This window comes from Pelobates fuscus, chromosome 13 (genome assembly GCF_036172605.1).
Source record: "Pelobates fuscus isolate aPelFus1 chromosome 13, aPelFus1.pri, whole genome shotgun sequence".
In the NCBI taxonomy this organism is placed as follows: domain Eukaryota; kingdom Metazoa; phylum Chordata; class Amphibia; order Anura; family Pelobatidae; genus Pelobates; species Pelobates fuscus.
In genome coordinates this window covers 14,890,186-15,034,364 of record NC_086329.1, presented here as the reverse complement: position 1 = coordinate 15,034,364, position 144,179 = coordinate 14,890,186, and the positions used below count along the sequence as shown (strand labels likewise).

At 42.8% G+C, this 144,179-nt stretch overlaps 4 protein-coding genes across 12 annotated transcripts; 1 reads left to right on the top strand and 3 right to left on the bottom strand.

Annotated features, from left to right (window-relative positions):
• The first annotated feature begins 34,257 nt into the window (after window positions 1-34,257).
• CLBA1 (clathrin binding box of aftiphilin containing 1) lies at window positions 34,258-57,082 on the top strand. 2 transcript variants are annotated; one of them, XM_063439201.1, is made up of 6 exons: window positions 34,258-34,379; window positions 39,553-39,918; window positions 43,740-43,888; window positions 53,465-53,588; window positions 54,167-54,271; window positions 56,673-57,082. In XM_063439201.1, the coding sequence occupies exons 2-6, from the start codon at window positions 39,556-39,558 to the stop codon at window positions 56,820-56,822; spliced, it is 891 nt and encodes a 296-aa protein (XP_063295271.1). In that variant the 5' UTR covers window positions 34,258-34,379; window positions 39,553-39,555; the 3' UTR covers window positions 56,823-57,082. The 2 variants fall into 2 exon arrangements, with proteins under 2 accessions (XP_063295271.1, XP_063295270.1); XM_063439200.1 differs by having other exon boundaries at window positions 39,364-39,918.
• An 11,463-nt stretch (window positions 57,083-68,545) lies between these two features.
• Window positions 68,546-81,058, bottom strand: LOC134583404 (SERTA domain-containing protein 2-like). Its single transcript, XM_063440304.1, has 2 exons — window positions 80,920-81,058; window positions 68,546-69,848 (listed from the first exon to the last, which is right to left on the bottom strand). Exon 2 carries the CDS (start codon window positions 69,842-69,844, stop codon window positions 69,011-69,013), a length of 834 nt encoding a protein of 277 aa, XP_063296374.1. The 5' UTR covers window positions 69,845-69,848; window positions 80,920-81,058; the 3' UTR covers window positions 68,546-69,010.
• A 2,486-nt stretch (window positions 81,059-83,544) lies between these two features.
• On the bottom strand, window positions 83,545-100,703 carry CDCA4 (cell division cycle associated 4). 6 transcript variants are annotated; one of them, XR_010086280.1, is made up of 4 exons: window positions 100,505-100,703; window positions 88,065-88,313; window positions 86,757-87,880; window positions 83,545-84,848 (listed from the first exon to the last, which is right to left on the bottom strand). XR_010086280.1 is itself a non-coding variant. In XM_063439524.1 (2 exons), exon 2 carries the CDS (start codon window positions 87,872-87,874, stop codon window positions 87,143-87,145), a length of 732 nt encoding a protein of 243 aa, XP_063295594.1. In that variant the 5' UTR covers window positions 87,875-87,880; window positions 100,505-100,703; the 3' UTR covers window positions 86,650-87,142. The 6 variants fall into 6 exon arrangements, 1 of the variants encoding a protein (XP_063295594.1); XR_010086281.1 differs by lacking the exon at window positions 88,065-88,313 and having other exon boundaries at window positions 83,545-83,996; window positions 84,717-84,848; XR_010086282.1 differs by lacking the exon at window positions 88,065-88,313 and having other exon boundaries at window positions 83,545-83,993; window positions 84,717-84,848.
• A 7,232-nt stretch (window positions 100,704-107,935) lies between these two features.
• On the bottom strand, window positions 107,936-135,209 carry GPR132 (G protein-coupled receptor 132). Of its 3 annotated transcripts, none has more exons than XM_063440509.1 (2): window positions 135,094-135,209; window positions 107,936-110,390 (listed from the first exon to the last, which is right to left on the bottom strand). In XM_063440509.1, exon 2 carries the CDS (start codon window positions 110,347-110,349, stop codon window positions 109,303-109,305), a length of 1,047 nt encoding a protein of 348 aa, XP_063296579.1. In that variant the 5' UTR covers window positions 110,350-110,390; window positions 135,094-135,209; the 3' UTR covers window positions 107,936-109,302. The 3 variants fall into 3 exon arrangements, with proteins under 3 accessions (XP_063296579.1, XP_063296578.1, XP_063296580.1); XM_063440508.1 differs by lacking the exon at window positions 135,094-135,209 and adding an exon at window positions 130,298-130,639; XM_063440510.1 differs by lacking the exon at window positions 135,094-135,209 and adding an exon at window positions 130,558-130,623.
• Window positions 135,210-144,179: the final 8,970 nt, after the last annotated feature.

The window sequence follows — 144,179 nt, the reverse complement described above, 5'->3', positions numbered from 1 at the left end:
AATGCGAGCGCTGTATAATGCTTTCCTATGGGGGAAGTCCTAATGCGAGCACTGTATAATGCTTTCCTATGGGGGAAGTCCTAATGCGAGCGCTGTACAATGCTTTCCTATGGAGGAAGTCCTAATGCGAGCGCTGTATAATGCTTTCCTAGGGAGGAAGTCCTAATGCGAGCGCTGTATAATGCTTTCCTAGGGAGGAAGTCCTAATGCGAGCGCTGTATAATGCTTTCCTATGGGGGAAGTCCTAATGCGAGCGCTGTATAATGCTTTCCTATGGGGGAAGTCCTAATGCGAGCGCTGTATAAGGCTTTCCTATGGGGGAAGTCCTAATGCGAGCACTGTATAACACTTTCCTATGGGGGAAGTCCTAATGCGAGCACTGTATAACGCTTTCCTATGGGGGAAGTCCTAATGCGAGCGCTGTATAATGCTTTCCTATGGGGGAAGTCCTAATGCGAGCGCTGCATAATGCTTTCCTATGGGGGAAGTCCTAATGCGAGCGCTGTATAACGCTTTCCTATGGGGGAAGTCCTAATGCAAGCACTGTATAATGCTTTCCTATGGGGGAAGTCCTAATGCGAGCGCTGTATAATGCTTTCCTATGGGGGAAGTCCTAATGCGAGCGCTGTATCATGCTTTCCTATGGGGGAGGTCCTAATGCGAGCACTGTACAATGCTTTCCTATGGGGGAAGTCCTAATGCGAGCACTGTATAATGCTTTCCTATGGGGGAAGTCCTAATGCAAGCGCTGTATAATGCTTTCCTAGGGAGGAAGTCCTAATGCGAGCACTGTACAATGCTTTCCTAGGGAGGAAGTCCTAATGCGAGCGCTGTATAACGCTTTCCTAGGGAGGAAGTCCTAATGCGAGCGCTGTATAATGCTTTCCTATGGAGGAAGTCCTAATGCGAGCACTGTATAACGCTTTCCTATGGGGGAAGTCCTAATGCGAGTGCTGCATAATGCTTTCCTAGGGAGGAAGTCCTAATGCAAGCACTGTATAATGCTTTCCTATGGGGGAAGTCCTAATGCGAGCACTGTACAATGCTTTCCTATGGAGGAAGTCCTAATACGAGCGCTGTATAATGCTTTCCTAGGGAGGAAATCCTAATGCGAGCACTGCATAATGCTTTCCTATGGGGGAAGTCCTAAAGCGAGCGCTGTACAATGCTTACCTAGGGAGGAAGTCCTAATGCGAGCACTGTATAACGCTTTCCTATGGGGGAAGTCCTAATGCGAGCGCTGCATAATGCTTTCCTATGGGGGAAGTCCTAATGAGAGCGCTGTACAATGCTTTCCTAGGGAGAAAGTCCTAATGCGAGCACTGTATAACGCTTTCCTATGGGGGAAGTCCTAATGCGAGCGCTGCATAATGCTTTCCTATGGGGGAAGTCCTAATGCGAGCGCTATATAATGCTTTTCTATGGGGGAAGTCCTAAAGCGAGCGCTGCATAATGCTTTTCTATGGGGGAAGTCCTAATGCGAGTGCTGTATAATGCTTTCCTATGGGGGAAGTCCTAATGCGAGCGCTGCATAATGCTTTCCTATGGGGAAGTCCTAATGCGAGTGCTGTATAATGGTTTCCTATGGGGGAATTCCTAATGAGAGCGCTGCATAATGCTTTCCTATGAAGGAAGTCCTAATGCGAGCTCTGTATAATGCTTTCCTATGGGGGTAGTCCTAATGCGAGTGCTGCATAATGCTTTCCTATGAAGGAAGTCCTAATGCGAGCGCTATATAATGCTTTCCTATGGGGGAAGTCCTAATGCGAGCACTGTATAACGCTTTCCTATGGGGGAAGTCATAATGCGAGCGCTGCATAATGCTTTCCTATGGGGGAAGTCCTAATGCGAGTGCTGTATAATGGTTTCCTATGGGGGAAGTCCTAATGCAAGCGCTGTATAATGCTTTCCTATGGGGGAAGTCCTAATGCGAGCGCTATATAATGCTTTCCTATGGGGGAAGTCCTAATGCGAGTGCTGTGTAATGGTTTCCTATGGGGGAAGTCCTAATGCGAGCGCTGTATAATGCTTTCCTATGGGGGAAGTCCTAATGCGAGCACTGTATAACGCTTTCCTATGGGGGAAGTCATAATGCGAGTGCTGCATAATGCTTTCCTATGGGGGAAATCCTATTGCGAGTGCTGTATAATGGTTTCCTATGGGGGAAGTCATAATGCGAGCACTGTATAATGCTTTCCTATGGGGGAAGTCCTAATGCGAGCACTGTATAACACTTTCCTATGGGGGAAGTCCTAATGCGAGCACTGTATAACACTTTCCTATGGGGGAAGTCCTAATGCGAGCACTGTATAACGCTTTCCTATGGAGGGAATCCTAATGCGAGCGCTGTATAATGCTTTCCTATGGGGGAAGTCCTAATGCGAGCGCTGTATAACGCTTTCCTAGGGAGGAAGTCCTAATGCGAGTGCTGTATAATGCTTTCCTATGGAGGAAGTCCTAATGCGAGCACTGAATAATGCTTTCCTATGGGGGAAGTCCTAATGCGAGTGCTGTATAATGCTTTCCTATGGGGGAAGTCCTAATGCGAGCGCTGTATAATGCTTTCCTAGGGAGGAAGTCCTAATGCGAGCGCTGTATAATGCTTTCCTAGGGAGGAAGTCCTAATGCGAGCGCTGTATAATGCTTTCCTATGGGGGAAGTCCTAATTTGAGCGCTGTATAATGCTTTCCTATGGGGGAAGTCCTAATGCGAGCGCTGTATAAGGCTTTCCTATGGGGGAAGTCCTAATGCGAGCACTGTATAACACTTTCCTATGGGGGAAGTCCTAATGCGAGCACTGTATAACGCTTTCCTATGGGGGAAGTCCTAATGCGAGCGCTGTATAATGCTTTCCTATGGGGGAAGTCCTAATGCGAGCGCTGCATAATGCTTTCCTATGGGGGAAGTCCTAATGCGAGCGCTGTATAACGCTTTCCTATGGGGGAAGTCCTAATGCAAGCACTGTATAATGCTTTCCTATGGGGGAAGTCCTAATGCGAGCGCTGTATAATGCTTTCCTATGGGGGAAGTCCTAATGCGAGCGCTGTATCATGCTTTCCTATGGGGGAAGTCCTAATGCGAACACTGTACAATGCTTTGCTATGGGGGAAGTCCTAATGCGAGCACTGTATAATGCTTTCCTATGGGGGAAGTCCTAATGCGAGCGCTGTATAATGCTTTCCTAGGGAGGAAGTCCTAATGCGAGCACTGTACAATGCTTTCCTAGGGAGGAAGTCCTAATGCGAGTGCTGTATAATGCTTTCCTATGGGGGAAGTCCTAATGCGAGCGCTGTATAACGCTTTCCTAGGGAGGAAGTCCTAATGCGAGCGCTGTATAATGCTTTCCTATGGAGGAAGTCCTAATGCGAGCACTGTATAACGCTTTCCTATGGGGGAAGTCCTAATGCGAGTGCTGCATAATGCTTTCCTAGGGAGGAAGTCCTAATGCAAGCACTGTATAATGCTTTCCTATGGGGGAAGTCCTAATGCGAGCACTGTACAATGCTTTCCTATGGAGGAAGTCCTAATGCGAGTGCTGTATAATGCTTTCCTAGGGAGGAAATCCTAATGCGAGCACTGCATAATGCTTTCCTATGGGGGAAGTCCTAATGCGAGCGCTGTACAATGCTTTCCTAGGGAGGAAGTCCTAATGCGAGCACTGTATAACGCTTTCCTATGGGGGAAGTCCTAATGCGAGCGCTGCATAATGCTTTCCTATGGGGGAAGTCCTAATGCGAGCGCTGTACAATGCTTTCCTAGGGAGGAAGTCCTAATGCGAGCACTGTATAACGCTTTCCTATGGGGGAAGTCCTAATGCGAGCGCTGCATAATGCTTTCCTATGGGGGAAGTCCTAATGCGAGCGCTATATAATGCTTTTCTATGGGGGAAGTCCTAATGCGAGCGCTGCATAATGCTTTTCTATGGGGGAAGTCCTAATGCGAGTGCTGTATAATGCTTTCCTATGGGGGAAGTCCTAATGCGAGCGCTGCATAATGCTTTCCTATGGGGGAAGTCCTAATGCGAGTGCTGTATAATGGTTTCCTATAGGGGAATTCCTAATGAGAGCGCTGCATAATGCTTTCCTATGAAGGAAGTCCTAATGCGAGCGCTGTATAATGCTTTCCTATGGGGGTAGTCCTAATGCGAGTGCTGTATAATGGTTTCCTATGGGGGAAGTCCTAATGCAAGCGCTGTATAATGCTTTCCTATGGGGGAAGTCCTAATGCGAGCGCTATATAATGCTTTCCTATGGGGGAAGTCCTAATGCGAGTGCTGTGTAATGGTTTCCTATGGGGGAAGTCCTAATGCGAGCGCTGTATAATGCTTTCCTATGGGGGAAGTCCTAATGCGAGCGCTATATAATGCTTTCCTATGGGGGAAGTCCTAATGCGAGCACTGTATAACGCTTTCCTATGGGGGAAGTCATAATGCGAGTGCTGCATAATGCTTTCCTATGGGGGAAATCCTATTGCGAGTGCTGTATAATGGTTTCCTATGGGGGAAGTCATAATGCGAGCACTGTATAATGCTTTCCTATGGGGGAAGTCCTAATGCGAGCACTGTATAACACTTTCCTATGGGGGAAGTCCTAATGCGAGCACTGTATAACGCTTTCCTATGGAGGAAATCCTAATGCGAGCGCTGTATAATGTTTTCCTATGGGGGAAGTCCTAATGCGAGCGCTGTATAACGCTTTCCTAGGGAGGAAGTCCTAATGCGAGTGCTGTATAATGCTTTCCTATGGAGGAAGTCCTAATGCGAGCGCTGCATAATGCTTTCCTATGGGGGAAGTCCTAATGCGAGTGCTGTATAATGGTTTCCTATGGGGGAATTCCTAATGAGAGCGCTGCATAATGCTTTCCTATGAAGGAAGTCCTAATGCGAGCGCTGTATAATGCTTTCCTATGGGGGTAGTCCTAATGCGAGTGCTGCATAATGCTTTCCTATGAAGGAAGTCCTAATGCGAGCGCCATATAATGCTTTCCTATGGGGGAAGTCCTAATGCGAGCACTGTATAACGCTTTCCTATGGGGGAAGTCATAATGCGAGCGCTGCATAATGCTTTCCTATGGGGGAAGTCCTAATGCGAGTGCTGTATAATGGTTTCCTATGGGGGAAGTCCTAATGCAAGCGCTGTATAATGCTTTCCTATGGGGGAAGTCCTAATGCGAGCGCTATATAATGCTTTCCTATGGGGGAAGTCCTAATGCGAGTGCTGTGTAATGGTTTCCTATGGGGGAAGTCCTAATGCGAGCGCTGTATAATGCTTTCCTATGGGGGAAGTCCTAATGCGAGCGCTATATAATGCTTTCCTATGGGGGAAGTCCTAATGCGAGCACTGTATAACGCTTTCCTATGGGGGAAGTCATAATGCGAGTGCTGCATAATGCTTTCCTATGGGGGAAATCCTATTGCGAGTGCTGTATAATGGTTTCCTATGGGGGAAGTCATAATGCGAGCACTGTATAATGCTTTCCTATGGGGGAAGTCCTAATGCGAGCACTGTATAACACTTTCCTATGGGGGAAGTCCTAATGCGAGCACTGTATAACGCTTTCCTATGGAGGAAATCCTAATGCGAGCGCTGTATAATGCTTTCCTATGGGGGAAGTCCTAATGCGAGCGCTGTATAACGCTTTCCTAGGGAGGAAGTCCTAATGCAAGTGCTGTATAATGCTTTCCTATGGAGGAAGTCCTAATGCGAGCACTGTATAATGCTTTCCTATGGGGGAAGTCCTAATGCGAGTGCTGTATAATGCTTTCCTATGGGGGAAGTCCTAATGCGAGCGCTGTATAATGCTTTCCTATGGGGGAAGTCCTAATGCGAGCACTGTATAATGCTTTCCTATGGGGGAAGTCCTAATGCAAGCGCTGTACAATGCTTTCCTATGGAGGAAGTCCTAATGCGAGCGCTGTATAATGCTTTCCTAGGGAGGAAGTCCTAATGCGAGCGCTGTATAATGCTTTCCTATGGGGGAAGTCCTAATGCGAGCGCTGTATAAGGCTTTCCTATGGGGGAAGTCCTAATGCGAGCACTGTATAACACTTTCCTATGGGGGAAGTCCTAATGCGAGCACTGTATAACGCTTTCCTATGGGGGAAGTCCTAATGCGAGCGCTGTATAATGCTTTCCTATGGGGGAAGTCCTAATGCGAGCGCTGCATAATGCTTTCCTATGGGGGAAGTCCTAATGCGAGCGCTGTATAACGCTTTCCTATGGGGGAAGTCCTAATGCAAGCACTGTATAATGCTTTCCTATGGGGGAAGTCCTAATGCGAGCGCTGTTTAATGCTTTCCTATGGGGGAAGTCCTAATGCAAGCGCTGTATCATGCTTTCCTATGGGGGAAGTCCTAATGCGAGCACTGTATAACGCTTTCCTATGGGGGAAGTCATAATGCGAGCGCTGCATAATGCTTTCCTATGGGGGAAGTCCTAATGCGAGTGCTGTATAATGGTTTCCTATGGGGGAATTCCTAATGAGAGCGCTGCATAATGCTTTCCTATGGGGGAAGTCCTAATGCGAGCGCTGTACAATGCTTTCCTAGGGAGGAAGTCCTAATGCGAGCACTGTACAATGCTTTCCTATGGGGGAAGTCCTAATGCGAGCACTGTATAATGCTTTCCTATGGGGGAAGTCCTAATGCGAGCGCTGTATAATGCTTTCCTAGGGAGGAAGTCCTAATGCGAGCACTGTACAATGCTTTCCTAGGGAGGAAGTCCTAATGCGAGTGCTGTATAATGCTTTCCTATGGGGGAAGTCCTAATGCGAGCGCTGTATAACGCTTTCCTAGGGAGAAGGTCCTAATGCGAGCGCTGTATAATGCTTTCCTATGGAGGAAGTCCTAATGCGAGCACTGTATAACGCTTTCCTATGGGGGAAGTCCTAATGCGAGTGCTGCATAATGCTTTCCTAGGGAGGAAGTCCTAATGCAAGCACTGTATAATGCTTTCCTATGGGGGAAGTCCTAATGCGAGCACTGTACAATGCTTTCCTATGGAGGAAGTCCTAATGCGAGCGCTGTATAATGCTTTCCAAGGGAGGAAATCCTAATGCGAGCACTGCATAATGCTTTCCTATGGGGGAAGTCCTAATGCGAGCGCTGTACAATGCTTTCCTAGGGAGGAAGTCCTAATGCGAGCACTGTATAACGCTTTCCTATGGGGGAAGTTGTAATGCGAGCGCTGCATAATGCTTTCCTATGGGGGAAGTCCTAATACGAGCGCTGTACAATGCTTTCCTAGGGAGGAAGTCCTAATGCGAGCACTGTATAACGCTTTCCTATGGGGGAAGTCCTAATGCGAGCGCTGCATAATGCTTTCCTATGGGGGAAGTCCTAATGCGAGCGCTATATAATGCTTTTCTATGGGGGAAGTCCTAATGCGAGCGCTGCATAATGCTTTTCTATGGGGGAAGTCCTAATGCGAGCGCTGCATAATGCTTTCCTATGGGGGAAGTCCTAATGCGAGTGCTGTATAATGGTTTCCTATGGGGGAATTCCTAATGAGAGCGCTGCATAATGCTTTCCTATGAAGGAAGTCCTAATGCGAGCTCTGTATAATGCTTTCCTATGGGGGTAGTCCTAATGCGAGTGCTGCATAATGCTTTCCTATGAAGGAAGTCCTAATGCGAGCGCTATATAATGCTTTCCTATGGGGGAAGTCCTAATGCGAGCACTGTATAACGCTTTCCTATGGGGGAAGTCATAATGCGAGCGCTGCATAATGCTTTCCTATGGGGGAAGTCCTAATGCGAGTGCTGTATAATGGTTTACTATGGGGGAAGTCCTAATGCAAGCGCTGTATAATGCTTTCCTATGGGGGAAGTCCTAATGCGAGCGCTATATAATGCTTTCCTATGGGGGGAAGTCCTAATGCGAGTGCTGTGTAATGGTTTCCTATGGGGGAAGTCCTAATGCGAGCGCTGTATAATGCTTTCCTATGGGGGAAGTCCTAATGCGAGCGCTATATAATGCTTTCCTATGGGGGAAGTCCTAATGCGAGCACTGTATAACGCTTTCCTATGGGGGAAGTCATAATGCGAGTGCTGCATAATGCTTTCCTATGGGGGAAATCCTATTGCGAGTGCTGTATAATGGTTTCCTATGGGGGAAGTCCTAATGCGAGCGCTGTATAATGCTTTCCTATAGGGGAAGTCCTAATGCGAGCACTGTATAATGCTTTCCTATGGGGGAAGTCCTAATGCGAGCGCTGTATAATGCTTTCCTATGGGGGAAGTCTTAATGCGAGCACTGTATAACACTTTCCTATGGGGGAAGTCCTAATGCGAGCGCTGCATAACGCTTTCCTATGGGGGAAGTCCTAATACGAGCGCTGCATAATGCTTTCCTATGGGGGAATTCCTAATGCGAGCGCTGCATAATGCTTTCCTATGGGTGAAGTCCTAATGCGAGTGCTGTATAATGCTTTCCTATGGGGCAAGTCCTAATGCGAGCGCTGCATAATGCTTTCCTATGGGGGAAGTCCTAATTCGAGTGCCGTATAATGGTTTCCTATGGGGGAATTCCTAATGAGAGCGCTGCATAATGCTTTCCTATGAAGGAAGTCCTAATGCGAGCGCTGTATAATGCTTTCCTATGGGGGAAGTCCTAATGCGAGCACTGTACAATGCTTTCCTATGGAGGAAGTCCTAATGCGAGCGCTGTATAATGCTTTCCTAGGGAGGAAATCCTAATGCGAGCACTGCATAATGCTTTCCTATGGGGGAAGTCCTAATGCGAGCGCTGTACAATGCTTTCCTAGGGAGGAAGTCCTAATGCGAGCGCTGTACAATGCTTTCCTATGGAGGAAGTCCTAATGCGAGCGCTGTATAATGCTTTCCTAGGGAGGAAATCCTAATGCGAGCACTGCATAATGCTTTCCTATGGGGGAAGTCCTAATGTGAGCGCTGTACAATGCTTTCCTAGGGAGGAAGTCCTAATGCGAGCACTGTATAACGCTTTCCTATGGGGGAAGTCCTAATGCGAGCGCTGCATAATGCTTTCCTATGGGGGAAGTCCTAATGCGAGCGCTGTACAATGCTTTCCTAGGGAGGAAGTCCTAATGCGAGCACTGTATAACGCTTTCCTATGGGGGAAGTCCTAATGCGAGCGCTATATAATGCTTTTCTATGGGGGAAGTCCTAATGCGAGCGCTGCATAATGCTTTTCTATGGGGGAAGTCCTAATGCGAGTGCTGTATAATGCTTTCCTATGGGGAAGTCCTAATGCTAGCGCTGCATAATGCTTTCCTATGGGGGAAGTCCTAATGCGAGTGCTGTATAATGGTTTCCTATGGGGGAATTCCTAATGAGAGCGCTGCATAATGCTTTCTTATGAAGGAAGTCCTAATGCAAGCGCTGTATAATGCTTTCCTATGGGGGTAGTCCTAATGCGAGTGCTGCATAATGCTTTCCTATGAAGGAAGTCCTAATGCGAGCGCTATATAATGCTTTCCTATGGGGGAAGTCCTAATGCGAGCACTGTATAACGCTTTCCTATGGGGGAAGTCCTAATGCGAGTGCTGTATAATGGTTTCCTATGGGGGAAGTCCTAATGCAAGCGCTGTATAATGCTTTCCTAGGGAGGAAGTCCTAATGCGAGCGCTATATAATGCTTTCCTATGGGGGAAGTCCTAATGCGAGTGCTGTGTAATGGTTTCCTATGGGGGAAGTCCTAATGCGAGCGCTGTATAATGCTTTCCTATGGGGGAAGTCCTAATGCGAGCGCTATATAATGCTTTCCTATGGGGGAAGTCCTAATGCGAGCACTGTATTACGCTTTCCTATGGGGGAAGTCATAATGCGAGTGCTGCATAATGCTTTCCTATGGGGGAAATCCTATTGCGAGTGCTGTATAATGGTTTCCTATGGGGGAAGTCCTAATGCGAGCGCTGTATAATGCTTTCCTATGAGGGAAGTCCTAATGCGAGCACTGTATAATGCTTTCCTATGGGGGAAGTCCTAATGCGAGCGCTGTATAATGCTTTCCTATGGGGGGAAGTCCTAATGCGAGCACTGTATAACACTTTCCTATGGGGGAAGTCCTAATGCGAGCACTGTATAACGCTTTCCTATGGGGGAAATCCTAATGCGAGCGCTGTATAATGCTTTCCTATGGGGGAATTCCTAATGCGAGCGCTGCATAATGCTTTCCTATGGGGGAAGTCCTAATGCGAGTGCTGTATAATGCTTTCCTATGGGGCAAGTCCTAATGCGAGCGCTGCATAATGCTTTCCTATGGGGGAAGTCCTAATTCGAGTGCTGTATAATGGTTTCCTATGGGGGAATTCCTAATGAGAGCGCTGCATAATGCTTTCCTATGAAGGAAGTCCTAATGCGAGCGCTGTATAATGCTTTCCTATGGGGGAAGTCCTAATGCGAGTGCTGCATAATGCTTTCCTATGAAGGAAGTCCTAATGCGAGCGCTATATAATGCTTTCCTAGGTGGGGGAAGTCCTAATGCGAGCGCTGTATAATGCTTTCCTATGGAGGAAGTCCTTATGCGAGCACTGTATAATGCTTTCCTATGAAGGAAGTCCTAATGCGAGCACTTAGGTCTAACCTGCCGGTTCACATCCGCAAGTAAGGAGAGGAGGCGGAGCCTGAACCAGCGCCGAGGGACATCGGTGCTGGAATCTGGTAAGTGACAGAAGAGGTTTTTTACTCCTTCTGCGCCACGGGGGTGGAGGGGCCTAACGAAGTCGGGCACTATACTTTCCTTTTCAGGGGATAATATTCTACAAAAATGAACTGCCCAGGGGGCATGTCTACCAGCCAAGCTGTATGGCAGCACATTGACGGAGCTCTGAGAAAAACGGAGCGAAGATCGCATTTACCGGAGGTACCGCTCCAACATGGGGAATCCCAAAAGAGCTTAATCGAACCCTCAACACACCGGGAAGACACCGGCAGGCAAAACCGGAATGGTAACCCGTCTCTTCAAAGATTATGCTGACCGCGTGTCTGACATCGGCGAACCCAATATGGCGCCGACGGCAGGGAACTCGAACCCGCTGAGTCCCACTACCTCTGACATCTCCACAACTTCGATGGACATGGATGTCAAGGAGATACTGAGGAATCTGCCTTCCAAAACAGACCTAGCACAAATGCTAGGTAAACTAGAAACTACCTTCCAGACCAAGATGGAGGGCCTCAGCACTGAAATTAAGCAGGTAGGCCGCAGAGTGCAAGAGCTCGAGGATGAAAGGGGGTCTTATTACACCCAGATACAGACCCTATCTACCAAAGTGAATGCTCAAGAAAGGCATATGTCCATGATGCAAAGATCTTTAGATGACAATAGGTGCCGTAGAAACAACCTTCGAATAAAAGGCTTACCTGAAACAGAGGGGAAAAACGTATACACAACGCTCTCCACACTGTTTAACCTGATCCTGGGCCGAAAACCAGACGCTCCAGTGATCCTTGACAGAGCACATCGCTCCCTGAAAGCTAAAATGGGTCCGGGAAGCACGCCAAGAGATGTTATCTGCCGCGTCCACTACTACGCATTAAAAGAAGACATTGTAAGAAAACTAAGAGATACTTCCACTCCTATGCTATTCCAGGGCCATGAAATAGCGATTAACCAAGACCTATCATGGCACACCCTGCAAGCAAGAAGGGCCTTAAGGCCAATAACAGACCAGCTATGGGCACGCAACTTGCGCTACAGATGGGGCTTCCCTTTCGCCCTCATAGTCAACACCAGGGGATCCACGTATACGATTGCCACACACCAGGACATCCCTGCATTCAGTAAAGCTTTGGGCCTGAGGGAAATGCGAATCTTGGATTGGTACGCACCAGATCCTGCACTGTCTGCCTCCTCAGCACAGCAAGCTTTGAAATGGAGATCCCCGGCTAAAAGGCAGAAAATGACACGAGTGACGCCGCTTCAAAGAGAAGAAACCGAGACGGAGTAGCGGGGCGCCTATGGAGTTCGCCCCCCCGGATGGACTAATACCATGTCAAACCACTTAGACCCTATCACCCAATAATTAGCACAGGACTCCGGGCACGAACCGTACTTTCACCGTGTCTTGATCCCTGCTGAGGCCGACAGCCTTGCCAGAACGTAGCCTCGCAACATCTACCCGAAAGACTATGATAACCCATGGCCCATCAGGTCGTATAATCATACTTACTTATACCCATATGGGAATGTACTACTAACTAATGTACCTTTTTGCTTTCATATGTACATGCCCCTATCGGGACACAAAATGTTTTATTCTATGTTGATAATGACATACTCATGTTTAGGAGCAACGCTGGCTCCCTGTCTTGTCCATGTGACAAACGGCAACTTATCACTCTCAGACAGAGCTGTTACCAAAAGTTGACTCATGAGACAAATACTGGTTAGATGGGGACGGGGCGACAAAGGGCAGGAACGGGACAGGCCAAGGCATGACAGGGCACGGGGACACAAGGTACTACTTCACGACAGCAAACTGTTCAGAAGGAGAATCTCAAATTTACCTCTTTATAATAAAAAAAAAAAAGAGAGGGCCGGTGCTGAACCACACCTTACTATCTGTGGCAGATCCGGTTTCCCCGGGACTTTGACCTCCCTCTTCCCCCCATAACTGTAACAAATACTTACACTCACAACCTCCACGAAACTAACAGACGAAACACAAGCGACTCCGCTCCGTACAGCTCATTCACTCCTACTTCACTCAAGACACTAACATCCGGCCACAAAGGCCGACAGTCAAGACTAATAGTTGTCACCAACTTGACCTCCGTGTCAGGATCCCGCGGGCGGCTGCGAGGGGAGGCTGCAGTCCGCTCGCGGCACTCACCCTCCAGCCGTCCGCGGTCCCCTTCTCCTCGTACGCTCGGCGAGCGGCATCCACCCAGCCTCGGATGCCGCCCGCGTCTTCCTCTTCGTCCCCTAGCGGCAGCATGCATGACGCTGCACGCTGGGAGACCGCCCAGTTTTGTAAACGCCGGGGTCAGCCACCTGACCCGGCGTTAAAGGCACAGTGCCTCAATCACAGTGGGAGGTATAGATATCTCCCACGTGTGATTGTTAACTCTGATTGGAAATTATACAATCAGAGTTAAGCAATGGGTTTAAATACTTACCTTTCCTGTCTCTCTCTGCCTTGTTGTGGTCTTTGCTTTCTAGTATTGCTGTTCTACTTGTGGTTCTCTCTGGTTTACATACTCTCTGGCTTGTTTATCCGACCTTGTGACTTTCTCCTACCCTTTGACCTCGGCTTGTCTCTCGTTATTCTGTCTTCTGGTTCCCCTTACTCGGCTTGTCTCCTGACTATTCTTTGTGTGCTTAGCCCGGCCACTCTAAGGTCCGGTACTGCACCTGTTCTGTGTGTGTGTTAGCATGTTTTGGTTCCCAGAATTGTGACACTCCGAAACCGACAAGAAACAAAACAGACTCCACTTGCTACCCACGCCTTACTATGAACAGGGTCATTAATCGCTAGCCCACTGTAGACAACAGGACTTCTCAGGGGCTGACCCCAGTTCTCACATAGTTGCCGGAGAGCAACAAAGTGACCCTTACGGACACCGACGACCAGATCTAACGATAGATTGATTTCTGTGTAAATAGTTATTTTTAGTTATTGTTACTTATTCAATGTTATTGTATTTATTTCTTTTTGGTTATTGTAATATCTGAAACATCCTACCCTGTACCAGGCTACGCCTTCTGCTCATACGCTTTACTTAACTGGGTAAACCTCATATAGAATACCTAACACTCCCAGTGACCACATTCCCTTTCCCCAACCACGCACTAACCCTTCTAATATCCCAAGATGGCAAAAGTGACGATCCTATCGCACAATGCCAGGGGATTGAACACCCCTGAAAAACGCCATATGGAACTCACAGATTACCACAAACACAAGGCTGAGGTAATTTTCATATAGGAAGCGCACTTCAGCAAAGACTCAGCACACTCACTCAAGTCGAAACACTTCACAAAAGGCTATTTCAGTAACTTCACTGACTCAAAATCCAGAGGAGTGGCCATTCTACTCTCCACACACCTCCCGTTCACATACAAAGACCTCCTAATAGACGACACTGGTAGATTTATCTTCCTAAAGGGTCTGATAGGCTCAACTCAAGTCACATTAGCCAATATCTACATGCCCAACAGAAAACAATCCCAGGCCTTCCGACACATAATTAAGAAATTGGAAAGCTTTTCAGAGGGACTATTGATCCTAGGGGGGGACCTAAACGTGTCCCTAGATGGGGCACTAGACACCACTTCACAGAATCTATCATACCAGACATCCACAAGAATAAACATCAAAAAAATCCTAGACGCCCACCAACTATACGACTGCTGGTGCACCACACACCCAGCAGACCGTGACTACTACTATTATTCACACACTTCTGGCTCATACTCCAGGATTGACGTGTTCCTTATTCCACATAGATTCCTAAACCTAGTTAATACTTGCGAATATGCTTCGATTACATGGTCAGACCACACTCCTATCTCCATGAACATAGCAATCCCTTCCTTACACCCATCCAGGACACAGTGGAAACTCAATGATACACTGCTAAACTACCCGGAGATACAGAACAGAATTGGGAGCTCCCTCACACAATACTTTGAATTAAACGTCCACCCAGACACACCCTATCCAATGGTTTGGGAAGCACACAAAAGCACGATCAGGGGCACAATCATTAAAGAGGCCTCTAGACTCAAGAAGCAAAGGGAATCACAAACCTCCCGCCTAACTAAGGAAATTAGGGATCTGGAGAACTCACACAAACAAGGCCTCGATCTAGCCACTTACAAGACCCTAGTTGACAAAAGGACGGAAATCAATATTATTTTAAACGTACGTACCAAACATGCGCTGGCAAAAAAAAGGTGCAATTACTATGCACAAGGGGGTAAATGTGGGCGCCTACTAGCGTATGCCCTTAAAAAGCAAAGGGAACACACATTTATAGCAGCTATACAAAACTCGGAGGGAAACATTTCACACTCAATGACAGACATTCTAAAGACATTCAAGGACTACTACTCCTCACTCTACAACTTGAGACAAACCCCTCCCCCAACCCACGACATACAGGAATTCCTAGCACAGAGAATACACTCCACCATTCCACGAAACATACGCGATGCCTTAGATGACCCTATCTCAACAGACGAATGTCTAGAAGTGACAAAACATTTACCGATGGGGAAGAGTACGGGCCCAAATGGATTCACAGCAAAATATTATAAGACATTCGCCAAGATACTCACACCTCATTTCCGGAACACATTTAATTCACTACTTAAATCAGATACCCTTCCCCCTCAAGCATTAAATGCCACAATTACCCTCCTCCCCAAACCAGGTAAAGACCTGACCCAATGTGGAAGCTATAGACCAATTTCGCTGATAAATGTGGACTTAAAACTTTTTACGAAAATATTAGCGAATCGGCTACGTCCAATGCTACCGGGGCTCATACATTCAGATCAGTCAGGCTTCATCCCAGGCAGGGAAGCTAAACATAACACAATGAAATTGCTCAGCCGCATACACCTGATCAGGCGAACGAGATGCTCCAGTCTACTCCTGTCGGTCGCTGCCGAAAAGGCGTTCGACAGGGTAGACTGGAGCGTAATATCATCCACCCTACAGCACATGGGCTTTGGCCCCCACTGGCAGAAATGGTTCAATGCCATATACTCACACCCCACAGCAAATATCTGAGTAAATGGGCAACTTTCAGACCCAGTAAAAATAATGAATGGCACCAGGCAGGAATGTCCTCTATCTCCCCTACTATTCGTGTTAGTCTTAGAACCCTTCTTACAGGGGGTTAGAGATAACATGCGAATCAAGGGAATCACAGCGGGCAATAAGGAATACAAAATAGCAGCATTCGCTGACAATATGCTCTTCACTATCTCAGACCCAATCACCTCAATACCACCTCTAATGGTGGAAATGCATACATACAGTGAACTCTCCAACTTCAAAGCCAACCTCAGCAAATGTGAGATTTTACCCATACACATACATCCTCAGGAGAAATATAAACTACAAAATGAACACCAATTCGCGTGGGCCTCCCACCACATCAAATATCTAGGAATTCACATCACCAAAGACGCGTCTCTCTTATTTGACAATAATTTCCCAAAACTGATGAAAGGCATAACAGCTGACCTCAACACCTGGAAAAAAACACATTTTAGCTGGTTTTACAGACTAAATATATTAAAAATGAACATACTGCCCAGACTTCTGTACCTCCTGCAGGTTCTACCCATTATGATCCCTAAAACCTGGTTGACGCTGGTACGCAAGACATTTTCAACGTACAGATGGGCCCATAAAAATCCCCGGCTCTCACACTTGCTTCTTACTAGACCAAGGGGGGAGGGAGGCATCGGACTCCCACATGTTGAGAAGTACCACGACACAATTCTCCTAACAAGACTCTACAACTGGGCATCCACTAGCACCACCAAACAATGGGTACAAATAGAGGACACATTCCTTAGAGCGCCAATATTTACAATACCATGGCAAAAATCTGGCCAGGCTTTCCTCCTCCATGCCCCACACCCTACCATCTCTCCCACTCTACGCATGTGGACTAGACTACGACAACACCAGACAATTTCCCCCTATCCGTCTCCGTTGTACCCGATCACACACAACCCCTTGTTCAGACCAGGAGAGGACGGTAAAGCATTTAAGACATACCATGACTCAGCCTACCTAAAACTAGGGGACCTTATGGAGAGTATAGGGGATCGAAAGATTAAACCCCTTGGCTCCCTCATAGAACCACAAACGATAATACACAAATTGCAATACAGACAACTCGCCCATTTTATCCTCACAGGACCACTCGCACATAATCCGCACCGAGCACAAACTAAATTCGAACAACATTGCCTCGAACAATCCATAAAGAAAAAGCTAATCTCGGTGACGTACACCACAATATTAGCCACTCAACCCCACAACCCACCAGCTTTTGCCACTTCCTGGGAAAAAGAACTCAACAAGGCCTTTACGCCAGAGACTTGGCATTATATATTTAGACAAAACCACCACACATCGCGCAACACACTTACACAAGAAGGAAACTACAAACGCATAGCGCGGTGGCATTACACCCCGACCAAATTGAAATCACTTTTTCCATCACTACGAAACAGGTGTTGGAGGTGCCATACTGCGGAAGGGAACTCGGCACACATATGGTGGTCGTGTCCAACAATACAAGAGTATTGGAAACGTAAACAAGGCCAAATTCAAATGATACTATCCATACATCTCCCGCTCACACTTGACATGTTGATCTTCCTAGTGCCATCCCAAACATTACCCAAACCAAAACCAACCTTACTACTCCATCTGATTTCGGCCGCTAACCAACTCATTCCCGTATATTGGAAAAATCCAAATCCCCCATCCATAAGGGAATGGATACAAAAGGTCGAGACTATCAGGGGCCTGAAAGAGACCTGTCACTCTATGACAGACAAATACCATCTATACACCGCCACCTGAGAACTCTGGAGTGCATACCTCAAAAACACCTCCAGGTAGCCCACCGGAATCTCTCCCCCCCCCCCTCATCCTCCTCCCCCTCCCAGGATACCGTAACTATAAATGCATACATTGTTGATCACAGGATACAGCAGCTCAAACAGCAAGAAGCCTGCGGTAGACAAAGGTCTCCTTCTCCTTTTCCCTTTCTTTACACACCAAAACCCGCTGAAACCCCACAGACATCCATAACGCTCAACGAAGATGTAATAGATGTATAAAGATATTATGTAATCAATGGGTACTGAACATTATTGCTTATATGTTATAACCCCTATGTCTAACCCACATTGATGTATTGTTACAACATTGCAATAAAAATTTCAAAAAAATAAAAAAATTAAAAAAAATGAACTGCCCAACATTTAGGGTTTTCTGCATCTAATCCCAACAAATGGGTGTTCTCTGTTCCAATGATAATTAAATTGGAGTAATTTGGTTTGTTTTTGCATAAAGACAAGAGGAGAACGATGCTAATATTATCAAGCGTGAATGGAAGCCAGGATTGATAATGCATGCCATTACTGAGCTATTCTTGAGATACCTAATGCTTATAGATTGAAAAAACTCTCATCAATAATGTATCATCTATTCCCGTCTGCATGAAAACACCCCCACCCAGTGTTCAGAAACACACATGCTGCTACATCTAAAATTAAATCTTAGAAAGGACTAGATTATAGATTTAAATTATATCTCGGTATAATTCTTTTTTCATTCAGCTAAGCTGTCAATTATATACCGAGATATAAATATATTTATTTAAAAAAATAAAAATAATCTAAACAGACCCAAACGCTTACATGACATTAGTTTAGTGACTTATTAAATGTTATTAAATGTTAATATTTCTCTAGTGACCTATTGTTTAATGGTTTAGTAAAATAAAGTGAATTCTGAAGAGAATCCTCATCTGCGTGTTTCAACCAGTGGGGGACTCAGCTAGGGTTCCAACTCCAGTGATGAGAATCATTAATTTCATATATGTGTTTTACCTTATAAAACTGCCCGATTAATGGTTTCATAATACACACATAGTCTTAAAGGGACACTATAGTCACCCAGACCACTTCAGCCACTAGAGGCGCATCTGCGACGCTGGATGCGAAAGTGTACCCAAAAATCCATGCACCAGCTCAGACTCCAGCACCATAAACAGGGATAGGAGGAGAGAGGACCACTAAAGGGTGGTGGGAAGAGAAACACTAGAGGACAGGTGAGGGGAGATGAACACTAAAGGACAGGGAAGGGAGGGGAGAGGAACACTAAAGGACAGGGAAGGGAGAGGAACACTAAAGGACAGGGAAGGGAGGGGCGAGGACCACTAAAGGACAGGGAAGAGAGGGGAGATGTTTACAAATAGACTGGGGGGGGGGAGAGGACCACTAAGGGACAGGACAGGGAGGGGAACAGTAACGGACAGAGAGGGGACCACTAAGGGGCCGGAAGGGGAGAGCACCACTATGGGATATAGAGGGGAGAGGAACACTAATGGATATGGAGGGGAGAGCGGTACACAGGGGGGCCTGAGTGAGGAGATAGAAACACAGAGGGACATGAGGGGATAGAAAGACACACAGATGTGGCTGGGGGGTGGGAAAACAAAGGGGCTGGGGGCTGGGGGTGAAAGACACATAGGGGATGTAGAAGAGGAAAAGGAGACAGAGGGGCTGGGGGAGACAGACGGGCTGGGTGTGAAAGAGAAGCACACAAAGGAGCTAGGAAGAGTAAAAGACACAAAGGGGCGGGGAGAGAAGGAGACACACAAAGGGGCTGGGAGAGAAGGAGACACACAAAGGGGCTGGGGGAAGTAAGGCACACAAAGGGGGGTTGTAAGAGATACAAGAGGGAAAAATAGGGCATAAGATACACTAAAGGGGGTAAGACATTTAAAAGAGGGGATAAGACACAAAAAGGGGTTTAAGAGGCACACAAGTGAAGATGCTTTCTTTGGGGGGGGGGGGAGGGAGAAACACCAAAATAATCTTCACCTGTGTACCCAAAAATCCATGCACCGGCTCAGACTCCAGCACCATAACCACTACATGTTCTGTAGTGGTTATGGTGCTTGGAATGTTCCTATAAGCCCGCTCAGTGTTGGTGAGGCCTCTCTCTACATCAAAATTATTGCTATACTGGAAGTTGTTAGATCCCAATGATTTTTAAACTGTGAATTGTTTTCACAATTTTTTTTTTGCCCCACTATAAAAGTTTAAAACTCACCTTATTTCCAGCACCGTGCAGGTCCGCCGGCGCTGGCTCCGTCTCCTTTGTGACATCATTAAAATGCCCAATATTTAGCCAATCCAATGCTTTCCCACAGGGAAAGCATTGGATTGACTAAAATCGGCACGGGGCAGGGCCAAATGTCGTTTTAGCCAATCAGGATCTCCACATAGAGATGCATTGAATCAATGCATCTCTATGAGGAAAATTCAGCTTCTCCATGCAGAGCGTGGTGATGCTGAACTGCAGGGCTACTTACTGTGCAACCTTGAGCCAGAAAGTACCTCCAGTGGCCATCTGAGGAGTGACCACTTAGAGGTGTCCCCAGGGGCAATGTAAACACTGCATTTTCTCTGAAAAAGCAGTGTTTACATGAAAAAAGCTTGAAGGGAACTATTATACTCACCAGAACAACTACATTAAGCTGTAGTTGTTCTGGTGACTATAGTCCCTCTAAGGAGCAACTTAAAAGGGCCCTGGCATTCTAATGATTTTTTTCAGAAACGCTCTCTCAGTTTACCTGCTCAATAGGAGAACTCACACTATGCAAACTATATCATTCCCCTATTGAGAAGGACTTTGAATGGATACATTTGATACAGTGCTTTCAATGATGGTTATTAACTTTGTAACTAAACATACTTATGCTGTATATACTGAGTGTGAGATAAGAGATTGTCTCAGTCAGCACTATTAACTCATTCCCCCCTTTTAACAACCTCCCACCCCTGTTTTTTTTCTATTATATATATATATATTATTATTAGTATTATTTTCACTTATTTGACACTTTTCATGTATTTATGTTTTGTACATAGGAGTTTTGTTCGGTGTATACACAAACTAATCTATTGATTTAAATTTTATTTTTAGTACTACGAAGGAAAATTAATCTACGAGTGGTGGTAACTGTTCGGTCCATTCGGTCCACTTTTGCGTTTTCGTGCATTTGGAGATCATCTCTTCAATTCATTTGTGTTTAAAATTAAATATGTTTGCTAGATCCTTTAATCTCTGTTGACTGAGGTCAGTTTTATAGGCCAACCAGATTAAGGCAGAGTGAACCAGCCAAGTAGGTGAACACAGATATTATTTAATAGGCTACAAGATTCATTTAATTTCAGAGATCATCTCGAGTTAGTCTGTGCAACAGAAACACACAATTTATATTGTGACATTTGAAATCAGAAGGGATATGTTTTGGGCATCCTCTAATGCTTGTTTATGGAAGTATAATAGTATGGACATGTTATTACTCATCAGTCCTTACCCCTAACCTCTAACAGGGTTATTTACTAAGTGAGAATTCAAACAAAATATTTCAGAGGAACATTTAAGGCCAAAGTAGCTGAATTAAAAGCTCATCTGTCAGAGATATTTTTTACTTCTGCTATTTTGACCTTAACTTTGAAATCCACTCTGAATTCTAACTTAACGAAATAAAAAAAGTCTCTTGTTGCACCAGTCCAGCCAGAGATTTTAGAACAGGGGTGTCCAAAAGGTAGATCTCCAGATGGTTTAGAACCACAGCTTTCATGATGCTTTGTAATTCTAAAGGCATTCTAAAGGCATGCAAAGCATCATGGGAGTTGTAGTTCTACAAGATCTGCGGATCTACATTTTGGGCACCCCTGTTTTAGAAGATGCCGTCTGCTGGTTTCTCTGAGCTGGGAATAAGGCCTGATGGGCAGCAAACCAGCGAGGGATATTTTTTTCCTTGTAATTTTTCCCAGCTGGCCCAGATATGTATTCTAACACATGCTGCATCGCACATCGTAAAATCAGAAAGCCATATTATTTCCCTGCATGCTTACAAACATTATGTTCTGTGCTATAGTAAAAGCAATTTAAGCGTTTACCTGCGATGAATGCAAAAATAAAAAATAAAAACAGTAACTGCTGACTTGTCACCTGAAAACAGTAGATATTTATTACAGCTCTCAATAGTCTACAATTTCTAACTAGCTTTATTTTGTAGCTGTGCACTTGGCTGGAGGAGAGAGATCATGTGGTGGGGCGTAGGGTAGTGGAAACATCACTGTGGATGCTTTGTTTTTATATAAATGGCATTTTATTTTATTTGCTGTGAATTTTAAACGTGTTAAAATTGGGGTGTATTTAAGTAGGGAAACAACATGTGTTATCATTGTCCTTCTAGCATTTGCTATATATAGTTTTCAAACCTGAGCATATGGAATCAGAAAACAGAGGATATATCATTGTGGTTTGTTATTAAACACGTTTTTATTATTGAAAGACAAAAATATTAATGTGATGTCTAAAACGTAGCTTTTATTAATAGGTGCTTAACGTTTGTTAAAGATAGATCGTAAACAAAGTTTCAAAAAAAGTCATTAAAAAAATTATAATCCTTGTTGAAATAAGTGGTCTATAGTCTGTGACAATTTAGCCAAAATGTGTCATATACAGTTCAGTAGCACTAAGAATGCTAATAATTTTGTCCCAAATCAAGCAATCTATTGTCTGTAAAAATTTAGTGAACCCCCCCCAAAAAAAAAAAACTTACATCAGGCAGTCTGTGATCTTAAATAAAGCAGCCTGTAGTTTATGACAATTTGGCTAAGGAAAAAAAAAAAAACCCTACTCAGAGGCAGTTTATGGTCTAAAGCAGGCTTCCCCCACCTCCGGCACCTACAGATGTTTGATAAACTACAACTCCCATTATTCTCAGCCTATTTCCTTCATAGAATCATGGGAGTTGTAGTTCAGCAACATCTGTAGGGCTGGAGTTTGGGGAAGCCTGGTCTATAGTACAACACAGCTATTATCCAACCCAGGCTAAAAAAAAAAAAAAAAACTTCATTCTCATCTCCAACCCATAGGGGTCACTATAGTCAATACTGGTAGATAATGGATCTTACATCATATAGTGATACAAGTACAAAAATAGAGATACAGCATCAGTAAGGATCTGACAGTAGCGGGCACTCTTTTACTTAAACCAAAGAGTCCATGAAGACAGTACAAGTTAATAAATCAAAAGTCAAGTGTTCAGGTAAAATAGGGAGACTTGAGCAGGCTGTTCCCTATTATCACTGACTTATCTCTACATATCTGCCAACCAGCCAGTCAATATCTCAGATAAGAAAATCAAAATGTGGAAAAGGAAAATCGTGCATCAGTCGTGGGTCACGTACAATATAATGTACAGCCGAAGTGCGTTCCACCTGTTGTTTCAACCCAGTACCGAGAATGATGGATTTTAAATACCCCTCCTAGTCTGCCAAATCGGCTGAAACTCTGATCATGTGACCTGTCTGGGGTTTCTCCTGATTTAGGGTTACTTCATTTAAATACCAGATGATTAGCATCCATCACATACTTAGGAAGTGCGGACATGAGAGATAGTCAAAGGAGCAAAACAATTTGTGCAGGTCAATCCCTTAGTTTGCGATTACATATTAAACACAGACGGGGGCGTGTGTACGATCGTTCAATCATGCTCGGTAAGGAGATAGGCCCAAACATGTAATAGAATTACTGACCAATCAAGAGATAAACTAACTATTAGAAAAGAGAAAACGTAAACAAACAAAAAATAACATATGTATTTTACCGGCATTGAAGAACTGCCAATCAACTAACGGATGGTCCCGATATCACTATCCCGATTGGTGTCTTAATTTATTGAGACAAGTGATGCTCTTTTATACCTGGACCCGAACAGGGGGTCACCAGGAAAACAATAGGTTTTGCACAACATCTGGTGCCTAGGTGTCTGTATCTCTCCAGAGAATTTCATTAGCAACAAGACACCTTGATACCTAATAACATTTATACATGAAAACGGAGGTTCCCATGCCCTCATCCCCAAACCAATGTCATCCCCGGAAAGCTCTCTCCTGAGTGCTCATTCTGTCCAAAAAGAACACAGATCGAAGGTGTCTAGCCTGAGTTATCTGGATGTCAAGTGTTGATGGGGCCACGACCATCCTCCGATCCGGCGCAGAGTTCCACAGCCCTGAATGGGAAGTCACGATCATCTAAAATGATGGCACTTTCTTTCAGAACATGGAGCTTCCTCGAGTTTGTGGTGTCTGTGGTATTATTGTAAACTTGGGCTAATGATATTAGTGCAATTATCCTTTCATACCGATATCAGTACAGAATCACAAAATCCTATATTAGAGTAAAAAAATATTTATTTCATATGGGGACAGAGGCCCAATCAACCGCAGACAATTTATTTAACCATTTTCTATAATATTGAGGGTCCCATCAGAAATAATAAACAGGTACCACACAATATATAGAGAATGTATAGCAAGCAATCCAAGGAGGAATTACTGGACTATTTGTGACATATTGCTCATTATTGAGCCTCTTGTGGTATTAGACAGGAACAGAACAATGAAATAAAATAAATAAAAACAGAATAAATTAATACGCATTTAGAAGAGCATACCACTACAGAGAGCGAACATGTATTAGAACCAAGTAAATATATACATATTTACACAAATTATTTACAAAAATATGAATGTTGTAAAAGTAAAATTCCTAATTTAACCTCGTAGGGCCCAAGGATTTAAATTCATAAATCCATCTGGATTCCCTATGAAGGAGTTTTTTGATTAATATCCCCTTTGTAGGAAACAGTTTTATTTTCTCTAAGGCTTGAAAGGAAGAGATAAGTGGGATCCCCTTCATGGAGATTGTGAATATGACGTGAAATCGGAGTATCAAGATGAGTTTGAATGGAGTTTATGTGTTGGAGAATTCTCATTAAAAATTGTTGCTAAAGTTTTGCCGATATATTGTATACCGCATGAGCAGCTCGTCAGATATGCAATGTTTATTGATGAGCAATTAACATTGTATATCGGAATACATTTCTGGGAAACTGTATTTAAAACATGTTTAAATTCAGCAAATCTTACATTTACCGCAACGAATGACCCCTGTGGTAGGTTGTAGCCAAGTGGCAAGTTTTGGAGAGGGTGATACGTGGCTGTGGACCAGCATGTCCTGAAGATTGAGGGCACATCTTGCTGTCATGGAAGGGTGTTCCATAACATTTTTTATTAGTGGCTCAAAGGTGAGTAAAAACCAATATTTCACCAAGATTCCATTACCAGCTTTCCAGACTGTATTATAAGTCCCTATTTTACCGGAACACTTTACTTTTGATTTATTAACTTGTACTGTCTTCATGGACTCTGTGGTTTAGGTACAAGGGTGACCCCTACTGTCATATCCTTAATGTTGCCGTATCTCTATTTCCATACTTGTATCACTATATATTGTGAGTGCTACCATCTGCCAGCAGTGACTATAGTGACCCCTATTGGTTGAAGATGAGAATTACATTGTTCTTTTCCAGCGAGGGTTGGAAAATAGTTGTGTTAGACCATAGTGAAACTTGATAGACTGCAGACTGCATTTGAGTAGGGTTTTTTTTTTGCTGTTTTGTTACCCAAATTGTCCAAACTACAGATTGCTTTAGTTGAGATCACAGACTTCCTTTTTAATGACTCTTTTGGTTAACTAACTTGTCACAGACTGCACGTTGATACTAGTAGCATTCTGAGAGCTACTGGACTGTATTCGATAAATTCGGTTAAATCGTCAGAGAATACAGACTGCTTCTTTCAGCAGCCTAGATGTGTTGCATATGGCAACACAAGACACCTGCCCAAATGCCTGCCTCTCCCTCCTTTTGTATCCTGCCCACTCCACTGCCCAAATATAAAAAAATACTATTTAGTAGATATATTCCCAATAAAAACATGCATGTATTTAATAATACATTTATTGCATTTGGGGATATATCCAAAAGCAGCTTGCATAAGCTGCTGATCTCTCGTCTGCAGCCTTTGCAAGCCCTCCTCTTCTAACTCAGACCAGACTTTCTGTGGCTGTCCAATCAGAGACTGCCCAATCCAACTCAATAAGAAATGTTTGCAAGGTAGGTGCTCTGGGCAATTGCTGCCTCGAGATTAGCTTCACTGAGCTAACCAAACCAGGAAGTAGCAGAACCGGTTGACTGACTGACTTCCAGGGTGGTGTAACAAGCAGCGCTGTTTTTGCCGCGAGGCAAACAAGGCATTTGCCTTGGGTGGCACTTTCCAGGGGGCGGCAAAAAACACCGCCCCCAAATGCCCAAGCATATGCCTTGTTGCCTCAGCGCAGGCGGCTAGCTGAGCTTCAGGTGGGTGGCGAGGTGTATGATTTATGAGCTCTCCCTGCTTAGCTCTGTCGTGCGCCACGGAGTGATGCCGGGAGCCGGAATATGACGTCACAGCCCCTGTCCAAACAGCTGACACCCATCTTTACCATAAAATCAGTGCACAAATAAGCTGTATGTAATAAGTGTGTGGTGATTGGCTGTGTTGGCTGTATGTGTGTGAGGTGAGCTGGCTGTATGTAATGTGCTCTGGATAGCCACATCCTGCCTGTCAAGTGAAATTGTTCACTCGCTGTTCGGCACTCAGTTAGTATGAGTGCAAGCTGGGAACATCAGACGGCTGCACTCTGACTCACAAGCAAGGCCGCCATCAGGGGGTGACAAGCATGATGGTTGTCAAGGGCCCGGCTGCCCTGGGGGGGCCCGGACTGCTCTGGCAGTCCCGGGCCACACTTTCTTTCTCTGCACACATAGATAGCAAATATCGCTATGTGTGCAGCCACGGGCCCCCGGCTCCCTGTTACCGCAGAGGGGGCCCAGGCAGCACACAACCTCTCTCTTCTAATAACTCTTGCGAGACCCGCGGAGCGTTGCCATGGTAACCGGGTCTCGCGAGAGTTATTAGAAGAGAGAGGCTGTGTGCTGCCTGGGCCCCCTCTTCGGTAACAGGGAGCTGCCCCCCCCCCCATCCCCCCCATTAGTACAAGCATCACACAAACTCAAAGCCGCCATCCTCCTCCTGGTCCAGCATCTTCAGCCACGTCAACCACTGCTGTCCTCCTTGCCCGCTCTCAACCATCCGCAACTCCGTCTCTCGCCTTGAGCAGTTCCCGCTCATCTGCCCACAGTCAGGTGTCTGTCAAGGACATGTTTGAGCGTAAGAAGCCAATGTCACAAAGTCACCCCCTTGCCCAGCGTCTGACAGATGGCTTGTCTGAACTATTAGCCCGCCAGCTTTTACCATACAAGCTGGTGGAGTCTGAGGCGTTCAAAAAATGTGTGGCTATTGGGATACCGCAGTGGAAGGTACCCGGCCGAAATTTCTTTGCACAAAAGGCAATCCCCAACCTGTACTCGATTGTGCAAAAGGAAGTAATGGCATGTCTGGCACACAGTGTTGGGGCAAGGGTCCATCTGACCACTGATACCTGGTCTGCAAAGCATGGTCAGGGCAGGTATATCACCTACACTGCGCATTGGGTAAACCTGCTGACGGCTGTGAAGCAAGGAATGCGTGGCTCTGCTGCCACCTCCTCTACTCCTCCTACTCCATCCTCCTCCATAACCTCCTCGGCTGAGTCCTCTTCTGCTGCTGCGTCTTGCTCCACATCAACGGCACCCCCCAGCACCCCAGGTACTATTCCACATCCCGGATACGGCAGTGTCACGCCGTCTTGGGTTTGACTTGCTTGAAAGCAGAGAGTCACACCGGACAAGCACTCCTGTTCACCCTGAACGCACAGGTGGAAAAGTGGCTGACTCCGCAGCAACTGGATATCAGCAAAGTGGTTTGTGACAACGGCAAAAATTTGATAGCGGCATTGAAGTTGGGCAAGTTGACACATGTGCAGTGTATGGCACATGTGTGTAATCTGATCGTACAACGCTTTGTGCATAAGTACACAGGCTTACAGGACATCCTGAAGCAGGCCAGGAAGGTGTGTGGCCATTTCAGGCATTCCTACACGGCCATGGCGCACTTTGCAGATCTCCAGCGGCGAAACAACATGCCAGTGAGGCGCTTGATTTGCAACAGCCCGATAGAACTTGCAATAGAACTTCTGGCCTGCCCCGCTTAAAGTGTCCTGTCAGAAAGAACCTTCAGTGCAGCAGGAGGTATTGTCACTGAGAAGAGAAGTCGCCTAGGTCAAAAAAGTCTACATTACCTCCCCTTTATTAAGATGAATGAGGGATGGATCCCGAAGGGACTGACAGTGGCCGATACATTCGACTAAAAAAGGCCTGATGAGAGGAGCTGCCCTGGGATAAAAATGGTGACCCTATGTAGGAGGAATAGTCCCTATTCTGCTCTGTGTCAGTGTGTATCAGGGTCCCTGAGGACAGGTGTCAATCCATATCTGCCAAGTGACCCTATGTAGGGGGAACAGTCCCTATTCTGCTCTGTGTCAGTGTGTATCAGGGTCCCTGAAGACAGGTGTCAATCCATATCTGCCAAGTGACCCTATGTAGGGGGAACAGTCTCTATTCTGCTCTGTGTCAGTGTGTATCAGGGATCATTAGGATAGGTGTCAATCCATATCTGCCAAGTGACCCTATGTTGGAGGAACAGTCCCTATTCTGCTCTGTGTCAGTGTGTATCAGGGTCTCTGAGGACAGGTGTCAATTCATATGTCAAGGTGTCAATATGCCATATGTCAGGTGTCAATCCATATCCATTGTGATTTAGGAATGTTAGTGATTTCTGCCCTTTATGGATTAAAACCAGACTCTGCATCAACTGTGTAATTTTCCATGGGAGTTTTGCCATGGATCCCCTTCCGGCATGCCACAGTCCAGGTGTTAGTCCCCTTGAAACAACTATCACTATTGTGGCCAGAAAGAGTCCCTGTGGGTTTTAAAATTCGCCTGCCCATTCCGCCGTTCGCGAACCGAAAATTTTGTGTTCGCGACATCACTAATCAAGAGAAGTTTACCTAGCATGATTGTTTTACATTTTAAAAATGTGCAGTTCCTCTTGACATTTTGTTTCATAACTCTAAGTCTGTATTCCAACGTTTCGCATTGCACCATATGTCATTGTCACTACGTGTATGTTCACTGCACTTCAAAAATAAAGAATTTAAAAAAAATAAAAAAATAAGAATGCAGCTTCCAAATGAATCTAAAATGAATGCTGTCCAGGAGGTGGGAGGGTCTGAGAGGGAGGGTCTGCTGCTGATTGGCTGGAATGTGTCTGCTGACTGTGAGGTACAGGGTCAAAGTTTACTCAATGATGACGAATAGGGGGCGGACCGAACATCGCATATGTTCACCCGCCGTGGCGAACGCGAACAAGCTATGTTTGCCAGCGAACTATTCGGGACATCTCTAATACACGTTAATACTTGGGTATACAAGAGGAATATAATATAACGATATCATTCAGTAGATATACACAGAGCACATATATATAAAAATTCTAACCAATAGGGATTCACGCTTAAATCGATGTAGCATCCCTGTACCATCAACCAATGTGTGCTTATCAAATTCTCATAATGTCGCTGCATGCTTAGCCAACGCAGTTTACCATTGTGGAATTATTGTTGTCAAATGTCATGCAGCAAAAAAAACTTATGCATAGGAACACCAAAAACCAGTGCCAACCACGATGAAAAGGTGAAAAAGAAGATTTACAGGAACCAGTACATCACACAGGGGGAGAAAAGAACAGGAAACTCCTAACGCATTTTGGACCAATTGGTGCTTAGTCATAGGAAACTTTCAAATGTGAAAAAAATTGAAATGTCATGCACCTAACTGTACACCGATGCACAGTTATATGATTCACCTCTTTAAATTAGCCAGACAGATAGGAAGCTTTCAAGAAAATTGGTTTACAAGTGAAAGAACGTGTTTGTTAAGGTATCTACGTGCAATACTATTGTTAAGTCGGAGTGAGAATCATGTTTCAAGAAAGCCACCCTGAGCTTTGGTGAATTTCTTTTTTTAATATATAAATGGATTTACATGTTTTGTAACTTTTTAAATGCTTGTGTAAATGTATCAGGTGTTTTCATTTTGTCTTTTTTTTTATTGTAGTAATATAGACCACACGATTCAGTAATTTCAACCCCAACTATTGCATTAAGTTCTTAGCAACCTCACTCAGAATTTCTAGATTCAGAGCAAGGAACACCAAGGGGCACTCTAGGGATAGTAATGGTGCTAAGGGGTTTTGTGGTTCTGTGCAACTATTTTTGAGCGGTTTGAGAAAATATGGGGCTCTTTCAGAAGTCTAATTCTGTATTATGCTTGCTTACATAATGATTCAGGTTTTAATGTCAACTGAAACTCTCTTTAGGTGTCAGGAGAACCTTGGTTTGTGATAAACTGCTTACAAAATGATTTAACAAACATTGGATGCACTGTGCCCAAAAACCTTTGTACTATAGCCACCGTGAAAAGATTAAAGGAAGTTGCCACATTTACACGAGACTTACCTAAGACTTTTTTGCTAACAATCAATTGCAGGTCTTAATAAAGGTGTCCTGCCCCTTAACCCTCCCCCTCCCCCCTCTCAAATAATAATCTGTATTAGAGATCTACTCCGTGACCCCCAGGACTACCAGCAGAAATCTTGTGGTGCTTTACAAAATCAAAAGCTCACCCAGCACACACACATTTCAGCCTACAATTTGACACTTATTCCCAAGAATTTGAACATTGTATACCGTGTTGGTATGTTCTTTAAAGTCATGTCTTCACATAAATAAAACAAATTGCAATCTTCAGGCTAAAATAATCTGGCTGTGATGGATACATATCCCAGATAAGTTATTTTAGCCTTAAAGTGGCACTGTTACCGTCTGGGGACTTTGCCAAATTTGCAAAGACCCCTGATGGTGACATTGCCGCTGGGGTTCCTGTGGCCGGGAGCAGGTAAAGGTGAGATTGACTAACGTTAACCTGCTCCTCTCGGGCATGACCATATTCCTCTGGCGGGTCCTGTTCACGAAGCATCTGGAGCGGAGGTCACCAATGAACTCTCACGCATGTGTGAAAGTACAGCATTGAGGCCTGGGTGGATCCTCCATAACCAGAGCCAATTCCCTGGAGCCACCACTGGTGACAACTGTTGGGATGGACACTGTAGCTTGGCCCAGAGTCTGAGAAAGACAGGCAGAGAAAATATACAGAGACAAAGTAGTCCTTACTTTGTTTCTATATATCACTTGACTCAGTGAAATTCCAACACAGTCATAATAAGTATTTCATAAAGTTTCTATATTTATTAAATATTCATTTTTCAGGGGGGAATGTTGCGTTAAATTTTCACTCCGCTACATTTCACAGTTTAGTGAATAATCCTGATTCCTGAGTGTGTATATGCACTCCAATAATTCTTGTGTATCTTCCTCCATCCAGGGAATGTTGGAGAACGTGCAAGTTGGTAGCTTCAGAGAAGATAATAGACCTTCAGGATATTTGAGGGGACATTCTAACCACCATATCTACTTCAGCTTATTAAAGCATGTTGATGTGCAGTACACATATTAAAAAAAATACATTAATTCCCTTCATCTATTGCCAGATCCACAGGAATTTTCTGTAAACAAATTACTTAGACCTATTGATGGGCACTCGATCGCACATGAAAAGTGTTGCCCAGCAGCAGCAGCTAGAATACATATACTGCGGAAGGGAAATCAAGAGATTAATGAATAAGGAATCCTGCAGCATGTGATTTCTATATACTTCAGGGCAGCAGTTTTTAATATGTTATCGGTTAACATGAAAAACTGATATTACCATAGTGGATATGGCAACCCAGCCCCCTTCCCCATAAGCTTGACTTCCTGTGTGAAATTTAGACAGGAAAACTTTCAGAAATTGTGCAATTAGATCATTGGTTCCCAACCCAGTTCTCAGGTACCCCCTAACTGTCCAGGATTTAGGGATTACCCAGTTGTGTCTAAAGTGTTTTTAGAAGAAGAAAAAAAACACTTTAAACACAACAGAGCAGTCCCTAAATTCTGGATTGGTAGGGGTTACTTGAGGACTGGGTTGGGAACAACTGATTTAGATTATAAAAATATTACTAGAACCCACTTTTTTGCTCACCATGTATTTACAGGCTAGTTACTAAATCAAGAATAAACAGTGATTTATTCACAAAGCAATAAATTAGTCGGACATTTAGACCAAACTAGCAGATTTGGACAATCTGGGTTTGACTACATTTTGCAAGTCTGTATTTTTATTTCATCACAACTCATGGTGTAGTGTTAAACATATAGAGATATTGCTGGTTTACCCTTTGATATAAAATTACAACAGGGCTATTAAAAAATTACAGTCAAAAAGATAATGTAAAGAAAACTGTATAATAAAAGTTAACAATTTCACAAAAATGGGACACATGCATATATGTTGATTTAAACTAGTTTACTACAATTTACAATAAACATAATAATTTGTCATTGAAGTGCTTCTCTAGAGGTTACTTAACTCCTTGTGTCTGTCAGATACACTGTCCCTCTCTAAATAAAATAGCGGCGTTGTTTTGCAGAGGTAAAGATTTCCATACCTTGAAATACTGTGTGTTTGCCTCTCACGGTCACCAAGGCCTTGGCTGATTGCTTCCAAATCCCTATTCTGATCTCATGTTACTGAAGGCTCACACCTGATGCTTTTTTACTAATGTAGCAGTGCTGTAACCCCAGCTTGAAAACCTTATGGTTCAGTTACACTCAGAAAACAGTCTAAGCACCATAATCACTACAGTGCACTTGTTAACGGTTTGACAATTTACTTGGGGTTCACCAGGAGTGAGTCATTATCTCCACTGACAGTCTGAAGCCCATACAGGCAGCTTCCATTAGCTCACCAGCTCATTGGCTCAGAGTGTCAGCTGATCACTCTCCGCCAGTAAGCTAAGCCTTCCATCTCTGGTGCAGAGAGCTTCCAGCTCTCATGGACAAGGTGATTGGGTCCTGGCAGACCCCAGGGTTGATGTCAAATTAATTTGCCACTTACATTAAAAGTACCAGGGCACTTCTCGCACCATAACCACTGCAGTGTGCTGTAATAGTCACGATGCTCTGAGTGTTCCATTAACCCTGTTCCAACCTTAGGACGCGCTCTGCCATCCTACAAAAGAAGGGCTTTAACCCCTTAAAAACACATGACATGTGTGATTCCATTTTATTCCAGAAGTTTGGTCCTTAAGGGGTTAATGCTGTTAGGGATGCACAGTATGCCTTAGCGATTGGGCCCTCCTTGCATCCAGCATATTTGCCCTCCTCGCCGAATCTAATCGTTTGTCACCTCACTCGCCCGCCCCTTTCTCTGTTCCAGCCCCGCTGGTCACTGGGGCGAGGAGTCCTCTTCACAGAGTTGCCTGTGGGGTTCTATCAGACAGTAAGTTTGTGTAATGTTGTTATTATTAAGGCAAACAATGCAGACTTTTTTTTTCATATTTCCCTCTTCAGTGTTGGTCCCAGGGGAAAGTATGAAAAAGGTTCTCTGCGCTGTGAAACTCTAATAATATATAATAAGTGCAAAATAATTTATTATATATAATATTTGTGGCTAATCAATCACAGTGACAGTGTCTAAGCCTGTTGCTCAAGTCACTGGGTTTGATTAGGCATGCTATTAGTGCCAGTGATTATGGTGTATAGAGTTCTTATATTTGTAGAAAAAGAACAGTTCAGTCAATAACCCTTTTGTGGGAAGTATTATAAAGGCATTTATTAAAAAAAAACAAAAAACAAAAAAACAACAACTGTGAATTGTAGGAATTGACAAACGATGACAAACAGGTGTGTGTTTTTTTATTATTTTTATTTATGATTCTGGCTTTTTTGGAAGAAGATTTGCAATTCCCTTGTCACTTTTCCACAATTCAGGGATTAGACTATCTGGACAAATTTTTACAATCATTCATTCAATAAACTCTGAGCTGTTGCAAATTGAAATCCCAAGGGCAAAATTCAGGCAGTAATAAATGAATATTTTTCCAGACCGGCTAGTTTTCCCTCAATTTTGACATTTTCATTACTATTTGCTACAATACACAGTTTGGTAAATATACTCACTTACTGATATATTGGCTTTTATATCTAAAACACGTTCAGCTCTGAAAAGCGTTGCAAACATAGAATACAATCACCAACACAATGTGTCTGCTGTTTATGCTGGTTTCCATGGCAACTGCTGCACTTTGAGCACTTTAGACCACTTTCCAGAGCTCAGTACTAGTTATACATAACCCCCAATGTCTCAGTTTAACACACCACAACCACAGAAAACATTGCTACTGTCTAACCATAAAATAACCTTTAATTACAGACCTGCCTTGTTTTTTTTTAACCTTGTTATTCATTGTTATTATTTTATTTGTATTGACAACAAGAAAAAACATGCAAGCAGGAAATAATGTTACATTTCCTACAAGGTAAATAACGTAGCAGGATTGTCCCAGTGCAGTTGGATACAATGTTTGTAGAATAATGACTGACTGATTGTTGTGTTTCCTCCTGCCTACTTGTGATGACCTACATACATTGTAATAGAGATATGTGCTTGGAACACCCACTGTTTTGACTCCACCTGCCTCTAATCCATTGGCACACCTCTGTGACCTGCAGCAGAAGGAGTTCAGTTGAGTAAGAGGAAGTAGTCACAGAGTTCCATCTTTTCTTGTTTCATTTAAGCCTTTTTTTTCCCTACTGTGAATCCTTCTTGTGCAGCTATTGAACAAGGTAAGATCTGAGATTTCTCCTAAATATCTTATTTCCATTCAGTGATCATCAGATTTCAGCTACAAGATATTAAAAAGGCTCCATGGATACCAGAGGCGTCAAACAAGCTTGGTTTGTGTTTATTAACCCATTCAAGACCTGGGCACATCCTTTGTCATCAGTATAGTCCAAAGATGTCGCTGGTCCCGAAGGGGTTAAACAATGGCATTCAATCTAATGATTTGCTGTGAATTCTTGTTTTGTCTGTTTTGTTTTTCTGTTTTCTGTCTCACCAGGGAGAAATATTTAGCAGTGTTTTGAACGAGGTTAACTTGTTGAGCTGAAGCCTGTGGTTTGTTATTTAAAAAAATATATATATATTTTGACATTTTATGTTGAGTGTTGTGGGGAGGTAGTGGCATGATGGTATCAGTTAGGATGGTGTGTTTGTAGAAAACCCATGCAAATTGGCAAAATTAAAACATGGTTGCCTTCTGAAATTGTTTTAGATTTTTCTTTAAACACTGAATTTTAGCAAATGAAATTCAAGTGGCAAATATAGTCTGTGTCTGGAGGTGACTGTGAGAATTTAGAGTTTAGTTTATAACTCTCAAATCACCTTAGCTGGGTGGCAAGTTCATGTAGGTTTGTAGGTTTGGAGCACTTTGATCTGCCAATTTACATTACAATGGGATGTATTCACTATACCCTGAATTGTAACAAGTTAAAATGTGAATAGCAGAATGCAGACCTTCATAAAAGGGAGTTCCAACATTCTTCCAGATCAGCAGCTTTTACCTAAATGATGTCATTCTGAGTTGAAACAGCTGCATTTAATGCACATTCCAAAGTTTACAGTGCCTCTCCCTAGCCCTGTCTTATAAACACAAGGGTTTCTGGGAATTGTAGTTCATTTGACAGTTTTCTACTGGAGGTGGTTTATTTATTTTTTAGCACAAGGTGAAGCACTAAGTGTTTGCAGGGAGGAGAAGAAAGCCTGGGGGTTATGAAAAAACAAATAATTATAATTTTTTAAAAAGTCTAAAGTAGATGGTAACTAACTAAACAACATTATACCTAATGTGGAGGTGCCTGGAGTGTCCCTTTAAGGGTATAGTTTTAAAGGGACACTATAGGTACCCAGACCACTTCAGCTCATTGTCCCCTGATTATTATTATTATTATTATTATTATTACTGGTATTTATATAGCGCCAGCATATTCTGTTGCGCTTTACAATATTATCAAAGGGGGGGACTTAACAATAAATGAGACAATTACAAGAAAACTTACAGGAACGATAGGTTGAAGAGGGCCCTGCTCAAATGAGTCTATAGGAAGTGGGGTGTAAAACACAATAGGGCAGAAGATAGCAATCAAATAAGGTGGGAGTGAAGCAGAAATGGAGGAGAGAGCAAGGGACAGGTATGTGAGGTAGAGGTTACTCTGGGAGGTCATAAGCTTTCTTAAAGAGATATGTTGTAAGGCAATTCTTAAACGATTGAAGAATAAGAGAGAATCTGATGGGAGTAGACAGGCTATTCCAAAGGAAAGGAGCCGCCCGCGAGAAGTCGTGACAGCGTGAGTTGGCCATACGGGTGTGAGCAGCGGACAGGAGAAGGTCATGGGCAGAGCAGAGAGACAGAGAAGGGGCATACCTATGGATCTGTGAAGAGATATAGGAGGGGCTGCAATGTTACTTATTGCAGTTTCTGAGAATTCACAATAATTACCTTGTAGGGTCAAGATTGCCTCTAGTTGCTTTCAATTAGACAGTTACTGGAGGCACATCCTTGTGGTTGGGCGACTTTTGATCTCCAACTGAAGCTGGGCATTATTACGCTGGCCGTCCTTACGTTCTGCGTGAGGACATCCAGCATCCGTCAATTCCCCATAACAACGCATTGCAGCAAAGCTTTCCTATGGGGAGGGCCTAATGCGCTCACTGCGTTCGTCGCACCTGCACATTAGCGCTCCATCAGTTGTTGTCAGAGGGGGCGAAGAGCCGACCCAATGCCGAGGGACATCGGCGCTGTAATCGAGTAAGTACAATAAGGGTACTAGCGTATTCCTAGCATTATAGTATCCCTTTAACTCATGCACAGCATGGCCACCCTTACCATTTGCAGGACCTAGAACAAGAGTAGGAAGCCTTCATCACTCCAGATGTTGTGGACTACATTCCCCATAATGCTTGTAAAGCCACAACACTGGCATAGCTTTGGTTGATGTAGTCCACAACATCTGGAGTATTATATATAATTTGTGAGTTCCTTTCTTCCCTTTGTCTTGCAGTTGTTACTGGTTAAGAGTAAGACATGCATACAGTTAGCAGGTTGTGCCACACACACAGCCTTACCTTGCTCTCTTACAGCACTGGGTGCACCAGAATTGCAGCAGGCAAACATTATTTGGCCTACCTGATGGTGGCATGTATGTATGGCAAGGGAGCAGTTAAAGGAACACTCAACTAAAAAAAAATAGAAAATGTTTTAAATAAATCGCTGATTAGTAGATATATCCCAATTAAAAACATCATGCATGTAGTTATATCTATAATCAGTTTGCAAATCGTGTAGATCTTCTGTCTGCATCCTTTGTAATCCCTCCCCTCCTTACCCAGCCCAGACGGTCTGTGCCGGGGAAATGACCAATCAGAGGCTTCTCATTGAGTCTGTGCTGCGAGCTTGCACGTATGCTTCCCAGCGCATGTGTGGCGAGTAGGTGGGGTGCAAGGACTACGCGGGAGCCAGGACAGCAGAGGAGGATGCTGGGGAGCCTTTTGGACACATGCGCTCACTTCTGCTCAGCACTAACAACCGGGGAGACGTGTCTTAATTTGTGCGCTATTTCTTAAAGAAATATGCACTTTTTAAAAGTGCCATTAAAATAAGATACTCCTTACCCATAAAGCACTTTAGCAAGCTGAAATTCTTTATAGGTGTGGATTGGTCCTCTAAAAAGGTGAGGGGCACTTCACAGAGCGATCACCAGGATTTTGTCCCCTCCTAGTGTCCTGTATTGGCCTGATGTCCAGTAATAGCCGGTAAGCCATAGATGGATGAACTCGTTAGATGAAGAAACCTTTGGCTTCACATTGCAGCCAGCTCCCCAGGGTTCTGTTCCTTAGATATAACATTGTTTCTCCAGTTGCCGAGCAATTGTTTATCTTGTGATATACACTAGCAGCTGTCTCAGCCCTCCTGCGTTAGGCTTTCTTTACGGATTTTTGTTAACTAAACTGGAAACAGTGCAGTGTTTACATACTGCAGATTACATTGGGGGTCAATGTAATATGGACTAGGAAGGCTTTTCTACGTCTGCAAATCCACTAACAGTTCTCCACAATCCTCTGTTTAGGGAATAATCCTACAAGAGTTCAGACTGTGTTGCATCCAAGACTAAATAAGGTTTAGCTGCTTGGACTAAAGTGAGAATTCAAAGTGAATTTAAAATGTTTGTAGTCAAAATAATAATAGTTCTGGTTGGGGGGGCAGTGTGTGTGTGTGTGTGTGTGGGGGGGGGGATGTTACTGTGGGGGGTGGGAGGGCAAATTAATGAATATATAATTATTAATTTTTGTAAGTAAAAATAATACTTTTCATACCCCCCCCCCCCTCCCTGCTTACTTTTGCCTGGGAGGGGGGACATTTCCTGCAATCTTTGATGATCCGGTGGGGAAGCCCTGGTGGTGGAGAGGGAGGCACAGTTCCCGGTGCTATGAAATATCTTGCGGCTCTCCTGTGTTCCCGTTGCGGTGCCCTGGCACACAGTTTGGGAACCTCTGCTCTAGACAAAGACTAAATTTAGGGGTGTGAGTTGTTTTGTGGCCAGGGGTGGACGGTCCTGTGAAATATTAGGTGACTTGCTAATAACATTTAACTAAAAGAACAATGTACATCTTTTACACAGACTGGTTTCTAAACACATTTACTGTCTTTCAAAGACACATTACTGGAAGTGTTATTACGGTGGAGCTCTGTTATACACTCAGAGACACCCACAATATGGAGTGTCTAGAAACGAGGGACATTAGGAGAGAAAATAGGACAGAGGGATTTTGACCAATAATAGTGACTGTCCCTCCTACATAGAGACACTTGGGATGTGTGATGTGTCACATGGTGCTGGCAGTTGGGCTTTCTGGTTCGACGTGAAGATCAAAACTGCAGTGATTGTATTGTGTGTAGTGGAGGGAGGTGGGGCATATTAACTGCTGTTGAGTCATCTGTTGCAGCTGGCGAAGATGCAGATGACAGGAGTAGATTTATCAGGGCTGCTGATACTGTTATCTTGTTGTTGCTGACATAGTGACCTGATGTCCATTCTCTCCTCATTTTCTTCTGGAAGGGGACTGTTTCTTAAAGGGAAACTATAGTGCCAGGAAAACAAACTCGTTTTCCTGGCACTATAGCTTCCCCCTTTGTCAAGGCCCACACCCGTGGTGCAAAAGGGGTTAATATCTCTCTCTGTCACTTACACGGGTCCAGTGCCGATGTCCCTCGGTGCTGGCTCAGCTTCTCGCCCGCCGACGTCCGCTGGCGTGGGAAGACCTAATGCGCATGCGCGGCAATGGCCACACTCTCATTAGGATTTTCCCACTCCTATGGGGATTCTGGTGACACCGGAAGTCCTCATGCATAGCGTGAGGATGTCCAGCGTCGTTTAGGCGACCAAAAGTCGCCTTAATGCCTGGAAGTCCTTCTAGTGGCTGTCTGGTAGACAGCCACTAGAGGAGGAGTTAACCCTAGCAGATATTTATTGCAGTTTATAAAAAAAATGCAATAATTACCACTCTAGGGTTAAGGGTGATGGGAGTTAGCACCCAGACCACTTCAATGAGCTGAAGTGGTCTGGGTGCCTGCAGTGTCCCTTTAAAGACGGGGCATCTGGCTAATTAGTTGTAGAGTTTTGTCTAATGCAAAAAGGAGTTACACATTGAGCATTCTAACAGTGCATTAAATACATACGGTATATTAATTGTGATTTTCTTTTCCTTCCCCAGCCTCTGATCAAAGAGCTCAATACCGTTTGTATCCCAGATACAATATAAATATTGACATTTTTTTTGTGAACTCACTCAACTCAATTCGTTAACTTTAAAAGGATATTAAGTTAAATTGATCATCATTCGGTACTTTATTTTCTTCCCGGAGTATATTTTTAAACCTGTTTCTTTATATATCTATGAAAGAGGATGAAGGATGAAGACATCACCAGTGACACCGGTCACGTTGACCCTGCTCCAGATCTCATCCATTCTTCTATGGATTCTAGTTGTTTGCCAGATGACTCTCTCATCTCCAATGTTTGGCACGAAGACAGTAGCTCAAGCCAAGGAACTCCTGGAATGAACAGTAGCACGTGGGGGGATTTCGAAAGTTTTAGTGAATTCACTCCACAATCAGAGACCTTTTGTTACGTTGAAGAAGACTTATCTGGAGAATTACAATGTAACGGCACTAGTCCAACTGCACATTTCACAAAGACCTTCAAGGATGAAGACTTATCTGGACCTTTGGAATGTGACACTGGATTGGACAGACGTCTGTTAGAAGGGGTAGGTATATATGTAAATGTAATTTAATTTATTTACATATCTAAATGTCATTTATTTTGGTGTTTGGTAACACTAAGGGTCAGGGAAAGAAAGGTACGATTGTTGCCATGTTTCCGGTGTTTAATAATCCCTTGTTATCTATGCCTACAAATTTTATGCTAAGTTGGGCAAAATGATTTGAAGCAAAGTTGTTATGGTGCCTGGCACGACCATAGAAATGCAGGGATTTTTATGCTGTTAGAAATTGTGGAGACATGGCAAGGGTGGGTTGTTTATTGTAGGGAGTTATATAAGGCCAAACTAGTAGAGATGGCAAAACTCTGTAGTCTGTTTCATTATAAGGTAGACAAATAAAAAGCAGCATTTTTGAGGCACTAATTCAGTGTCAGTCCATTTAGTAATACAGACGGGGACGGGGAGGGTCAACACAGCGGGGCCAAGAGACTCCTTTGTCATGTTTTACATGGTGATCTGACTTTTCTTTTAGTAAGGACAATCTCTGATGTAAGAAAGAATAATGATAAATTCTGTTATCCCCCTAGGGGGGAACAAAGTGTCTTGATTTGATTTGGAAACTCTGCTTTGCATAACAAAGAGAGAAACTGGGTTAAAAAAAACAAGTATGTGAAAACCTGTCGAACAAGAAAAATCTGCAAGTAAAGAAAAGGAACCCTGAATTAAACTATGGTTAAGAAAAGACGAACAAGAGACAGGATTAAATTGGTGAAAAACATGAAATAAATGTAATAATGAGATTAAATATTAATGACGTGATTAGTCTGTTTCATTACAAGGTATTAATCATTGCTATTATTTCATGTGCGCATGTTGTAAAAACTATTAAGGCATTACTACGTTAGAATGTGAATTCCTGTGAATGTGACATGGATTTGTTGTCACTCTGTGATGTTTGTAAAATGCAGTGTCACGTGCACACTTTCCTCTTGTGTCTGCATTGCCTGCTGGATAAGTCACTGCTTTAGTCATAGCGTGTTCATCTCGGAACGTTGCTGGTAAATCAAGAAAGTGTGCTGGTGAAATCTGCTTCCTGTACATTACAATAGGAAGTGTGTGTGTGTGTGTGTGTGTGTGTATAAAACTTAATTAACAGAGATTTTACAAGGCTGTAAAATAGCTCAGATAGTGCACCCATATCGTAACGCCAAGTCTTAAAATGGACTCATCACTGCAGGACTGGATAGTCCATGGCCCACTTATTCAGGGGTGGATTTCTATTAAGTTTCACTGGCCAATGGCTAGCGACTAGTGTTAGTTTTGAGCCCTGGTACTAACACAATGTTAAATTGTCCATGCTGCAGGTATAAGTCTCCAATATATAAAGCTGTAATTGTTTGAGGAATTTAAAATAACAGCTGAAATGTCTCTATTGAATGAGATTTAGCAACTTGCTCCAACATTGATCCATTTTTGCCTTGATAAATATCTTTTTTAATTCTTGTGAAAACTAGCTGTAGAGCGTCAGTCCTGACATGTAGTTGCAATGATATTGCTGGTAGTCCACGATGGATAACCTTGGAGCTTTGATAAGCACGTTTCCAGTGGCCTAGATGTTAGTGGAGCATTATGTCAGCCCTCTCTTTGTCAGTCTGCCGACGCCGGGATCGGGCGCACCTCCGCTCCCACGCAGAATGAGGCTCCACTCAGCCCCAGGGACCCCCAGCCACTGTGCGCCTGCTCCTTTTTATGTGTCAGGATCGGGACAGGGATCCAACACGCAGAGTACAAACAGGTACAGGGTACGTATACCGGACCTTAGAATGGCCGGACTAACGTACGGAGAATATAGAGAATGGTCAGAGACAAGCCGAGGTTGAGGGAACGAGAGGACAGGTAAGCGAGGAACAAGCCGGGTCAAGGATAACAGAGGTAAACAGATTAAGACAAACAAGCCGGGTCGGAACCAAAGGGATAACTGAAAATACCAGAGCACTGTGTGACTAGGCAGACTAGAACCACGACAGGGCAATGAGCAAATGAGAGAAGCACTGTTAAATACCCTGGCTTAGAAGGGTAGACACGCCTCCGACGAGTCCTGATTGGTCTCCAAACAATTGAGTGACAGGTCGTTCCGGGTTGGCGTCATGACGTCGACTTCCGGACGTCATGCTACAAAAGGAAGTGACTCCCTCGCGGCCGGCGTTTATGTGACCGGTTGGACCGCGAGGAACAGAGGAAACAGACCGTCCGGATGGATAGACGTCTAAGTCTCTACCTCTCCCAGGGGTAGAGACTTCAGGTACCCTGACATTATGTCATGAGAGCGCTATGCATTAGAGCTCAGCACACGCATACCTTTTGGGGGCGTGGCTATGCTAACCACGCCCCAACCATATAAAAGCCCAGTCTGCCCAAAGCACCGTGCCCTGTTGTGGTTCCTAGTGTGCCTTGTGTCACTAGTGTCCCTTTAGCACATTCCTGTGTCCTTTGTGATAGTTCTTTGGTTTTGACCCGGCTTGCTCTCAACTATTGTTTTCTGGCTCCCTTGACTCAGCTTTGTTTCTCGGTCATTGTGTATTTCTGGCGTCCCTTGACCGTGGCTTGTCTTGATATTCCTTTAGTTAGTTTGTTCCGGCCATTCCAAGGACTGGCTTAGGGACAATCTTTCTATCTCTATTTTCTCCTGGTGGGTTTACACTCTGCGTGTTGGGTTGTACGTTACACATTATGGGCAATGTAATCTTCAGTTGTTAAACCTTGGTGTGCTCCTGCCTCCCATGCCCGCTATATCTGTTGCTGTTCTTCCCTCCCGAGTCACGGTTATTATTATTCCCTCGCTTGCTTGCTTTACCCATCAATTATATGTACCAGTCTCTCCCTATATAAACTAGACAATGTAGACATTGTGTCCCATTTTCAAAAAGATACTGTTGCCAATCTATTAACCATATATTTCCTTGATTCCAAACAGATTAAAAACAATTAGGGCACATTCAAACTTAATAGTGAACCTTGACTATATCGAGTGATATTCCTGGGAATTTTCATAGTCACCTTTAAGATGTATAAACATATCTGCAGCTGCCGATTAAACCTCTAATAAAATGTGACTAAAATGATGCAGAACGTGATGACTTATTTATATATGTTCTGAAAAATATGATAATTCTTTTTTTATTTAACTAATTTGCATATGCCCACCCAGAATCCCTTGCAGCAGTAACAGCACTGCAAATTTGAGATTTCTGTGGGAAAAGCAAGTCTTATGGCTTGACTGGTGTTCAGGTCTGTGTTTTATAATGTATTGACTATCCACTGACTTCAGGTGGAAGGGGTTTTCAATCACTATTTTTCCCCACCATAACTTTCTTGGTTTGTCCTCCGCAAGTAACGCCAAATTCAATAGCAAGCCGGTAACCAATCCCATGATGTTTAGTTGCATTAACAATTAAATTGCTGTCCATGAGTGGTTCACTGGCTTTGCATCTCTTCCTGAGTTGTGTTTCACAGCTGTTGTATACAGCAGATATAAACTCCAATGAATCCATGTTTAAATTGGAATAATGAGGCAAAAATTTGATTCTTTGTTGTAACTAATTAGCATTTGCTCACCCAGAATCTCTAATAAGCAAATGCCCACCCAGAATCCCTCAATTCTTTGTTGAACTAATTAGCATATGCCCTCCAGCATAACTGCAAGGTTGAGATTTCTGTGGGAAAAACAAGTCTTATGGCTTGACTGATGTGTGCAGCTCTGTGTTTAATAACGTATTGAGGATATATATATTTGTTTGTTTTTCTATGTCATAGCATGTTATATGCTTTCCTTATTTTCAACACATTGTATTTTTTTATTTTTGCAGGATACAAAAGATTTTGAAAACATTTTCAGGGACAGCTTCCCTGAGTTGCCAGTGGACCAAACTAACGACGATGTTGAAAGTTTAGACCAACTTCTGTTTTCACCGAAGGAAACTTGTGTTGACAAAAAAGTAATCCAGAGTCCGCTACGGTAACTTTATATTCTACTCTATACCATTTCTGTTGCTACAATTCTTCAATAATTAAAATAAGGCTGATTTTTCCAGCTACAGTAGCTGACAAAAATTAATATCACAGTGATGGTGCATGATGAGCATCTGAAAAAGGTCTTGGGGCAAATGGACATCTAAAAATTATTAAAGCGACCTTATAGTCTCCAAAACAACTTTAGCTTAATGAAGCAGTTTTTGAGTATAGATTATGCCCCTGCATTCTCACTGCTCAATTTTCTGCCATTAAGAATTTACTAGTTAAATCAGTTTGTTTATACAGGTCTAGTTACACCTCCCTGCATGTGACTTGCACAGCCTTCCTAAATACTCAACCCAGTCCTCAAGGACCCCCTACCAGTCCAGGATTTAGGGATTACCCTGTTGTGTCTAAAGTGTTTGTCCTCCCCCTCCCCCCCCCCCAAAAGCACATTAGACACAGCAGGGTAATCCCTAAATCCTGGATAGTTCAGGAGCCCTTGAGGACTGGGTTGAGAACACCTGCTGTAAATAACCATCCTTTATTGCAAATTCTTTTTAATTTAGAATTCATCACCTGCCCTGGTAATAACTTGCTAGAACTTGCAGTGCCTCCTGTTTGTGCTTAAAGTTCAATCTGCAGAGCAGTAGATATAAAAAAACTTCTAAAGTAAGTTACCATCTGTTTGAAAATTAAATAATTTTATTTTTCTAGTGGATACTGTGTGAATCACAGCCAGGGGAGGTGTGGCTTGGGCTGCATAAAATGGAAGCAAACGTGATTGATTTTAAAGGGACACTATAGTGCTAGGAATGCAAATCTGTACTCCTAGCACTATAGCTCCTTTCCCCCCTCCTGCCTCTCCTTGCAGTGTAAGGGTTAATAAACTCTTAATGTACTTACCCGATTCCAACACTGATGTTCCTGGGCACCCCGCCCCCTTCGGCAGCACCTGCTGCAAGCACGTTACGCCCTCCCCCATAGGAAAGCATGGCTGCAATGCTTTCCTATGGGAAATTGACTGAAGCGGGAGGTCCTCATGCAGAGTGTGAGGACGTCCAGCATCCGGCAACCAAAAGACACCTAACCACAAGGAAGTACCTTTCGTGGCTTTATGACTGACAGCCACTAGAGGCAGTCTTAACCCTGCAAGGTAATTATTGCAGTTTCTCAGAAACTGCAATAATTACGATTGCAGGGCTAAGGGGACAGGGTCACTGCAGCCAGACCACTTCAATGAGCTGAAATTACCTGGTTGCCTAGTAGAGAATTGAGCAATGAGACTTCAGAGGCATAATCTACACACTAAAACTGCTTCATTAACCCAACATTGTTTTGGTAACTACTGTATAGTGTCACTTTAATGCTGTTTGTGTACAGCTTTTAGCCAATTCACAGATAAAAGCTCACTACTCAGCAACCATTTTATAAACACTTCCGTACATGTCTTTTCTTGTAAGACTCAAAATAGTTTGCTAAAACATTCTAACATACAGTATAAGTTGCATTTTACTGTAAAGTAGTCTTTGCAAATATTGTGGGGAAAAAATGCATGACAAATAGAGATGTCCCGAATAGTTCGCTGGCGAATAGTTCCTGGCGAACATAGCTTGTTCGCGTTCACCACGGCGGTGCAACTCATATGTGGTGTAACAGTAGTGTACATTTAAAAAAAAAAACACTTTTTTGACTGTGAAATAATAGCAGTCCGTTTCCTTCACACGTGTGCGTTTCAGGGCCTGCCAGGGCACAGTGTCACACCAGTGCAACTCATATCTGGTGTAACAGTAGTGTACATTTAAGTGTGTGTCAGGCCTACAGCTTCTACTCTGCCAACTTCTGCCAGTGCACAGTGCCACTCATATCTGTTGTCATAGTAGCTTGCACGCATAGTACCACTAATCGAAAAAAAAATTACAGGCAGAGGCAGGCCACCCCGCAGGGGCCGTCGTGGTCGTGGTGCTGTGATTCCCTTTGGCCCTAGAATAATGCCCAGTGTTCAGAGGCCACGTACCCTGAACTCGAAAAGTTCTGAGGACATAGTTGACTGGCTAACACAGGACACCCAATCTTCTACAGCTTCCGCTCGGAACCTTGACGCACCATCCTCCTCCAGTTTAGCTTCGGGCACCTCTCAAGTTACCACTTGCCCGCCTGCCACCACCACCAGCACTAGCACCACAGCCGCTTCACTTGATCTGTCAAAGGAGTTATTTACACATCAGTTGGAAGAAATGAGTGATGCGCAACCATTATTGCCAGAGGATGTAGATAACAGGGATATGTCTCAGTCAGGCAGCATTACACACATGGACGTACGGTGTGATGATGAGGATGTTGTACCCGCTGCTGCTTCCTTTACTGAGTTGTCAGATACAAGTGAAGCGGTTGATGATGACGATGCGTCCATGGATGTCATGTGGGTGCCCGCTAGAAGAGAAGAAGAACAGGGGGAAAGTTCAGATGGGGAGACAGAGAGGAGGAGGAGACGAATTGGAAGCAGGGGGAGGTTGTCGCAAGGAGCTAGTGGCAGAGTCAGACAGCATGCATCGGCACCCGGGGTCAGCCAGACAGCACGCCAATCAACGCATGCTGTTGCTAGCACCAGAATGCCGTCATTGCAGAGCTCAGCAGTGTGGCATTTGTTTTGTGTGTCTGCCTCTGACAACAGCGATGCCATTTGCAACCTGTGCCAAAAGAAACACCCACCTAGGTACAACTGCTTTGCGAAGGCACATGATCGCACATCACAAACGCCTTTGGGACCAACACATGAGTACAAGCAGCACACAAACTCAAAGCCGCCATCCTCCTCCTGGTCCAGCATCTTCAGTCACGTCAACCACTGCTGTCCTCCTTGCCCCCTCTCAACCATCCGCCACTCCGTCTCTCGCCTTGAGCAGTTCCTGCTCATCTGCCCACAGTCAGGTGTCTGTCAAGGACATGTTTGAGCGTAAGAAGCCAATGTCACAAAGTCACCCCCTTGTCCGGCATCTGACAGCTGGCTTGTCTGAACTCTTAGCCCGCCAGCTTTTACCATACAAGCTTGTGGAGTCTGAGGTGTTCCAAAAATTTGTAGCTATTGGGACATCGCAGTGTAAGGTACCCGGACGAAATTTCTTTGCACAAAAGGCAATCCCCAACCTGTACTCGATGTACTTGTGCAAAAGGAAGTAATGGCATGTCTGGCACACAGTGTTTGGGCAAGGCTCCATCTGACCACTGATACCTGGTCTGCAAAGCATGGTCAGGGCAGGTATATCACCTATACTGCGCATTGGGTAAACCTGCTGACGGCTGCCAAGCATGGAATGCGTGGCTCTGCAGAGGAGTTGGTGACACCGCCATGACTTGCAGCCAGGCCTGCTGCCGCCACCTCTACTCCTCCTACTCCATCCTCTTCCATAACCTCCTTGGCTGAGTCCTTCTGCTGCTGCGTCTTGCTCCACATCAACGGCACCTCCCCAGCTCCCCAGGTACTATTCCACATCCCGGATACGGCAGTGTCACGCCGTCTTGGGGTTGACTTGCCTGAAAGCAGAGAGTCACACCAGACCAGCACTCTTGTCCGCCCTGAACCCACAGGTGGATCAGTGGCGGACTCCGCACCAACTGGAGATCGGCAAAGTGGTTTGTGACAACGGAAGAAATTTGTTGGCGGCATTGAATTTGGGCAAGTTGACACATGTGCCGTGCATGGCACGTGTGTAATCTGATCGTACAACGCTTTGTGCATAAGTACCCAGGCTTACAGGACGTCCTGAAGCAGGCCAGGAAGGTGTGTGGCCATTTCAGGCGTTCCTACACGGCTATGGCGCACTTTTCAGATATCCAGCGGCGAAACAACATGCCAGTGAGGCGCTTGATTTGCGACAGCCCGACACGTTGGAATTCAACACTCCTAATGTTTGACCGCCTGCTCCAACAAGAAAAAGCCATTAACGACTATTTGTATGACCGGGGTGCTAGCACAGCCTCTGCGGAGCTGGGAATTTTTTTGCCACGTTACTGGAAGCTCATGAGCAATGCCTGTAGGCTCATGCATCCTTTTGAGGAGGTGACAAACCTAGTCAGTCGCACGGAAGGCACCATGAGCGACATCATACCATTTGTTTTCTTCCTGGAGCCCTGTAAAGAGTGCTGGATCAGGCCGTAGATGAGCGTGAAGAGGAAGAGGAAGAGTTGTGGTCACCATCACCACCAGAAACAGCCTTATCAGCATCGCTTGCTGGACCTGCGGCAACGCTGGAAGAGGATTGTGAGGAAGAGGAGTCAGAGGAGGAATGTGGCTTTGAGGAGGAGGAGGAAGACCAATCACAACAGGCATCCCAGGGTGCTTGTTGTCACCTATCTGGTACCCGTGGTGTTGTACGTGGCTGGGGGGAAGAACATACCTTCATTGAGATCACTGAGGACGAGGAACGGGACATGAGTAGCTCGGCATCCAACCTTGTGCAAATGGGGTCTTTCATGCTGTCGTGCCTGTTGAGGGACCCTCGTATAAAAAGGCTGAAGGAGAACGACCTGTACTGGGTGTCCACGCTACTAGACCCCCGGTATAAGCAGAAAGTGCCTGAAATGTTACCGAATTAACGCAAGTCGGAAAGGATGCAGCAGTTCCAAAATAAATTAAAAAGTATGCTTTACACAGCGTATAAGGGTGATGTCACAGCACAATGGGAATCTAACAGGGGAAGAGGTGAAAGTAATCCTCCTCCTCCCACGACCACGCCGGCAAGGACAGGACGCTTTACAGACGTGTTGTTGATGGAGGACATGCGGAGCATTTTAAGTCCTACGCATCGCCACAGCCCTTCGGGGTCCACCCTCAGAGAACGACTCGACCGACAGGTAGCAGACTACTTCGCCTTAACTGCAGATATCGACACTCTGAGGAGCGATGAACCCCTTGACTACTGGGTGTGCAGGCTTGACCTGTGGCCTGAGCTATCCCAATTTGCGATAGAACTTCTGGCCTGCCCCGCTTCAAGTGTCCTGTCAGAAAGAATCTTCAGTGCAGCAGGAGGTATTGTCACTGAGAAGAGAAGTCGCCTAGGTCAAAAAAGTCTAGATTACCTCACCTTTATTAATATGAATGAGGGATGGATCCCGAAGGGACTGACAGTGGGCGATACATTTGACTAAAAAAGGCCTGATGAGGGGGACGTAACAGGGATTAAACTGATAAGAATAGTACTACTTAACACACCACTCCTATCTGGTGGCACATTAGATTACACGCGCAGTACCCCAAATTTGAAGTAGGAGGACCAACCAAGCATCTTTTTCCATCTCCCGGTTCCTAAAATCGATGCCATATACACGTCCCCTGATAGGGGACGTAACAGGGATCAAACTGATAGGAATAGTACTACTTAACACACCTTTTAATAATGCAGAGAGAGGCAACGCAGAGAGAGGAGTCTGAAGAAGAGGAGTCAGAGGAGGAAGGTGGCTTTGAGGAGGTGGAAGACCAAACACAGCAGGCGTCCCAGGGGGCTTGTTGTCACCTTTCGGGGACCCTTGGTGTTGTACGTGGCTGAGTGGAGGAAGAGACCTTCAATGACATCAGTGAGGACAAGGAACGGGACATGGCTAGCTTGGTATCCAACCTTGTGCAAATGTGGAGTTTATGGTTGAGCAAATGGACTGTTTGTGGTGCGTTTAAACGGGGAGTTTGGTCTGTCACTGTGAAGCGGGCGTAACCCTTACACTATCTGATCGATACAACATCATACCTGATGGGGTTTTTTTCAATTCTTTATTTTTGCAGTGCATAGTTTGAACACATACACTTGTATCGCCACGATAGCAGGTCCAAGTTGGTGAAATAAAACATATTCAACATTTTACAGTTTAATGGCAAATTTAAACAGCACTTTTTCTTTTTTTATATAGAACATGGTTACATGAAAAATCTGCCTCAGTGTTTAATAGTATAGTAAACTGATTAATCCTGTGACCTGTGGGATTAACATGCTAGTTGAACATAAGGTAACATCGCTGTACTATCTGGACATATATTTGTCATGCTGCTTCACAAACTAACAGAATGTATATACGTGGTGTAGCTATATTTGCCTGAATAGGTTAATTGTATGTCGGCCCTAGGATTAGTGGTGCTACTAGAAAATAAGTTTGAGGTGGCATGTGGGGAAGCAAAATGTCATAGCGAGGTCCCCTGGGGTCCCCCAGGTAGAGGTCCCCTTGTGGATAGGCCGGATGGAGGAGGATCAATACCCAGAGGTCGCGATGTGGCACAGTGAGTCGTGTTCGGTCTCCCCGTCCTGGACCCCTGTTTACCGTGTGTCTCTGATGGCTCACCCGATGCCTCGTTGGGGCTGTACAGTGCTCTGTTGTGGGTGTCCCTGGATCTCCTTTTGGGACCGGTGAGTGAGCAGGAGTTGGTGGGGTCGTTTGGCTGTACCTTGCTGCCTGCGTAGGGTCGCCCCTGATATGGTGAGTGCTTGTAGCGGGCTTGTGTTTGGCTTCTGCGGTGTCCTCCGCTTCGATGCCTTGTGTGTGCTCTCCGCCGCCATGGTGTGGTTCTAGATCCCACCGGTGCTGCGATTCATTGCTGCGGATCGGTTGGCAGCTGTCTAGGAGGGCAACGTGAGCTGGGTGGTCTTGGGACCTGTTGTTGCAGCCGGTGCTTGAGCTTAAGCCAGAATTCGGCGAAAATTCGATCCAGGTTGGACCCGGGTTATTGTTTGGCCTCGTGCTTGCTGGAAGGCAGCATGGTTTCTGCCATTTTAGGTAGGCCTCTCCTTCCTCTCAGGCGTTCACGCTTTGTCTGGGGAGACCCCCAGGGGTGGACCAGGATCACCCCCACCAGTCCGAGGGGGGGGGGTTGCGGGGTGCTTGCTTGTGGCAGTTGGGCTCCGGAGTGCTCCAGGCTGGGAGGTCGGCCGCCTCTCCCGCCCGGCACACGCTAGGCCGCTTGCCCTCGCGGGTACAATCTGCTGTCCATCGTCCACTCATGGGACGCTTTACCGGTTCACCGTGGGGACTTGGCTTTAGTAAGTCGCTTGGCGTCTCGTGCTGTATATTAGGGCGGTCAAGACGTGTATTTTTAGCCATTTTGGCCAGGTTTAGTAGGGAGCTCCAGCTATACACGTCTGTCCACCATGACAGTCAGGCCCCGCCCCCATACCTGATGTTTAAAAGCACGTTATTCCAAACAATTTAGGAATGTTAGGTGATTTATGCCCTTTATGATTAAAACCAGACTCTGCATCAACTATGTAATTTTCCATGGGAGTTTTGCCATGGATCCCCCTCCGGCATGCCACAGTCCAGGTGTTAGTCCCCTTGAAACAACTTTTCCATCACTATTGTGGCCAAAAAGAGTCCCTGTCGCCAGTAGCGTACACATGACCCATGGGGCCCCGGTGCGAAAATTGATCCGTGGGCCCCCCCCCCCTCGCGCTTACTCTGCGCGGGCCGGGGCAGCAACACATGGCGGCGGGCACCTGGTCGCAGGGGTTGCGACCGCGGTATGTACGCCACTGCATGCAGATGCACACACACTTAAAGGACCACTACAGACACCCAGATCACATCAGCTCAATTAAGTGGTCTGGGTGTCAGGTCCCTCTAGTTTTAACCCTGCAGCTGAAAGCATAGCAGTTTCAGAGAAACTGTTATGTTTCACTGAGGGTTAATCCAGCCTCTAGTGGCTGTCTCACTGTCAGCCGCTAGAGGCGCTTCCGCCATTTTAAGACACTGAACGTCCATAGGAAAGCATTGAGTAATGCTTTCCTATGGGCGGTTTGAATGCGTGCGCGGCTCTTGCCGTGCATGCGCATTCGGAGCTGAGAGGCGGAGGGATCCCCAGCGCCATGGGAGTCCGGCGCTGGAGAAAGGTAAGTGCTGAAGACACACACACACACACACACACTCTCACGAACAAATGCATACACACTAGCTAACAGACACACACATTTACTGACAAAGACACACTCAGCGGCAGACATACATACACACTCACTTACAAAACATACACTCTCACTGACAAACACACACTCACTAACAGACATCAAACAGACTCACTAACACACACACACACACACTCAGTAACAGACACACAGTAACACACTCACTGACACTCACTAGCACACACTCTAACACAAACACTCACACTAACACACACACACACTAACGCTCACACACACTAACACACACACACACACACACACACACAATAACACTCACTCACACACACACTAACACACACACACACTAACACTCACACGCACTAACACTCACACGCACTAACACTAACACACACTCACACGCACTAACACTAACACACACTCACACACAAACAAACACTAACACTCACACACACTAACACACACACTAACACTAACACACAAACACTCACACACACTTACACATGTTTTTTTTTTTATTTAATCCCCCCAGCCTCCTTACCTTTGGAGTGCTGAGGGGATTCCCTGGGGTCCAGTGGTGCTGCTGGGCTCCTGGGGGGGCCGGTCACCCGGCGGGCTGGCTGGTCCTGCGGGCGCGCGAGGGAGCACTCTCCCCTGAGTGCTTCCTCTTCAGCTCCCTCGCGCGCCGCGTACTGATACCGGCGCCGGAAGATGACGTCATCTTCCGGCTCCTGTATCAGTGCGGTGCGCGAGGGAGCTGAAGAGGAAGCACTCAGGGGAGAGTGCTCCCTCGCGCACCAGCCGGCCGCCGGGTGTAAGCAGGGCCAGCCTCGGGGGGCCCGGAGGTGGCCGGCTCCTGGGCCCCCCAGGAGAAGAGGCTGGCGGAGAGCGTACATACCAGGTCGCAGGGGCGGCCGGGCCCCCTGGTGGGCCGGGCCCGGTCGCAGCCGCGACCCCTGCGACCCTGGTATGTACGCCACTGCCTGTCGCCCGTTCGCGAACATTTGCGGAAATTCGCGTTCGCCGTTTGCGAACAGAAAATTTTGTGTTCGTGACATCTCTAATGACAAAGTTTAATTATACTTAAAGATTTGATTAGACTCCCCTCAAATGTCTCAAAAAACACTTTTTATTTGTTAAAAATATCTTTGTATTCCATTCATAGTCTTAACTGTTCATTAATGTTGACTTGCATGGTACTTCTTAAAACCACTTGCAATTAATTGTATACAGTCATGACTTTTGTCTATAAAAAAAATCTAAAATATCTGCTTTAAAGGAGAACTGTCCCTTACCATTATTTTTTACATTTTGTTTAAATATTGAAAAATAATAGCTATAATTAAATATGTGGAATATAAAATAAAATGAAGATATCCACCATTTTTTTTTTCCTGGATGCCATGGCTCCCTGTCAATCATTGCTACAGGTTTTGTCCTTTGCAACTGACAGAGTAGAGAAATCAGACAGAGAAAATTAGAAATGAAACAATGTTTCTATTTCCCTTTCTGGTTTGCATTGTGTGCCCTGGCCGTGCCTTGACTGAACTGGATTATGATGTAATTGTCTAAATGTTTAAGATACATTTAAAAGTAAAGGATCACAGGAACACTGGTTATTTTTAATGTTTTAGTCAAGTGTATCATTTACAAATACTATTTTATGTTGTACTGTGTTTTAGGCCTCCATGGTTCAACTGGGAAAGAGTTGGTGAAATGTCGGTTCCCACTCCAGGCTGCAAATGGATGACCTCGGAAGCTTGCAGTAACCTCCTAGATGTACTTGGAATTGATGTCTCTAAGAAGGTAACTAGTATTTCTGTATTTATTTCTTACCTTGTAATATGAAACCTGTATTTACATTAATTACATTTTTTTTTTTTAAATAAGGCAAAGAAGGGCAATTTGGTAAAGTGTGAGTAATTTTTAAAACGTTGCCATTTTTGGCTTCATTTGCAATACGCTAGCCTATTCACCAATGGGGTCTGTTATAAATCACTTATCCATATGTAGTGGGAGTCAGTTAATGTAACTGCTTTAAAAATTAAAAGGAACAGAATTAAAATATATATATTTTTTTCTTTGTAAACTTAAGATGGTTAAATGGTAGTTTTATGCTATGGTAATTCTATAGCATAAAACAAGAGGGTGTCAAAAATAATTTTTTCATAAGTCTTTTGTTCCTTTATGTAGAAAACTTGGCATTAGAATTATTAGTTGTGGTGTTGTTGTTGTTTTTCTTTTTTTATCTATTTCTGTAAAGGATGGCCTACAATATTGGACCGTAATATACACCATATGTATTACATATTAATGCATGAGATTGTAGATAGACTTTTTAGATATAGTGACTTAATTTTTTTTTTTTTTAATTTTGCATTTAGCCTTTGGAAACTAAAGACCAAATCACGGATGATCTCATTGGTCATAAAACTACTAATGGTGGAACCACGCACACAGTGAACAATAAGGCTCTTATTAAGACCAAGGTATGTTAAACCTCTTTTTTGGTTTATATTCCATAACAGAAGTAAAACGGTCTGACTTTTCTTGTTGGTTACATGTTATATACGGTAAACTGTACCATGCATTCCACCCGTTCCATTAAAGATTTAGTTTGTGGTCAGATCTGTTCACTGTCCAAACTAATCTGTTCACTGTCCAAACTAATCTGTTACCATGTAAACGTCAGTCTAGCTACATTTCTAGCTGTTACTGTAACAATATTGTGTGTCACCTGTTGGTTAGGAATTTGAAATATTGACCGTAGCGCACACACCTGTATAACACAGATTCCTGTAAAATATTTTTAGCCAAAGTAGCTAAGTATAGGGAAATATTTAAATCACATTTGCTACTGACTTGCAAATCTCCACAAAGCTTCAAATTGAAAAGAAACACAGTAACAGGTCATTCAGTAACTGAATCGGTTATATCGAAAATGGATTTTATTCACTCAATCTTACAATGTGAAACCATGACAAGAGAACTAAAAGTTTTAAGTTAAAAATGACAAAAACTGGGGGGGCGGGGCCGGACCGCCGAGCTGGACGGTCGCAAGACAGACCAGCTCCAGCATAAACTACACCATTTAGCCATTAAACTACGGCTTTAACCACAAACTCCGGCCAGCAACGGCGGCCCTCGACGGGCAAAGTGCACTGGACCCAGGGTGAGGCTTGCTCGATGAGTATTAGTCCCCTGGGAGAGAAATCTTCAAGGTTGAAGTTGAGGCCTACTCCGGCAGTGAGTGGAGCGGACGGCCGCCGCCCCGCTATCCTGCCGAATAGTGGCCAACCTAGGGCTTATGACCATGAGGAACCGGCTCCGTTCCCCCCCCCTCTGGACCGGGGGGTGATCCCGGTCCTCACCCTAAAGCCCTGACCGCTACGACTAAGGCCTAGCAGCACCTCCAGAGGCAGACCTTAAAATGGCGGAGACCACGCGCCTCACCTCAGGACCTGAGTGAGAGATGCTTACCCCACAAACGCCGCTACCAACGTGGTTCCACAGCTCTAAAGGATCAGACACCCACAAGATCCGGCCGCATGCCCGCACTCTGGCACCCTATCGGGACACTTACCTCAGGTGACTCTCTGCAAGCTCTCGGCTCCGGTAAGGAGACGGCACAGCAGCCAGCGGTGGGAAAAGGGGCACAGCGCGCCAAGCCTGCATTTATCTGACCGGCAGGGCACATCAGCCCCCACATCACCATTTAAACACACCGGGGTCCAGGTCCAGCGAGCCGGATGCCGCACATCACCCCATGCAGCACTTGTTAACCAGCCCACAGCGGCCGCAACACAGGCAGACCGCCGAACAACAACGTGAAAAAGCTGAATCCACAGAGAGCAGGACTTCACCAGATACAAGGGAACTGGTATCTGGTGAAGTCAATATCTTGTATCTGGTGAAGTCCTGCTCTCTGTGGATTCAGCTTTTTCACGTTGTTGTTCGGCGGTCTGACTGTTTAAATATGACCGAACCAGTCTATGCTTTCCCCAGTATAACCATGTCGAAATATTAATTGTCTTATTATGCTAACCATATTAATGTGCAGCTATAGAGATCTAAGGGGTGATGCTGTATCTCTCATACCATACTAACGGCATCTATATCTGGCTATAGGGGCCTAGGGGTGATGTTATATCGCTCATACCTAAGCATGTACCTAGCTTAATTGAATATACTGCCTGCATGTAACCTTATCTTGCAACTAACTACTAGAAAATGTGCAATGCCTAGCAACTGCTATGTGTTATATGAAACGTCTTAACCAAAAAATGTGCAAGTTACTCTTATGCCACAAATATGTTTACCACTATACGAACACCGCGCTTGCTAGAGCTGTTGTGGCTATACAAGCAATGATGTAACCTCATATGCACAACAAAAATAAAGAATTCAAAAAAAAAAAATCACAAAAACTGGAGGCCAGGGGGGTGGGGGGAGTACCAATTTACCAAATAAGCCCGAGCATGTGTGTGGCAAATTCCTCAAATGTATTTTTCAGAGGGTTATGCAAAAAAACTGAAATTTGTTGTGAATGCAACATTTTCTGTCAAAACAGACACGCTGGAAGAAAAATTTGTTAATTTTTTTTTTTCTAATTTTGGCCTCAATTTTATATAATTGGATAAGCTTTTCAGGTGAATGTAATATTTTTGTATAAATCTTTAAAAAAAAAAAAAAAAAATTTTAAAACGTCAAACATTTCAATATATATAAAATTTTTAATTATTTTTCATGATAATAAATCATTTTAAAAGTTTATCCAATCATCCAATCTTTTTAACTTATCTCCTGTATTATTTTGACATATGCAAGCTGACTAAATGATGGAGTTTGACATAAAATCGAAAATTATTTTTTTCTTTTTTTTTGATACAGCTACACGTGGCCCCAGATTCTAAGGATGGACACCTCTTCTCCTACCATCTCTTTTTAAAGAAGTCACCGACTGATCTCAATTTACCTTTTCTCACATTTTATGGAAAAAAAAGCTTTTTCAATACAAACATTCTAAGCCTTGATTTCTAGATGTTTGGCTTAACATAGTTCTGGCTTATTTTTTTTTTTATCTTTTTGGACTTATTTAAACATTTAGTTGTGTATATTAAAGTGCTTAATTTATTGCACTACACACTTTAACGTTACTGAACAATATGTTAGCTCTTCTAAAACACTACTATTAATAAGATAGTGATTTTACATAAAATGAAAATGGCCACCTTGAAGTATGTGAAATTAACGGATTAAACACTCCAATAGCCAGGTGGGATTTAAAATAAATAAATACAAATTTTGTTTAATAAGGAGGAGTGATTATTTAGCAAGAGGCTATAGGCTAGTTGATACCCTTTTTTTTTTTTTTTTTCCATGTGGATCGAAGTGCTTTTATTTAGACTTTAGAAGTCGGCAAAACATGCATTTGATGAATTTTTGTTAAAGGGATTTTTTGGCGCTGACTATGTCAGAGATCCCTCATTTTTATATGACTGTAGTTTTATCTGATCAATGTTCTAGACATTGTTCAAATACTTATCGGTAAACTCTTATTGCTAAGATTCTAAATTAAGAATTTAAAAATATACTCCCTGTGGCTGTATGCAATCACATTATTTGTTTTGGTATCTAGATTTTAATGTATAGATCATGATCCTGCAGTCTCACTGCTCCATTCTCTGCAATTTAGGAGTTAAATCCCTTCTGTTTCTGTCCATGCAGCCCTAGCCACACCTGCCCAGGCTGTGACTCACACATGCGTGTACGAATAGACAAAAATGGGAGACAGCTGAATAACTAAAAAGCAAAAAAATACATAACACATAGTGAAGTACAGTAATTACAATTGGATTTAACCCCCAATGATTGCACTCACGAAATAGTGTAGAGTAATGCGCCTTTAAGCCCACACTGGGGCTGGAGAAGCGTTCACTTTCCACGGATGGGGACTTCTGTCTTCCAATGAAGTGGGAATACGCCAAATTAAATGTATGAAAATATTTTTATTGAGGCAATACAAAGCCTTAATACAAAAAATAGATAAAAGTAAATAAAAATTACTGCAATCGAACGCGTTTCGTTCACATATAGTGGACTTCCTCAGAGATAGTAACACAGTATAGGCAGTAATGCAATAAAAAAAAACTAAGCATGCATAATTCCCACCCCCAACAAAGTCCCTTTAAATAGAACCAGTCTGTGTGTTGATTGGAGAATTCTCTTAGAAACGCCCAAAACCACTTCAATCCCTCCTCTCTTTTCAATAAGGGAGCTTTCCTTCCAGCTGATCGTCATGATAGAATTTCAAAATCGCGGCACAATTCAATGCATATCGGTCCATTTGCGTTCCATCAATATGCGTTCCAAACGCGTATTTCCGGTTGCGGGTGTAAACATGGGCGCTAGATGGCGTTCCACGACTCCAGGTATATGCGTTCCAAATAACGAAACAGCCTTACGGCTTAGCAAGCTAGGAGTAATCTTAGAATGATAACATGATCAGAAACTTGCTTTCATATAACAAAAGGCTGAAATACATGTAACAAAATAAGAACTAACAATACAATAGGAATTCGATCCCTTGCCAAGTATGATCCAAATATATGAATAAAATATGAAAAACACATACCATGCATGGAAAAAAAAATGGTTTCACTTTCACTTAGATGTAACTTTAAACGTTCGTATTGCCTGCTCTTTAACCCCTTGAGGACACATGACATGTGTGACATGTCATGATTCCCTTTTATTCCAGAAGTTTGGTCCTTAAGGGGTTAAAGTGAACGTTAATCATACACAGGAGGCTTCTGTGGGGTCTAGCAATCTATCAACAGTGCAGGGAATAATACATTTTAAATTAAATAGAATTTGCAAAGAAGGAAGTATAAACATTAGCTGACCCTTTACAGGAAGTGTTTAGGAAGGCTGTGCAAGTCACATGCAGAGAGACTAGGGTGCATAAACAAAGTGATTTCACTCCTAAATGGCAGAGAATTGAACAGTGACACTGCAGGGAAATGATTTATACACCAAAACTGCTTCAATAAGCTAAAGTTGTTTAGGTGACTATAGTGTCCCTTTAACCCCTTAAGGACCAAACTTCTGGAATAAAAGGGAATCATGACATGTCACACATGTCATGTGTCCTTAAGGGGTTAAGCTATGATATCGCAGGCAGTTGTCCAAGCACGAGACAGAGAATAGTTATAATCTACCTGTAGACCTAGTCGTCGAGGTAGTAGAGTTCCTTTTAAAGCTGATCTGTTTCTTATAGCATTATGACTTTTCTAGAATTATAGATTTTATTCACTTAGTCTTCGGTTATAAATTTAAAGTAATCCATCAGTCAAACTTGAAACATTCTTCCATTCAGCTCAAGCTCCAATTCTGCTATTTGGTCCTAAAACTTGCATTTCTGTGGTCAATTTAAGGTTTAGTGACTTTTTGTTTTAATTTGTTTTTATATATATATATATATATGATAGAATTTTATTGCGATTCTAGAGAAGAAGAAAAAAAAAACATACTGCTTTGATTCTATGCATTTGAACGAAAGCACAACTTGAAACTGAATTAAGCTTCAGTTACTCTCCCCCCCTTTCATCTCCTGCGGATCTGCAGTCTTATGGGATTGTCCATAGCCCCCTTCTATATTGTTCCACAACTAGAAGTTTGCAAATACTAGGAGAAAGCAGACAACTCCCTTATTACCAATTCTTCCAGAATTATCAACCAACCCAACCTATTTGGAATTAAAAAAAAAAAAAAAAATGCGGACACCACCGGCAGTAACAGATTCGTTTTAAAGACCTAGTTAACAAATCGTGTATAATGTACAAATAGACTGCACCATTCTAACTTGTACAGGGTTTATGAAACTAAGTAAAGCTTAACCAAATCTCTACACGATTGATCCCTCTGTATTAACTACTTAAACAGATTTGAAGTCTATGTCCACTGTGAGCACATGAGATGTATTTTGTTTAATGAAAAATATTGACCGTTCTGGAGAGTATTGTATTTTACTTTTTATACATAAAATGTAATTTATATAGCACTTTTCACAAAAGTGCAACAAATAAACGAATCACTGATTACATATTGAGTGTATTATTTGCTTTAATCAGGTTGCTATAAAAACATGTTTTGAGTGAAAAACACCTCCAGAGTGAGTCGTAACTAGAAACCACGGGGCCCTGGTGCGAAAATTGCCCTGGGGCACCCCCCCCCCCCCCCCCACACAGATACATACACACACACACACAGAGACCCATACAGACATTCATATAGATACACACACAAATTATTCATGTTTTTACAATTTAAAAATGTCCACTCAGCCTCCCTACCTACTTGGAGAGCTGGCGTGGATCTGTCCCTGGGATCCAGTGAGATGTAAAAATGTGTTTTCTAAGGATGCCCCCAAAGGTAACGGGCGTCCTGGGTGTATAGAGATTAGGTGTGCCAAAGGTGAAGCAATATAGTCGTGTTGTATATTGTAAATTCCCATTCCTCCAAGATGTGCTGGCAAACATCCCACCTGGGTGTAGACTTTTCTTCCATATGAAAATTAAGATTGCATTTTGTTTATGTCTGACGTTCTTAGCCTATATTGTGATTTGGAAAGTTCTAACGACACAAAAGGTTGAGAAAATAGACCTTTTTACTGTGTAAATTCTTCCTGTCCAGGATAATTCATGCTTGGCCAATGTTTTCGAGGTCTTTTGTTTTCGTTTCTGGTGGTTACAATTAATACTTGCATAGCTTTATTTTGCGTTTTTTCATACCCAGGTAAGTCAATTCTTTCCTCCAATCAAAAGGGTATTTGACTTGCAGCACAGCTATGCTATTTCTATAACTAAGGCTTGTGTCTTGGCATTGTTTTTGTAATAGAACACTGCCATAATATTTCAGAATGTTCGGGAGTGATAGCAGTGTTACATTTGGGTTTGTGAGGCACATGAGGACATCATCCACAAAAAGGGTCAACTTTTGTTTGTCTCGGTCTTTCTGTAAACCCTGTATTTTTGGATTAACTGTACTAGCACTAAAATAAAAAAAAAATAAGAGGGGGCAGCCCTATCTAGTTCCGTTTGATATTACAAAGGGTTCTGAAAGGAACCCAGAATTATATATTTTTTTGCTTTTGTTAGTAAGTTTGGTGGCAGGCCAAAGCTACAGAGCGCTGATCAAAGCTACAGAGGGCTGATTGCATGTATTGTCAGGCGAGGCGATCAAACATCTTTTGTCAAGCACAAATAGCAGAATCGGGGTGTTTTAAGCTTGTGCTACTTCTATTAGGATTAGCCTAACATTTTCGAAAGCTTGCCACTTTGGTGCAAAGTCCGCCTGATCCGACAAGTCCGTAGTACTTTATTGAGGCGAGTTGCTAGAAGTTTTTGTGTAGATTGTGGGTCTGGGCCATAAATTTGCACGGTTTGGGGAGAGAAATGCTTGAAGCATTTCTGCAATGATTTGTCCTGTGGACATGTAATGAAATACTTTTATTTAGGTGTAGGACTAGGTAGTCTGCAAATTCGAGAGTAGATTGAAAAGTCATCAGGTCCCAATTAATTATGTTAGTGCTTTAATTGCACTTATGACTTCCTCCTCTGTGATGGAGTTATTTAATTTACCATTTTGCTGTTCGGTGTAATTGTAGTATTAGCCAAGTATTGATCAATTTTGGGCTGGCTATGTGGCATTATAATTTTGCATGTTCTATGGGTACATAATATTGTGCCAATTGATTTACAATTTCTTATAGTATTAGTACACTTTACCTCTAATTCTGTTAGTAAGAAAGGGATTTTAGTTTGGGTACATTGGTTTTATTTTTCAGGCAAGTCGCTTCTATGCATAGTGCTTCCCGTAATGCCTGTCACTGCATGAAGTGTGGCCCCGGGGACTGGATAGAGGATCTTATTTATCCTCTATCCCAGTAGTGACCAAAATCAGTCCTCAAGTTTCCCCCACTTCCTCCAGGATTTACAAATTACCCAGTTGTGTGAAGACAGGTAAGGGGAGTGAGGAATGATTTGGGAACCACTGCTCAACCTGGTCTGACAGGAAGCTGCTAGTTGGGAGCACCTTACAACTTTCGGCCAGTCTAGATAGAGGATAAAAAGAAAATATCCTCTACCATAGTCTGGGAGTCTATGCTACAATAGGAGGTAAGCAGGCATGTGGGGGGGGCATGGAAAAGAGACAAAAAGGCCTGTGGGGGGGGGCAGGGGGGGGGGGGGAGAGAAGAGACACACACACACACACACACACAAAAAGGGTTGGTGGAAGTAGGAGACATACAAAATGAGGTGTAAGACACAAAGTGGGCAAGAGGGTGGAAACGATACAGTAAAGGGGATAAAACATTCAAAATGTGGGGGGTGGGGGTTCAGAAACATTTAGGATTAGAGTAGCCAAAAATCATTGCAGCGGCACTTACTACAGCAAAAACTATTTACAAAGAAAAGTTACCTGGGGTTCTGCATGAAATAATTATAGTATATAGGTGCAATGCAATGGGAATAGCAATATCTATTTAAACAAAACATTCTTAGTACCATGGGCAAAACTTGTGTCTCAGGGAAAAAAAAAAAAAAAAAAAAGAAGTTATTTATGCTGGCAAACAGTAAGTTCAGAAAGGCTTACCAGTGTCCCAACAAGTATGAATAACAATGTGATGTAAACAAACAGTAGCATAAAGCGCTTATCAATATTCTAAAAAGGAATCCCTGCATGCAGGGGTGTGATACTACCTACTAAGGTGTTTTACATAAATCCTCTGAAAGATCATAAAGTAATAAAACGTTTGTTAATGAGGCTTTAAATGCAGGCACCTATTAAATACAGCACAATATATAACTTAATTCATAACCTTTATTTAATTAACAGTCAGCAACAATCTGTTGTATATCTGTTCTTAGCAGCACATTTCCATAGGAAACGCCAGGTTTACAAGTCAATTTTACAAACAAAATCCATTTATATATATTTTTTTTTTCTACAAAGTTGAACAAAACTTAGCCAAGATTTTGAAAAGAATTAGCTAAAACAAAAAGTAAAAAGGCATACTTATTAAACATCAACAATTCTCAAATGAGTATTACATCTTTCTTATTGCAGTCTGTTTTAGGATTAAACCTCTTCTTCCCACTTTAGTCTCCCAAGCATTTATTTATCCAGTATTTTGTGATGTCAATAAGGACTTTTCTTTTATCCCCTTAAGGACCAAACTTCTGGAATAAAAGAGAATCATGACATGTCACACGTCATGTGTCCTTAAGGGGTTTTAAAGAAAATTAGAGAGAATTCTAGTCCAACAACAAGATCAAGGTTGGTCAGATTTTGTGATTGTTTTAATGGTACTGCCATTCCTAACCCAATGGCAGTAGTTTTATTTCATGAACACTCCACCATATCGACTACAAAAAGCTTTAGTGGTCATGCCAGGAGTGGCTCATACCCCCACAAGTAAGTAGCCAAACAGTTTCAGGGCAGTTTGACTTTGTAATGGAGGTAAGCTGTGCATCACTCCCCTCCTCTCCTACTTCCAACAGAGAACCAGCAGCTCTTTGAGCCTCTAGAATGGGAAATGCCAGAGCACTCCTTGCACCAAAACCACAACAGTGAGCAGCTGTAGTTATGTTGCTTGGAGGGTTCATTTAAATCCATTTTTGTCTCATAAAATGAACATAGAAAAAAAAAACAAAAAAAAAAAACGGATAACTTAATTACTGACCAGTGGCACTACACCTTCATTTTATATATATATATATATATATATATATATATATATATATATATATATATATATATAATAGATCATATTGTTACATGTTGCACTAGGTTGAACTGCAAGATGAACATTGGTGATGGGTCAACTGCCATGTCCTAAAACACACCTCCTCCCAAAGTTTAGTAAAACTGGAAGCCATTCAATGTTCAAAAGTTTCCTTATAAAAGAAAATTAAACATTCTTCTACAGAAAGATCAGTTTGTGATTTGCAAGACAGTGTCTGACCATTAGAAAGTTTAAAGCGATGGTAGTTTCATAGTATTTCCAGAAATACCAACATTGACCTTGGGCATTAGACAATGTAAGCGCTCATGTCCTAGCGTGAGTATACAGCAGCTGATCAGATTGGCAGTCAGGCCAGCTAGGATTATGCAGTGAAACCAAATCCAGAACTGCACTCAATCCAAAAACATACAATCCTGGGTGCAACCAAACCAGGAACCAGCTCCCAATTACCCGTGGATATAAGAAAAAAAGATCCAGGCACTCCCGGAGATCGATGAGGCAAAGTTTATTGAAACCCAACAATCAGCAATGTTTCCACGTAAATGGCCGTAACGTTGCTTGAAAAAGACCATGCAGGTGGAAAGGTTGGGGAATGTTGGGTTTCATCAAACTTGGCCTCATTAATCTCCTGGAGTGCCTGGACCTTTTTTCTTACATCTAATTATTATACTGTGATCCATGACGCCTACAACATGGATGGTATACCTGCAACAGATAACAGAATATCCAACAGTGTCATTGGTTTCACACAGATAATGCATAAGTACATTAGAGGAGCTAGGCTTTAGGTAGGAGGTTAGACAGGTTTTTTTTTTTGTTTTTTTGTCAGATTACCAAGATATGCTGGAGTGGTTATAGTGCCCCTGTAAGTTAGCATCCATCAGTAGCACTTTTTTTTTTAACTCAATATCTCACACGAAAACTGTGTGTGCGCTTTTTGTTTGGCCTATCACCCTGAAACATACAGCATTGTGACTGTATTATCATTTCCTGCTGCTATTTCTAGACAGCAAGTTTGCAGATAAACAGTTTAAGAAGACAGATTCTAACAGAGGTTCCACAGCATTTGCCCATCGTGCCCACATTCATGACTCATCTGTGCCTTTTTTTGTTGACTTACAAGAGCATGTAAGAGTACAAAAATAAACACAAATGCATTGTATGTACCGTGTTTCTCCGAAAATAAGACCGGGTCTTATATTAATTTTAGTCACAAAAAACACACTAGGGCTTATTTTCAGGGTAGGGCTTATTTATTTACGGTACCGGTATGTACATTGAACCCCCCCTTTAATTAATCCACCATCCACCCCCCCTTTAATTAATCCACCCCCCTTTAATTAATCCACCCCCCTCTAATTAATCCACCCCTCCTTTAATAAATCCACCCCCTCTAATTAATCCACCCCCTTTAATTAATCCACCCCCCTTTAATTAATCCACCCCAATCTAATTAATCCACCCCCCTTTAATTAATCCACCCCCCCTCTAATTAATTCACCCCCCCTTTAATTAATTCACCCCCCCTTTATTTAATTCACCCCCCCCCTTTAATTAATTAAGTCCCAGACATAAAATACAGGTATCTACTCACAGTTCAAAGAGTCCGACCACTGGGTGCCTCACCGCCCGGAATGGATCCTTCCGCTGAAGATCCGTGAAGGCAGACTGACGGCGCTGCGCACGTCATCACGCTGCCGCGGCCCGCAACGCTCCTCACGCTCCTCCCCCTCCTCCTCATAGAAGAAGGAAGTCCCGCCGGGCCGGAAAGGTAAAATGCCTAGGTCTTATTTTCGGGGTAGGGCTTATATTGCAGCCCACCCCGAAAATTCAGCTAGGGCTTATTTTCGGGGTAGGTCTTATTTTCGGGGAAACACGGTATGCATGAATTCATGCTAGCTTCTTGTGCACTGAGTTGGTGACTCACTAGTCTGGTATCCTGTCCACTGTGAGCACAGATGGGTCTAGATGTTACATACCCTTTAAAATGATGTTCCTACAGGTTTTACAACCATGCCATAATTACTGAACCAAATAAAGATGCAGTCGCACATCTGTAGTATTGATCTTAATTGTGGAACGCTTATCTACTCATGGTAAGTCCCCGTTTACTAGATGAATCTTATCAAACTACTAAGCGGCAGTACATGGGATTTCTTGAGCAGGTTTTACATCAGTCCTAACCATCAACTCAGAATGTTAAAGAAAATATGGCAACTGGCACGCATCTATTGAGGCAACGTATTTCTACTAACAAAAATAATGCATTAACCACCATGTTTACCAGCATTAAACAATATAAAAATGCAGATGCCTGGCGGTTAAAATGGATCCGTCAAATAGGTTATCAGACTCTATATTTCTCCCCTTGGTTTCAATGCACAGAATCTGCTGGTGTTATTGGAGGACTGCAGCAGTTAACTTCAGCAAATAGCCTACTCATGCTAGGAAGGATTAACCCATTCATGGTATGGCTTATCAAGCCTGCTTTTCTACAAAGAGATTGGCCTCACTCCTGGTCACAAAGAGGTTGAGCATAGCACTGCTGATTATGAGAAAAGATATGGCATTTGTTTCATACTAACATAGGAAGGAAGGCTCCTACTATTAATTGCATGAACAAGACAGAAGGAATGAATAATAAGAGTTTGGGAAGGCTGACAATCAACTTGTAGGCCAAAAATCAGAATTGTAAAGGTTTATAACTTGTTTTATTTAAAAACTGAAAGCTTGCCCTTCCACGTGACAGGAAAATAGTATAAATACACAGCACCTACCGGCAAGCACACCGTTCTGGCACTCAAAGGGCGTGCGTTAATATATCTGTATCCTTTCTATGCAAGGCAACGTTTTGGCTACCAACGTCCTTTTCAAAGACTTAAGTAAGTATTATTGAAGCCAAAATATCACCCTGAGAGCTTTTGAGTAAAAAGCTACTTATATACCCCTTTTGAGTGTCTATTCTGTTCTTTATGCAGGACAGCTGTACCGGCACAACTTCCTGCACACACTTATATGTAAAGGTAATCATGTTCATTTTATTGTGTTTTTTTTGTTGTTTTTTTTTTTTTTTCTAAGAAATTATATATGGTCAGTGCAATGGAGCAGATACTTTTCTGCAGGGGAAAAGATGGTGGGTGGGAAATAAGAATATAGAATGGCCTGCAAATTAGATGGTACCCAACATCACGTACAGAGCTCTGAATATTTAACTTTGTGCCAACCTCGGAAATGTTCAAGGCAAAACAATGCGTTTGGTGGGATAAGTCACATTGCATTTGATACAGGGCACAGCAGAATACTCACTGGCATAAAAATAAAAAAAATACACAAAAGGTTCTCTTTTTTCTAACACTGCCAGTGAAAAAAACACACAATTCCATACAATCATAAAACATTCCTGTTTTGCAAGTATTGGATTTCTCATAAGACATATGTATTGGCTACAAAGTCTACTGTTAACTGACCAAAATTACAAATATTCTCTCTCTTGTTTTTTTTTTATCAAGCAAATTATTACAGAGGTAAACAAGTATCATTCACACAATTTGATTTCAAATACACAAAGCAACTGCCAAATCGGTAGCACATTGGAGGAAAAAACAGGGCATTGTTTTAACCCCTTAAGGACCAAACTTCTGGAATAAAAGGGAATCATGACATGTCACACACGTCATGTGTCCTTAAGGGGTTAAAGTAGGTGCATACTAGGTCATTTTATAGCAAAAGGCTTCATATATTTTGTTATATGGTTAGCTTACTTTCAAAATAGAAAAAGTATTCGCTTTACAAATTTCCATAAATATGCATTGTGACAAAACAAGCTCATTCCTTTTATAATAAAAATTGCAAAAATATTATGGATACAAAGACAGCAAAATAAACTTTTTGATGGCAAAATTCAATTGCTTTTGTGAGTGCATTATCTATACAGTGATCAACCACAACATTAAAACCCCCTGCCAAATATAATGTAGGCCCCCCTATTGCTGCCAGAACAGCTCTGAAGCATCAAAGCATGGATGCCACGTTGTTCCAGCACATCCCATGTTGTTCCAGCACATCCCACAAAAAGTCAACACCCTGCAAGACTTGCCGTTTTGGAGATGCTCATACTCCGTCATCTTGCCATCACTATTTGGACCTTGCCAAAGAGTTTTTTGTTTTCCCGTTATCCCAACACATGAAATTCAGGATCTGACTGTTTAATTGCTGCCTAATATATCCCACCCCTTGACATGTGCCATTGTAACGATATAATCAATGTTATTCATTTCACCGGTCAGTGGTTTTAACGTTGTGGCTGATCGGTGTATAATATGCAACAAAACTTATGGTAAATCTAACGTAGATTTGAAATCATTTTATGCATACAAGTACATTTCTAAATTCTTTTTTTGTCGTCGCACGGCAAGCATTGCTTAACCTACTAGAAAAGGAAAGGTGCTGCGTTTACATACAAAGTTAGAGCAAATCTGAATCAGATAAAGATGCATAGTTTGTTAAAAACATGGTAATTTCATATTTTAGCATAATTTCTTTATACAATTCATGAATACAACAAGCCAATAGTCCAAAATATTTATTTCATTCCAGCTTATTAATTAAGCTAGAATAAACAAAAAAATAAAAATATTCAAATGTACTAGTCCTTTAGTACAAAGTTAATGAGAGACCATCGCGTATAAACATGTTATGCAAGGGGGCGAAAAATAAAAATAAACATCCTAGCAGAGATTTGGGAGTTGGACAAAAACTCAGATTTCTGAGGTAGGGAAAGGTATGAAATCTACACACCCTTCAGGATAAGAAATCAACAGATTGCCTCAAATGCAAAAGTGCCAGTTTGCCTTCAAAATACAATAATGGAAATAAAAAGTTACTCAGGGCAATAACTAAAAAAAAATATATATATATATAAAAAAAAATTTACAAGATAACATTTGATCTGCAAATGAAAAGGTGACTCTTAAAATAACTACATCTTCCTACAAACAAAATATAACAGAAGCAAAGAGATACAGCACAAGAAATGGTTTAGCACTTCGCCTTAAAGAGGTAGAGTCCGCTATATACAAGAGGTGACCAGGAAAATTTAGAAAGATGCTTACAAAAATAGTTGTTTTACTAATCTTTGAAAATGTAGGGCTTTGTTGAATTTCAGTATTTTCCAGTTAAAAAAAGGTTCCTGCAAAAGTCTCTGAACAGTCACTTGCAGGAATCCATAGGAAGTGTCCAACCCAAAAAGTATAAACGTAAAATCGAAACTGTCTCGATCTGGGAGCACTATAAACTACAGATCTTAAGATATTTAGGAATAAGTCTCTTCAAATTATGTAGGAGTTCAAAAATATTTTCCCCCAAATGAACACTGGCTGTGTATTTGATAAATACAGTAATGAGGTCAAGAAATTTGGTGTCAGGACCCAACTAAGATTTCCATGATATGGTCCAAATCATTTAAATCTGTTCTGCAAACTTGCAAATTATTGTTTGAAGGTGAATTGCACAAAGTAAACATCTTGAGAGCCTCCTCCGAGGTAGGCTGTATTCTTGGGGAAACCAAAGAAGAGAAACTAAAGTCTGAATCATACATAGATGTGTCTATGTCTTCGAAAATGTCATCAATAGACAGATCCTTTAAGTAACTCGTAGAACTCGTTATTTCGAAAGAACCAAACATACATTCCGCTCCTTTTAAGTCTTGTTTGTCCCCCGCTTTGCTTCCATTGTCCAGAGGTTTTGGTTGATCTTCTGGCACAAGGACCGGGGTTTGAGCTGGGCTGGTGTCCTCCATAAAGTCTAAATCTCGGAGAATAGAGGATATGGCCAAGGACATGTCATCATCTGTAACTTCCATCAAACAGTCAGCAGGGTTCTCCAAACTCCAGGAGTCTTTAGAAATGTCTGTGCTTATGCCACAAGCCAAGTTTATGGAGTTCTCACAGGAATCGCTACCTGTGTAGACTATGTCGTTGGAGGCAACATCATTACATACAATTCCTGGCAGCTGGCTAGCTTCTTGCCTGGTTTCTTCCTGAATTTGTCTAACTGTATTGGCTATAAGAACAGATCGATGCAGGTTAGGCTCCACTAACATTTTATAGTTTTGCAGCTTACTGAGGCACATGTTTAGCACCAGCTGCCTTTGATGAGTGTATGGCATGTTATTTCGGTTGCAATCACAGACACTAGAGAAGTCGTTCATGGTTTCGCAATCATTCACCTTGCGCTTAAGTCCTCTACCAAGCATGAGTCTGCGGAGATAGAATTTTAAGAAGACATTATGGTGAGTTGAAGGACAATGTATTGGTGTGCAGAGCTATGCAGTTGTTGGAGTAAGCGTTCTGTTTAATGAATTCATAGTATTTTAAAGGTGAGATAATGTATGTTAACGTATGTATCACACAGCATTGCATAAAAGTTGAGAAGCTTAACTGAAGTTTGCTTTATAGTATCACAGTGTTGTTTTTACACCATTCCTTACACTGAATAAATTCAAGACAAACCTGGTTATACGATTTACAATCACTGTATCCCAGCAATATCTACCCTAGTTTACAGAACAAAATTTTATCTGATATAACTCTGCACATATCGCACAGTGCAGGTTTACATTTACTTGTTTCCTAGCTTTGCAAAAAAAAAAAAAATATTCACCTGAACCATTAGTGCTTCTTCTAAATCAAGACCAGGTGGCCATTTGGCTTTAATCACCTTAAAATATGCCACTGTGCTACTGAGCTCCACAAGTTATTGGGGGTTGGGGAGAATAAGAGAAGATCTTTGCATACTTCAGTAATAACTTCCAGATTATGGGCAAGCCCGGTGGAGACTAGGTTTGTAGAATAGCTCAAAAGCAACATTATGGAGTGGATTAACTCTGCTTTGAGAAGAGGCTATAAATCCATCTATGACTGACAAGGCAAGTAGAGGGGAATAAAGTGAGTGAGATCTGTTTATTTATGTTTTAAATATCTTTATTGGTTTCTTGCCAAAGGCGTGGTTCACGGTATTAAACATATCATTCAGTTGCCTGCGCAGAGGCGTGTTTCTCATTGCATCAAACGTAATGTTTAATTGTCTGTGCGTAGGCGTATTTCTCATTGCATCAAACATAACATGTAGTTGCCTGCACAGAGGCGTGTTTCACATTGCATCAAACAACATTTAGTTGCCTGCCCTGAGGCGTGTTTCTCATTGCATCAGACGTAACATTTAGATGCCTGCGCAGAGGCGGTTCGGTCATATCATGTGCATCATTAACGACTAACGTTGTTAGCGTGTTGTGTGTGGTTTTGCGTGTGTGTGTGTTGGTCAAGGAACTCGGTGCACATTCCGGTGCTTATTTTGGGTTTGTCGCTTTTAGCAGCGCGGTTTGTTTTATCTATAAGGGGGGTAAGCCCGCGCTGAGTGCGCTTGAATCGTCCGTAAGGCTGTGTGTGGTTGGGTGTTGTATGGGTGTGTGGTGTGAGTGCTTGTTGCGTTTCGGGTGTCTGGGTTGCTGGCTCTTAATCGGCGTCTTTCCTGCCCATCTCCGTCTCGGTCCCTGCGGTCTTATTTTATTAGTTGTTGTCGTGTATTTTGCGGGGTCTAGTGGGTTACACAGCGTCCGGTGTGTCGAGTGGGTTTATGTCCTTGGGTTGTCTCTGTGGAGTTCCCCGGGTCGGGGTGTTTCCTGTAGTATGGTCTAGCAGTTGTTTTTATCTGTCTGGCCGTTTTGTTAGTGTGCGAGTCTGATTTGTTTTTTCGTGTAAGGGTGTTTATGTTGCGCTGTCTTGTCTTGTCCGGTTCGTGCTTGTTCGCTTTAGTCTCTCGGTTTGTTCCCTGGTGTTTGTGTTGTGTGGGGTTGGTTATGTCATGCAGGTATCTTCTGGTCGTGTGGTTGGTTGCGGTTGTATTATGTGTCTCCTTCTCTTCGTGCGGTGGAGTGACCTACTCTTGTGTCTGGGTTTACTGGATTGAGTGTGTTAGTGTGTGTGGGTGTGTCCTGGGTGTGTGGGTGGGAGGGTTGTGGGTTGGAGGTCGGTTATCTAGTCCCCCCTCGCCGCCCCGCCCCGCCCCGCCCCCGGGCTCCTCGGACCCCCGACTGGGACTCTCTTTCTCTGTCATTCCTCTCAGGGGTGCCTGCTTCCAGGCGGCTTTGGAAGGGGTCTGATTTGGTGTGGTGTAGCCAGTGGAACCAGCGTTGTGTGTAGCGGTCCCTTTGCCGCGGGGTGATTGCTTTCATATCTTCGAATTTCCGCGTCGCTTCCACTTCTTCTACCCAGCGTCTCAGTGGGGGTGCATTGGTCTGCTTCCAGTAGATGGAGATGGTTGCCTTGGCCGCGTTGAGTAGTCTGGGGATGATGGATCTGATATATGCCTGTGTTGGCATGGTTGTTTTGTGTAGGAGGAAGGCGGCCGGGGTCTCTGGCAGTAATTCATCTGTTACCTCGTGTATAGTTTTCCTGATCGTCTCCCAGTATGTGCTGATCTTGGGGCATGACCACCAGATGTGCGTGAACGTTCCCACTGCCTCCTCACATCTCCAGCATGTGTCTTATCTCTGGGTTCCTTGCGTGGAGCGTTGATGGTGTCAGGTACCACCTAGTGAAGATTTTGTAGGAAGATTTCTCCTGTAGGCTCACTGATCCCGGCGTTTTCTGTATCAAGGTGATGAGTGTGTCCCATTCTGCCTCTGTCATGGGGTCGCCTAAGTCTTCCTCCCACTGTCTGATGCATGGGGGTGCTAGTAGGTATCTGCTTGTGATTAGGGCCGAGTAGATCTGTGATATAGCTCGTGGCAGTTCCCTGTCTTGCGTGCAGAGGTGTTCAAACGTTGCTGGTTCTCTCAGGAGGGATGGTTTCTGAGGGATAGATTGAGCATATTGCGACATTTGTGCTCTCTGGAGTTTGTGCATAAAGGTGAGTCGCCTGTCTGGGAATAATTCGTCCAGTGGCCGGATGTCGAAGGGGTTCTGGAGGACGTCCTTCATGCGGATTATTGGCTTGTGTCCTATTGGGTTCGGGGTTGGGCCCATGTCCCCCGCCGGAAAGTCTGGGTTGCCTCTCAAGGAGAGGAGTGGGCCTGGGTCTGTCATCAGGGTCTGTTGCTTCGTGCCTTGTCTATGCCAGACTTGCATGGTGGCCGCTACGAATGGGTTGTTTATGTGTTTGTGTTTGTATGTTGCTTTAGGGATCCATGGTAGTGTTCTGAGGTCGCAGTTTGTCGTGTCCGATTCTAAGTGGGTCCACAGTTTCGTTCTGCTGGCCACTGTCCAACTGATGATTCTCGTGAGGTGTGCCGCGTGGTAGTACTTTTCAAAGTCCGGCAGCGCCAGTCCCCCGTGGAGTTTGGGGAGGATTATCTGGGCGTGTGCTACCCGAGGTGATCTGCCCTTCCATATAAACCTGCAGACTTCCGTTTTCAATGCCTTGAAGTATGAATGCGGGGCTGTTATCGGGACTGTTTGAAAAATGAATAGTAGTTTGGGAAGCAGCGTCATTTTGACCGCGTTTACCCTTCCTAGCCATATGTAGTAGGAGTTCCATTTGTGCAGTTCCTCTGTTCCTCTGTTGCCCTTTTCAGGACTGGATAGTGCGCCGTTGATCCTGATCGGTGCTGTCGGATTTGTGTAGAGTTGGGTCTTGCGTTGTTTGAGGAGGTTTGCTAGCAGTCTCCCGCATTTGTCCCCGTGTTCGTGTATCACATGTGTGTAGTGTTGATATGAGCGTTGTATCGAGCGTGTGTGGTGAGTTGATCCCGTTTGGCTACCAGGTCCCAATACGTTGTCGCGTCTAGGGTGCGTTTATGTCTTGCCTCCAGGGTCACAATGTCTTGGCTGAGGTCGAGGATCGCTTGCCTCGCTGTCTTCTTGCGGGATGCGCTGATTGCGATGATTTGGCCGCGGATCACTGTTTTGTGTGCTTCCCAACAAGTCAGTGGCGTCACGTCGTCAGTTTCATTCTCCTCAAAGTACGTTCTTATGGAGTTGCTGATTTTCTCTACCACTGTCATGTCGGATAGGAGCGATTCATTCAACCGCCACGACATTTGTCTGGGCCTGTATAGTGGTGACTTCATCCGCATGCGGATTGGACAATGATCCGACCAGGTCATCGGTAGTATCTCTGCGGTGGTGAGGAGAATCAGGTTTTGATGTGGTGTGAGGAAGTAGTCAGGCCTTGTGTATGTTGAGTGGGTCTTTGAGTAGAAGGTGTAATCATGGGCCTTTGGATGCAGAGCCCGCCAGCAGTCTGCCAATTGGTGGCGGTGGAGGAGGCGCAGTGTATTCGTGTATCTGTTGTGTGGGGTTGCGCTTTGTGGGGATGAGGAGTCTTGGTTATGGTGTAATCCTCCGATTATTAGGGTGCCTTCTGTGAATTTCATCAAGGCATTCAGTGCGTGTCCTAGGAATTGGTGTTGTTTTGTGTTCGGGGCATACACGTTGGAGAACGTGTATGTTTGGTCCAGAATTGTGCCTTTGGTGAATATGTACCTGCCTTGGTTGCATCTGATGGTAGCCTTCTCCGTGTATGGGATGAGTCTGGAGAAAAGTATGCCTACTCCCCGTGTGCGCCAGTCTGGGTTGTTGCTGAAGTATCCCATTTGGTAGTTGCGGTCTTTCAGGGCTTGTGCTCTGCCCTCTTGAAAGTGGGTCTCTTGCAGGTAGGCCACCGACGCCTTGTAGTGTTTCAGGTCTCGCAGTAGTCTCGTCCGCTTCTCCCTGATGTTCAATCCGCGTACGTTGTACGAGACGATGTTTAGATCCTCCCGCGCGAATCCGTTTGATCACGGGGCCGACATCCCGTGGGCGGCCAGGGGGAACTATTGGGTATGGTCGGGGGAGGAAGGTGATGGGTGGTGTTGAGCTCGTTGGTGTCTGTATGGGTTGTGTAGATGTGTTCGCGTGTGGGGTTTGTTCCTGTGCTGTGTGTGTTTGTACTGCCTGTGAGGGTTTAGTGTCCGTATAGGGTAATGGACAGTTGTCCTGTCGGTTCGACTGTTCGTCCGGCCTATTGGAGGGACCGAGTCGACTTTGGGAAGTGTGCGTCCCCTTCCTCGAGGGGGGGCCGTGTGTCCTGCTCCTATGGGGGAGTCGAGCAATGTGTCAGGGCTGGTCCTGTCGAGTCCGTGCAGGTGTTAGAGTTTGTGGTTGGTGTTGGGTTTGGTGTGTGGTCTCCTGTCTCTTTAGTGGCTATGTGATCGGTGCTTCTGCTCATACTCTTGTTGCGGTGCGTGTGTGGGTCATTGGGCATATTCGGTGCGTGTTGGAGCTGTCGCTTAGCTGCTTTGTGGTGCTCAGGTGTGGCGGTCGTCTCGTCAGCCTGATCGTGTGTGCGGCTTCACTGGGGGGGCCTATATTTTTCGGGCCTTGTGTTTTTTTATGGGTTTCGGTTGTGTGCCTTGGTGGTTCGGTTGTCCTCTTTGGTCCGGTGGGGTCTCGGGGTGACTGGTCACGTGGGCCTGTACTAGGAGTACTATGGCTTCTCCTGTTTAGTGTCACTAGTTCTGGTGCTTTGAGGTCTGGGGTCGTGGTGGGGTGGTTTGTCCCTCTATGGTGTCTTAGTGTGTCTCATCTCCTTTTCGTATAGTGGCCTTGTGTATTGAGCGTGGTCAGGTATTCGTCTAGGGGTTTGGCCGGGTGCGTTGAGGCGCTGTGTGCGCGTGGTGGGTGCAGTGCGTGTTCAACATTACATACATTTGACATAGCGCACATAGCTGGCATACATTACAACCCCTAGCTGGCATTCCATTGTGCTTGTTCGTATTTCATCAACAGTGCCCGTGATGCCTGTGGCTCTACATCCCTTCCCCGCTCCCCCTGATCACGCTTTCTTGGTGCGCCCTGGGGTGGGCATTTAAATCATAATGTTCCCCGCTTCCCCCCTCCCTTTTCTTCCCTCCCTCCCCCACGTCCTCTTTTGCCCCCTCTCCCCTGTCTTCCCACCCTCTTTTTTTTTTTGTGGTTTTGGTTTTGTTTCTGTTTCTCCCCCCCCCCTTCCGTCTTTGTGTGTCCCTTCGTCTGCGTTTTCACTCAGTGCTCATTTAACTCGTACCCTTCCCTCCCTACTCCTTTCCCCTTACTTTCCCTCCTCTTGTGCGACTTTGCTATGGGTGTAATTTTGTGGCTATATAGAGTGCTAGCTTTGTGTCAAGCAGATTTGTAGTGTTTGGGCGTTGTGTGCGTGTACGCCTTTAAGCTTTCTGGTCCCTTTGTCCGGCCTATGTGCCCGTTCCCCACCCCAATTGTCCAGTGCCCCGTCTTCTGGTGAAAGGTTGCATGTGGAATAGTGCGGTAGTCCCCTCAGACCCTCCGGTTACCACTCTCCCTCCCCATGCTTGTGTGTGTCCCCTTAGTGGTTACTCACAGTTCAGTGTGGTCTCGTTGTGGCCCATGGGTCCCCCCAGGCTGTGTGGTGGTCTGGTGACCGCTCACGCCGTGCTTGGCTTTGATTCCAGTCACGGCGGCGTTGGTGCTGGGGCCCTTGTGGGTTTTGATCTGGTCTGCGTGGTTGCTGTGGGCCTGGCGGTTGCTGGAGGAATGACCTCGCTAGCCAGTTGGGTACTTGTAGTGGCGGGAGGCCTAGGGTGCGCAGGAAGCTTGGGACTTTGTCCGATTTTCTCAGTGTGAGCTGGTCTGGGCCCTGTCTGGCTGTCAGGGAAAATGGGTAGCCCCAACGGTATGGGATGCCTGCTTGCTGTAGGGCTGAGGTCACCGGGCGCAAGGTCACCAGTCACTTCTTGCTTGTAGGGTATAACGGGACAGGTCTTGATAGATGGATATATTTTGCCCCTCTAGGTGTAGGGTTCCCATGCGGCGGGTGTGTGTGTGTATAACAAAGATGATGCAAGAAGTCACATCTGTGTCACATCAAATCTGTGTGAATAAGGAGATGTGTTGACATTCTCCATCTCAAGATGTATTCTATAGTAGCACACATTGTTTTCACATATAAGGTATCAACTGTGATGCAGCTCCTGGTAAGTGGAGCAGTTCTGTAGAATAAGCATAAACTAATTCAGTTATTTAATTTCTAAAATGTTGATTTATTTTAATACATAATCCCCTCTACATAACTAAAAAATGGGGGTGTGGGGAGGTACCCACTAACATATGTTTAAGAGTTAAGATGAAGGACCATTACAACATGAAAGAAGGCAGGCAATAGGGATGTGCATGGGCAAAAAATTTGGCTCAGTAATTCGCAGCTGAGACTGGGCCAGTCACTCCAGGGGGCCCAGTGGACCCCTGCGACCGGGGTGCTTCTGCCACTGCCCATAGTGATGCATTGTTTTAATGCTGCTCTATGAGGAGATGCTGATTGGTGCCCACCGGCATTGTTTGCCGCAATGAAGGGACCCATCGGGTGGCCCGATGGCAATGAATTACCTTGGGCCCGGACAGCGCTGTGGCACTTTAAGAGCTCGACCGGGTCCCATTGATGACGTCAGAGCGCCTGCTGGGAGGAAGCAGTCACTTCTTCCCAGCATACACAGAGCAGAGCCGCGTGGGAGGAGAACTCAGGGAAAGGGCAGGAGGGAGTCAGAGTGGGAGCTCTGACTCCCATCAACATTAGGCAGCCACTGGACCCCAGGGACTAAAATTTCTAACAGCTTGTGTGTGTGTGAATATCTGTATCTATATATCTGTGTCTGCGTGTGTGTATGTCTTTGTCTGCATGTGTGTCTGTATGTGTATCTGTCTGCATGTGAATCTGTATGGGTATCTGTATGTGTATCTGTTTTCATTTCTTGTGTGTCAGTGTGTGCCCCTATGAATCTGTATGTGTGTCACAATTTATATCTGTATGCTTGTCATTCTGTGTATCTGAATGTTTGTCATTAAGTGTGTCTGTGTATATGCATGCCTCTATGTATCTGTCTGTATGTGCGTCTGTGTATCCACGTGTGTGTTCTGTGTCTGTATGTGCATCTATGTCTGCCCGTTTGTATCTGTATGTGTGTCACTGTTTATATCTATATGTGTATCATTCTGTGTATCCGTATATGTGTATGTATGTGTATCTGTTTTTCTGCATGTGTGTATCTGTCTGCATGTGTGCCAGTGTGTGCCCCTACGTGTCTGTATGTGTGTGTGTCACTGTATCAGTATGTGTCATTCTGTGTATGTGTATCTGCATTTGTCTATATGTGTATCTGTGTATCTACATGTGTATCAGTGTTTGTATCGGTTTTAGTGTCATTCTGTGTGTCTGTGTATTGTCATGTGTGTATTTATCTGTATGCGTTATATTATACAAATGGACGGGAGGGGGAGTGGGAAAGATGTATGGGGGGGGGGGGGTGCCCAGGGCAGTTTTCGCTCCAGGGCCCTGTGGTTTCTAACTATGGGTATCGTTCAGTGCCTCAATGCAGAGCGGAAGCACCTCTAGTGGACGTCGGTGTAAATACCGCTAGAGGAGCCAGCAATGTAAACATGGACTTTTCTCTAAAATGCAGTGTTCACAGGACTTAGGCTGCAGGAAAAGGCTTTAGATGCCAGAGCCACTACATTAAGCTGAATCTGTTATGAAAAAAAATAAACGTACCTGAAATCGCCCTCATATACATTAAATACACCATATATCACAAAGATACATAGAGAATTTAATGTAAAATATACAGATTTACTCACTTTCCCTCCGTTCCACCGATGCCATCTTCAATCCTTGTGGGTGTTACTCTTCATGTAACACCCACCTTCTGGCAGTCCTCTGCTTTGCCTGCATTCTTCCCGAAGTCTTCACACCTCCAAACAAGGCAAATCTTGTCAATCAAGTTGGCACAGACTAACGTTACTCAGTTCCTATACTCCATTTAAGTTCTCCCGGCTAGGAAGTTTCCATAGCAACCGCAGTGCAAGCACTGCGGCTGTTATGGGTGGAGAGCAGAGGGACCTCCTGTGGGAGGTCTTTTGTGCTCTCCTTGTCAGTCAATGCCTCAGCTAATCTATACATTTGCTAGTAAAACTGCTAGCATAATGTATATATACAATCTTATGCTCAATCTAATAAGCAGAATGTTTGGGCCATGACAGGTGCCCTTTATAAAAGGGTCAGCAAGGTCTCATTTCAATAAAGAATATGCAAATAGTAGTAGGTAACAACTGGAGTAATAAAGGTTAGCCACCCCGGGCATAAACTCCCATGACTTTAATAACTGGAAGTTTGGGAAAGAAACTAGCAGTGACGGTGGGGCCATTAACCCCTTAAGGACACATGACGTGTGACAGGTCATGATTCCCTTTTATTCTAGAAGTTTGCTCCTTAAGGGGTTAAAGTACCACAATAGCTTAATGAAGTGGTCTGGGTGCCTGGTCGATCTAGGATTAAACCTTTCTGCTGTAAACATAGCAGTTTCAGAGAAACTGCTATGTTTACCTATGGGTTAATCCAGCCTCTAGTGGCTGTGTCATTGACAGCTGCTAGAGGCGCTTCCGCGCTTCTGACTGTGATTTTCACAGTGAGAAAACGCCAGCGTCCATAAGAAAGCGTTGAGAATGCTTTCCTATGGACTGGCTGAATGTGCGCGTGGCTCTTGCCGCGCATGCGCATTCAGCCGATGACATCAGAAAAGGGAGGAGAATCCCAGTGTTGGAAAAAAGGTAACTAACCCCTTCCTCCCCCTACAGCCCGGCAGGAGTGAGACCCTGACGGTGGGGGAACCCTCAGGGCACTATAGTGGTCCTTTAATGGTTGCATAAAACAACAATATGGCACATAACCAAACGGGGGATTAATTAGATCTGCAAATTGTACCAGGCCTCATTCAGCTCTTTCTTATTCTTACTGTACTCAGCCAAACCTCACTCACCCCCAATACAGTCCCTCTGCATTCAGCCAATCCTCACTGACCACCATTACTTCCTCTCGGGACTCAGCCAGCCTACACCCCCAATTACATACTCTCCTCACTCACCCCCAATTACATCCTCTCTAGACTCAGCCAGGTCCTCACTCACCTCCAATACATTCTCTTTGAAATCAGCCAGTCCTCAATCACCCCCATTCTACCCTCACTAGACTCAGCCAGCCCTCGCTCAGCTCCACTCTACCCTCACTAGACTCAGCCAGCCCTCACTCAGCTCCACTCTACCCTCACTAGACTCAGCCAGCCCTCACTCAGCTCCACTCTACCCTCACTAGACTCAGCCAGCCCTCACTCAGCTCCACTCTACCCTCACTAGACTCAGCCAGCCCTCACTCAGCTCCACTCTACCCTCACTAGACTCAGCCAGCCCTCACTCAGCTCCACTCTACCCTCACTAGACTCAGCCAGCCCTAACTCAGCTCACACTCTACCCTCACTAGACTCAGGCTGCCCTCCCACAGCTCACACTCAGGCTGCCCTCCCACAGCTCACACTCAGGCTGCCCTCCCACAGCTCACACTCAGGCTGCCCTCCCACAGCTCACACTCAGGGTGTCCTCACACTCAGGCTGCCCTCCCACAGCTCTCACACTCAGGCTGCCCTCCCACAGCTCTCACACTCAGGCTGTCCTCACACTCAGGCTGCCCTCCCACAGCCCTCACACTCAGGCTGTCCTCACACTCAGGCTGCCCTCCCACAGCCCTCACACTCAGGCTGTCCTCACACTCAGGCTGCCCTCCCACAGCCCTCACACTCAGGCTGTCCTCCCACAGCCCTCACACTCAGGCTGTCCTCCCACAGCCCTCACACTCAGGCTGTCCTCCTACAGCCCTCACACTCAGGCTGTCCTCCTACAGCCCTCACACTCAGGCTGTCCTCCTACAGCCCTCACACTCAGGCTGTCCTCCCACAGCCCTCACACTCAGGCTGTCCTCCCACAGCCCTCACACTCAGGCTGTCCTCCCACAGCCCTCACACTCAGGCTGTCCTCCCACAGCCCTCACACTCAGGCTGTCCTCCCACAGCCCTCACACTCAGGCTGTCCTCCCACAGCCCTCACACTCAGGCTGTCCTCACACTCAGGCTGTCCTCCCACAGCCCTCACACTCAGGCTGTCCTCCCACAGCCCTCACACTCAGGCTGTCCTCCCACAGCCCTCACACTCAGGCTGTCCTCCCACAGCCCTCACACTCAGGCTGTCCTCCCACAGCCCTCACACTCAGGCTGTCCTCCCACAGCCCTCATACTCAGGCTGCCCTCCCACAGCTCTCACACTCAGGATGCCCTCCCACAGCCCTCACACTCAGGCTGTCCTCACACTCAGGCTGCCCTCCCACTCAGGCTGCCCTCCCACAGCCCTCACACCCACAGCCCTCACACTCAGGCTGCCCTCCCACAGCCCTCACACTCAGGCTGTCCTCACACTCAGGCTGCCCTCCCACAGCCCTCACACTCAGGCTGCCCTCACTCACCTCCCAGTGTGGGTGTAGTGTCCGCTCGGTATTATTATCGCACGGTGTCCTCCCCGCAGGCCGCCCGGCTCACGGCAGGCTGCCCCGAGCTCCCCCCAGCCGGCACATCCGAGGGAGCAGCTGCCAGCCTCGAACCTGCGTGAAGGAGAGCCAGCTGACTGACAGCACACGTCAGGTGCGCCGCCTCTCATTGGACGACAGCTCGCCGACCAGCACAGCAACTCTTTTCTGATTGGCCGGGGGGCGGGGCCATGGTGACAGTAAGGCTGCGCAGGATATCTGACCAATGGCGGAGCAGGGAAGTGGAGTGACGTAGGGGGGCTGTGTGAGCGGCTAGTGACTGCCTGTCACTGCCTGAGGCTCAGTGCTGGGAGCACATAGCGTCTATATAGTTAATATATAGTGTATAATATATATATATATATAGTGTATAATATATATATATATATAGTGTATAATATAATGTATAATATATACTGTATAATATAATATATAATGTGTAATATGTATATAGTGTATAATATAATGTATTATATAGTGTATAATATATATAGTTAATATATAGTGTGTAATATATAATGTATTATATATATAGTGTAATATATAATATATAGTGTGTATGTATATAGTGTCTAATATTATATATAGTGTGTCTGTTATATATTGTCTGTATATAATGTAATAGTGTATTATATATAGTGTCTGTATATAGTGTATATAATATATAGTGTCTGTATATAGTGTATATAATGTCTGTATATTATATATTCTGTATATAGTGTATATTATATATAGTGTCTGTAATATATAGAGTCACTGCCTGAGGCTCAATGGTAGGAGCACATAGTGTCTATAATATAAATATATATATATATATATATATATAGTGTCACTGCCTGAGGCTCAATGCTGGGAGCACATAGGGTCTATAATATATAGTGCAGATAGTGTCTATATATATATATATATATATCATAGTGTCTAGTGCACACAGAGTCTGTAGTGTATGTATATATTGCACACACTGCACATACTGTCTAATATATAGTGCACACAGTGGTTATAGTCTGTATAGTGCGTATATACTTGGTACAGTGCACATAGTGTAGACTGTATAGTACTAGGATATAGTGCTTATAGTCTAGTGCACATAATGTCTGTAGTGTATATATTCTGTATAGTACTAGGTTATAGTCAGTGTATACAGTCCACATAGTGTCTTTAGTTTTAGGTCATAATGTCTAGTGCTAGGTAATACTATTTATAACAGGGATACCCAAAAGGTAGATCCCACATGTTTTACAACTACAACTCACATTGATGATTTGCATGCCTTTACATCATGGGAACTGTAGTTTTAAAACATCTTGAGCTCTAACTTATATAGTGTCCATAGTGATAGGTTATAGTTTTCCTGGCACTGTAGTTTCCCTTTAAAATAAATAAATAAATAAAAAATATGTGGCAGGTAGTGGGCACATCAGTTACAGGTTTAGTACTAGCAACGTGGCAGCCATTGCTGCTTATTTTACTAAAAAGGCACTATCATGGGGCTTGTAAAACAACAGAGGGAACATTTTTGTTCAGATGTCATTATTAACGAAACCTGTATGTCGGCATCATGGAGTTGGTTTGCCCTACTTGTGGAAGCAATTTGCCACGGTCCCCACTTGGGAAGGAAATTACACACTACTTTTGATAAAGCAACATGAAATACTCACTGTCAAAAGGTTGGGAAACACCAAGGCTCAAAAGCAGGCACATTTGTGACAAAAATAAAATGAATCAAAAATGTTTTTTTTAAAAAATGCACAAACAAGCTTTCAACCAAAATCTGTCCTTGTCAAGCTAACCCATGAAAGAGGCCCATTGGGATTGAAACCCTGCTTTGTACATCTTGTCCCGATAAATTTGCTTTTGAGCCCTATTATGCCCAAACTTTTTTCCTTTTACATCAAGGTAGGGTTTACTCCTGGTTTGGTTCTGCACCCATTTTTTTTTAGCTCAGTACAGTATGAAGATTTCCCGCTGTTCCAATTATACATTCACTGGTCATACACCAAACCCTTTTGCGCTTACAAAACAGCTGCTCTGAGTTAATTTCCACCAAATAATCTTTACTGATATTATGCTCTTTTCTCCTAGTCTATTGGGTCTGGTGTGCCATATTAACAGTACATCCACTAGCATTCCAGGGATTAAAACAGACAGCCAGTCCCAAAGATCATGGTTTGCTGATGGATGTTAGCCATATCACAATTCAAAACATTGCTTGCATTTACTCCTAACATCTGGTTTAAATGTAATATTTTAATGTAAATAATTTAGTGTGCTTTAATTAGTGCTATTTATTAAACATATTTAAGTCAAACTCATCCAGGTGTATGTAAAGTTTCAGTTGTCCACAAAATAAGGAGGTTCATTATTTAAACTCAATGGGTAGAAAACCAGCATGAATGAGGCCAAAACCTATCAAATTCACTTACATTATTTGGTGCCTGAAGTGTCCTTTAAAAAAAAAAAAAAAAAAAGAAATAATGGAAAGACAAGATTAAAAAAGTGATTGCTCACATTTATTATAAAAACCAGCATACTTAAAAATATAAAACCTTGAGAGCGAAAAAAAAAATAATAAAATTTACAGTTTACTAGTTTTTGCATACAAAGAATAATAAATGTTAAGACTATTGAAGTGGCTACCAAGTATACATGCTACTACTAGAATATGTAAAGCAACATAAATCATACATAAGGCCGCAGGCTGAGGCAAAGAAAAAGAAAGTCCATGGTTTCTTTCCAGTGCAATGGAAGACATCAAGGCATCCAGCTGACCAAGTTTCAGATAAAAAAGGGGAATAAAAAGTAATCCTACCCCTCCCCATTACGCAAATGTATCCGTCAATGCAGGGGGCTCATTCTAACAAAGTCTGCTTTTTTTTTTCCATTGGTTGTTTTATTACTGTAAAATCTTTTTGTATTACCATACTGAGCAGTATCTTCAAAAATCCATTGTTGCAAGTATAAAAGGCGCTTAACCATCTGTTCTTGAAAGGGTGTCTGGGAATCCTATTTCTCTACTTGAAAAAGGTTGAGACAGAATTATAGATTAGTCTGCAAGGAGGATATTTATTTAAAACAGACAATACATATTCTAGTCCATGCTGCTAGTAAAAGGTTCATCACGCCACATTCTCAGTTGCTTTAAGACCTACAAAAAGTCTAATTTAGTTGGATACAACACTAAACCTCAAGACAGAAAATTTGTATGTATTGTGAATAGAAGGCAGATCTATGACTGTTACCAGGTCACACTAATGTGCCTTTTCTTTTATATGGAGATATTGCTGATAGCTGAAGGCAATTACCAATACTATAGGTTTCCATGGGGCTGGTTGGATGGGATGGAGGATACATAGTTTACACATGTAAGCCATTCAGAACCAATATGTCAGAACTCTCATACTTCTTCAGAGTCCTGCATTTGTTAATTTTAATACCAAGACCGGTCTAAACCAAAATTAATTCCTGGTTATAAGAGAAAGCATCACAAATATGAGCCATGGAAAACCTTAACTAGCAACACAGTTAATAGTGAAATGGGCACAGAGAAAAAAAATAAAAATATGAATAATTACCACTATTGGGGATAAAGAAGAAAGGAGTGGGAAAACCAAACACCAGTGTGTGATTCTACAACACCCTTTAAGTGACCTAGATGTTGCTACAGGTGGGCACAGTAACTTCCCCCATAATGAAATGAAAAGACCGAGTTCTGGGCAGATGAGCAGGAGCTTCACCTTAATTAAATGCAGTTATGAAATTACTGCAAATTCTCATCAGCTCTGGGGTTTCTCCTCTTAACTGAACTGTGCAGTATTTGCAGAGGTTTCCTCAAAAGGCCTAGTCTTGCATCAGTAAACTTAGTTTTCCTGTTGAGATATCAAGACAAATTAAGAAAAAAAAAAAAAACAGAAAAAAAAAAAACCCCACACACAACACAAACGTCCAATTACAGCAGATCAAATAAATGGAAGGATCAGTTTACTTTGGGGCTTTTCTTATTGGTGCCAATATAAACATCTATGAACCAAAATCAAGTGATTTGGGATCTTAGCGTGTACCTTTTAAGCAACTTCCTGTTTTTTTGAAATTTTACTAAAGTAGTTCAAACGTGATTGCAGTTTATTATTGTAGTGTGATTTAATTCAATTATTGTTTACAGTATGCATGAGCATAATTCCCCAAGCACATTGGACAAACCTGGATGGTTCCTTTTGAAACCGCTTTTTATCCAACAAAATATATTACTAATCTTACAAACAATGAATTTTAGATTTTTACTGTTTAAGACAAATAGATACGAATGTCTAGCATAAAAAAAAAAAATATATATATATAAAAAAAATAAAATAAAAAGATCCTTAGGAGCCACATGGATCAAATACACTCTATAACGAATGTATGAAGTTATCCTTTTTTCAGTTCTAAATGAATACCCCCCCCCCAAAAACAAACAAACGAAAAAACAATTATGCGAATACAAGCTAAAGTCATGATTACAGATCGTTTCACTTAAAGGGACACTATATTCACCAGAACCACTTCTGCTTAATATTGTTGTTCTGGAGTCTAGCCTGTCCCTGCAGAAATTCCAATATAAACACTGCCTTTTCAGAGAAAAGACAGTGCTTACATTGCTGGCTAGGAGCACCTCTAGAGACAGCCAGATGGCCAATAGAGGTGCTTCCTAGTCCAGTGCTGCATAATATCCAGCAATGGTGTTCAGTGTCTCCGCAGTCTGCATGGAGATGCTGAATGTTCTCCATAGAAATGCATTGATTCAATGCATCAATGTAAGGAAATGCTGATTGGTGCAGTGTGGCCGTTTTGTCACACGTGCACAAAAAAAAGACTCCCAATGCTTTCCTACCGTAAAGCACTGGATTCGTTGAGATCATCAAGACTAATGATCTCCCTCATCGAGGTAGGACCAGCAGCAGCGAGGGAGAAAAAAGGAAGTTTAAATACCTTTTCAGAGAGACCTGAAGGGGGTGGGGGGGATGGGTGGAGAGCTAAACAGTTTTACACTATAGTGTTAGGAATACATGTTTGTATTCCCGACACTAGTATTCCCTTAAGCAAAATGGAGAGCCAGCTTTTAAACAATGTTGCTGTCGCATGCCCATAACAAGCCAGCACATAGTGTGTAGATAGTGTCTTAATCACTGCATTTCATAGTGCAAAAGACATTTCCAACAATTGACCAGACAGTCAACCGGTAAACCATTCCTTAACACGCATACACATATAAACTGACATTAATGGTGTCAGCAATACCTACTTTGGACATCTGCAGCCACTAAACATCTATTAATTTAAATAAAACCACTTAACGGACATTATACACTACAAACAAAATCTGTACATCATCATTTACATTCTTCAGAACATTATTAATGTTCTTGAAAGAGGCATTCCGATAGTTTAATCCATAAATAACTTTAGATAAAAAATAAAAGTTAAAAAGGGAAAGTTGTTGTGATATCTTAATATAAAAGTTTAAATATTGCAGTTTGTTATAGGAGTACACAGAGATAAAATACACAATAGATCTTCAAGAATCTTTCCGTTCATTATGAATCGTATAGTTTGCAAATTGCAAACACACTCTTCATTTATTTAAAGGATAAGGTTAGATAATAAGAACATGTTAAACTAAATGATGCACATTATGGTAGCTGAATGTATGCTGTATACAAAATAATCAGGACATTCCATACTAGCATAGTATATTGCAATACTTAAGGGGGTTAAAGTCAGTATTGGAAAATACTTACATTTGCTAGAACAATGTACAGATATTTTTTAAAAATGTGTGAAGTACCCATAAAAAGGCTCAGTTTACTTCCACCCCCCTTAAAAATAAGTTAAAAATATGTTTTTTAAAGAAGTGTTAGAAGTGTCTTGCTCCATTCTAAATAAACCACACTGTCACAGAGATTTCACATACCAATCCATGAGGTATGTTTTTAAAAATATAGAAGAAAAAAAACAAAAACACAACTATGGCTTCAAATCGTATTGACCAGAAAGGAGTAATCCCCCAAAATATGCAAGTTATGTACGACCCATATTTTGCATAGACATTAGCAAAGTTTTTTTTTTTCCTGCTACTGTTGTCATTGGTTATGTATATATTAATATCGGAACTATGTATTCAGTTTCAAGACTCCACTAGAATCTCAACAATATGATCAATCTCACTGAGCTCAGTTTTGCAGCCGGTGGGTTTTGGCGTCTGGGATGAAAAGCTTTCAATCATATCAGAATGACCTAATTTTGAATTTCCCATCATACCAGTAAGTACAGTATCTAGATCATAATAGGAAGTATCAACATCAGAAAACAAATCCTCTACTGTGTTTGCATTTCTGTTCTCCAACGTTTCAAATATATGGTCTAGTGATTTTTGAAGTTGTACCCTATTTTCTTGCTGGTTGTCCGCTTCCCAGGTAGGAGCCTGAGAATTTTGCACTTTTAAGGATGTATATGGTGACAGGTCTGAAACCTCTATCTGTTGAACGTCCAAGTCATCGCTGTAAGTAATATAAGTTTCATTGTTATTCTTTTCTTCCTCCTGATCCTTGGAGGAACGACAAAGAATATCTGTAGAAACCAAACGATCCATGGGTGCTTCAACACTTTGTTCTGCCAAAATTTGCCAGCTGCCATCTTGAGTCATCTCATGTTGTATCTGCCTTACAGTGTTGGCAATAAGCACTGAACGACAAAGATTAGGTTCTGCAAGCATGTGGCAGAGTTGCAGTTTCACCAGCGACATGTTCAGCATTGACTGGCGTTCCAAAGTGTAGGAAGGAATAGTTTTAAAGTCAGCCAACGGTTCTTCTGTGTCTTCTTCAGAAAAACTTTTCCTCTTGATTCCTCTAGTAAACATTGTATCCTAATAAAAGATGTATGGGACAACGGTTAGACCATAAAGCACTTTAATCATTCAAAAACAAAGTCATACAACAGACCACACATGCAGCAATTTAGATTATAACCTGGATACAGAGATAAAACATAAAAACCAGAGCTGTCAAAGCAATCACAACCACTTCCATTTCTAAAATAATCAAACTTACACCTCTTGTGTATCGTTACAATGTTTCCTTTGTATATGTACGACTTCACAATGTTGTAAAGAAAACAATGCCATACAATTTTGGTTCTGTCCATTTCTAGGCCAACGAAAAATACATTCTGTACTGGGAAATGCATGAAGCTTTAGAAATTCCTGGTCCATTGCACAACTAAACACTATGGATGATCCTCAAATGAGAAGGGTTTTGAAATTAAAAGGGTTCAGCAAACTCCAAAGTCTTAGCTGTGCACTGTATAGAAAAATGAAAATACAGCAAATTAGGACAGACATTTATGGAAAAATTAGTAGGGTAAAATGTATTGATAAAGGAACATTCAAAAGAAACATACACAGAGCTTCTCCATAAGCAGGATTTGCCAGTGTAAACCTTGGGTATCCAACACCAGCTAAACCATACCAGTCACGGTAGACACCCAATTCATAGAATTAGTTAAATTAAACGTCATCTATACCTTCTGTTAATGTTGCTGCTGCTGGAGGCAGTGTTACACTTCCAGCTGCAGAATAAAATAGACACCAACTGAGGAAGCCAGCCCCTGGCGAAACGCGTTTTGGTTTATAGGACTACTTATTATGTTATTTTGATTCATTTGAATCTCTGTTATTATTTTTATGATACTTTTCATTTTATTTTATTTAATACATTTCTTCCTGATTCATTGGATACTGACCCATTTGCATCTTTACCTTTCCTTTGGAAGTGGAAGACACAAGAAAAGGGTAGTGGATCCCCTTTAAAGATCCCACTAGAGCCAGGTGACCCTGTGGCTCTATATTTGAGAGTTTAACATTCATATGCGTTCTGTACTCTATTTTTCTTCTGTAACACATATGTCTGCACTATAATTTGGTTGTCTGTCATTTGCAGGCTATAATACAGTGTCATCCATATACACATCATTTATAAAGGTATTTCAGTGCTCCACTTATTTTCTCTTTGTCTGTGATTTGTGAAGGTTAAGGGAATCCTTTACTTAAGTGTAGAGCCTGATCTCACCTTTCTGGTGGAGTGTGCACTTTTTTGTTTGCATATGGAATAAAATATATCCACGTGTGCAGCATTTCTTATGGCAACACTACATATACAGACTCCAAGCACCATGGCCACTTCAAATCAAACTGTGCAGCAATTCTAAAGCAGGTGCTAACGCATGGTATGTATGAACTTCTGGAGTAGCTATGATCCCCAGTAGAGCAGCCTTGCACATTTAGGGCTGCTAGTAGTTTAACTCTTGTTGTATAAGGTCAGAGGAATGCATAGTTAGCTACAAAGTAACAATAAATGCAAGTGTTGATATAACTGCAGAGATGTTTGAACATTGTAACAGTTATTACCAGGATGAAAATAGATTATGACAGAGTAGCCCATAACATATACAAAGAGTATATTTGTCATGGTGGTTTGACTGTCCTTTCAATATTTAGCAAATTAGAGCAGGAGCCTGAATAGTTTATTTTTTTTCCTTCTGATGACATACATTTTTATATTTGGATGAGGTTCGCCTTCTATTTTTTATTACAGCATTATGAATATAAATGTGTATAGCTAATGCTATAGTGTCTTGTCATTGAGGTTACACCCCCCGCCTCATATGCAAAGGTTATGCAAGCTAGTGTTTATCTTACCTCTTTTCCCACACTAAGCTGCTCTCTCATTGGCTAGTCCCACCTCATTGTCTGAAAACATCAAGATTGATAAGACAATCAAATGCTTTCCCATAGGAAGAAAGTGCACATGCTCAGCCTAACAGGCTGTGCCAATCAGATTGTGTTTTGAGAGCATATGACAAATAGGTTGTTATTCTGCCATTTCATAGAAGCGCCTGCATTGGCTGACAAAAACTAGAGGCAGGTTAATCCTGCAAAGAAAACACAGTTCCTCCTTCAGCAAGGTTTTCACTTGTTGGGTTAAAATAGGGGAGCATATGGCACCCAAACCCCTTCTTTGAGGTGAAGTGGTCTGGGTGCCTATAATATTCCTTTAACGTTTAAGCTGCTTTAGGAAGGTTAATAGCCTCAAAGTGTGAATATGAACAAACGGGGGAAATAAACCCAAAAACAAAGCACAGCTGAATTGGTAATGTGCAATGTGAGCTAGCTCTAGATTTACTAAAGGAACAAAAAAAAAAAAAAAAAAAAAAAAAAAAAAGGACAAAAGCAATCAGGACATTTTTGATTGCATGGGGATAGATATATATATATATATATATATATAGATATATATATATATATATATATATATATATACACACACACACACACACACACACACATACACATATACACACACACACACACTTTGTCATTGTGTTGAGAAGATAAAAAGATAGAATTAAAATATTCATAGTAGGCTGTCACTCAAAACAGCTTCTCCAAGCATCAAACACACTACAGACCACTGTATCTTGGCCTCATTTCACAGTAATGGGACAAACCATTCTACAATGGTTTGCCCTTTTAGCTGGGTCCACATTAGTTTCTTTTAGTCCTCTATGGCCAGCAACATGCATTAGACTTGTAAGTGTGCTGTAATTTGTGTGTGTAAATGTTCATGCATGTAGCCCAATTAAGTTAGTAGCAAATTACTACCACATGTAGTTATTGAAAACCATTTAAAAAAAAAAAAAAAAAAAAAAACACTGCTAGGACATTCAAGTATTTGGAGTTGAATCAAACTCTACATTGTAGCCAATTGACAAAAATTAACTATCAGTTTCAAGAGGACTTTTTTACAGCACAGACTGTCATAGAATTCAGCACTAACAGGAATGGCCATGAAAGTGCAATGGGTGGCTAGATGTCACAGTGGAGAACTGGTTTGAAAGTCACTAAAGGCATTTAAACCATGCACTATAAACTATAAACAGTTTGCAGCTGAAAGTTAAACCTACAGGGACATAGCAGCCATACCATTTCATCGAGATAAAGCAGTCTGGGTGGCTTCAGTGTCCCTTTAAATGAATTCCCCAGTGCCAGGAAAAACTACTGCAGGATCCTGGAGTGCCCCCTCTCCCTCCCACCCCAAGTTACTGAAGGGGTTAAAACCAGTGACAGAGTCCATCGCGCGCTGGCCAGGCTCCGCCTACTCTTCTCCCCCGCCGACGGGGGAGACCTAATGCGCATGTGCAGCAATGGCCGTACACGCGCATTAGACCTCCCCATAGGAAAGCATTATCCAATGCTTTCCTATGGGGATTTTGGCGACGCTGGAGGTCTTCACATAGCGTGAGGACGTCCAATGTCTTAAAACACACATTTTAGTGTTCTAAGAACACGGAAGTCCCTCTAGTGGCTGTCTGATAGACAGCCACTAGAGGAGGACTTAACCCTTCAAGGTAAATATTGCAGTTTATGAAAACTGCAATAGTTACACTTGCAAGGTTAAGGGTAGTGGGAGTTGGCACCCAGACCACTCCAATGGGCAGAAGTGGTCTGGGTGCCTGGAGTATCCCTTCTAGATTACTAAAGCTACCATAGTCTGAACATCCTAATCTCAACATTTCAATACTTCTAAAAACACAAGTATACGTTGAGTGCTATATGAAATATACATCAGGGATCTGACAAACTGGAAGCAAATCACATAAAAGTTGATTTAAAATGTTAGAGTAACGGGGCGGGGCAAGACCGCGGAGCTGAGCGGACGCACACAGCAACAGCTCCTGGGCCACCCGACAATTAAAACGGATTATAGCAAAGCCAACACAAAAAAATCGGGCTCCTGGAAGCTGGTAGCGATCAGAGGAAACCGAGACCTACCTATGGACACCTCACACGCTGAAAACCCGCTCGGCACCATCATGCGGCCTACTCACGCGGGCGGCACTGGAGAGACGGCCGCTCTCCCGCCGCTTGCATACTCGGCTTACTCACTACTGCACCCTCGTTCCCCCCCCTATGGACTGGTGGGGGTCATCCCGGTCCGCATCAAGCGAGGCCACAGGAGCCCACAAGTCTCCAAGACCGCACGCTACCCGCAACCAACAGCCAAGATGGCGGCTGCGGATCATGCTCCAGGGCCTAGACCCACACAAACCTTACAAGCGCCAACTGCCCACGAAGACCGCATAGCAATAGCATTCGACCGCTTTTGGGCACGTCTAGAGACCATACTGGCACGGACCCAAGCGGCGACCCGACGGCCCAGCACCCCTCCAACTCATGAACCAGCTCTAAAGAAACTGTCCACTGGGCTAGCACAGCAGAGAAGAGAGGGGGCCGCGGCATGACGCAAGACCTGCAATTCACTTACCATACACCGCCCTCGGAGATCCCGGCACTCTGAGAACCTCCACCCATGGTCAGCCCAAGTCACGGAGTCACACTTGGAAGGCCGGTGCTCGGCCCCCTACTGGCGGAACCGGGATGGATACTCAGCGAGCTCGCTGCCTTGGACACTGCAGAGCCGCCACCAGAGCCCGGGAGAGATCAGACCCTACTTTGCGACGAACAGCACAGCTCGCAGACCACAACTCGGCAAAGGAAGCAAGAAAGAGGTCAAACCATGGAGAAAGCTCACTCTCCACACGAGGTGCTCCTGGACAAATGGTACACGGCGGCGAAGCCTCTACAGCCCTATCACCGAGAAGCGGAGCAGGGGTTCTGCTGGACTGGGACTATGGTATCGGCTGATGCTTTGGCCGCGGACACTGAGCCTAATTGTTGCCTACCCGAACTCAAGGCATGCTCCCCGGGAGGGTAATCTATATGCTTAGCAACCTCTCTTCTGAGGTCGATGTTATGTTTATTATGTATTTGGTTTGGTTATTATAGATATTATATATTTTAGTTGTCACCACTGTAATCTAGCAACTGTCAATCTAGCTTGAGCCCTAGCCTAGCATAACCAGCAAACATGTACCGCCTGTTTAGACTGACAAAAGCCAAGCTTAACCAACCCACTAGTTTGCCTAATATGTACTCTAATGTATGGATTAATCTTCACTATGCCTATACATACAAGCCTTGTCTCTCATCTCTATTACTCCCCTGAATAAGCTTCCCTGATATACTCTATGTACTCGCTTACTTAAACAAAACGAGCTAAACAATGTACAGGCATGAGAAATACAACGCGCTACCTTAACCAGTAAGGCTAATCTAATATCAATCATTTACACTTCCAGATAGTTAAAGCTTGGTTTACCACAATATTATTTTACTTCCTTAAAAAATGTATGCATACTCCATATGTCTCAACTGTTGTACTATGAATGTGAAAATCGAGCCTGCAAACGCTTTTGGGGCGAAACAGGCACTGTTGTACAAACCTGCATACCAAAAATAAAGAATTAAAAAAACAAAAAAATGTTAGAGTAACAAAAACATTTGTATTGGAGACATAGCAATTTAACTCACTTCAATATGTGCTTGAAGCATAGTCTCAGGTGAGATGGGCAATGAAGGTCAGGTAGAAACACTTCACTATGCTGCATGTTCGTGACAAGCGATGACTACATCTTCCCAAAAGGAATGCACAGCGAAATGCTGGGGAGTTTTCTTCACTGGATGCAGTGTACATACAGAATCATGAGACTTCCATAATGTGTATCAAAAACACATCTGGTACGAATAAACTTAGTAGTATTACGGACAGTTTCGCTGCAATGAAAATAGCACAGAAAATGTACCTGCCTTTTAAACCCTGTGATTTTTAATAAGAAGAGTTCCAACTAACTGCCTTCAGGCAAGATCTTAAATTGAGAGCATTTGGTCAAGCGAAGATGGAACACCAGGAAAGTTGCAAGAAGCTTTTGCAATCAGATGCCAAGTCTTATTTTATTTTATTTAAATTGGTAACAAGCTTAAATCTAATTTTATCTCAGTGTTTTAATAGATATAATTGGTATGAAATAAACCTACATGCACATCTTCAAATTCATATCCAAATTATTTTTTATGTGCATTATAGATAGACACACACATAGGGCACTACCAAATCTAAACCATATTTGACTATTGATACTATATTTGCTAGGAATACAAATATGTATTACTAGTACTGTAGTTCCCTCTGCCTCCCCACACCCACCAATGGAGTTTAAAAAAAATAAATAAAAAAAAAACACACACACACTCTTGCACTGAGTTGGCACTCCACCTCCTCCAACTGCACACCAGCTAACATAAGAGATTTATGTGAATAGACTCATTACTGCCTGCAATGCAGTTAGTTATTCTCCCAAAACATTTGTTAAGAGATGGATGTTCTTGCCCATTAAAGCATCAAAAATGTAGATTTCTTGATTAATAGTTTTGCAGTTTAAAGCCTGACAGACATCTTGATCTACAGGATAAAAGTACAGGACATTTTCTGTTGGACACTGTATGTCATTTTCAAAATGTACTGTACATGTTGTAGACACCTGAATATGTATATGCCCTTATTTTTTATTTATTTTTTAAAACAAGTTTAGTGATTTGATACATGTGTGATTCCAGGGTGTAGATTCAACAAATAGGAAGTCCAACTCATGTAGGGAATGTTACTACATTTTTTTTTTAGTTGTATTAACACTTTATATGTTGAAGGTTTAAATAGCCATATCAAAACAAGGTATTAGACAAGAGAATTTACTCAGGATTCCTAAAGAGAAAGTGTGAAAACCACTTCCAGGTTTACTTTACAGATACATGTATTGAAAGTGAATAACGGATGCCATCACAAAGTAATTCTTCAAACTGAATTTATTATCCATTTGTGCACTGGATAACTAGAAACACTTCCACATTTCAAAAATACAAATACTTGTACATTTTATTTCCTTCTTGAATGCATGGGATAGGTGTAAGATTAAAGGGATTCTCCAGTGCCAGGAAAACATTTGTTTTCCTGGCACTGCAGGACCCTGTATTGACCCTCTCCCTCCCACCCCCATCCCAAGTTGCTTAAGGGGTTAAAACCCCTTTAGGTACTTACCGAAGTCCAGCGCCATTGTCCCTCTGCGCTGGTCAGGCTCCGCCTACTCTACTCTCCCACAGGGAGAGACCTAATGCGCATGCGCAGCAATGGCCAGGCACACGCATCAGACCTCCCCATATAAAATAGCGTGAGGACATCCAGCGTTGCTTAAAACACTGTGTTCTAAGAGGAGGACTTAACTCTGCAAGGTAAATATTACAGTTTATGAAAACTACAATAAGTTGGTCTCCAACTTACCCACAACCCAAGAAACTCTGAATGTAAAGGTGGTGGTGTTGGGTTTCTCCTCTCCCCTCACTGCTCTTTTAAACCTCTTCCCACCCCCCCTTCTCTCTCTTTCCCATCATTTGAAATACACTCAATTCGCCTTTTCAAACCCTTCTCCGCTAACATTGCTGTTATTTACCGCCCCCCTGGTTCCCCTCTTCTCTTCCTTGACCACTTTGCTGCCTGGCTACCCTATTTCCTCTCTTCTAACATTCCATCCCTAATTCTCGGGGACTTCAATATTCCTATAAACCCACCTTTGACCTCTGCAGCCACCAAACTACTTTCCATGACTTCCTCCCTCGGGCTATCGCAGTGGGCAGATTCTCCCACCCATGTAGCTGGCAATACCCTTGACCTAATCTTCACTTATGCATGTACAGTATCTAATATCCCTTCTCGGTCTCTCCGTTCTGCCCGTGACCACCTCCTGTCCGTTGTCCGCACTCGTACGGCCAACTCGCGCTTGCAGGACTTCTCACGGGCGGCTCCCTTCCTATGGAATAGCCTGCCTACCGCCATCAGACTCTCCCCTAGTCTTGCATCTTTTAAGAAGTGCCTTAAAACCCATCTCTTTAGGAAAGCTTATGGCCTCCAAGACTAACCCTTACCTCACATACCTGTCTCTTTCCCTCTCCTAAAGGGCAGCCCACCTTATTTGATTGTAAATTCCTGTCCTAATGTGTTTTACACCCCACCTCCTATAGAATGTAAGCTCGTTTGAGCAGGGTCCTCTTCAACCTATTGTTCCTGTAAGTTTATTTGTAATTGTCCTATTTATAGTTAAATCCCCCTCTCATAATATTGTAAAGCGCTACGGAATCTGTTGGCGCTATATAAATGGCAATAATAAATAAATAAATAAATAATAATATCTGCAACACTCCATATCCACTCTCTGATCACCACCTCTTATCATTTGCTCTCACATACCCCCTCACCCAAAAACCTCAGCCTAACCCCCCTCAACTCAGGAGGGACCTTAATTCTCTTGATCTCCAACAGTTGTCAGCTGACATTGATTCACAACTGCTGTCCATCCCTTCCCTCTCCTGTTCTTCACAGGCCATCTCCATATATAACTCTACTCTTACATCTGCCTTGAACACTGCAGCGCCACTCCAAACAAGCACCTCGAGGAGGACCCGCCCCCAACCATGGCATACTAAATCAACGCGCTACCTGCAAAGATGCTCCCGTTGTGCTGAACGCTCCTGGAGGAAGTCTCGTACACAATCAGACTTTCTCCATTATAGATTCATATTGTGTTCATACAGTGCAGCCCTTGCCCTTGCCAAACAGTCCTATTTTTCCACTCTCATTAGTTCATGTTCCCGCAACCCCAGGCGTCTCTTTCACACCTTTAATTCTCTTCTTCGCCCTGCTGTGGCCACCCCCAAAACTAACCTTACTGCTGATAACTTCGCATGTTACTTCACTGACAAGATTGAACAGCTAAGGAAAGAATTCTCCCCTCCTTGCCTTTCTGTTTCTCAATCACACATAGATCATGCCTTTCCTACCCTTCAGACATTCTCCCCAGCTACTGACCAAGAGGTGGCTGCTCTTCTTTGCTCCTCTCGCCCCACCACTTGCCCGCTCGATCCTGTCCCATCTCACCTTATTAGATCTCTCTCCACTTGTCTCGTGCCTTCTCTAACACACATCTTCAACTGCTCGCTCTCCTCTGGCATCGTCCCTGCTGACCTTAAACATGCCACTGTAGTACCTATACTAAAAAAACCATCCCTCGACCCATCCACCCCCTCTAACTACCGTCCCATATCCCTGCTCCCTTTTTCCTCAAAGCTTCTGGAAAGACTTGTCTTCACCCGTGTGTCTCATTTCCTCAATTCCAACTCTCTCCTTGACCCTCTTCAATCTGGCTTCCGCCCTCTCCACTCTACAGAGACTGCCCTTATCAAAGTTACTAACGACCTAATCGCAGCTAAATCCAAAGGCCACTACTCCATACTAATTCTTCTTGACCTCTCAGCGGCCTTTGACACCGTTGATCATGCTCTCCTTCTTCAAACTCTTCAATCGCTTGGTCTCTGTGACTCTGTCCTCTCATGGTTTTCCTCTTATCTCTCCCAACGCTCATTCAGTGTCTCCTTTTCTAATGATACCTCCTCCCCTTGCCCTGTCTCAGTTGGAGTTCCCCAAGGCTCCGTCCTTGGTCCCCTTCTATTTTCTCTTTATACTGCCTCTCTTGGCAAACTTATTACCTCTTTTGGATTTCACTACCACCTGTACGCTGATGACACCCAGCTATATCTCTCCTCCCCGGACCTCTCCCCTGCCGTCCTGCAACGTGTCACTGCTTGCCTTTCTTCCATCTCTGACTGGATGTCCTCCCGCTTTCTGAAACTCAATCTCTCAAAAACTGAGCTCCTTGTCTTTCCTCCTCCTAATACTGATCCTCCTCTTTCGCTCTCCCTCCAAGTTTGTGGTACCAACATCAGTCCATCCTTGCAAGCGCGCTGTCTTGGCGTCATACTTGACTCTGGTCTCACCTTTGAGCCTCACATCCAGCATGTTGCCAAATCCTGTAGATTCCATCTTAAAAACATAGCCCGCATCCGCCCCTTTCTTGCACCAGATACTACCAAGGAGCTTGTCCATGCTCTAGTAATTTCCCGCATGTTTTATTGTAACCCTCTCCTGATTGGTCTCCCCAATAGCCGTACTGCACCCTTACAGTCCGTAATGAATGCTGCTGCTAGATTGATTTTCCTCTCTAGTCGTTTCTCTCACACCTCACCCCTCTGCCAGTCCTTACATTGGCTTCCTGTATGCTATAGGAGTCAATTCAAGGTACTAACTCACACCTATAAAGCACTGAACAACTCTAGCCCCTCTTATATCTCCTCACAGATCCATAGGTATGTCCCTTCTCGGTCTCTCCGTTCTGCCCGTGACCACCTCCTGTCCGTTGTCCGCACTCGTACGGCCAACTCGCGCTTGCAGGACTTCTCGCGGGCGGCTCCCTTCCTATGGAATAGCCTGCCTACCGCCATCAGACTCTCCCCTAGTCTTGCATCTTTTAAGAAGTGCCTTAAAACCCATCTCTTTAGGAAAGCTTATGGCCTCCAAGACTAACCCTTACCTCACATACCTGTCTCTTGCCCTCTCCGAAAGGGCAGCCCACCTTATTTGATTGTAAATTCCTGTCCTAATGTGTTTTACACCCCACCTCCTATAGAATGTAAGCTCGTTTGAGCAGGGTCCTCTTCAACCTATTGTTCCTGTAAGTTTATTTGTAACTGTCCTATTTATAGTTAAATCCCCCTCTCATAATATTGTAAAGCGCTACGGAATCTGTTGGCGCTATATAAATGGCAATAATAAATAAATAAATAAAAATAAGTGGTCTGGGTGCATGGAGTATCCCTTTAACTCCAATCTAGGACCAAAACAAGTCAGGCTCAATCTTGTCACCAAATTAAAGGAGAATTATTGGAGAAAAAACACAGAAAAAAAAATGATAATAAAGTGCAGGGGGGAGAGGCTCACTGAAAAATAAACCTTTACACACTTTTTGTGTTAATAAGGTACTTTATGAGACCAGATTAGTGAGAGTGTGTCGTTCATATGCCTCAGTTATTCATTGTGAAGAATAAAACAATCTTATTTCATTTCCACTGCACTTCTGTACTGTGGCATATTCAATGAGCCAGGAATGCCTTGGGAATATGCACAAGTGCTACGACATCCAATGGCGAAATGATATATGTGTACATGCACAGTCAGCACATTCTCCAGCAGTACTATATGTACATTACACCCAAAGAAAGAACTAGTTTACCCAGAAGAGCAATAGTTAACTTTTAGCTAGCTATTATGATGTGCTATAATGGAGAAAGTGGCAGTTAACAAGCAATACCCTGACCCTTTTATGCCAAACAGTTTAATTAAGTAAATTCTGGAGAATTTAAACCTAAATGGCAAATTTAAGGTTAAAATAGCTAAAAATATGAATCTAACACAATCTCAAACTGAGATCTAGTCAAAGCTTTGCTATTTTGGCTAATATTTTACCATTTGGATTTCAGTTCACTGAAACTCAAAATTTAGTGACTAATATTCTTATTTCTCTATCCCTCAGTTTTGGCTTTAGTTTTTTTGTCCTATATGAGAAAATTTGAACCTACACAGGTATGGAATTCAAAGAAAACTAAAACCACTTGGTGCAGTGAACATTCCAATTAACATTTAGTAGCTTTAAAAACCGAGAGCACTGCATTACTTGGGTGCTGTGTATAGTAAACACCCCTGCTCATGAAGCAGGGTTATTCACTAAGGTGTAACTTCAAAGTGAATATGAAAAGAGAAACAAAAGTGATTTAACTCCCAAATGGCAGAAAATTAAGAAGCGACACTGCAGAGGAATGACCTATACACAAAAACCCCCTTAATGAAAGGGATACTATAGTTCCTCCTACCTCCCCCCTCCTTCCAATAAAAAAAAAGGGTTAAAAGTCCTTTACCTATGTACCTGATCCGATGCTCCGCCCCCTCCGACGAACAGGCACTAAAGTATTAGACCTCAATTCTTTCCTATTGGGAAAAATCTGATGCTAGACATGATCATGCAGAACGTGAGGACATCCAGCGTCAGATAATGGACCAAAAGTCCATTTCGATTCCGGAAGCCCTCTAGTGAATGTCTGGGAGACCGCCACAGAGGGCAGACTTAGAGCTGCAATGTAAACATTCTCTGGGACTGTAACGTTTTACATTGCAGCACTAAGTGCAAAAGGGTCACAGCACCCAGACCACTTCAATGAGCTGAAGTGGTTATGATGCCTCCAATGTCCCTTTAACCAAACATTTAGAATAAAATCATAACATGTCACACATCCTTAAGGGGTTAAGCTAAAGTGGTTAATTGTGACATTCCCTTCTCCCCTCAGTACCCATTACCCTCAGCATTCTGTATTCAGTATAGATAGATACAGAGTGAATGCACAATGACAAGGATCCCAGAGTGGGCGGGGCTTAGCGCGTTCGGTGACGTCACTGCATTGCTGCCACATGACGCATTGCTGGGGGAGGGGAGGCCGCCATTTTGACACGCTCATTGTTACCAGTTACCGCTTTACCCTCACCGTAACCAGACAACCGTAATATAAACACCCGGCCCGGGATACCGCCCCGAGATACCGCTCCGCCAGCGATACCGGGACTGCCGGGTAACCCGGGCCGGGCGGGGGGTCACACTCACTCACCGTGACACGTTATCCGGGGGAGCAGGAGAGCGACATGCACGGGGCGCGGCTCACGGTGCGGACTGACTGGCCGGCGGGCGAGCAATGCGGACTCCTCTCGGTGACGGACTGAGGGCGACAGCCAGGACCCGGCGCAGCTTCACCTCCCGCTCTCCGCTCAACCAATTGAGGAGGAGCTTGTTAGAAGCGCCGCCCCTGATTGGCCAGAGCTAGCGAAGGGTTGCCATGGCGACTCAAGCTCCTCCTCGCCTCTGATTGGTGGAGATCGGGTTGAGCGCTGGCTTTGAAAGGCGGCGGGGAATGCGGGGCTCCAGTCATTAGTCTTCCCGGCCAGAAAGGACCAGGGAGGTAAACGGCAGCTCTCTGTGATACTCAATGCTTTCCTATGGGAAAGTTAAAATGTTCGCACTTTCCTAACACTATAGTGTGCCTTTCATGACTGAAAATTTCAATACATTTTATATTAAAAATATATTTGTTCTACTTTTAAAGCCAGACTGTCACCCCCAGCTCCCCACCCTGCAAAATGGGGTTAGAATCTTTTTGAAATACTTATACTGACTGTGTTGATATTTTACGGATAAAGAGACTTTGTCTCAGTATTTTTTTTTTCTCTGACAAAGCTTGACAGTGGGCGGAGCTGCTGCCATCAAGCCTTGTCAATCCCCCTGCCGTCACCAGTGACGGCTGCAGAAAAATTAGCTCTTTCTATGGAGTTCTCCTGGGGTCCTCCATATTCTCCCCCCACCCCCCACACTGTGCTTTCATGCATGCACGAGAGTACAACAGTGAAGTTGGCTCCTGGCAGCTGAAGCGCCAGAAGCAGGGACGTATAAGCCGCGAGACAAACAAGGCATTTGCCTTGGGCCGCCCCCAAATGCCCAGGGCAAATGTCTTGTTAGCCTGGTGGCTAACTAAAAGTCTGGCGGCGTTGGCGAGGGAGCACTTTCCCGTGAGCTCTCTGTTCAGCTTCCTAGCGCGCCGCAGAGTAATGCCGGGAGCCGGAATATGACGTTATATTCCGGCTCCTGGCATCACTCTGCACTGCGGCGCACGAGGGAGCTGAGCAGAGAGCTCACTAATCAGTGCTCCCCCACCAGTGCCCGCCCAGCAGCCCCAGGGAAAGGGAGAACCTCCCCCCCCCCTCACCCCCCTCAGACTGAACACAGTGATCTGTGCATGGCCCTGCCTACTCAGACTGAACACAGTGATCTGTGCATGGCCCTGCCTACTCAGACTGAACACAGTGATCTGTGCATGGCCCCGCCCCCTCAGACTGAACACAGCGATCTGTGCATGGCCCTGCCTACTCAGACTGAACACTGTGATCTGTACATGACCCCGCCCCCTCAGACTGAACACAGTGATCTGTGCATGGCCCCGCCCCCTCAGACTGAACACAGTGATCTGTGCATGGCCCCGCCCCTCAGACTTAACACAGTGATCTGTGCATGGCCCCGCCCCCTCAGACTGAACACAGTGATCTGTGCATGACCCCTCCCCTCAGACTGAACACAGTGATCTGTGCATGACCCCGCCCCCTCAGACTGAACACAGTGATCTGTGCATGGCCCCGCCCCCTCAGACTGAACACAGTGATCTGTGCATGGCCCCGCCCCCTCAGACTGAACACAGTGATCTGTGCATGGCCCCGCCCCCTCAGACTGAACACAGTGATCTGTGCATGACCCCGCCCCCTCAGACTGAACACAGTGATCTGTACATGGCCCCGCCCCCTCAGACTGAACACAGTGATCTGTGCATGGCCCCGCCCCCTCAGACTGAACACAGTGATCTGTGCATGACCCCTCCCCTCAGACTGAACACAGTGATCTGTGCATGGCCCCACCCCCTCAGACTGAACACAGTGATCTGTGCATGGCCCCGCCCCCTCAGACTGAACACAGTGATCTGTGCATGGCCCCGCCCCCTCAGACTGAATACAGTGATCTGTGCATGGCCCCACCCCCTCAGACTGAACACAGTGATCTCCTGGAAGGAGAGGACTTAACTTAAATGGCCACCTCAGAGATGACCGGTATATCCATACATGTATACTGCTGCCCAGACTGTATACACACAGACTGATACTCATATTGCTGCCCACACTATTACATACTCATTCTGCTACCCATACTGTCCACATACACTACTACACACACTGATGCACATACTGCATCTACCCACATTAATACACACACTAGTACACATATTACTACCTACACTGCGCTGAACACACTCTACATGAACATACACTGACACATACACAGACATACATACACAGACATACATACACAGACATACATACAATAGACATCCCAACATTTACAAACTCAATTCAGGTGACTTCACCAGGTACTGCTCTACAGCCCATCCCCCACAGCCACCAAATATGCATGAACAAGGGCATGACATTTTATTATGACAGAACACAGCTTTTTATTTAACAACATATTGCAACTAATTACACACACTATTAACGCACTGACACATTCACATAACCTTGACATATACACACACTGACACATACACAGATCTTGACACACAGATACACACACTGACACATACACAGATCTTGACACACAGATACACACTCTGACACATACACAGATCTTGACACACAGATACACACTGACACATACACAGATCTTGACACACAGATACACACACTGACACATACACAGATTTTTTTGTCAAACCGATACACACTCTGACACATACACAGATCTTGACACACAGATACACACACTGACACATACACAGATCTTGACAAACCGATACACACTCTGAAAACATACATAGATCTTGACACACAGATACACACACTGACACAAACACAGATCTTGACAAACCGATACACACTCTGACACATACACAGATCTTGACAAACCGATACACACTCTGACACATACACAGATCTTGACACACAGATACACACTCTGACACATACACAGATCTTGACACACAGATACACACTCTGACACATACACAGATCTTGACACACAGATACACACTCTGACACATACACAGATCTTGACACACAGATACACACTCTGACAGATACACAGATCTTGACACACAGATACACACTCTGACACATACACAGATCTTGACACACAGATACACACTCTGACACATACACAGATCTTGACACACAGATACACACTCTGACACATACACAGATCTTGACACACAGATACACACCCTGACACATACACAGATCTTGACACACAGATACACACACTGGCATATACACAGATCTTGACACACAGATACACACACTGGCACATACACGCACAGATACACACTGGCATATGCACACATTGACACATACACACAACTTAACACACAAATACACATGCACTCATACACACACATTGACACAAGATGCACACACAATTTTACGTATATAGACACATACGTGTTGTAATGTTTATATTTGCAGCCACCCTCCTGTTAGCTGGGTGGCTTGCTTGGGGTCCTGGTGAAGGTGACTGAGGCCGATGGGAGTGAGCTTGAGGGTCTACAGCAGTTTACTCCCGCCTCTCATCCACATGCTAACTGTGGTGCCGCCGCCTATTCCCTCAATCGCAGCACTCTCTTGAAGCTGAGAGGAAGTGACACTCTGTCACTTCCTCCTAGCTGGCCAATACTACAGGTGCATGGTCGTGGTCTTAAAGGGCGGTCGTCTGACTGGGACCCTGTTATGCGATACCCATCTGGTGGCCTACAAATTTTATACAATATCCTGGATTTCCGGGATATTATATATAATTTGCGAGCGTCAGGGAGTCGCTATCACAATGCGCAACGCACCCTGAACATCCAGGGGAGTTGGAATGTCTGCATACAACATAAATATGCACTCAGACATTTACACACACTCTTACACATGCACACACTAAACAGACAAATATAAACATCCACACATCCGCACTCCTTCTATATGTGTGTATATACAACAATTGTTATCATATTTAAAGAAACGTGTATTCCTGACCCTATAGTGTTTAACCCACCATTTAGGTGGCTTGCCTCCCTTAGCCCCCCTATAAAAGTTTAAAACTCACCTTATTAGTACATGATTAGTACATCATCAAAATGCCAGAGTTTTTGCCAATCCAATGGTTTCTAAGAGGGAAAGCACTGGACTGACTAAAATCGGCACGGGGCGGGGCCAAATGCAGTTTTGGTAAATCGGGAACTCCTCCTAGAGATGCACTGAATTTATGCATCTCTATGAGGAAAATTCAGCGTCTCCATGCAGAGCGTGGGGACGCTAAACGTCAGGGCTGCTTACTGTGCCTCCCTGAGCAAGGAAGCACCTCCAGTGGCCATCTAAGGAGTGGACACTTGGAGGTGTCCCTGGGGGCAATGTAAACACTGCCTTTTCTCTGAAAAGGCAGTGTTTACATGAGAATGCGTGAATGGAGCCATTATACTCACCAGAACAACTACATTAAACTGTAGTTGTTCTGGTGACTATAGTGTCCCTTTAAGCATTCAAGTGTTTTTCTTTTATTTTGTTCGGAGGCGGGTGGAGAATAGAGGAGTTCTTAAGAATTTAGTGCAACAGGCGCTCGGGTTGTAAACCCAGCCACGTTCTCAATCTATCACAGACACTGTCCTTCAGCTCTCTCTGCCTCGCAATCCAGCAGATGAGCTCACAAGCCGCAGATGACCCAGTCTCAAGGTGAAATCTGTAATGTGGATGTGATGCCACTGCAAGTACACTCTGGTCAAGGGGGTCACTTGCTCCAACCTACCATGGGTCTGGCTTCTGGTAGGTTAAAAAAACTAAAATCACATACGACATTGGGGTAGTTGTCTGATTTGCAGTTGCCGAGTGGCTGTTTAAAATGCTAGTTGCTGGTATTACACACAAGCATGGTGCGTAAATAGTTAATATTTCTTCTTTCTCTAACTAGATACATTTTCATAATCTTAGAAGAGAAGGGAGCCAGGGATGTAAGAATACACACCAAATAAAGGTCAGTAAAATGAAAATACTTATTTTGGTTTCAGAATGGTAAGCTGGATCTTAGAAAACCATAATCAGGCTTGGATTGTCTTATAGATATGATTGGGTGTGTTATCTGATGTAGATTTGTTGAGAGTTTAAAGGGCTTCTCCAACCCTTTTTTTCTTATTTGTTCTGTGAATAATTCCCTATTGGGCATTATTCTTTAGGTCCTCTCCGAAAAAGATGCTCTAAATGGTTTTAAAATAAGTTTTCCTTACTTAAATAGTGACATTTTTGTGCACTAAAGAGTTGATTATTCACACAAATTGCTATATATGTGAATTAGTGTTTTTCAGTGAATTAAGCACTTTATGCTATTGTTCACACAGATTGTTACATATGTGAATAAGTGTTTTTTTCACTAAATTAAGCACTTTATGCCATTGCACTGCAAATTTGCACGTTGTGCTGTTTGAAAATATTGCACTTTAGATTATAGCGCACCTAATTTTAGTTTTTTTTTGTGATTTAATGAGTGTCTTTGGGCTAATACACTGTTTAGGTGCTGCTCCATTTTTTAATTTTTAATTTTATTAAAATTGTATTGATAGCGCAATTCTTTCACCTGTTTTATTGTGTTTGAATTGGAAACATTGCTAACCTCCCCATAACTTCTCTTTAATCCCTTAAGGACACATGACACGTGTGACATGTCATGATTCCCTTTTATTCCAGAAGTTTGGTCCTTAAGGGGTTAAACAAACATTATCTTTATCTATATCACAGGACATATGTCAACTACCCTTCTTCACACATGTTTTGTTGAAAGTGAAAGAGCCATATGCAGAAAACCTTTGTAATTTTATGTTACTTAGAGAACACTGACACCTTGTGTCTATTTTATATATTACTTTGTCTGAAGAACTGAATTCCACAGTTGCTGGTTGACAACATGCACGATTCACAGCAGTATGCAAGTTGTTTGTGATCATAAAATGTGCATATCATGCCAATGTGGTTGAATATGAACAAATGTACAGTGTGCAAAATTTAAATCACACAAATATCACTGGTTTGCAAAAAGAATTACAGTTTAAGCAGTATTTGCTCAAAAGAAAGTTAACACAACTGTTAGTTGCATCTGACATATACAGAGGTGAATAGGTGGATACAGAACACTTCATACAAATAGCAATGTCATTATATAACGCAGATATGTTTATATCTTTTGAAATGAGAAATGGGTGCCATATTTTTTTAGCACAAGAAAAGTTACATTTATTAATATGTGTATACTTCATTGTGGTTTACAAAAGGGAACTGCTCTGAAACATTTCAACATATCTTTGTGACGAATCACTTGCAAAATCTGTACTCATAAATCACAAACAGATTAGAATGCGCTGATCATGTCACAATTCACAGTGTTTCACAACCTTTTATGGAGGCCTGGCACTATAATGCTCCTTTACATTTAAAATTCACTTTAAATTCTCACTTTATTAAATAACCCTGTTAGAGATCATGGGAAATCCATTTACATCACAGAAGGTTAAACATCAAAGAGGAAGTTGCATGGAACTGAATAGAGGATGTGAAGATCGTTTGAAATATTAAAGGCACAATGAAGTAAACAAACATTTTGCTTTCAAAGGAATACTTCAAGCACCACAACCACTACAACTTCCTCTAGTGGTGATATATGTCCCCTGGCACTCTCCCGTAGTAAGGAGTCAAACCATTTAAGAATGGTTTATAAATTTAGCTGGATCCCTCAAGCAAACGCTCTCAGCCAACGAGAGTGGCGCTGCAGGGCCCTTCTTAAATCAGTGGAGCAGGGCTGCAGCCGAGGATGCCCCGGGAAGACCCATGTAAGTTGTCATATCATTATTAAAGGCTTTGATTACTCACTCTAGGAGAGCGTCAGGGTTTTCCAGCCGCCACAGGCACTAAATTGGGGTGTAGTGATTATGGTTGTTTGAGTGTTTCTTTAATATTCGGCATGAAACTGATAATGAAATTCAGGCTGTATTATTAACTTGAGCCAGGTTGCTATATGTTAGTGGCTTTTTCACTGAACCCTTACATAAAAAAATCAATTTAAAGGGACATTTTAATCCCGTTTAGTACATCAGCTGAGCTGCTGTGGGAAAATGATCTTTACATGTTTATCTACTAAATTGTTTTTTATTTTTTTTTTTTAAATCCCACTGGCGTGTTCATATAACTCCTGCACGATGCTCCACTACATTATACCTTTAACCATTAACCCTTTCCGTCTTGTGTCTTATTATTTTCCCATATTTCACAGTTCACCATTATCTATTATTATATATTTATGAGTATGTTTGGATATTTTGGAGAGATGAACGGTCTTGTTTGTGGTATTTAGAAAAAACACGCTAACGCACTTTCGTTTGCCATGTACTTTATTGCAATTTCCATTAAAAAAACAATTATTAGCACACAAATAAATAATACAGCAAACCTTACCCCAACAGATATCCTGATTAATCTCTGCAATAAATAAAGTAAAAAATAAATATTTACACTTTAACAAATATAGTGTAAATATAAATATTGTATAAATGTACATAGAAAAGCAGTTTTTCAATAACCTTTTTCGAATTCTGCTTTTTTTATTTGTATTATTAGCAATTTGAGTGCGAGAAGAATGTTAGGAAATGGGTCACTTTTTCTACTGACACTCAAATTGTTTAATTATATTTTAATTATTGATAAACATTTTAAATCCCAACACATTTCTTGGCTCAGAAACCTTTAAATGAGAATGTTGATTTCACACCTACATTATGACATTAATTAATGGAACCACTTTGCCTTAACATGAAACTTTCTTAGGAAGCAGTGTGTAAGCTCACAAAATAAAAAAAATATTTTTGAAACATTTGAGATTATATGCATTGAAAAGGGTAGTCAAATTCAAAGGGCTTTTAGTAAAGGAGGAGACTATATTTAAAAGAAGGTAAACTACCACAACAAGAGGACATAAGAGGAATAAATTAGAGGGGCAAAGGTTTATTAATTTACTGAGATAGTAGTGGACACATGAAATAGCCTTCCAGCTGAAGTGGTAGAGGTTAACACAGTGAGGGAGTTTTAGCATGCGTGGGATAGGCATAAGGCTATCCTAGATATGAGAGACTAATGCAAGTATTGAGAAAATTGAACAGACTAGATGGGCCGAATGGGTCTTATCTGCCGTCACATTCTATCTTTTTATAATTCTATGGCTTGATTTACTAATGGCCGGTACAACAGCATATCCCATCAATAGTTGTGTATAAAACAGTGTCCATTGCTGAGGGTATCTGCAGAAATGCAGTATGAAGTCTGAAACACAATGCCTGTCTGTGCTTATTTGCATGTGAAGCTTGGAACTCTGGGATAGTTGTGGAAACATGATTTTTCAAGTTTCTATGCCCAAGAAGGACACCTCAAAGTCCAACTTGAGATAAGCAGGTGATGCATAACGGTAATTTATATTTGCACTGTGGTGAGTTGTGGCGTTTTTTGGCCTCACCACAATCATTTTGGTACCTATCCCTTTGAGGTCAGACCCCTGGGAGAATTTATCTTGTAACGTTAATGTTAAATGTCTAGTCAGATCTATTGATTCATGATGATTTATGGCTAAAAGTAGCATTTTTTTATTGAAAATATTGCCGACTGATTAAAAGATTTGAGGCTTACTGTTGAATGGATAATTGTATTTGCAATTCTTATCTAATAATAATAATGTGCTGAATCAATCAGTTGTCATGGGAACATACATAATAAAACGTATAGCACTTTGTTTTCGGTTTTAAAACAGTTATGGAAAATTCATAAGTTGTGTGGATGTCTGTTTTTCAGCCTGTTGTTCTGTAGAATTCTGAATGTTGTGTTGCGTGCTGTTGTCACTTTTGATATTAATGAAAACCTGGCTCCTCCATCCTCGTAGAGCTTTGTACATGTCTTTCCTCACATTTTCACTGACTAAAACATAGATAAAGGGGTCGGCCACACTATTCATTGTGACCAAGCAAAGAAAAGCAGAATAAGTGGTAAAAATCGCTTCTTCAAAGCTGCAGGAATTGGCGTTATCCAAAGAAAACATTATTGCCCTGAGAAGCAGCACCAGGTGATACGGGGCAAAACAAATCATAAATATAATTATTATGGTCCTCGCTAGCCACTTCACTTTTGTCTTCTGATGGTCTGTGAAGCTACTGCTTGTTTCAATTCGCCTTTTTATCGTGTAGTTGGTAAATATCAGGATTACTAAAGGAATCAGAAAACCAATTACAAATCTGGCAAAATAAAACCGAGCGATCAGTGGGTCCATTGGAAGCTTTTCAAAGCAGGTATCGCCATCTTTTTCTCCGTCATTAAATATGAATGTTGGAGAGTGCGTCAAACCTACCAACACATATAGAATACAAGTGATCAAAATAGCAACTCTTTGACGTCTAATTCCTCTGGATTCCAGGGAGAATTCCACTGCTATAAAACGGTCAATTGATATGCAACACAGCAGGAAGATACTGATGTATATGTTGTTAAAAAAGATATACCCTGTAATTTTGCAAGCCATTGGACCCCATATCCAGTTGTGTCCATTCTTTACATAGAGGATCCAGAGAGGTAGTGTCCCCAAGTACATCAGTTCACTTATCGAAAGACTGAAGAGATAAACTGCCAATACGTTTTTTCTACGTATTTGTATCAATGTCAGAACTGCTGTTAAGATGTTTGCTGGTAACCCAATCACTAGGATAATACTGTACATCGCAATTACAGCTAGCTCACTCTCACTGTACGGTGGGTTACATTGTTCGGTAGAATTGTTCGATGCGTTGGCCATTTTGATCTCTGACATTTGTAATTGCCTGGTTCAAATTCCTGTTTCATTTATAAGTTCTGTAAACGAAAATAGGGAAAAAGGAACAAATAAAAAAGCATAAAATTCACGTTAGGACACATTTCATTTATATACAATGTTAAAAATATCGAAAGCACATGCATTTTGTATTGACTGACTAAATATTATACTGTGAGTAGAATTCTCCATCCCAGAATGAATTTGGTTTCTTATACTATTAACCCCTTAAGGACACATGACATGTGTGACATGTCATGATTCCCTTTTATTCCAGAAGTTTGGTCCTTAAGGGGTTAATAATGTAAAAACAATCACACCTTTCCAATGGTTTTGACAGCATATTATTGATTTGTCAAGAAAGGGCCATGTATCTTATATTAAGCAGTCAAGCATAAGATTTATGGACACGTTAATAAAGCCAATTTCCCTCATCAAATCTGACCACCAACAAGACTTGATGAACCACTGACTACAAAGTTCTAAATGGCGGCTTAGTGTAGATTAGTGCTATCCAGAGCTACAAACATTGAGCCCGATAAGTTGCATTTAAGTCGATGACCATTTCAAACTGGCTGCCTTTCTAGCAAATGTGTTGTAAAAAAAATCAAAAACAAAAAAATACATGCAATTCTGTCCAAAGTTCAGAGACGAATTAGAAGTGAAAATAAGCAATGGCCTATGATCAAGGCTTAGACATTGATACCCAAGACCTGGATATTGATTCTAGCGGCTGGGCAGCAATGTCTGCCCAGCCACTATTTTTTAATGTTTAGTAGATATGCCCCCATCTTAATGGCAGGTAAGGACATATGGAGGTACTCCATTGTAGTAATATGGTGGTCTTGTTGGCCCCCAATATTATTTTTTATTTATTTATTTTAACTTTTTCCATGTGGTGGCTGGCTAGTAAGTATTGTATCACTGGCCCTTAGAATGGCTGGATTTAATGTTACCTAGAGAAGTAATAGCAAGAGACAGCCAAATCACTATAATCACGCTATTTGGACCTATAAAAGACCACAACAGGTAAATATGCACCAGGACTTGAGAGGATTATATAGTGATTGGCCCCATCATCTTGTGTAATATTGTTGCTGGAGAGACGCAGGTCTCCCCGTGTCCTAGTTTGAAGCAGAGTTATTGGGCTTATTAAGGTAAACAGGTTCAGAGCATCCAGTTTTAAACTTTGAGGACATTATTGTCATTAAAACAACTTTAGCTTAATGAAGCAGTTTTGGTGTATAGATCATGCCCCTGCAGTCTCACTGCGCAATTCTCTGCCATTTAGGATTTAAATCACTTTGTTTATACAGCCCTAGGCACAGCTTCCTGCATGTGACTTACACAGCCTTCCAAAACACTTCCTGTACAGAGTCATCTAATGTTTACACTTCCTTTACTGCAAATTCTGTTTAATTTAGAATGTCTTATCTCCTGCTCTGTTAATAGCTTGTTAGATCCTGCAGGAGCCTCCTGTATGTAATTAAAGTTAAATTTACAGAGCCGGTGATACAAACTTTTAAAGTGATTAAAAATTCAACCATTTTGTTTTCATGGATGCTGTGTCGGTCACAGCCCGTGGATGAGTGACTATAGTTGCATAAACAGAATCAAAAGTAATTTAACTCCTAAATGGCAGAGAATTGAGCAGTGGAACTTCAGAAACAAAATGTATATACAAAGTCTGCTTCATTAGACTAAAGATGTTTTAGTGACTATAGTGTCCCTTTAATATTCCACGAGGAATTCTATATTATCTCTAAAATGTATTCGCTCAATATTTATCTACAGAACAAACCAAGAAAAGAAAATATAAAATTGTGTGCATCTACATAAATGTGTTTTTTTTTTAGTTATGAACAGCAACCTATAAATGAACTTATTTTATCCTGTGTTCTGAGCCACTTATGCATACTTTGTTTCAAGCTAATGTTATGGTAATAGCTTTTTATCACAATAGGAAGTGAATATTTAAATTTTGTTTGGAGATCATTTCTAACAACCCCCACAACTAATCATCAGAAACAACCACCCATGGGAAAGTTTTTAAGTATTTCTTGTGAACTTCCCTGTGCTCTATTAATGTTCCTTGTTTCTGTTTAATGTTACCATATTTAGATTACTTCCTTTTAAGTCTGTAATATGAAAGCAGGTTCATTTCCATCCAGTCTCACTTGTATAAACCATTTCAAATTCCCATAGGTACAAACATCCATTTCACGTTTTAATAAATAGAAAAAGGAGCAATTTACTATTAAGTAGATTTCACTGCAAACATGGTCCTAATATTGTCACTGTTATAGTTACACACAGGGCTGGTGGAAGGATTTTTGGATGTTTGTTTACACAGGCGAAATGCATTTTGCCGCCCCCAGAATTTGTGTACACATGTGTCAAGACAAGGGTGCATAATTTATTATTACACTATGGAATATTGCTCTTTAATATAATTTGGGTAATGCATCAATAATTTGATCCCTGGGTAGAGGACAAATGGCAGAGAGAAATTGCTATTTTGATAGCAAGGGGCTTCTGCAAGGTGTGAAAAGGATTGCCTTTCTGAACTATCAAAGGCCCTGCAAGGTGAGACATTTTACACTTGAGCCACCTGTATGTCTAGTTTCAATGTAAATTAACTGACTTTGACCATATGGCCTGAAACTCTCAATTGATAGTTCGATCCTTTGATATGGTAATGGTATTAGTTTCATGAAGACCCATGTGTTCCAGTATCATATTCAAGAGAATATGATACTGGAACATTAATACTTACCCACAGCTTAATAATAATTTAGCCTATTTTTTTATATTTAGAATGGGACAAGCCCAATCTTTTAATTAAGCCTAAACATGAGTTGCACAACTTAAACCGTGTGGCAGGAATTGTGATGTCCGTCCTATTGGATCGTGGGTGCGGTGTGCGACGTGTCTATGGGATGGAATTATAATAACAAATTCATAGATGCAATTATTATTTCTGTGGCAGGTACAAAAGAGACGTTAGAGACAAATGTTTCCATTTGGATTGACGTTGGTCTGGAACAAAGGAGGTGGTCACTCATTATTTCTATAGGTATCCCTTAACTCCACCCCTGGGCAAGACTTGATAATTCACAGGGTATGTATCCAATGATTTGGAGGGGTGTTGGTGTACTTGCTTGGGGCAGAAGTTTTACTTTGAAAAACTAAGTGAGTAATTAGAACTTCTGTTATTTTATCCTTTTTGGTTTTATCTGTTGTTGGTGTAAATAATTTGTTTATCATATATTTTTTGTATGCGCTGTGACTAATTTTTGTTTGTAATAAACATTCATTTATTAAGTTATGCTTTTGTCTGGTTAAGAATCACTTTACCTGAAGAGACTATCTAGTATTTTGCAATTACATAGATATTGTGCTAAGTAATATTTGGTGGGTTGTTATTATTGATTTACCTGGGGGACCAAGGGACCCCATTTATAAATTGTCTTGGTGGTGGCAGCGTTAAAATAATAATAGTTATATTATTATGTTTAAGTGTGGGTGGTGCTAAGGGGGATTTTGTCATTATTTACGGTCTAGTGCAGACAAATAGTGAGCTTTAACCCTTTCACCACCACAACTACGTCACGCTCACTCTTGAAGTAGGGTGCGTTCGTGACAACATGTGTGTCTATTAACACCCCTTTTGCCTCTTTTGAGCATCATACCGCCTTTTTGTTTCTTTTTTTACCTCTTTTACATTTTGTATCCCGTGTTTGTCATTTTTTTCATGCTTTTGAGCTTATATCCCACCTTTTGTGGCCTCTTAAACCCTTTTTGTCTTTTACCACCCTTCTGAATGTCTATTCCCCCCTTCGATGTATCTTATCTCTTTTGCCCCCTTTTCTCTCTAACCCACCTCTTACTCCTTTCTTTAGCATATGTATGTGTGTATAATATATATATATTTGAATGGAAACACTCTCCGACACACACTATTGCTTACTGACCCATACTCACTCTCAATGATGTTTTATTAATCCATATACACACAGGCACTCACTGGATCTTACTCACACACACACATACACACTAAGACACTGGCTCTTACACACACACACTAAGACACTGGCTCTTACACACACACACTAAGACACTCGCTCTTACACACACACACATACATACATACACACTAAGACACTGGCTCTTACACACATTAAGACACTGGCACTTACACACATGCATACACACTAAGACACTGGCTCTTACACACACACACACACACACACATACATACATACACACTAAGACACTGGCTCTTACACACACACACACACACACACTCACTAAGACACTGGCTCTTACACACACACACACACACACACTCACTAAGACACTAGCTCTTACACACACTCACTTACTATTTATTTTATTTGTTAAGCAAGGGTCCTACCAGTGACCAGGTATTGCTGTCCAATTAAAGTTGCCCAGACTTCTCTCTTCACAGTACTTGGCCGCATCTTTACAGAACGTAACCGTCAGGAGAGGGGTTCTCTCTGCCCCCATCACCCAGACATCTTTGTGCCCCTCACTGCCTGTGCCGCCTTATGGTAGTACCGGCCCTAGTTACACATGTATATATGTGTATAAATCTTAATGGAAGACTTCAAACATCATAACTACTACAGTACACTGTAGTGGTTATGGTGTTATGGAATGCCCTGGCACCCTCCCATGGTAAGAAGTCAGCAATTGGCAAATGATTTGATAACAGCCTCAGCCTTCAATAGATTAATTAATTAACAAATGAAAATTGCAGGGGCTGTGTTGGTATTTCTGCTTGCATAGTTCTGCAGGAGTGAAGCAGGGTCCATGAATTGTGCAAGGTCTTTGATAGTCTGGCACTCTGGGGGTTTGTGCATGGGCTAAAGGCATGTGTTCAGAATGCTCTCCAGGCTCAGATTATTCCACTGCATATAATCCTAGGTAAATTTATCAGGCTTCCCAACAGTCCCGATTTTGGGATCTTGTCCCCCAGTCCTCCTTCAATTCCCTGGTTTCTTGCATCTGAGGACACCAGTGAACTGCGGGTTGCACAAAGCAAGTGCAGGCCAGGGGTTGATCAGATTGCCTGTCACCAATCTTAGGGATCGCCAGTGACGTGGATCATGTTACTGGTGATGCCCCCTGAGCACCCCGTCTACCTTGTCCTGATTCCATATCTTCCATCGTTAGGAGATGTGGATTTATTTAGGTATAAAGTGCAACATTTCCACGTCTAAGATCCTTTGTCAAGCTAACACACATCACAAACAGTGCAGTATTTATAGTAAAACAAGTGGTTAATGTATTAAATTGATCGCTATCATCAGCTCATCGATGAACTGACAACTTTCAGCTTGGGGGGGGGGCAAGTGCAAATTAAACGATCCACCTACCCGTCCAGTCAGTTGTTTCTAATGAAGATTTTTTTTCTTAATTAAATGTGCAAGCAAGGTTTATTTACTAAATAAGGAATTTTGGAAAACTGACCAAGAATTTGCAGATTTTAAGCAGTGGTATAGTCTGTGGTCTCTATTTCAGTAGTTTGGCTGACATACTTTCACACTTTGGCTAATGTAGGGTCAGTCAGGTGAGAGGCGTGACATTTCCCCTAGTTAACATGTATGGTATCCCAGTGTGTATGTGTGCCTGCTGCCAGCATGACAACCTGCCAAGTAAGCCTGCCAAGCAGGAGACCCATATATAGAATGTTACTGATGCACTCACATATTACTGAAATGCCCTGGAATACCTGCCTAGTGCAGCACCAGCCAGTTTAAACACATTCACCATGCGCATTTTTTTGGTGTCACCTAAGACAATGTGACAAGGATGCCAACACAGGACTCTCCCACAGAATTCAGGACTCTTGGAAACTACAGGTGGGCAAGACACGGAATGTGTAGTAAAATCGTCCTGCTGGACCTGAATTGCAATTCAAGCACTACTTGTTATAAGATGCAGTGGACAAACAGCACAGTCTCATCTCATCCAGCGACCACTTACAAACGCCTCTAGACACCATACATACTCCTCATTGTCTGGCAGCTCGGTTAGTCTCAGACACTGCAGTCCTTTGGGAAATACCCAGTCCTGCCAAAGAGATCAGCAGCCACAAGACCTAACATTAAACGACTGCAAAAATACCTATACAGCTGTGAGGCTGCAGTCAAAACGCTCTGCATGTATGTGGACTGGAGGCAATTGTCCACTTCACCCCCCGGCAACCTTACACCTGCCTTGATGGCAAATATCGCTAATCTCCTAATATGGTATTCTTTCATGACGACTGGGGTTACTGGAGTTTGGAGAACTATGCCAATGGCACCTACAAGAATATAACAGAGTGTGCACTGCAAGGAGAGGTCTGACTCTTTGGTAAAAAATATATCCTGTTACCCTACCTTGTCACCACTCAGCAACTCCATGCAGATATGCAACAAGTCTAGTGGTCGTCCAAGCATCATATCCACTACAGCCCACTGTAATAGTCATGATGCCAGGAGAGTCCAGGCGCTATCCCAGGATTATCTGTCAAACTATTTTAGATCTGTATTGGGTCCCGCCAGACGTCGGGTGAAGCATCTAGATGTCAGTTTTGTTCAATAGAAGAACTCTTCCTACTCATTCATTAGTTGAAAGTGCTGATGAATGAATGCCTATGTTGGCTGCCATCTTTTTCTGCTTGAAAAGACTGAATGCAGCAGAGGCCCCCAACAGACACACAAGTAAATGTCAAACTGTGCTAAAACTGTTCATATAGTAAAGTTTTGTAAACTTCCATTCACATATTTAAATGGACACTATAGTCAACCAGACCACTTCAGCTCAATGAAGTGGTCTGGGTGTCAGGTCCCTCTAGGGTTAACCCTGCCTGATGTAAACATAGCAGTTTCTCAGAAACTGCTATGTTTACATCTGGGGTTAAGCCAGCCTATAGTGGCATATTATGCCTCAATCGTGCAGATCGTCCATAGGAAAGCATTGAAAAGCATTGAAGCTTTGAAGCATTGAAAAGCATTCGGCGCCGGTGACGTCAGACAAGGATAATGACGTCGGCGGGGGAGGAGAGGTAAGGGAGCCCGGCGGGGGATAAGGGTGAGTAGCTGAAGGGGTTTTAACCCCTTCAGTGCCGCAGGAGGGGGACCCTGAGGGTGGGGGCACCGTCAGGGTACTATAGTGTCAGGAAAACCAGGCGGTTTTCCTGACACTATAGTGTCCCTTTAACAAACACTGCTGTAAGTGATCTGTAGTGGCTGTTTTCTCCGAAACATTTGCAGTGTTTATTTTCTGTTTTTGACTGTAGTTTTGTGGAATTTGTTCTACACGTGCCTATGTACTAAGCTGACATCAATCCAGTCCACATCAATAGCTTATCAGATACAATTATCTTGTTACAACTGAGACTGTGAGTGAATTTATTCCATGTAAAATGTTGAAGTTACTAAGCATTTCTTAGATCATGTGATAGCTTTAATTTCACAAAACTGTCTGTAGGCTAAAAAAAAGGAAAAACAAATATTGCTGATGTCTCTACTTTTCTCCAAATGTCATCACGAAAGAAAACAACTGTATATTTTTCTTCTGTTTAACTTGACAATATTTAAGAAAAATTGGCCACTTTGTCTTACAGCCGCTTTAAATTCACGTTAAATTCTCACTTTAGTAAATAACCCCGTAAGACAGGAGTTTGGGAACCTTCGGCCCTCCAGATGTTCTGCACTACATTTCCCTTAATGCTCTTACAGCCATAATGCTGGCAATGCATCAAGGGAGATGTAGTCCAAAAGATCTGGAGGGCCGAAGGTTCCCCACCCCTGTCTTACAGGGTTATTTACTAAAGTGAGAATTTAAGGTGAATTCAAAGTGAATTTCAAATTTAACGTCAAAATAGCCAAAATTGAACAATTCTCTAATGCAGCTATGCTTTCAGTTTGGCTACTCTCTCTTTAAAGAGACACTAAAACAACTAGCTAAATGAAACAGTTTTGGTGTACATATCATGCCCCTGTAATCTCACTGTTACATTTTCTGCCATTTAGGAGTTAAATCACTTTATTTATGCATTCCAAGTCACTCCTCCTTGCATGTGACTTACACAGCCTTCCTAACACTTCCTGTAAAGAGTCATCTATAGGCATGTGGGGAAAATTTTCGGTTCGGTTCGGCATTCCGAAATTTGGTACTTTCGCAATTCGGCACTTCGACACTTCTGAATTTCGGAACTTCGGCATTTCGGGACTTCTCTTGCAGCCGCTTAGTAGATAACTCCCTAATTCCCATGGTATTAGGGAGTTATCTACCAAAAGGCTGAGAGACCTAAATTGGTATTTCAGCCAAATTTACTAATACTAAGTGAAAATTACTTAGTATTAGTAAATTTTGCCCCTACTCGCTATACCGCGAGTAGGGGCATGTCTAGTAAACAGTGAAATTGGGTCACCTCTCCCGAGTCCCCACCAACGATGCGCGAGTGGGGGCTTTTAAACTAAAGGGGGGACCTATTGCCCCCTGGCCCCTCACCCCTGAGCGGCGGGTGGGGGCCCTAAAGTAAAATGATGGGGGGGACCTAATGTCCTCCCTCCTGGCCCCCACCCCTGAGTAAGTAAGTAGATTTACCTGTCACAGCACTCTGGTTGGTTTGAAATCCACCAATCAGAGTGCTCTGTGTCATTTTACACAGCGTGGGAAAGTTCTTTGGAATTTTCCCACGCTGTGTAATTTGACTCATAACTCTCTGGTTATTTAATCCACCAATCAGAGTGTTATGAGTCAAATTACACAGTATTGGAAAATTCCAAAGAACTTTCCCACGCTGCCCCCCCCCTTATTCCAATTTAGGGCCCCCACCCACCGCTCAGTAGTGTGGGCCAGGGGGGAGGACATTAGGGGTTTTTAGTTTAAAAGCCCCCATTCGCGCGTCGCAGGTGGGGGTTCGGGAGGGGGGACCATTTTTTTTTTAACAGTGAGCAGCCACAGGCTGCTCACTGTTTAATAGACATGCCCCTACTCACAGTATAGCGAGTAGGGGAAAAATTTACTAATACTAAGTAATCTTTACTTAGTATTAGTAAATTTGGCTGAAAGACCAATTTAGGTCTTTCAGCCTTTTAGTAGATAGCTCCCTAATACCGTGGGAATTAGGGAGTTATCTACTTATTCATTCCTGTCATTACATTGACTGGCTAAGTAACTTACATTTTATATGAATGTATGTTACTTGATTGTTGTAAGTGTTGCACATGCTTACAGCTGAATCCTGGCTATTTTTGTATACTTTTTATTTAAAATTGTATACAATGTAACATTCTTCTTCTTTCACTGGGTAAGTATATTAGTACTTAGTCAATACTGTACTTCGGCACTTTGACACTTCGGAAATTCGGTAATTTCGGAACTTCGGGACCTCGGCAATTCGGCACTTCGGACATTCGGAAGTACCCGAATGTCCGAATTGCCCGAAATTCGTCCGAATTCATATTCGGACTGAAACGAATTGCACATGTCTAGTCATCTAGTTTAGACTTCCTTTATTGCATATTCTGTTTATTGTATAATTTCTTATCTCCTTCTCTGTTAATATCTTGCTAGACGCTGCAGGAGTCTCCTGCATGTGATTAAAGTTACATCTAATTGAAAATGAAACCATTTTGTTATTGTGCGGCTGTGTCCGTCACAGCCGGGGAGGGGGGGGGGGGTAGACAAGGGCTGCATAAACAGAAACAAAAGTGATTTAACTCCTAAATGGCAGAGATTTGAGCAGTGAAACTTCAGGGGCATGATCTGTACACAAAAACTGATTCCTTAAGCTAAAGTTATCTTGGTTACTATAGTGGCCCTTTTACATTTAAAATTCACATTGAGTTTCACTTTAGTAAATAACCCTATTAATATTACTATGATAAATGTTAGAAGAGGCAGAGAAAGCATTTCCGCTACCTAAGCCTCGCTACTTACATCAATTAGGACAGTTAATCTCACATTCATCGTCTGCTCGATGCACATATAACAGCAATAAATGTGTGCAACAAGATTTGAGAAAGGTTCTATGGATACCAGTTGGCTTTTGGAGTGTCTAACCCCTTAAAGAGATACTTTACTTCACAAATACAAAACAATAAATACATCCCTATTTAACAGCTATATCCCCAATGAAAACATGCATGCATTCAAATTTGCACGTCTTTCATTGGGGTTATATCTAAAACAGCTTGCAAACCCTCCCCTTCTAACCCCTCCCAGACTTTCTGTGGCTGTCCAATCACAGGCTTCCCAGTGCAGCTCAATGAGAAGTCTTTGTAAGGCAGGTGCTCTGGGCAATTGCTGCCTCTTCAGTTTAGCTCCACTGAGCTTACCAAACCAGGAAGTAACAGGACCTGCTATCTGATTGACAGCCAGAAGGCTTCATTGTAAAGTGAAGACACTCTCTTCACACATATAGAATTTTAGCAAGCAAGAGTGCTTTAGGTGTTTCGGATGTCTCTTTAATAGATGAATTATGTTACTCTCATGCATCACACTTGATCAGTGATGCATCACCACTCAAGCATTGCTGTTGAAAATACAGCAGTAGCTAGGTGTCAGGGTACCTGAGGTCTCTACCTCCGAGAGAGGTAGAGACTTAGTCGTTCATCCATCCGGACGGCCGGATTTCCCTCTTCCTCGTGGTCCATCCGGTCATGCAAAGCCGGCCGCGAGGGAGTGACTCCCTTTTATAGCATGACGCCCGGAGGTCGACGTCAGGACGTCAACCTGGAACGACCTGTCACTCAATTGGTTCAGGACCAATCAGGACTCGACGGAGGTGTGTCTACTTATCTGAACAGGGCATTTAACAGTGCTTCTTTCATTAGCTCATTGCCCTGTCGTGGTTCTAGCTTGTTCTAGTCACTCAGTGCTCGTATTTTCTAGTTATCCCTTTTGGTTTTGACCCGGCTTGTTTGCTCTATTCTGCTTATCTCTGTTACCCTTGATTCGGCTTGTCTATCGCTTACCTGTCTTCTGTTACCCTCGACCTCGGCTTGTCTTTGACTATTCTCTACTGTACTACTTACGTTAGTCCGGCCATTCTAAGGTCCGGTATACGTATCTGGTTACTGTTTGTACTCTGCGTGTTGGATCCCTGTCCCGATCCTGACATTACGACAGGGCCAATGGATCCTGCAAGTACAAACAGTCAGCTTGGTTCTCCTGATCCTAGGTTTGAAGCCATGGATCACAGAATGGATCAGATGGCGCTAGCACTACAGGCGTTATTATCTCGTGCCAATAATCCACCAGAAGAGTTACGTACTACTCCTATCTCTCCTGTAGGTTCAGGCCTAGAGGTAGCCACTGTAGGTGCTTCTTCTCGCATTACCCCACCAGTACGTTATGGTGGTGCTCCTGAAAAGTGTCGTGGTTTTTTAAACCAAATTAGTATCCACTTTGAATTGCAACCTCGCTCCTATCCTACGGATAGGGCAAAGGTGGGATTTATTATCACCTTACTCATTGAGAAGGCTCTGAGATGGGCCAATCCACTGTGGGAGAACGATAACCCGTTAGTATATAACTATAACGCATTTGTAGCTGCTTTTAGAAGAACTTTTGACCCTCCAGGTAGAAAGGTTAATGCAGCCAGATTACTGTTACGCCTGAGACAGGAGAACCGAACACTTGTGGATTATGCACTAGAGTTCAGGTCTCTGGCGTCAGAGGTCAAGTGGAATGAGCAGGCGTATATGGACGTATTTTTGAATGGGCTATCAGATGTAATCCTTGACGAGGTTGCTACTAGAGAACTTCCTAATAATTTAGAGGATTTAATTTCGTTCATTTCTCGTATAGATGAACGTTTAAGAGAGAGACAGAACACTCGAGAGAGGAACCGGAGACCTTCCTTTAGGTTAGCTCCCGCATTTCCAAGTCCTGACTCCACGGTCTCATTGCTCCCTGAACCTATGCAGGTAGGCTATACCCGCCTCTCTGAGGAGGAGAGACAGTACAGGAGAAAGGAGGGGTTATGTATGTACTGTGGAGCCAGAGGTCATTTACTCTCGAACTGTCCTAACCGACCGGGAAACGCTCGCACCTAAGTTTCTCTAGAGGACAGTCCTTGGGTGTTTCTATTTTGTCCTCTACTCCTAATTATAAAGATCACAGGCTTCTGCTACCAGTTTCCTTAACCTGGGAGAAAGAAGTGGTAAGGGCTATGGCCTTGATAGATTCCGGAGCTGCTGAGAATTTTATCGACCAAACCTTTGCTACTAGACACAATATCCCATCCCAGTTAAGGGAGACACCCTTGGCCGTTGAGGCCATAGATGGTAGACCATTACTGGACCCCGTTATCTTTCGTGAGACCATACCCATTAACTTAAATGTTGGTATCCTACACGTGGAGAATTTATCTCTCATGCTCATTTCGTCCCCTTCTGTTCCCATAGTTCTGGGGTATCCATGGTTGAAGAGACATAACACTATTATCGATTGGGAATTAGGGGAGATACTCTCGTGGGGTCTGAGCTGCCAGGAGAAGTGTTTACGCAGGGTTTCTCCATTGGCCAATATTAATACACCAGGTAGTTCTACTCAGTCCACTGAGAGACAGATACCGCCCCTGTACCAAGACTTAAAGGCAGTATTCGACAAGAAGAATGCCGATTCATTACCTCCACACAGGCCATTTGATTGTAAAATTAAGCTTCTACCTGGTACTATGCCTCCGAGGGGTAATGTATATCCTTTATCTGTTCAGGAGAACTCTGTTCTAGAGGAATATATCCGTGAGAATTTAGAGAAAGGATTCATTAGGAGGTCTTCTTCTCCTGCCGGGGCTGGGTTTTTCTTCGTTAAAAAGAAGGATGGCACGCTGAGGCCTTGTATTGATTACCGAGGTTTGAATAAAATAACTATCAGAAATGCCTATCCTATCCCATTGATTACCGAGTTGTTTGATCGTCTTAAGGGCTCCAAAATCTTCACCAAATTAGATCTCAGAGGGGCATATAATTTGGTGAGAATCCAGCATGGACACGAGTGGATGACGGCGTTCAATACTCGGTATGGCCATTATGAATACACAGTTATGCCATTTGGACTTTGCAATGCTCCTGCAGTATTTCAGGATTTGATTAATGAGGTACTTAGGGAGTTTCAACATGATTGTGTTATTGTCTACCTGGACGACATACTGATACACTCTAGGGAGATTGAGACTCACCATAGACAAGTCAGAAAGGTACTACACAAACTTCTGCAACATGGTCTATACTGTAAATTGGAGAAATGCAGCTTTGACCAGTCGCAGATAGACTTTCTTGGTTACGTGATTTCTGGGGAAGCCTTTAAAATGGACCCTGACAAACTCCAGTCTATTTTAGATTGGCCGTTGCCTAAAGGACTCAAGGCTATTCAGAGGTTTATTGGTTTTTCCAACTATTATAGGCGCTTCATTAAGGGATACTCTTCTATCATCTCGCCTATTACCAATATGACCAAACAAGGGGCTGATACTAAGACTTGGTCTACGGAGGCTCTTGTTGCGTTCAAGACTCTCAAAGAACTTTTTGCCTCTGCTCCCATTCTAGTCCACCCTGATACGACTCTGCCGTTCTTACTCGAGGTCGATGCCTCTGAGACGGGAGTTGGTGCTGTTCTGTCTCAAAGGTTAGGGGTGGACAAACCGTTACACCCTTGTGGGTTCTTCTCTAAGAAATTATCTGGGCCTGAAAGCAGATATGACATCGGTGATAGGGAACTGTTAGCGGTCATTAAGGCTTTAAAGGAGTGGAGACATTTACTAGAAGGGACATTACACCCTGTTACTATTTTAACGGATCATAAGAACTTGTCTTATATTGGGGAGGCTAAGCGCCTGTCCGCCAGACAAGCTCGTTGGTCCTTGTTCCTTACTCACTTTAATTATGTACTTACTTACAGACCTGGTTCTAAGAACTCTAAAGCCGATGCTTTGTCTCGTCAATATGAACCGTTCACTATAACTGAGCCAGTCCTTTCCTCGATAGTTCCTAAGGGTAACATCATCGCTAACACGAATCTCAGGATTCACTCTCCGTTGCTTACTGAGATCATGAAATTACAGCATCTTGCGCCCAAACAGACTCCTGGGGATCGACACTTCGTTCCCGCCACTCTCCAACTAGAAGTGTTACGCTGTTTCCATAACAGCAAGGTGGCTGGGCATCCTGGCATTCGCAAGACGTATGCTTTGATCTCTAAAGATTTCTGGTGGCCTGATTTACGTAATGATATTAAAGAATTCATCGGGGCGTGTGAAGTTTGTACCAAGACTAAGCTACCTCATTCGCTCCCATGCGGATTTCTGCACCCTCTAGAGGTTCCTGAAAAGCCATGGTCCTGTTTGGCTATGGACTTCATTGTTGATTTGCCTATCTCTAAAAAGCAGACTGTCATCCTCACTGTGGTGGACAGATTTACTAAGATGGCTCACTTCATTCCCTTACCTAAACTTCCATCTTCGCCCGAATTAGCAGAGATATTCGCTAGGGAGGTCTTCCGTTTACATGGGATACCTTCCCAAATTGTATCGGACAGAGGTTCCCAATTTGTTTCCCGTTTTTGGAAATCCTTCTGCTCTCAACTGGGCATCAAATTGAATTTTTCTTCTGCCTACCATCCTCAGTCCAATGGAGCTGCTGAACGCACCAACCAAAAGGTTGAACAATATCTACGTTGTTTCGTTTCTGAACACCAGGACGATTGGGTCGGTTTGATTCCTTGGGTGGAGTTTGCACACAACAATCTCGTTTGTGATTCTACGCATTCTAGCCCCTTCTTCATGAATTATGGCTTTCATCCTTCCATTCTTCCTTCGGAGTCTTCTTCCCAAGGGGTACCGTCGGTTGATGTCCATGTTGCCAATTTGAAGAAGTTGTGGGACCAGACTCGACAAATTCTTCTGCACAATTCTATGCTGGTGAAAAAACACGCTGACAAACGTAGAAGGGCAGCACCGGTGTTTGTTCCAGGCGATAGAGTATGGCTGAGTACTAGAAACATTCGGTTAAAAGTGCCTTCCATGAAGTTCGCTCCCCGGTATATTGGACCTTACAGGGTGTTGGCTCAAATTAACCCAGTTGCGTATCGTCTAGCTTTGCCTACTACCTTACGCATTCCTAACTCGTTCCATGTTTCGTTGCTGAAACCACTAGTTTGTAACAGATTCTCCTCCACGATCGCCCCTCCTCGCTCTGTTCAGGTGGAGGGTCAGGAGGAGTATGAGGTCAATTCCATCGTTGATTCTCAAATCTCCCGGGGGAAAGTACAATATCTGGTCGATTGGAGAGGATATGGTCCTGAGGAGAGAAGTTGGGTACCTCAGGAGGATGTTCATGCTCCCCGTCTCCGCAGGGCATTTCACTCTCGCTTCCCTTCTCGTCCTGGTTACTTCTGCCCGGTGGGCGTATCTGAGAGGGGGGGTACTGTCAGGGTACCTGAGGTCTCTACCTCCGAGAGAGGTAGAGACTTAGTCGTTCATCCATCCGGACGGCCGGATTTCCCTCTTCCTCGCGGTCCATCCGGTCATGCAAAGCCGGCCGCGAGGGAGTGACTCCCTTTTATAGCATGACGCCCGGAGGTCGACGTCAGGACGTCAACCCGGAACGACCTGTCACTCAATTGGTTCAGGACCAATCAGGACTCGACGGAGGTGTGTCTACTTATCTGAACAGGGCATTTAACAGTGCTTCTTTCATTAGCTCATTGCTCTGTCGTGGTTCTAGCTTGTTCTAGTCACTCAGTGCTCGTATTTTCTAGTTATCCCTTTTGGTTTTGACCCGGCTTGTTTGCTCTATTCTGCTTATCTCTGTTACCCTTGATTCGGCTTGTCTATCGCTTACCTGTCTTCTGTTACCCTCGACCTCGGCTTGTCTTTGACTATTCTCTACTGTACTACTTACGTTAGTCCGGCCATTCTAAGGTCCGGTATACGTATCTGGCTACTGTTTGTACTCTGCGTGTTGGATCCCTGTCCCGATCCTGACACTAGGAGAGTGATCTGATGTAAACATTGTATTGAATGGCATCTTAAAACTGATCTACAATTTAATACTTTCACATATATTCCTAGAGAGAGCATTTTAAGCTGTTGGTATATTTTCACCATTCTTGCAATTTTTTAAAATACACATTTATAATATCAATGCTGACATAAGTAGAGTCAAAACTGTGATTTGTGCCATGTTGACAACAAAGTTACTAGTTTTGAGTCAAACTAGTCATCTAAGGAAAGAAAAATCCCGATTTTATTTAGACGGAGATGTATGTTCCAACGCGACTATTTTGGCATTAATTTTGCAAATTCGGTTTCAAATCACCACAAACCTATGGATTCCCTCTTTAGGGTTTCCAATAACCTCTGCATTTATAGATAAGCAAACAATTAGGGGTTCCACCTTGAAACATTGGTTTGGATGGTAGATGAAAGACAGGTTTGAATCTTGGTCAGACCTCTTCACCTGTAAGTGTCCCCGGCAAGACAACTAATGACATATATCTGCCTACTTCACATCCTCATAGAGTGTAACCTTGTTTGAGCAGGGTCTAATCTCTGTTAAAGGGAATCTGTCAGGCACTTACCTGACCCTCTGCTCCTCCACTGCGATTTCCTCTCAGAGGTCACCCCCACCTCCATCCCGCCAGCTCTCCTCGGCGGTCTTTACTCATTTGTCCTGCTTGGAGATGTTTCAAGCAGGGCAAACCTCCACCATGATGCCGACACGATGACTTTGTTGCCAGCCTGCCGGCATCTGAATGGAGTAACCGACTGGAGTGACCGTTCTTATATTCCCTAGCCTAGGGAGTTAACATAGCACCCACTGGACATGCTCTATGGTTGCTATGGGTAAAGAGTAGTGATGTCCTGAATGGTTCGCTGGCAAATAGTTCCTGGCGAACATAGCATGTTTGCGTTCGCCACGGATGGTGAACATATGCAATGTTCGGTCCGCCCCCTATTCGTCATCATTGAGTAAACTTTGACCCTGTACCTCACAGTCAGCAGACACAATCCAGCCAATCAGCAGCAGACCCTCCCTCCCAGACCCTCCCACCTCCTAGACAGCATACAATTTAGATTCATTCTGAAGCTGCATTCTTTTTTTTTTGTATTCTTTTTTTTTGTGTTTATTATACATTATCCTCCATAGCCAGTAACCTGTGTTTATTACACATTATACCCCATAGCCAGTAACCTGTGTTTATTATACATTATCCCCCCATAGCCAGTAACCTGTGTTTATTATACATTATCCTCCCATAGCCAGTAACCTGTGTTTATTATACATTATCCCCCCATAGCCAGTAACCTGTGTTTATTATACATTATCCCCCCATAGCCAGTAACCTGTGTTTATTATACATTATCCCCCCATAGCCAGTAACCTGTGTTTATTATACATTATCCTGACATAGCCAGTAACCTGTGTTTATTATACATTATCCCTCCCATAGCCAGTAACCTGTGTTTATTATACATTATCCCCCCCATAGCCAGTAACCTGTGTTTATTATACATTATCCCCCCCATAGCCAGTAACCTGTGTTTATTATACATTATCCCCCATAGTCATTTATCGTTGGACCTAGGCAGCATGATGTCTTAGGCCGGCCCAGAGAGTGAGTGAGTGAGTGAATAATATAATATATATGTTCAGAAACATATTAGTAATATATGTAAATCAGGTCCATGCAAAGAGGGTGAAAAGGTATTAAAGAAAAACACACTTATTGCATCAAATTTACAAAGCCAAACTTTTAAAAGCTTTCCTCATTTCTTTCTCGGGATGAGGAATATATCGGTTGTAGACTGAGGATTTCCATCTGCCCAATCTTTTAATAATATGCACTGGAGTGTCAGTGTTGAAGGAGACCGAAGCTGCCCCTATTCTAAATGAAAGACCGAGACATGGATACAACCCAATCTTAGGAGTAGTGTTCTGATGTAGAAGATGAATTTAGCCGTAGTCAGAGGGATTCAGTGAGAGTAGTGGTGAAATGTGTGTGGCATGACTGAGTGTGGGTAAGTAAGAGTCAAGTATTTTAACTGGGCACTAGTTCTAGGTGGGATAAAGTGGTATAGTGGATGGATGAGTAGTTTGGTTCGTTTTAGAGGTTTGTAGAGAAAGTATATAGTGATCATGATTTTTAGCGATATCCAATATTTTTAAGGTGGTCCCAGTGCCACCACTCATATCTGGTGTCACAATAGCTTGCATTAAAAAAAAAAAAAAAAAAAACTTTTTTGACTGTAATATAATAGCAGTCAGTTTCCTTCACACGTGTGCGTTTCAGGGCCTGCCAGGGCACAGTGTCACACCAGTGCAACTCATATCTGGTGTAACAGTAGTGTACATTTAAAAAAAAAAAAATACAGGGGGCTTGTTGTCACCTTTCGGGGACCCTTGGTGTTGTACGTGGCTGGGTGGAGGAAGAGACCTTCAATGACATCAGTGAGGACAAGGAACGGGACATGGCTAGCTTGGTATCCAACCTTGTGCAAATGGGGAGTTTGCGGTTGTGCAAATGGACTGTTTGCAGTTGTTTGCGGTGCGCCAAATACATTTTGACAGATGGGAGAAAAACCTATATTTAAACCTCTTTTTCTCCCTATATATATAATACAGAACTGCTAGCACAATGTATAGATTACATTTCATGCTCTTTCCACAGGTTCTCTTTAATATTCTGTATGTCAATTATTTGTTGTCAGATATCCCTTTTCTATCATTGTAAAGTGCTGCGGAAAATGTTGGCTCTATATAAAAAATGCTAATACTAATTAGACCACCTTATCGTTCCATTTGCATTAAAAATCTAATTCTTTATTTTGTTCTCTGCTCCGATTAGTACCTTCCCAAGCTTCTTCTATTTTTACACTTCTTTACTCTACAAACCATCGTTTAGTCTATTCTTACACTTAATTTTTCAATGCCTCTATTAAAAGGTATTTCCTAACCTTACCAGTACTTTTCTCTCCCTCTGTTTTCTGGTTTATTTTTTTGATATACCAGCTTTCTACCTTTATATAGAAAATTAAACTCTCACCTATAATATTTGAAAGGTTTTATTATTTTATAAGTGAATATATTTTGGTATATTTTTATACCTTTCCATCTAGATTTCTCTCTAAAAACAACTCAAATTGTATTAGGTACAATGAATACATCATTTTATCTGGGGCCTTTCTTAACTTTCCCTTATTAAAATGTTTATACTGAAGCCATTTTTCAAAAGAAGATGTTTAGGAGTGAAACCAGATATTAACAAAGGAACAACAATAATGCAGGGAGTGGGGGGTTGGTTTACACATTTAATGTTTTCTTTAAACTAAGCACAATAACTTTGTTTTACGTTTAGTGGAAAAAGTTAAATACACTAAAACGTACAGATTGTTTTTTTTTTTTTTAAAGGAGACTAAAAGTCAACTTTGGTACTTTGGAAAATATTAAATTGATCTTCTACAAGTAAAACAATATCATTAATAAGCATAAACTATTTTAAACTACAGAGATTACAGACCTTAAATAGACACAAATATATACTGCAATGGAATAGGAAGATAGCACTGCCCCAAATATAAATGTTTTAATTGGAGTACTAAAATACTTAAATATTATATACAGTCCATAAAGCAGTCATCATACATCCACATTATAAAGAAATAGAATTCGTTTCATGCTCGATTGAGAAAGAAAAGAAATACCATGGCTCCCCTTATTTTTCACACGGGAGATTATTTTATATGACATTAAATCATGTATACTATGTATCGCAGAGATACACGTTTTGTCTCCCCATGTGCTATGGAGAGTTAGAAAGGACTAACGCTATGAAAGACTTTGAGAATTAAATAATAAATAATTCCTACATAAACAATATACGCATAAGTACACTGAAATATTTCAGAAAACGAACCTACCTCATTAAGGTGTAATATTTTCTGATTTCTTTTAGAGCATTTTATCGTGTAACCGATAGTCTGCTAAACAGGAAGCCCAGTAAGTAAAACAATGTCGTTCAATTTAGCAAGAAGAAAAAAAAAAAAAAGGACTGTACTTTCCTTTACAGTAATTTTGTAACGTTTGAGCTAGATGCCTTTATCTGTGTTATTCATCAAGTGTGATGAGGTTTTTTTCTGTTCAATTGAAGTAAGAGAAAAACTGTTACAAAAGTTCTTACTCTGACTGGAAAATTCATAGAAGAAACTGTTTCCAGTAATGACTTGTTTTATGAAGTGTAGAGGATAATTCACTAACGATTACGTGCCCCCTGTCCAGGATAGCAAAAATAACACTATTTAAAGTTGCAGAACTAACCTGGAGAGGATGCTGGTGCAAAAAAAAAATGTTGATCTCCCCCAGGGTTGACAAAAGGGAAGATCTCAACTGTCAAACAACTCTCATAATGCTTAACCAGCTGTATATCTGCCATTTGCACATCCCTGCAGGGTTGTATTTGTGTGCTGTGCTTGTGTGTGAATGTAGACATGTATTTGTATAGAGAAAGTGTGTGAATGTGTGTGTGTTTCTATATATAGCCAGGGCCGGATACATGTCTGGTGCCCGTAAGCACAACAATTGACACCTGCTCCCCAGCCCCCCATAAAAGATAAACGACATAAGTATAATGCATTTATTAACTTGACATTGCAGTCCTAAAAATCTAAAAAGACATTCATATTTGATAACTGCATATAAATAACTGTATGTACTGTATGTGTGTCTTTTTTGCGTTTAATATATTGTCTGAATGTGAATTGAATATAAAGGCTTTCTAGGATTATTGAGTTTAGGGTTATAGTGGGGTTAAATTTCGCATATGGGTACATGGGGTGATTTAGGATTATTGAATTTAGGGCTAGAGATTAGTTAAATTTAGTAATGGTGGTACAGAAGGTGCTTAGTTTTTAAGATGAGTTCAACATAGAATTAAGGTTTATTTTCAGGTTTAGGGTTTGAGTGCTGGGGTTTGAAGGGTTATTTGCAAAGTATTCAACCTCCTATGTCTTTTATGAGACTCGCAAATCAGGCTTAAAAAAAGCCAAGATTCCCATATATTCACGGTGTACATGTCTTTCTCTGCCGAACTACACGCATGCTCTCTGCTCGTCATGCTCTCTGCTCGTCCCTCTGACATCAGCCGATTTTATTTTGAATTCTCGTGTTACTACAATGTTGTATTCCTAATACTATAGTATACTCTGGGCCCCCTCCCCCCCGCCTCGGGGGACACATGCGCAGCAAGCGCATTAGACCCTCCCCATAGGAAATCCTGGAGCAGGCCCTGTGGCGGCTATTCAGCTCCAGATCTCCCTATTCTTGTCTACTGGCTCTCTGTAATAGCTAATTGAGCACATGTGACCATGCTCAATCAGGGCAGTCACGTTACTAATATCAAACGCTTACCTCAGTCGCGGCGGATCACAGCCAGCTCCTCCTGCAATGCAACCACCGCGAGTGCACCGTTCTAATGGACGCCGGCTAAGTAACCCCCTCCTCCGGCCATGATAAAGGTCACGCGAATTTGCATGTATCACCACGTCATCGATGCGCACGCAAGTTTTGGAATCATTTGACCCATGTTAGCCAATTAAATAAAGTTTAGGGTTATTTAGACCTGCTATTACTGTTTTGCATTGCCCTGTTGTGGTTCCCACTAGTTGGTTTTCCGAGAGCACGATCTTTGTATTTATCTTCTGGTTATTTGACCTTGGCTAGTTCCCGACTATCTGTATTTCTGTTATCCTTGACCTTTCGGCTTTGTCTATTCGTTTATGCTTCTGTCTGTGTTCCTGATCTCGGCTTATTGCTGACTATACTTTCAGCATTAAATCTGGCCATTCTAAGGCCCGGTAATATGTTCATTTATATTTCTATTGTTTCTGTGTTTTACTTAATTCTGCATGTTGGGCCACAGTATCGACCTGATACTTCACAATAGTCTCTTACAGCGTGGGGGTCCACGGTGATCACACTGCTATTTCAAGATGTTATCATGGGCACTTTGACCAGTCTGTGGCTACACAGCCCCGTACACAGCAAACTGTGATGCACTGTGTGTTCTGACACCTTTCTATTACAGTAGCTCTTCTGCGTGACCGACTAACCTTTGCCCCCACATGCATCAATGAGCCTTGGGTGCCCACGACCCCGATGCAAGTTCACTGGTTTTCCTTCCTACCAATTGTGGTAGGTACTAACCACTGCATACTGGAAACACCCTAGAAGACTTGCCATTTTGGAGATGCTCTCACCAAGCGTCTAGTCATCACTACTTGGCCCTTGTCAATCCACTCAGGTCTTTTCGCTTGCCCATTTTTCCTGCTTCCATCACATGAAATTTAAGAACTGTTTGTTCACTTCCTGCCTAATATATTTCACCCCTTGACAGGTGCCATTGTAACAATATAATCAATGTTATTCACTTCACCTGTCAGTGATCAGTGTATCTGCTAGGTCCTGTAAAGCTGCAGGTCCACATGTAGGGTAGATTCCGGTGGGCTGTAAAAGCTTTATATATTTATATTCAGTGTGGGTGTGTTCCATAAACAGTGACTTGAGGTGAAAAGTTAAATGGAAAACTTAGGCCCTAAGTCTAATTCTGCTCACATTTACATTCCTTCTCCTTCCAACTGAAGTAATCTTGGATACATGATATTTAAGAATCACATTCTCTATGTGGCCCCCTTCCTGGTTCCTGTCGCACTACACAATATGCTTTAACCAATGTAGCTAATCATTTACGTTTGCCAGGTCCACAAGTCACTAGTCTCTGTTAACATTTTTGACTCTGTGGACCATGTGCTTCTTCAAAAACTTCACAACCCCACAGGTGACACTAATTATTTCCTTGCTCTATTTTTAACGTCTCTATTTTAACATCTCGTGCTCTGACTCATCGTCATCCTCACTATCTTACTCAGCTGTAGTTCCATTTCCCAAGGTTCACCTTTTGCACTTTTTCGATTTGCACTCTTCTCCTCGTTTGTATTTTTCTGTATCAAAAGACAATGTTATGAACTCGATATTCCCCATATTTTCTACACACCCTTTTCATTAACTTAAAACATTTCAGCTCATGTTAACTAGTCTATTATTATTATTTTTTTATATTAACTTTTTCCATTCTGAACGGTCATTTGTCATTTTTTCCTTATACTGTCTTCCTGTATACCCTGCAGTGTATTTAATTTATCATTTGCAAATGCAACCCGTCTTTGTCCCTCCATTTCATCCACAGCTTTTATCGTATTCCCACATCCAAGTACAACTTTCACTTGGATAAGGCTTCACATCAGTTTTACGCGATGCCCTATCTTCCAAGAGCTGAGCATTTACAAATGACCAGATTCTGTAGTTTTGGCTACTGCATTCCCCCAGCCAATCTCGGTTCTCTTATTGGTATCAGTGGGAATGCTACTCACATCCTATAAATGATAAAAATCTGATCAGCAGTAGCAGTAAGGCTAAATTCTGCTGTATATCCATACAGTAGATTGCCCTGGTGTATCCTTACCTTCTCATTTGCTTAAAAAAGAAAAGGGAATGGGTTCTTTCTTGTGAAAGGACTCCAACAATGGCTTCCATTCACTCCTCTTTTCCATTTATTTTATTGAGAAGCAGTCTATGAGAATGGGGAGATCATGAAACTTTCTTCTTAGATTTAGTTTCCCACGCTAGTTTATCTTCCTATTGGAAGTGGGAGACCACCTGAGGAGGGATAAAAGTAAGTAGCCGAATATTTGTGCTTTATTTGTGGCTGTCAATCAGGATATTATTTTCATACTATCTCAGATTGCGTATTTTTGCACTATAGGTCTTATTAACATATAAACCTTTCATTACTGGAAGCTTTTACTCACTTGAGTAACAGCAAGAAACACAGTGTTAGCTCCAGCAGAGAAGGATCAATTATTAGGTGACCCTAGGCTGTCATCTAGGGTCCAGGGATAAGTCAGGGACCCCAGAACCGTAAATCTGCTTGGCCTTATTAACCATCCCCATATGAAGGATTAAGGGGAGCACCAAACTGGTAGCATGCCTACGCCCATTAGGCTGTTATCTAGGGTCCAGGGATAAGTCAGGGACCCCAGAAACATAAATCTGCTTGGCCTTATTAACCATCCCTATATGAAGAATGAATGGGGGAGCTCCAAACTGGTAGCATGCCTACACCCCCTAGGCTGTCACCTAGGGTCCAGGGATAAGTCAGGGACTCCAGAACCATAAATCTGCTTGGCCTTATTAACCATCCCTATATGTAGAATGAAGGGGAGCACCAAACTGGTAGCATGCCTACACCCCCTAGGCTGTCACCTAGGGTCCAGGGTTAAGTCAGGGACCCCAGAACCATAAATCTGCTTGGCCTTATAAGGCATCCCTATATGAAGGATGAAGGGGAGCTCCAAACTGGTAAACTGCCTCGGGCCCTGTGAGATTTTAATCTTCTCTGAGATCCAGGCAGGTAGTGTTTTAGAGTATGTATTGTTTTATATATGTCAGCAGAAGTTAGACAAATGTGGTTTTCTCTTATCTGAATTCATCTTCCGTGACATTGTTCTGTCAACGTTAATCTTTTAACCACTTCCTAAACCCTCCGCATTTTAGTGTCTTTAATAAAATGTCAGTGGTTGTGACACGATCTGTTGTATTACTAAAAGGGCAATCCTGGCGCAAAAAAAATCAATTCCAAATTATGAAAATGAGTTCTACTTACTTCGAAAGTTGCTGAATTTTCTACGTCTCGCAGCTTAAATAGTGAGCTATGGCCAGACCACGCATTGTCTTAGCTGGAATCTTGTCTCAGGAGGCTTTCATTGCAGTTATAAGGAGTGCCAAACGAGTCAACATTGGACCTTAAACTTAGTTTCACTATTTATATAGTGTTGATATAAGCCAAGTGACTTAGGATCGAAGGTTAATCTAACTATATATGAGCTTAAACAGAAGTTCTTTTAAAGTTTTCGACAAACCACTAAAGACAGATGTGTCGAGTTCCACCCTAAAAATCCCAAGAAATGGCAGATTGTGGTTAAGCTTTCATCGTTTTACTTCCTGACCAAACTGCCTGTACATTATGAAGAAAATAACATAACACTTAGTGAATAGTGTGTAGTATCGTAGTGAATTTCAAATTTAAGGTCAAATTAAAAATTTCTATATGTTTGCCTACTCTGGCCTCAAATTTAAAAATTTAGATTGAATTCACTTTGAATACTCACTTTAGTAAATAATCCTAACCGTGTTCAAGCAAGTTTGGTGTCTCATTTTGGCCTCATCTCTATCTTAAATTATTTGGTATTAAATATAGTGAGGAATTCTGAGAAACAGAAAAAAACATTTGTTTCCAGTGTTATGCGAACATGCCTGAAATAATATGATGGATACATTTATCTGAATTAGAATATCTCTGTATCCCATCTCACAGGGATGCTAGACCCTTGATAGTATGGATCCAGAAAAGATGCTGGAAACATTTGTTAGAGCTCCTGAGTCCCCGATACATCATTACAGCATGGATTTGATGTCAGTTGCACTTTCTTACTGCAAATCTCCCATTTCATCACATCCAAAAATGCTCTTTTGGATTGGAATTCGATAACTGTGAAGTACACAATGAACTAAATGTTAATGGACCCATCAATTTCACGTGTTTTGTGACACGGTGTGTGTAACGGATCGACGGGCACCCCGACTGGGTACCTCCGTTGAATAATGCTCCTAGCGCTTCCTGAGGACTCCAAGCACTGCAGCAGACACCACAACCACTGAACCGGAGAAGCATACGAATGTTCTCAAGCATATGAATGCTGTAAACAGCTGAACAGGAAAAGCATTAAATCAGCTAACACTCCTGGCAATCAGCATACAATCCAATTCCCCCAATAACGAGACAACACTTTGTTTTGAGGTCAAAGCAGAACTAACTGTAAACTTATTACTGCCCACAGGGTTTTACAGAGCAACCAATAACACACGTACATTACAGAAAACACTCCCAGCAATTACACACAAAATCCTCCCCTCTGCCTGTGATCTAATTATGGTACACAATGGGTTAACATAATTATCACAAGCAGGAAAAATACAGTTTTTATATATGTACTATAACTTGAAAAATATACATACAATCTTCATAAAAACATACATATTATTAATCAGCATACTTGAAATATAAACATACTCAAAAATCATGCAAATCCTTCCATTAGTTCAAAAGTTAGCTGGAAGTCCTTTATGACCGACCGCAGGCACATTTTCCTGCCCAAAACAGTTCCATAGATTTGGGCTGTGCGGTCGGTCAATTTCACACTGAAAAAATTACTAAGTCCCATTCGAATGCACGAACGGGGCCGTTCGTGCATTTAGCTTAGTATAGCAGAGTTCAAACTGCCGAACGGGACTTAGTCTCTGCAGATGAAAACGGAGTGTAGGAGAAAGTAAGGGTCAGCGGTGTTCATTGAAATGTGTAGCCGATTTCAGTTCCATGGATTTGGCTACACATACTGCTGACCTCGTTCGAATGAACAAAGATGGCCGCCACCACGTGTTCGTTTGTCGAATGGCAGCCACTTCGACTACTTCGGTACTTCGGCTGCATCCGAAGTGCCAATTTAAAACTGCAGAACTGCTCCAATACAATTTAAAGAGGCAGCAAGTCTTTTAAAATCCAATCTGCTAAAATAGTCTTTAACAGGCAATATCTTCCAAGGGCCATAGTCTTAAAGGGGCATTGTTCCCAAAAGTCACAGTATGTCCCCAGATGGTTCTTAAAGGGCCAGCAGCAGCATAATAAAATACAATATGCCCAAAATACTGTATTTAAAGGGTCAAATCTCCCAGGGGCCATAGTCAGCAGGCAGGAGGCGGGCAAACAAGCTTCTCCAATTCCCAGTGGCGAGGTTGGTTTCGCCACAGTGTGTTACCCTGGCAGACCTAGCCATTAGAAGATGACTAGACTGTGATTATAAAGGAATAAATGTGGTTAGTAACAATGTTCAGGAAGGAGTGGCATTAACATTATACTTACTTATTATGAACCATTACCACCAGGCAGGGTGGATCTATAAACACTTAGATTTGTGTTGTTTACCCCACCATCTATATCAGGGTTGGCCCCAGTCGATAGCGGACTACTCTTTAATAACACATGTAATGAGGGCCGCATTATGTGTGGAGTAGCGTGAAGCCACGCAGAGGTCCGCCATGCCAACGTCGACATGCTCCGCCTTCCTCGTGAAGAATCCGCTCTGACATTGGGTGAGAACGGTGCCGCAGTGGTAGACTTTTGAGGACGGAGTCAGAGTCCGCAGCAGGGAGCAGCAAGCAGACCTTCATCAATTATGAGTGGAGTGCCTGCTTGATAATAATGCTGTTGCGGTCACCGGCCCGCCGAGCCTCACGGTCGTGCCCGACCGGCACGACCGCTCCGACTACACGAGCTTACCTGCTCGTCGGCGAGCCGGGAACCGCGCGTGTAGTTCTTCCGGGCATCACGCCCGAATCCAATATGGCGCCGACCACGTGGTCGCGTCTATGGATAGCCCCGCCCCCGAGAATTATACTAACGTGTGCGTGACGTCACGACGTCAACGCACACGCACGTTCTGGGGTCAGAGGTCGCCCTCTGACCAATCATAGCTTAGAGAGGGGTATTTAAACCCCTAATTCACCCTAGTACTTTGCCATGTCGTGGTTTCAGTTTCCTGGTTTCCTGAAAGTGCTAGTTTCGTGTTTCTGATTTCCTGGTATCCTGATCCTTGGCGTTTCCCTGGTTATTCTGATCTCTGGTTTCCCTGACTTGGCTTGTCTTATCGGTATTGAGTATTTTCTGGCTTCCTTGACCTCGGCTTTCCCTTTGACCATTCTCTGTCTCTAGCGTATTAGTCCGGCCATTCTAAGGTCCGGTTTACGCTCTGTCCTGTTATTTTTCCTTTTCTGACTTATCTATATGTTTACATAGATTCTGCGTGCTGGACCACATTACTAGTCGTGACAAATGCTTTTTTAATGGATGCTACAGTGGTTGGGCAGGGGTTTTGCAGAAGGGGGTAACAGGGGATTTGTAGAAGGGGGTGATGGGGTGTGTAGAAGTGGGTGAAAGGGGTTTGATAGAAGGGGGTGGGGGTTTGATAGAAGGGGCGGGGGGGTTTAGAAGGGGGTGACAGGGCTTTTGTAGAGAGGTGACAGGGGTTTTGTAGAAGGGGTTGCAGGGGTTTTGTAGAAGGGGGCAAGAGTTTTTTTAGAAGGGGTGGCAAGGGTTTTGTACAGAGGGCAGGGGTTTTGTAGAAACAGGTTTTTATTTATTTTATTAAGTTAATTCAATACGAAGATACATGCAGTAGTCACAATGAGGATTTAATTTTTTATTTATTTTTTGTAAGAAAACGTGTATTTTTAGCAGGTGGATCTCGTTAAGCTGGTCATTTGAAATGTGGCAAGATTCAAGGTATTTCTAGCCTTGTGTGGTTAGGTTTTGGTGAGCCTGAACTTCTTGTAGCCCTAGCTTCATGTTCTTAGCTGACAGGGGTGGAACCTAATCTGGCCAACTGTTGCTACCGTTCATCCTCTTTAATTCAAGTGTTGAGAGTTTAGAGGTGCTCTTCCACATAGTAATATAACAAATATGTGCACAATGTGGAAAAGAGTAAATAAGAAGCTCTAAACACCTCAAGGTGGTACCCCTATATCACTTTAAAATCAACAATATACGTACATAAGCAAGATGGAGCTTCTTAAAATGGCAGTATAACAGATATTCTGTAAAATAGAATGTATACCATAGTGCAATACAATAATGAAAATAAAATAAGGCATATACACACAATAAATATCACTCACAAGCCTGGAGTCATAATCTCATATGACTCGGATGGTGTGCGCCCTTGGACCATTACAGGATGTCCAAATCCTTCTTTCATGCAGGATTATGTTTGTTGTCACCCTCAACCAGCTCACAGACAAGAAATGCCTGGTCAGCGGTATATTTCCAAAACGAATAGTGCTTTATTTCCAAATTAAAAAACTAGGATAAAAAGTAATAAATTAAAATATAACCATTCAAATGTTAATAGGGCTATATAGTCCTTGAAAGAATCGCCAAAACGCGTTTCGCCTGGTACAACAGGCTTCCTCAGTTGGCTATATCGTCCTCTGTTTGGTTTTCTCCCTCTTTTTAAAAGTCCGCTCATTTTTACTTCCGGATTCCGGTTTCTACTTAATTGGAACCCATGATGCGTTCCAGCAATGTCACTTCCTGCTGCGTCATTTCCGGGTTTCGTTCCCGGCTGTTTGGAACGCAACGTGCATTCCAATTACGTCATAGTCCGGCGTTTCTTATCTTCACAATTCGTTTAACTTATATTTACAAGGCAAAAGACTATTTCCACATATTAATGTACATACACAAATAAACTCTGCATATATATGGAAGGTTCTTTATATATTACCAGATTGATGTGTTAACATTGTGTCAATATTTCTACAATATAGAAATAGTGCAAACATTTTTCTTTTAAAGTGCTCTTATGGTGCTTCCAAGATCTCCATAGCAGCATTTTTTAAAAATCTATCATTTCAAGAACTATGATAATAGCAAAAAATATATATAATAAAAAATAAAAAATGTATATAATAAAAAAATAAATAAAATATAAATATCGGGGGACTTTAAAATATATAAAAATCATGTATCCATAATAAAATCCCAAAAGCTGAATGAAACATAATACTCCAGACTGGAGGTAACAAAACATATTAAAGGCTAAATGGTAGATGTAAAATATATTACTATACATAGGGGATTTAGTTAATGAAATGACATAACTCAAAATCTTGGTTTAAACCCTGAGATGCCATAGTGTTGAAATTAAAAATGAATTTAATTTCTTCCATTCCTATTTTCCTAATATAATCTCCCCCTCTCCAATCTTTTTTGACTAATTTAATAGCACAGAAAAACATTCCTTCAGGATTTTGATTATGAAACATTTTAAAATGGTTAGAGACACTATGTGACTCCAATCCATTTTTTATGTTTCTCGTGTGCTCTGCTATTCTCGTATTCAGACATCTGATAGTTCTACCTATGTATAGAAGATTACACTGACACTTCAGGACATAAATCACCCCTTTAGAATAGCAGGTTAAATGGTCCCGAATTTGGAATTTTTTATTTATCCAGGGTTCCATATCTATTATGTGACGCTTCCTACTTTTAGTGTTTTTGCATGCCAAACACTGGCCACAACCATAAAAACCTTTATTTTGTCTTAAAACATTCTTATTAACTATCATTTCTTTGTCACTACTTTGTACTAAAGTACTCTTTATAAATTTTTTGCTCCCCTATAAATAATTTTAGGTCTTTCTGGCAAAATGCTTTTAAGAACCGGATCATCATGCAAGATGTGCCAGTATTTGTTTATAATTTTATTAACTTTTTTATGGTTTCCATTGAAATTACAAATAAACGGAACATCATTGCTCCATTTTTGTTTCCCCTTTTTATCTTTATATGTTGAAAAGGTTCTTTCAGGGTGTTGTACGGACATCTAGAGCAGTCTGCAAATCTGTTTCTACATATCCTTTTTGCAAAAATTGGGTTTTAATCCTCCCTGCCTGTATCATTAGAACAGTTCCGTCCAATTCTCAAGAATTGTCCTCTAGGCGCATTCGATAGCCAGGGCGTATAATGACAGCTCTCTTTCCTGATGTATCCGTCTGCATCCACTTCTTTAAAATGATTCTTTGTAGTAATACATGTATTGATTCTATTGATGTCAAGGTCTAAAAAGTTGATGCTTTCTTTACTAATTTGTGCCGTTAAAACAATGTTCCATTCATTATTGTTTAAAAATATGATAAAAGCATCCAACTCTGCACTGGTACTCGTCCAGATAAAAAATATGTAATCGATGAAACGGCGATAACACACCAAGTCCGCTGCCCAAGTGTGTCCCTTATACACAAACTGTTCCTCCCAATACGCCATGAACAGATTTGCATAACTGGGAGCGAACTTGGTGCCCATCGCCGACCCCCTAATTTGCAGATAAAAGACATCGTGAAACCAAAAAAAGTTATTGGTTAAAATCAAATGGATACCTTCTAAAATATATTGAACCTGTTCCTCTTTAAAATTATGTTTTCTTAAAAAATATTGCACAGCTTCCAGTCCAATCTTATGCGGTATAATACTATAGAGGGAGGTTACATCACACGTTACCAAAAAGTTACCCTCTTTCCAAGTAATCTCTTCTAGTAGTTTCAAAATGTGTATCGTATCCTTTAAATAGGCGGGATTACATGTCACTAAAGGTTGTAGCAATTTGTCCAAATATTCCGATACCTTCGCTGAAACTGAATCTATCCCGGATATTATCGGCCTGCCAGGTGGATTTCTTTTATCTTTATGTACCTTGGGTAAATGATAATAAACCGGAGTTTTGGGGTGTGGAGTAGACAGATACTTAGCTTCATCCGTTGTCAATATTTCCTTTTCTAGACCTTTCTTAATATATTCATCACATTTTTTCTTTATATCTTCAATTGGATTTTTATCCAATTTTTGATATGTAAGGGGGTCAGATAGGATCCGTTCTGCTTCTTGTACGTAACTAGATTTTGAGGTTACGACAACCCCCCCCCCCTTATCCGCCGGTTTAACCCCTTAAATCCGGAGGACGTACTATTACGCCCTGCAGGAACCGGCTCTAAACGCCGGCGGGCGTAATAGTACGTCCTCGCCATAATGGCCGCCCACGTGGCCGGCGCTAATCGCCCGCTGCAGATCGCGGTCGGGGGGGATGCCTGGCCCCCCAGGCAACCCCCCCTGTGGCCGGTGACCGCGATCTGCAGTCTCTGATCGCAGTGACAGGCTGTCACTGCGACCAGTATTAAGCATGTGTCAGCCGATTTCAAATCGGCTGACACATGCGGCCGGCGGCTTTCCCCTTCTGCAGATCGCGGTCGGGGGACTTACCTGGCCCCCCAGGCAGTCCCCCTGGGGTCAGTGACCGCGATCTGCTAGGTCTGAGATCGCAGTGACAGGCTGTCACTGCGATCTCAGAGCGCTCTGATCGCAGTGACAGCCTGTCACTGCGATCAGTGTTACATGTGTCAGCCTATTGGCTGACACATGTAACTGGCACAGTGATCCCCCTGCAGATTGGAAGGGGGGAGTGCTTGTACCACCCAGGCACTCCCCCCTGTGGTCAATTACCCAATCTGCAGGAGGTGATCACAGTGACAGGCAGTCACTGTGATCACTGATCCTGTGTGTCAGCCAGTGATGTGACATCACTGGCTGACACTGTCTCTGCCCCCTGTCCTGTAAAAAAAATAAAATATTAGTTAAAAAAATAAATAAAAAAAATGACAGTTACAAATAAAATATACTTAGATCATATATATTATATATATATGATCTAAGTATATATATATATATATATACACATACACACACATTTACACATACACGACGTGTATTTAAATATTAATATATATATATATATATATATATATATTAATATCAAATTACACGTAGACTGATACTGATTAAATATATATATAATTATTGTTATATATATATTTATAAATAATATAAAACAAATAAATATGTAAATACGTAAAAAAATAAAATAAAATAAATAATTAAAAATAAAATATTAAAAAATATATAGATGTGTTTTATTTCGTTCTAACTGTATTGTGATATTAATATATATATATTTATATCAAAATACACGTAGAACGAAATAATATATATATCTATATACATAAATATATACGTATATATCACTATATATATACCTATATATAAATAAAAATATTAAAAAAAAAATATATATATATATACGTATATATACACATATGTATATATATACATATATTAATTCTACACATATATTTATGTAATAATTTTACATAATTAGGTATCCTAATTAATTACAATTAGCGGGACCTGCCTGACCACCCATGCCGAAAGTATAGGGAATTTAATTTGCTAGCACTATATTTAACCCTATAACTTTCCAAGACACCATAAAACCTGTACATGGGGGGTACTGTTTTACTCGGGAGACTTCGCTGAACACAAATATTAGTGTTTCAAAACAGTAAAATGTATTACAACCATGATATCGCCAGTAAAAGTGACGTTTTTTGCATTTTTCACGCACAAACAGCACTTACAGGGACGATATTATTGCTGCAATACTTTTTACTGTTTTGAAACACAAATATTTGTGTTCAGCGAAGTCTCCTGAGTACAACAGTACCCCTCATGTACAGGTTTTATGGTGTTTTCAAAAATTACAGCGTCAAATATAATGCTTGTGTTTAATTTTTTTCACATTAAAATTCGCCAGATTGCTTACGTTGCCTTTATGACCCTATGGTAGCCCAAGAATGAAAATTACCCCTATGATGGCATACCATTTGCAATAGTAGACAACCAAAGGTATTGCAAATGGGGTATGTCCAGTCTTTTTTAGTAGCCACTTAGTCACAAACACTGGCCAAAATTGGCGTTTTTTGCATTTTTCACACACAAACAAATACGAACGCTAACTTTGGCCAGTGTTTGTGACCAAATGGCTACTAAAAAAGACTGGACATCGCTTATTTGCAATACCTTGGGTCGTCTACTATTGCAAATGGTATGCCATTATGGGTGTAAATTTATTTCCTGGGCTACTATACAGTCTCAAAGGCAACGTAACCAATCTGGCGAATTTCAATTTCAAATGTAACACGCTATATTTGACCCTGTAACTTCCCAAAACACCATAAAACCTGTAC

Coding starts and splice junctions, on each gene's coding strand:
- CLBA1 (XM_063439201.1), top strand. CDS start 39,556: ATGAAGGATGAAGACATCACCAGTGACACCGGTCACGTTGACCCTGCT. Junction 39,919..43,739: donor ACAGACGTCTGTTAGAAGGG/GTAGGTATATAT, acceptor TTATTTTTGCAG/GATACAAAAGATTTTGAAAA. Junction 43,889..53,464: donor GTAATCCAGAGTCCGCTACG/GTAACTTTATAT, acceptor ACTGTGTTTTAG/GCCTCCATGGTTCAACTGGG.
- LOC134583404 (XM_063440304.1), bottom strand. CDS start 69,844: ATGCTTGGTAGAGGACTTAAGCGCAAGGTGAATGATTGCGAAACCATG.
- CDCA4 (XM_063439524.1), bottom strand. CDS start 87,874: ATGTTTACTAGAGGAATCAAGAGGAAAAGTTTTTCTGAAGAAGACACA.
- GPR132 (XM_063440509.1), bottom strand. CDS start 110,349: ATGTCAGAGATCAAAATGGCCAACGCATCGAACAATTCTACCGAACAA.